The sequence below is a fragment of the Triplophysa dalaica genome, chromosome 3 (genome assembly GCF_015846415.1).
Source record: "Triplophysa dalaica isolate WHDGS20190420 chromosome 3, ASM1584641v1, whole genome shotgun sequence".
Classification (NCBI taxonomy): domain Eukaryota; kingdom Metazoa; phylum Chordata; class Actinopteri; order Cypriniformes; family Nemacheilidae; genus Triplophysa; species Triplophysa dalaica.
In genome coordinates, this window is record NC_079544.1 from 18,409,020 (window position 1) to 18,530,915 (window position 121,896).

The 121,896-nt window shown below is 39.8% G+C and overlaps 5 protein-coding genes across 12 annotated transcripts; 1 reads left to right on the top strand and 4 right to left on the bottom strand.

Moving 5' to 3' along the window:
• Nucleotides 1-28,391: 28,391 nt before the first annotated feature.
• Nucleotides 28,392-42,153, bottom strand: otomp (otolith matrix protein). The gene is made up of 10 exons (XM_056744083.1): nt 41,991-42,153; nt 40,993-41,090; nt 39,643-39,779; nt 39,304-39,406; nt 38,765-38,950; nt 38,038-38,212; nt 37,689-37,756; nt 37,055-37,239; nt 29,987-30,158; nt 28,392-29,416 (listed from the first exon to the last, which is right to left on the bottom strand). The coding sequence occupies exons 2-10, from the start codon at nt 41,069-41,071 to the stop codon at nt 29,406-29,408; spliced, it is 1,116 nt and encodes a 371-aa protein (XP_056600061.1). The 5' UTR covers nt 41,072-41,090; nt 41,991-42,153; the 3' UTR covers nt 28,392-29,405.
• A 1,143-nt stretch (nt 42,154-43,296) lies between these two features.
• Nucleotides 43,297-50,050, top strand: acvr1l (activin A receptor, type 1 like). The gene is made up of 11 exons (XM_056742870.1): nt 43,297-43,419; nt 44,380-44,455; nt 45,050-45,129; nt 45,629-45,880; nt 45,990-46,204; nt 46,521-46,620; nt 46,820-46,966; nt 47,051-47,326; nt 47,537-47,734; nt 47,954-48,084; nt 48,374-50,050. The coding sequence occupies exons 3-11, from the start codon at nt 45,063-45,065 to the stop codon at nt 48,506-48,508; spliced, it is 1,521 nt and encodes a 506-aa protein (XP_056598848.1). The 5' UTR covers nt 43,297-43,419; nt 44,380-44,455; nt 45,050-45,062; the 3' UTR covers nt 48,509-50,050.
• Nucleotides 50,051-50,867: 817 nt separating this feature from the next.
• d2hgdh (D-2-hydroxyglutarate dehydrogenase) lies at nt 50,868-55,757 on the bottom strand. Of its 4 annotated transcripts, none has more exons than XM_056742866.1 (11): nt 55,633-55,757; nt 55,198-55,254; nt 54,770-55,093; nt 54,561-54,618; nt 54,344-54,483; nt 54,028-54,221; nt 53,683-53,851; nt 53,431-53,574; nt 52,459-52,601; nt 52,012-52,177; nt 50,868-51,906 (listed from the first exon to the last, which is right to left on the bottom strand). In XM_056742866.1, the coding sequence occupies exons 3-11, from the start codon at nt 55,089-55,091 to the stop codon at nt 51,644-51,646; spliced, it is 1,599 nt and encodes a 532-aa protein (XP_056598844.1). In that variant the 5' UTR covers nt 55,092-55,093; nt 55,198-55,254; nt 55,633-55,757; the 3' UTR covers nt 50,868-51,643. The 4 variants fall into 4 exon arrangements, with proteins under 4 accessions (XP_056598844.1, XP_056598847.1, XP_056598845.1 ...); XM_056742869.1 differs by having other exon boundaries at nt 55,183-55,254; XM_056742867.1 differs by having other exon boundaries at nt 55,567-55,740.
• A 336-nt stretch (nt 55,758-56,093) lies between these two features.
• On the bottom strand, nt 56,094-59,416 carry znf622 (zinc finger protein 622). The gene is made up of 7 exons (XM_056743603.1): nt 59,324-59,416; nt 58,057-58,614; nt 57,707-57,973; nt 57,458-57,620; nt 56,951-57,066; nt 56,627-56,770; nt 56,094-56,539 (listed from the first exon to the last, which is right to left on the bottom strand). Exons 2-7 carry the CDS (start codon nt 58,610-58,612, stop codon nt 56,406-56,408), a joined length of 1,380 nt encoding a protein of 459 aa, XP_056599581.1. The 5' UTR covers nt 58,613-58,614; nt 59,324-59,416; the 3' UTR covers nt 56,094-56,405.
• A 1,919-nt stretch (nt 59,417-61,335) lies between these two features.
• zgc:110158 (uncharacterized protein LOC553590 homolog) lies at nt 61,336-121,413 on the bottom strand. Of its 5 annotated transcripts, XM_056742739.1 has the most exons (18): nt 120,956-121,390; nt 110,924-110,996; nt 108,308-108,369; nt 99,917-100,001; nt 76,815-76,904; nt 71,936-72,019; nt 70,093-70,152; nt 69,607-69,673; nt 69,419-69,486; nt 68,038-68,102; nt 67,902-67,947; nt 67,636-67,671; nt 67,213-67,267; nt 66,686-66,756; nt 66,445-66,523; nt 66,250-66,278; nt 66,056-66,157; nt 61,336-65,052 (listed from the first exon to the last, which is right to left on the bottom strand). In XM_056742739.1, exons 1-18 carry the CDS (start codon nt 121,009-121,011, stop codon nt 65,023-65,025), a joined length of 1,158 nt encoding a protein of 385 aa, XP_056598717.1. In that variant the 5' UTR covers nt 121,012-121,390; the 3' UTR covers nt 61,336-65,022. The 5 variants fall into 5 exon arrangements, with proteins under 5 accessions (XP_056598717.1, XP_056598719.1, XP_056598716.1 ...); XM_056742741.1 differs by lacking the exon at nt 71,936-72,019 and having other exon boundaries at nt 120,956-121,397; XM_056742738.1 differs by lacking the exon at nt 61,336-65,052 and having other exon boundaries at nt 65,071-66,157; nt 120,956-121,398.
• Between the last annotated feature and the right edge of the window lie 483 nt (nt 121,414-121,896).

The following is a 121,896-nucleotide window of genomic DNA, read 5'->3' on the forward strand; positions in this document are numbered from 1 at the left end:
AAATAATATATGAAAGTGATTTAGATCAATTTTGTTAACACTGAACCGTATGTGTTTTCTATACTATACTGTATATACTGTAACTAATCTTGAGATAGATTTAAAAAATGATTTTGCTGCCTGACAGAACAAAGGCCACGTTTACCAAAAGTAATAAATAGCAAATTGTCTATAAGAGTGAACAGATACATTTATACCTTGCCTAACCACACAGTCAATTTTTTTCCGTTTATATTCCGCCTCCAGCATCATCAACAATAACTGTCAGGAGAAACACGATCCAACCAGCCCTCAAGTCAATACAGAGTATTGGTTTGCATGGTCAGTTCAAAGAAACTCAAAACCACGGTTAACAGGAAAAATTGAAGTTGTTCGTAGAACATATTTGTTATATTGGCTGCTAAATTGAAGTGGATAAATAGTTTCTCAATTCCGTTAGTGTGGCATAAACAACATCTTCTCAGCTAAGACACCAGGAATCGCTCGCTGCGGGAGAGCTAAATGAATTTCCCCAGTGGTTAGCGAGCTCCTGTGCGATAATTCACTACCGCCTTTATTACATTTACTTCTGGAGCAGCTATATTTGAAGTTTTATTAGTTTGTTTGAGTTAGCCTGCATCCCTCAATTTGATATTTTTCAACAAAACATCCAGTGCAGATAATTACCTTTAGAATTACTGCAACCTCAACAAATCATATACATTTTCACATGTCCAGAGGGAAATGGACCTCTGATTGATCAGATGCTCGGGAAATTGAGTCTAAATAAATAATGAGGCACGGAATCATTTTGGACTGTAAGGTAAACACAATGTTCTCTCGAGAGTGCTTTCAATAAAGAAATCTTATAGGCCTCTCATGGATTCTATACATAGAGGTCAGTTTTTCAGCCGCTGGTTTATACGATGGGGTTTGTATAATGTACAGTGACACAACAGTATTCCCAAACAACAAGATAAGATTCAATATAACAGTACATACCGTTACGGAAACAGAATTAAGCCTCAATATAATAGTACACACCCACAATATAAGAATATTAAGCTCCAACACAACAGTTACTTGGTAAGAATATACAGTAAGACAATTACGGCAAGATTTACTAAACAGGGCTTAATAGCATGAGAACGCAATAAAAAATAAAACGATGATGTGAGTGAAGATTTCACATAAAAACACAGGTGCCATATTTCATTCCCATAACCATTATGTTCATTCAACATAATCGACTTAGGGCAGCGCAAATTAGCGCAGTGTTTAATGCGGCCCTGCAACGATGTGCATTCTAACTTCTTTACAATATTAAACATTCGGTCTTCTCATGCTTAACATGGTCAACTTGTCAAAAAACGAGTTGGGCGTATTACGTAGTATTTCTGTGCTCGATCCAATCCCCCTGTGATCATACAGGTTTCGGAAAGTTTTTTTCCAACATATAAAATGGTTTCGCAACAACTTTTCTTAGTCCTTTGTTGGACAATTCTCCCAGAAAAGCACGTGGCACGGCTACAGGAGAGCAGGAGAAGGAGAGCAGGAGGAGGAGCATGCGCAGACGTCACTTTCACTTGTAAGCAGGAGAGAGCATACGTTTGCGAAGTTCAGGTGTTTGTTTGTTCACTGCATTTGGGTGATTACGGTTATATAAACGGTGCATTATATCACGCTGGATTTGGAGATCATTTGAAACTTATATATGGAGCCGATCCAGAAGATGCCGGACATGCGGTGAGTGAAACTCATGTCTGTGTTTTGTTGACAATGGGCACGAACGTGCTTTGGTTCAGCTTATCCCTAACTCTCCGAGCACACGCATGTTTTCGGGAACAATATTAAAGCTGTAACTATCTTTTATAAATGTGATTAAACTAAATACTCGAAGATACGAAGTATGCAATACTACTCTATAGGAACTCAAGATTAATGTGCGATTGGCAGAAACCCGTGTGTTACGTCCGCTTTAAGACATGCTTTTTTGGGGCGTTAAATAAATCCGCAAATACCAGTACAATGACAAGCGCAAACCTTAGTAAATGGCGTTGCACGATTCATTTAAATACCTTCCTCCAGTAAAGTTTGTGTATGAAGAGTGAACTCGTACAAATGCATACAGTATGCAATAAGGTCAGTCGCAAAAACAGCTGTCCACACCTTTGCAGCACAAATTTTCACAGCGTGCCTTTAGTAAATACCGACAGGAGTTTTTTACCGTTTTTTTGCGCTGCCGCAAGCTGTTAGTAAATCTGGCCATTAATTTTTAACACAACAGTACTCACAAACAACCATAAGAGAATTAAACTCACACACAAAATATTTACCAGTACTTTTTTTCTAGTTGATTAATGTTTATATCAGTAATACTATATGCTTGAATCATTTTATAATGTAGAATGAATAATAGCATACGTCCTACTGGAAATTTCTGGTAAACAGGGAGCTGCTTTTTGGAACACCGTAGATGGTTTCTAGCTGGTATTAACTAGTCCATGCTGGTCAGTAGTTGTAGACCTCCCCATGACCACCTTCATGAGATCTTTGACATTTTCCAGGCCACACATGACTATGATCTCTGCTGGTTTTAGTAGAGATGGTTTTAGATTAAACACAATGGCACAATTTGAGATTATGTTCCAATCATTCTTCTCAGCTATCAGCTTTATATAAGTATTTTCTCAGAAATACAGTAAGTGACCATTGCAGCTAAGTAAGTGACCATTGCGGCTAAAAGCCTGCGAATATCAGGCAGTGACGAGCCGATAATGTCAAAATAAAGTGGCCCAATATCTTCTGGCGTTTTCACAATAACTTGCACTAACATCAAAACCTAATGTGTCTCTTACTAATGAAAGACTGTGTATGATTTAAAATTATACTGCAAGTTTTCCGTTAATGGAACCATTACACACTGACCTCAATAAGAGGGTAATTTTAGAGGAATGAATTAAAACAGCACTTTAATGAAAAATGAATGTGTAATGAAGCTCGGCGAGTCTATCAAGCCAACGGTCCTAAAGCTCACAGTGAGCGGCTATGACATCCATCATCCACTCTGTAATTTAACATGTAACCTTTTCAGTTCACGCTACATCAAAACTTGCGCTTTGACGCGATTACATTTGCAGACATGATTTTGTGTCAGTAAATGGAATTGAAGATGGGGGGCATGTTTAAAATGGCTCATGGGTGAAATTATATCAGGTGAGTGATGCCTGATATTTCAGTTTTTCCCTCTATAAGTCATCTTATTCGCAATGCTAATTTTATGAGTTCTGTGGCCTACATAATAAATTGAAGATGCACTCAGTCAATTCTTTCCTAATTAAACAAGCTTTAACCGTAGAGGAAAGAAGGAGAATCATGTTACAAAATAGTTTTATATTTTTCTTAGTTTAAATGTATTGTTGAGTCCGAAGTGCACATATAAAAGTAGCTGCGAGCACCTTTAATTGCACATTTAGAGAAATTAAGCCATCAGGTTTGGCCCAGACGGAGGCAAGACCAAGACCAGGCCCCTCACAGGATACGAGAAGCCAAGGAGAGGTCACGAGCGTGAAGGTCATCGTGAACAGAAGGAGCGGGGTCGTGCAACCATGAATCAACGTTCCTGCCATGATGGAGGGATTAAGTAACTTTTGGTGTAATGGAATTATCCATTAGGAGAGACAGCAGGCAGGGAGGCCGAACCTTCAGAAGACAGCACACTAAATCAAACGAGTCCAGGGCTTATCTCCTCACCTGATGACCAGGGCCTCTCGAGCCCTCGCAAGGTCACCTGTAACGACGGTGCAGGGTGGAGGGATACGAGGTTTGGTGCAGATCTGGGCCGTGCTCGGGTTGTGAATCACACTCGGCAAACTTCAGCCCTGGAGAAAGGTCTGTCAGCCTTCCTCCTTTAAATATCGGCTATCCTTTAAATAGCAGCCGTTAGGTTTCGCATCTACACGTTAAGCTCCCCCTCTCTCATCTAGTCGAGGATGTGCTTTACAACTGTAATCTTCTCAGACCTGTCCTTCAAAGCCACCAGAGGCTCTGTGTCAGCTTCAGCCTTCTGGAGGATAGGAGCTTTTAAAGGGTAATGATGCCCATAGCGTGGGCAGAACATTGCTTTTCATTGGTGTGCTGGTGCCCAGGGGGTGGAGGTTTATGAAAATGTCTGTCGCTGATGCACCGAGCATTCCGCGATGATTGATTTCAATGACACGGCGAGTGACCCTAAACCTTGCACTTCTCCAAGCTCCGGGGCGTCTGGCGTTTCCTAATGGGCTCTGATAGAATTCTGTCAACACATCATCAACAACATTAAAAAAAGACCTTGCTCTCAGCAGTAATCATTGGAACCGGCGGTGCTGTTTAAAGCTTTTTCCTGAGCTTGAGCTTAAAGGGACAGTGCACTCAAAAATGCTCATTCTAGCATCATTTCCTCACCATCCGGTTGTGCTACACAGAATCAGCATCCTTTATTAAAACTCATATGGGTTTGGCACAACATTAGGGGAAATAAATTATAAAAGAAGATGATACCTTTTGGACTGAGCTATTAATAATAAATGCTCACAAACTTTTGTTCATTAGACATACATTTTAAATTGATGCTCCAGTAAAATTAAAACTAAGATAATTCAGTTCATATGTCTGTTTGTGCATGCATGCGTGTTTTAGAATGTCTGTTTTTCCTTATCTTCATGCCAAAGCTAGAATAATATTCATGAGGCAAGGATATTGAATATGTGGTACTCCCACATTCTCTTCATTTCAAGAGCGGGGCATGTCCTCCATGCTATCCATCAGTTTTATAAGCGCTCTCTCCTCAGGGCATCAGTGTAAGCTGTACTGCGCTCTATCATGCAGGGTTGGGTAACAAGACTAGTTTCTCATTGCTTGGCCAAAAAAATGTGTGCCTTACAATCCTGTACTCTGATTTACTCCCTACAATAAAATCTAATTAAATTAAAGTATCTGTTTGCCTGCAAGTGCGAAAGTTTATATTAAAGAAGTTGTTCTTGTACAGCTAGGAGATTTAATTCTTACTTATGCTTCTTTTGAATAGCAACTGTTTTAGATGTTTCTTCTAAATTGTTTAGGGAGAATAAGAACAGACAAACATTACTTTAGGATACCGGAGTTCAAAGCTAAAAAATAATATGAAGAGCACAATTTACATAATTTGGTTCTCGAAGAAAACTAAGTTTTGAATGCTGATGCAGTATCTTGGATCTCTGGTAAACCTCTTAAGAAAACACGATGTAAGATTACTGGAGACATTACTTGAGCCCAAATCTTCATCTGCTCTGTTTAATCTCAAAGAGAAATATCAGGACAAAATAATGAAGATAAGATATGGGTAAAGATCATTTTGCAAGACATAATTTTTAACACTACGCAACCTTTTCAACAAAATACGACCAACTAAACATCCATCCATCCATTCCATTTTCTACCGCTTATCCGAACTACCTCGGGTCACGGGGAGCCTGCGCCTATCTCAGGAGTCTTCGGGCATCAAGGCATGATACACCCTGGATGGAGTGCCAACCCATCGCAGGGCACACACACACACTCATTCACTCACGCACTCACACCCTACGGACAATTTACCAACTAAACATTTAAAACATAATTTAAAAATAAACATTTTTAAAGGTTCAGTGTGTCATTTTTGGGATGATCTATACAAATGCAATATAATATACATAGCTATGTCTTCAGAGGTGTATAAAGAGCTTACACAATAAAGCGTTATGTTTTTATTACCTTAGAATAAGCTATTTCTATCTACATACACCACATGTCACCTTGCATGTAATTCACCATGTTCTGTCAGCCGTCGTAGTGTTTCGAAAGGGAGGAGGGGTATAGTGAGCGGTTGGTTGCCATTCCCAACCTTGCTGCTAGATTTTACTGACTGAACCTTTAAAGGGACAGTTCATCCAAAAATGAAAGATGCTGTCTTTATTTATTCACCCGACTGTTATCTCAAACTTGTATGGCTTTCTTCTGTAGAACACAAAAGAAGATATTCATACGGGTTTGGAATGACAACAAATAAGCTAAATGATGACCGGATTTTCACTTTTAGGTGAACTATCCCTTTAAGTTTATCTGGACCAAAATTGCAAAATGGTTAATAATCTTTTTTCACATTTTTCTTATATTATGAAATGACTTTTACCTGCAGCAAAAGAGGGAGATCAAAGCCCTTTTACCAATTTATCCATCATTGCTTCACATTTACACAGACTTGTTAACAGTACATGTAACGTACATATAATAGGCTATCAAGATGTTTTTCTTGAAATCAGCCACATGGCATCAAAAGTGTTATGCTAACCAGGCAACCTACAACACCAGTTCAAAGTGTCCTCAACCTTTTTTACCCTTTCAACCAAACCTGAACCCAATCTACACATTTCTTCACCTTTCATCCTCCAGGAGTGTTGCCAAAACAATCCTTTGAAGCGCGTGAGGATGCAGACTGCTTCCAGGTTCGAAGTCTCAGCACCTGGTGCGATGTATAGATGATGATGTGTGAAATGTGGGTTGCCGTAGATTAAGCCATGAGTAGAAAGACGTATGATGGTCTCGCCCTAAAAAAGATGCAGCTCCTGTAACTGATTGTTTTCGTGGTATGGGAAATACACTTCTAATGAGACTCCATGTGAGTGATTGTCATTTGTCTTCTTGGCCCACACAGGTTCATTGTGAAAGTGAACGGCAATGTTGTCATTACAGAGGCGCATTAAGCCCCACCAGCAGTGACTGACAAAGCAATTATTTATTTTACTGGTCCACAGTGTATTCATAAGGGAGCGCTTATTAATAAACATAGCTGATCTACTTTTGGTGCATTGTGAGCAAAATGTTTACGTGTTATATGTTCAGTGGGGGGAAAAGGACCCGTGTAAATATTAAGATCCATGTCCAAAAACAACTTGATACTTTCAATTTTTTTCCAACTATTTAGAGTTTTTTCAAAATAATTTTTTTTAATTATATTAATTTCACACACCAAAAAAAGATCAAACTGAATATTAATAGCATGTCCTTTGAATATTTCCAAAGTTATTAACAAGCTCATATTACAAGTGATAACATTTCTGTGAAGAGAACTGTGACGCTTTATATGCAGATGATTAAGCAACAATTTTCTTAAAAATCAAAACTGATTCAAAAAATATGAAGCGATCTGTCACTTTAACAAAAACATCATTCATGATATGTATCTAGAAACAACCATTTAAAACTGAAAAAAAAATCAGATATCATTCCGTTATCCTTTACTCACCAAGTCAAAGCATTCCACCATTGTTTGGATAACAACATTCTTCATAATATCTTATTTTGTGTACTGCAGAAGAAAGAAAGTCACACAGGTTTGAAATGTTCGCAGTCTCAGCACCTGGTGCGATGTATAGATGATGGGTTGCTGTAGATTAAGCCATGAGTGTGAGTAAATTAACTACCCCTTTAAAGATTGCATCCAACAAAAATCCTCACTGATTCCTCTAATTTGGCAATTAGAAAACACAGTCTGCTAAAAGTTTAAAGAGGCAAGGAGACTTCTCAGAAGGGATTCTCTGAAACTCGGCTTTCAGTATATTTCTATTAAGCTGTTAGTGTAGTTTTGTAATATCATACTTTTAACGTATCATCATCCAGTCCAAGAAGCTCCTGAGGTTTGGCATCAGATTCACTTTTGCTGTTGGCGTCCCTTTAACTACATTCACATCCGACTTTATTCTGCTTCTGGGATTTCCGTTTTCCTTTCAGTCACTATCTGTTAGGAAACAGGCAGTGTTGGCTTGCTCACCGGGAGACTGCATTTATTTATTAATTAGATATTATTTATTAGAATGATCTTGCTCGTTCTATAAACACCATGCACTGTGCTGCGTTTGCCTTTCCTGTTTGCCCCTGTATAGCTGCTTTGGAACAATGCACATTGTGAAAAGCGCTATATAAATAAACTTGAATTGAGACGGTGGGGGATGTTGGGTAATTGTGAAACGTGTACATTATTTTAGATTTTATCCAAAGCGACTTGCAGAGAGTTCAGGGAGCAATAAGCGACTTGTCTTACATGAGCAATAGGTGCTAATATAAAGTTATTAGTTTCAACAAAAGCAAACTTTTCAAGTATTCACAGAAGAGATGGGTTTTAAGTAGTTTTTTGAATGTTGTGAGAGATGTGGTTGACCGGACCAAGATAGGAAGAATGTTCCACCAGGAAGGAGTTGTGAAGGAAAATGAGCGAGAAAGGGATTAACTGCCCTTAAGAGAAGGCAATAAAAGATGCAGCCGGTTTGCTGAACGCAGGAATCTTGATGAGGTGGAGGAGTGTAGGAGGGCGTGAAAGTATGCCGGTGCAGATTGAGTGATAGTCCTGTAGAAAAGCATTAGTGACTTGAATCTGATACAGACAGTACGAAAGCATCAGAGATGAACTTTGAACATCTGTATTGGAGCAAAAAAAGGTAAAATGCAGGTTTGAATCAATCACAGAATAAGTTTTGAGTTTCCCGTTCTATACATTTTATTTTACAAGTTGATGTACTTGACCAGAAAAATCGCAATCTTTCTCATAACAGCAACTAAGGCAAGCCTGAACAATGAACTAGACAAAGATCCTAGGTTTCCATAGCATCCGTACTAAGATCCAATCCATACATCAGATCACCTCTTGTCAAGAACTCTGGTGCAACAGCCTGCCATCAACGAATGGCCAAAGGAAGCTTGGAATGTAAATTCCAAGTGTAAAAAATGTAAAAATGTAAAAATTCTCAATCCCTTCCTATCACACAAATCCATATTAAAAATGCATGATGGACCTGCAAGGGTCTTTCTCTTCAGAGACATGTATAATGTCACCCTGCAACATTTATCACATCATGACAAGTGTGTTCATTAAATCTACAACGCGAGGTTTCCTCTACCTCTCTAACCCTCTCGCTCTCTTGCTTTTTTCCCTTTATCTGTCTGTGTCTCTTCTTTTGTTCTCTCAGGATTACAAGAATAGCTAAAAACAGCCCGGGCCTGGCACAGTGCGGCCTGGATCTGCTCTCGGTCTTTGAAGGCAGAACTGAGAGACGCAGCTGTATCAAACATAATGAGGGTTGAGTTATGTAGGCCACTCACCATTTTTATGTCATTTGTAATTGCTGTTGCAGTCATTGGCATGGCCCCTCCTCAGATTCCCTGGGCGGGCGACCTCATATGGCAGAGGACAATTAGGGGCCGGTTTGTCAGAACTTACATCATCTGCAGCCATTAGACAAGCCAAAGATGTGTCATGATTGAATTTCTCAAGTGAGGGATCTAAGTGGTCTATTATGCCTTGACATGGAACATTTGTAGAAACGGATGTCCTTTTATCGCTTAAGTATCGTAACTCCAACTACCAAGTGAAAACATTTTGTCTGATATTGTGAGATTTTTTTAATTGTCATTTAGCCACATAAACTGAGAAAGTGGAAAATGTTCATTTATATTTATGCTTTTTGCCTATACATCAACACAAAAAAATTATAGTAAGCGTTTATGTAAAATGATCAGGTTTCTTTACTCTGTGAACTACTGTCAACATTTTCCCAAATTCCAAAAGAAAAGTTTGTAATTGCAGGTATCTTCAGGAAAATTAAATGTGACAAACTGGTCAAAATAACAAACAAAAAATGTTTGCAGATCTAGAATACTTCAGAGGTCTAATTCATGTTTAAACAACACAATACTAAAGTTTTTACACATATTTTAGGATCAGTTCCAAAATGATCCTATATCATTTGTGCATTTTTGTGACCGGTTTCCCATTTCTCATTCAGCATAGTTTAATGAGCCTTTTCTAAATCACTGCATCTTAAATATAACAAAATGATCAATATATAAAATATATAAAGGTAAAAGTGACCCCACTAAACAACTCACATTTCCCTTAAAAAGTACATTGGCTATACCAATGTAGAGTACAAGAATCTAAGAACAGTGACTTTTTGGTTTGCTGTTCACTCACTGAATGATGAACATATTCATAAACCGTGGTATGGAAATCCGTGATATTACCATGACACATGAAACACTGCACCAGCATGGTACCACCTTGCACATGGAAACTGTATATAGGTTAAACCTGTAAATAACACATCTGTTCACTCTTTAAAAAAATGATGTTGTTTTTGTTTATATTTTGTCACTTTTTGTATATAGTGCATTGTTGCTTCTGTTTAATTTCAATTTTTTCTATCTTAATGTATATCTTTTTGCACCATGTGTACACTTTGTTCTGCACAAAGCTCCTGTCAACAGTTCAAATTCCTTCTTTGTGTAAACATACTTGGCAATAAAGCTGATTCTGATGTTGAACAAAACAACATGGTTTCTTCCTGGACAACCAACTGCTCCCTCTCTCCTTTGTTTTTATCAATCTATTCACTAATGAGCAGTAATATCCAACGCAAACGCTGCCCGGTCGATGTCTCTCATCACAACAGTAATCTGTTTTTACAGCACTCATCGGCCGAGCGCTTTCATTCTGTGACTACCTGCAGTCTAATCAGATGTAATCGGCAATGGCACTCTGATAATGACCATGCTACGATCAATGTCCTTCTGTAGCTGGAACAAATCATTAGGGAAACATAATCGTTAACTTTGACAACATAAAAAATTGATAATTTCATTTGTGGCTCATTGAGAAATGGGAGAGCAATATCCATGCCTGGCGGCCAACTTTTCATTATAATTTATTTTTAATAAACAACTCCAGGTAAAGTGAAGGCGCCGGAGCAAACGCTTTTGGTGCCAGGACTCTTCGGAGTGTGTTAGGAGACAAAATCATCCCATGAAATTTGATTATGCTTTAACTTCTGGCACGTCTAATGTTTTATTTTTAAACCTAAGTGCCGAGGATGTTTGGTGCATTTTACATGCTTTGAACACTCAGCATGGCAGGACCTTAATTTTCTCACTCAGTGAAGGAGACAGGCAGAAAGGATGGAGGTTCATTCCCCTGCTTTTGATGAATGGCTGGAAGATCAATGTGGATGTGCTCTGGCTGTAGAGATTGACAATGCCCCTTTGCTTTACCAGTGGAGGAATCAACTGACTTTGTTCAGAAATATCAAATGTTAAAGCTGCATTTCTCTCAATAATCAAATAAAATCAGTACTGCCAAAAGTAGCCATCATAAAACAAGCACCACAAAACATTGCTATATTATGTATTTTCTGAAAAGCTAAATGTATTATTAAAAACTTGCAGCTAATGAATTTCTTTACACTCTTTACATCCAATACTAAAACGATTTACAAAAGATAAAAAAAATGTCGTAACTTGTGGTTTCATTTTTCATCAGAAATATATTGTTTTATTGTGGCTTTTAGAAAAGGATTGTTAAGACATCGGTCTACCCCAATTTAAAGAGAGAGGACTTGGTATTGGCAGCCAGTATGAAGACTTTCCCTAAATGGACTTTGGTTTGATTCAACTTCAGGCATTCAAGATTTACTTCTTAAAGGGTGCTATCCCAGAAAATGCACTTATACAGTTGAAAAAAAAGAGCTCTTCTGAGAGCTCTTTTGTGCGAGGCATGGTTCACATAAGACAACGCTTCTTCAGAACAGCAAACTCAAAACTGGTGTGTGTTTTTTATTGGACAGGCCAGCTTTAATCAACACATCCAATCTCATCACATTGATTGGACCCCAGGTTGGCTGACTCCTGGCTCCAATTAGCTCTTGGAGAAGTCATCAGCCTAGGGTTTCACATACTTTTTCCACCCTGCACTATGAATGTTTACATGTTGTTTTCAATAAAAACATGAAAACGTATAATGTTTGTGCGGTATTAGTTTAAGCAGACTGTGTTTCTCTATTGTTGTGACTTAGATGAAGATCAGTACACATTTTATGACCAATTTATGAAGAAATCCAAGTAAGCCCAAAGGGTTCACAAACTTTTTTTTTCAACTGTAAATGTTTATCTACCAGAAATTGAGTCACAAGGTTGTGTGCAGAAACACCCTGTAATTATACAATTCCATCTATTCTTCTTTTTGTAATTTCCTTAAAACCGCAACAGTGCAAAAACCAGCTGTTGGCGATCCCCTATCAATCTGATGTCACATTGTTTACGCCTGCCCATGACCGCTCACAGACTCCGCCTTATGTGCGCGTAGTTCCACCTTCCACCAGAGACACGCTATCAGCCATTTTCAGGAAAGAGGAGATGTAGCCACTAGTTAGCGAAAAAATGTCTTAGAACCAAACAAAAGTATGCTGTTGTTGGATGTAAAATGGAACATAAAAGGAGGCCAGGAGGAGACCTTTCTGACGAGCCAGGATCCGTTCCGCTGCCACCTCGCAAAAATAAATTATTTTTTCACAAAAATAAATTATCAAGAATGGATTCGTACCAGCTGTTCGCGATCAAGCTTCATCTCTGGAAGAAATAAGAATTACACAAAAAATTTAAATAATGTGTTAAGCATGTGAGGGGCTGTTGTTTACATGTTCGCGGCTAAACCTGATCATGACATGATCCAAAGACAGGGGTTATGTCGTAAAATTAGTGGTAAAACGCATCGCGTTTTAAACGCAACGCATCACAATTTCTTTGAAAAATTATTCATTACAATGAAAGAAAGTTAAAGCCGTGTCTTTCTCAGTGAGGTCAGTATTTTCTCTTTTTCTTTGCATTTAAAGAGAAGGCACATTTTCCATTGCAGCCACAAATGGCCATGTTCAACATATTTAAATGAAAAATATGTGGTGTATTTTGAGCTGAATCTTTACAGAGACACATACTTATATGTGTTGTTTTAAGTTTTTGACATACTGTTGCACTTGTGTATATGGTTGAGTGACAATAACGTTTTTTTTACATCAACTTTCTTTTACTCTGTTAACTTTCAGTTTGACTGCTCTCCTCACGGTCAACGTGATTCTGCTGTCTTTTGTCAGAATCAAACCGACTGTCTGATAAGCGTTAAGCACGACTGTCTGACTCCAGCATCACTAAAAAGCAGAAAACATTATCTTCATTTTCATTAAGAAGCTCTTTTTCAATAAATGATGGCAAACAGAGTGTCTGTCTGGATGTGATTACGAATTTGCCATTATGAATAAAAGGCCCCCATAGACTATGATCCATATGGCAGTTTATCAAATGGTGAATGTCATTGAAGACATCCAAAGCTACTCAAAATGTAGACATCAGAATGAGACAAAATCCTGAGAAAAAAAGAAAATTCAACAAGAAATACATTTCAAGTAAAACTGTTTATACAGAAAATAACTTAATGTCTGGCTTTGCCTGATGTTTTTTGTATTTTGGTTGGTGTTTTATTTTCTCTGCTGTATTTTCTGTCTTAAAGATTTCGATCGTCTGGTACCTTGTTTGCCTCCTTGTTTTCCTAATTACCACCACCTGTTCCTGATCGCTCCTTTCCCTATTTGAGCTTGGCTGTGCCAGCTCTCAGTGTGGCGATGTAAATTATGTGACGTTGTTTTACTCTTGCTGTGCTTTGTACCTTACTCTTTCATATTTGTCCGTAGGGACGTGGTAACCCGTGAGCTGGTCTGGATTTACTTTTCCCCATTCGGTTCACTTTTGTTCCCGTTTACCTTTTCCGGATTTTTGGTTTTCTCTTCCAGCAGTGTTTTGTGTATTTGACCAGGAGTACCCTGCCTATCCTTTGTTCTTTCAGCAATCCTGTCAAATAAACTGTGTTGTAACCTACATGCAACTGAGTCCCTTTGTGCACCGTGACAGTACATCGCTACCAAAGGATGGATTCAGCAGGAGAGGTCGACATTCACCAAGCCGTCGCAAGCCAGGGAGTGCAATTAGGACGTCAGCAGCAGGAGGTAGCTGAGATTCGTCTTGGCGTCTCTACTCTCTCCCAACAACTCACTGCAATCGCCCAGCACCTGGACCAGACCCCTGCTATTTCAGCGGCAGCTTCTGCTAGTACAGCACCGGTCGAGACGGAAGCAGTCTCTTCCCGCCGACCGGAGCCTCGCCTCAATCCTCCAGTTCCCTACACCGGTGAGCCCACTTCCTGTCGTTCGTTCCTTTCACAATGCTCTCTGACCTTTTCTCTTCAGCCCTCCTGCTTTTCCACCAAGCAGTCGAAGGTAGCTTTTGTGGTCATGCAGCTGAAGGGTGTCGCCAGGGAATGGGGTACGGCGCTCTGGGATAGAAATCATGCCTTTTGAGTTGTTCTCCCAGGAGCTACGGAAGGTGTTTGACCGGTCCGCACTTCACTGCGAGGCAGCTTGGTCGTTGTCCCTCCTACAACAAGGTCGCAGGACTGTTTCTGAGTACTCAATTGAGTTTCGCACTTTGGCTTCGTCTTGCGGATGGAACGACAAGGCTCTCTGGGATCGTTTTCTACATGGATTAGTGGATCGGATGCTGGACGAGATCTATTCGCTGGAGCTTCCCCCGACGCTTGACGGGCTGATACAGCTCGCCCTCCAGGTTGATTTTCATCTGGGACTCCGTTCTCAGCGACACGAGAGGAGTTCGTTTGATTGGGATTCTTCTGGGACTTCCTGTGATGCAGTCCAACCGTCATCTGTTGCTCCGCCCCTGGAGGAGCCCATGCAAATCGCTTTCACCCCCTCGGTGTCCATTGTTCCTCCCGCTCGTGTGGTGGGGGCAGCCACTTGCAGGGTGGAATCGTTGGTTCGCTAGGCCTTGGATGGCGTTACTCCTCCGGCCGAGGTTCTGGTGAACCTGCTGTTCGTTCCTCTGTCGGTACGTTCCAACGTCCTCCAGTGGGGACATTCCTCCAAGCTACCTTGTCACCCACAGGTTTCTTGCACGTTGGCTCTTATTAAGCAGCGGTTTTGGTGGCTTTCCATGGCGCAGGACGCTCACAAGTTCGTCTCGGCATGCCCAGTCTGTGCCACATCGCCATGGACTTCGTCACAGGACTTCCTCCGTCTAGTGGCAATTCCGTGGTCCTCACTGTGGTGGACAGGTTCTCGAAGGTGGTTTATTTTATTCCCCTCCCTAAGCTTCCGTCTGCTAGGGAGACCGCTAAGATTGTCCTTGACAACGTTATTATTGAGGTCCCCAGTTTGTTTCTAAGTTTTGGGCTGAGTTTTGTCGGCTTCTGGGGGCCACTGCCAGTTTGTCTTCCGGTTACCATCCACAGTCTAATGGGCAGGCCGAGCAGGCTAATCAAGATCTCGAGAGGGTCCTGCGTTGTGTTGCTTCATCTGAGCCATTGTCTTGGAGTTCTGGGTTGTCTATGGTTGAGTATGCTCACAACTCACTTCCGGTGTTGTCTACGTGCAGCACAGGTGCACCGCGGGCGAACGTTCCAACTGGGGGATCTCGACGTAGTCCTTGGCTGCCCCACCATCGAGGGAAGTAAGGGAGCCGGAGCTGGTTTCACTAGAACGGTCCTTGAGTGGAGCATTCCAAGTTTTACACAGCTCCTAATGCACCTCCGGGAAAAACATGGCACCCGGGGTGGGCGCGGTTTGCACCGCGCTCCGACGTCAGGAACCACGCATCCCCGGATTAGCATGGATGACATCACTTCTGCTTCCTCCTGAGCTCTACCGCTGTGGGTAGAGCTCGGATTCGTCAGAGTCGGATGCCAGTCTTCCTCCGATGCTGCGAGCGACATCTCATCTACGTCACACATCGTTTCCGAGTGTGTGCGTGAGAATCCGGACGGTATGCCACCGCCGGTTGGGGAACGTTCAGAAGAGCGAATCGGGGTGCGAACGGCCCGTGAGCACTTGGCTGGCGGGTTTACGTTCGCAGAGTTCCCCATATCGCTAATGCTGCTAACGTGGGTGGCCATCGGGGCCGTAGCCACAGATGTCACAGCCCAGGTAGCAGACGAAATGGTGGTTGGTTCCCGTAGGAAGACAGCCACCCGTGACCGCAAATTCTGAATGACAATCTGCCTGCAGTGCTGGACGCCCAGACGCCTAATGCGGCAATCGTGTCCATCCCCCTCCTCGATGAGGGTGCCGCACCCAAGAGAGCAGCGGGACATGCCGCGCTGGAGAATGCTCAGTCAGTCCTGAAAAGGACTTTTTTTTTTAAAAATCGCTAACACCTCCGGAACCGGCGAGACGCCCAGGGGAAGGTCGCTGCAGGTAGGGACGATCCACTGCAACACGTCGTAGATCCGGCAATGTAGAAGAAGAAGAAGAATTCATTGAATTTGTTCTGTTCGTAGTCATGAGCGAAGGCTCTGAAGAACAAAAGGTAAATGAATGCTACACGCCGGCTTCCTTTTATACCGGATATCCGGGAGCGGAGCCCGGCATGCAAATTTCATTCGCCAAATTTCATTGGCCTTTTCTATAATAGTCAGAGTTGATTGGTTCTCAAGGGCGAACCCCATCTGTCGTTCTCGACACAACGTCGAGAGACCGACAGAAAGGGAAGTGAAAATACAATAACACGTATCTGGGGTCAACCGTGTTAGATGCATTACATCTACTGCTTGACCTTCCAAATGAAATGTTAATCAACCCTAAAATCTATTATACAAAAATCAAAATTAATAAATTTACCATCGGAGACCTTTCTCCAAATGCGATATATATATAAACCAGGAGTAGATTTTCTAAGGGGAGCAATTGAAAGTAGAGCATCTGACAGGTGTGGGCGTGTGTGATATATTTGCCCATTTCTGTCAGGTATTATGGAGCATTAAATATATTAAGGTCTGGTAACCTTGAGCAGAACGTTGAGTTAAAGAACTGTGTCTAAAGCCATCCCTCTTCACCAGCCCAAGTGATGGAGCAGAACCTGCTTCATTAGCCCCAGTCTCAGTACCCTGACAGCTCACGCACACACTACAGAATGGATAAAGGTGCATCCAAACACACACAGTGTGTATATAGAGTCGTGTGTATGGACCTCACTGTACTAAACACACACATGCAGTCCTGGCCAAAAGTGATGTACAACTTTGAGTAAGACGTAAATTCTCAAAATCAAATTAAACTTAATATATTTATGTTGCAAAGCTATACTTGGAGCAGTGGTGTAAAAAGTATTCATAGATTATACTTAAGTGAAAGTACAGAAATTGAGAGACAATCGTACTCAATTAAAAGTAATAGGGGTGTGATGAGACACTTATCCCAAGAGACGAGACAAGACTTTTCTAAAGAATTCCTCAATGATGAAATATTTAGGGGGAAAATACTTCTATTTGCCTTAAAGGACCCAGTCTTTTGCTGTTTAGAGGGTTTGCGTTCATGTTTCTACTTTCAAAAAAATCTTGATATTTCACATATTTCAAAGTCTATTGTTCACCGTTGTCCCTCTTCACACAAAATGATTGGAGTTTTAAAATAGGCACTGATCAGATTTTGAACATGAAACCAAGAATCTGCAGTTGATTTAAAAAGATACTAGTGCCTATTTTAAAACTGGTCTCGACGTGATCTGAGGTGCGAGTTCCCAGTGATTAGCGTCACCGAAAACAGCTTGATGTCAGTAAATAGCCTTAAAATTAGCAACTGCCTCTAATATAACTTTAGTGGTAAATATAGGATATTATTAGTTTTGCGTACATTTCATAATGGCCAATCATTGGTCTGATGAATCTATTTGTTCCCGGACTAATCATTTTAACTGAGGTCAGAGTTTCATCCACAGCCTAGCTGTATGTATTTATTAGTTAAACATAGTCTTGGAGCACCGTCTGTGTACTTCTGCCTGAATTGTTTTTCTCTATTGTACAAACATCTTGTACTTTAATAAAATGTATTTCATTTACATATTTATTTTGATTAAAAATGAAAATAATCACATCAGATTACCTTAACCACATATACATATATTTAAAATGAAAACCGAAAGAAGCAGGATAGATTTGTGTTAATGTCATATTGCTTTTATTGTATATGTAAAATGAAGGTACTGGGGATTGCATATATTGGAGTTGAAATATTTAGAAATAACTGAACAGCTAATAAGTGTCACAATCAAAAGCATTTTACAATTATTATTTGTAAGGGTTGTACAAATGTTTCTAAAATAACACTTACAACTGGACCAGCTTTTTTAAGTTAAAAAACATTTGCTTTCCTTGGTGTCATGATAGAATAGCAACAATATAGCTGTCATACAGTAAAAGGCATTTCTACCATTTTAGTGTAAACGAAAACATGCAGAAATACCGGAATACTCATAAAACATAACATTCTGCTGCTTCTAGATGAGTAAGAGCAGTTAAGTTATCTAGTTAATTAATTAGGAAGTCTTTTTTTAATAAAAACACAGTCTTATCTGATAAAATGCAATTTTATTTAGTTTTTAAGGGCATTTGTTCACAAATTCACAATTTGCAAACTTTGCATTACACATCACCACGACCTTCCTGTTTAAGAGAAATGACGTTAGAGCTGATTCGAAAACTCAGTTGGCAAGGAAAAGCACCTTTGATCAATGAGAAATCTTTCGGCACGCCCCCACCTTTTGGCACGCCCATTTCTCCGACCTGCAGAGACCCCTACTTTAAGAGTAATTTTAAGGGCTGTCTTATTATTGTTTCTTAAAAATTCCAACAATGCAACTCAAAAACCAGGGAGTGTCAGAGCTCCTTATGTTCCCCTACTGGAAATCACGTGACATTTTTTTACTGGAAATTACAAATACTTCCTTGACAAAATTAAACCCAGTAAAACTTTTGAAAAGACAAACAATTTTTTTCTTTCATGTTTAAACACACATTGTTAGACAGGCAGGGAACACAATCTCCTTAACATTTAAATGTAATACTATACCAAATTTATTCACTGATCCACAGAGGCGGCACTAAGTGTGGGCAAAGGAGGCAAAGCCCCGAATGTTTTTATTACCATACCCAGCTAGCACAGGTACGTCTGCTAAAGATCTGAATATTTGAAAAACATATTTGTGTAAGAACATCTGCTAAAATTCTAATGAGAAGTTTTACATCCATATTCTAAATCATAAACATCTTACAGACATCTTCTCGGTGTCTATATGGTGTCTCCGAGATGTATTGCAGATGAGCAAACTATGTCTTGCAGATGCAAATGCGGACATCCAATAAACATCTGCCAGATGTTTTTGTGCTATCACGGATGTGCCGCAAATGAGCTAAAATAATGGCCGTTCACATTACGCGACTTTTGCATTCTTCAATTAACATGTTTAAAGGAATCTCAATGGCAGAATAAATGGCATAAGCAAAACTCATTAGGTTTGTTAGTAGCAATGTAACAAAGTTACCTGCAAAAATGGAACAAGTACTTTTCAAAATTGTAGGGAGTAAAAATGACTATGGGGCAATTCTCACGATTAACTTGTTGTTATTAGCATCCCTATTATTGGCATATTGGCTACCAAAACCTAACAACTACCTTACCAACTATTAATATGCAAGAAATTAAGAGTTTATTGGGGATAAAGTCGTAGTGAATGGTTTGTTAATAGCGAGAACTGCCCCTTATACTGAAGTGTGACCAAATGTTCTTTTTTCTGTTATTTTACATTTAACTTGTAAATTAGCTTTTTACTTATGTAATGTAATAAAATGTACCACATTTCAAAACGTGAATATGCTGTAATATAAAACAGCATAAATAAATCAGCAGAATTACAGCAGTAATTGTCATTACTTTTTTTCTGTCCAGTATTAAAATAAAACCCATATGCCACATTTGATCATTTTGCCCAATACATGCTTTCAATATTCAGTGTTTTGTCCATTTTGCCTCATTATTAGGGATGCACCGAAAGGAAAATTCTTGGCCGAAACCGAAAAAGAGGAAACCAAGGCCGAAACACCGAAAGAAATTATGCCAATTATTAGTACCCTTGCATTTATGGCTATGACTGTGTACTAACTTTACTAAAATCAAGGCATTGCAATTGCATAAATAGTAAAGTTTCAAAGAATAAATAAATTACAAATTATGCAAATATTTATTTAGCACATTGCAACAATGCACAGTATAAAATAAAATTCAAACTGAAATGTTTAACTTGACCCCACTAATGTGTATATTGTTTCGGTGATAGAAGTCTTTCGGCCGAAAATTTTCGGAGGCCGAATATTCGGTGCATCCCTACTCATTATAACTCATATTTTGATGGTTTAATCAAAACTGAGAGGGCATTAAAAGCACAAACCTTAGTTTTATCCGATACTGAACACATTAACGCACATAGCATACTCAAAATGCTGTTGTCAAAAAAATCAATGCTGTTCATTATATAAAAGAGAAATGTTGTTCCAATCTATTAAGCATAATAATAACTATAGCTATCCAATAAGAACACTTACAATTTGAAAGAATTTGAAAATACACAAATAGTGAAATGAAAAGAAAACACCCAAAGCTGCAGAGACACAATCAGGCTTTTTAGGAGAGAAATTGCAAAAACAAAAGGCAATCCTGATTATCAATAAATCATGGCAATCCTGCCCATGTCTTTGTGAAACAGGAAATGGATGTCTAGATTAGCCAAATCCTGTTCTGTTTTAGGGGGTATATTCATTATTGTCTGTCTCTGCCAGGCCTTGGTGGTTTTATTGTCTACCCTGCTCACTGGAGATAACAACTATAGCCTCCATTCTGTTTGAAATACAAACAGACATATATTTATATGGTGCCATATGAATAGAATATGAACCTACTGGTGCCAAGAACAGGCTAAGCAGTTCTATGAATTCATATTTCAGTCAGTCTGTGCTGATATCCTCTTGAGCACTTGAAAAAACCTCACTAACTCCACAAAGCTGAAAGAACGAAACAGCAAGGCTAATTCTATAAAATAAGTATTCAGATCCCGGCAGCAGAAACGTTAAGAGTCCATCTCTGATTTTTCTACCCGTAGGTGAAACGACATCACACAGCGACAACGGCAGCTGAAAACAGCAGTGTTGCCCTTCAGATGGGAGCCGGCCACTATTTATTAAAGAGCGAACACACACCGACAAACTGCTGCGGGGATGTTTACAATTCCTCTAACAAAACCGCAAGAAAAAGCGATTCACAGTCTACCCCACTTTCTCCATTAATGATTGCTCAGGTAGAGGGAGGGGAGGAGTGATGGATGCTGAACGATGGCGTCTCCTTCCGTGATGGAATGGGAAAAAGTCAGCATTTGCCTGTGGATTGAGCTGCGGGTGATTAAATAGTCCAGTTAGTCCACAAAGTCGTTAAAAACATTAAGTGCTGGGTAATTAATCAGACGAGCCGGGCAAATGAGTAATTGATTTGCCATTTAAAAAAAGCCTTTCTTTCTTTTGGTCCACCCAGAGCGTTGTAGTTTCTTGGTTAGGCCAACGTCCTTTGATACCGCACTCTTATTTTACATCAATAAAGCCATTTCTCAATGGGAAAAAATATGAAGTTCTTTTTCACTCTGCATATGCTGACTAAATGTTACGATTCTGTTGTTTCTAAAATAAGACTGGAACACACTTTCACAAAGAAAAAGTTGTGTATAGTGTATAACAATTGGAAAAAATGACCAAAGAAACTCTGGGGAAAATGGTGTCCAGTTTTAGTGAACAATTCATCTATGCAGTATTTATTCCATGAATTTCTTTTTTTTGTGTGTCACAATACTGATGTCAAGTTGGTAGCAACTTCCGATTCACACGGATCCAAACTGAGAACTCCAAACTGAGCCTTTTGGTTTCTCTTGAGAAAACAACAATATTTAGTACTCTCAACTTGTCTTCTCTACAGTGTCCGAAGAAATATAAAAAAAGAAAGAAGCTGTACATTTAGCAAAGTAGCCTATAGCATCTGACAATAATAGCATTTAACCTGTGAACAGAATTAGTAGACTGTAATTGAATTAGACAGTGGTCATTGTAAAGACTGAAAGAATCTCAGTTCAGTGGGTGTTAGGCACCAACACAAAAGAAGTCAATTATGACAGGAATCTTTATTAGAAACTTGAGTTCTGCATGAAGAACAATGACAGGCTTTTCCATTTTCTATATGATCATGCTTTGTTTTACACACAATGTGTGAGAATCATGTTTTAAGAATGAGCTTAAACTGACTCTCAAGTGACTGAGACATGATTATACAAAAAGTTGTATTATACAGTGTGAACCCCCATATATTTCATTTTTATGTTTTGTTTTGCTTAACTCACCTTCTCGTTTGAGATCTTCGAGAGACCCCAGCAGCATTAAATAGCTTTAAATTGAGCTTAAAAATACTTAACATTGAACCTGAACTGAACATCTAACATTGAACATCAGATCTTTTAATGCTTTTACTCTTCTTATGAGAACTGCTTATAAACAACATTTCAACTTGATTAACGCTAATGTAACGTAACAAGTTACAATATTTCAGTTTGGGGTTTCAGAGACCTCGGATATAAAATGATATATAAAATTACTCAACATTGTGTTTTTGCTAAGGGCCAAACTGAACCCCAAACAGAGGCAGTATTTCTATGAAAACCAGGCACTGTTACATCAGTAGCACCCGTTTGCACGAGCAAGAACACCAAAAACAATAAGAGATACAGTATAACAAAGATATGTTTTATAAACACGTGGACTTGAGGGGGGACAGGAACACAACAAACATGCGAACTTGAGAAACTCAAGCTGATTTAAACGTCAGTAAATCTATTGTAAGCGACACCAAATAAAAAAACTTACCAATGACTATATGTAAATATCCAACAATGGTTGTGTTTCCGCTGTTTGATCCGTGTCGTGTGCCTCTTTGAACTTTATCATTGAATCAGATCAGTAGTGGTCAACTCTTTTGATTCGGTCACTGAACCGTTTCGCGAGTCGTTTGGATCAGTTCGCGTGTAAAAGTGGAAGATTCTCAGTATTCGAGTTTGTTACATCGGCAGAAAACGCGACTTAAAAACACTTTAATAAAATAACTATTAAATGAACCTTAAAAATGATATGAAGCATTTTTTAAAGCATTGCAAAAACACATTTTTAATAGTCGTTTATAACTACATACCGAAATAAACCATAATACTTTTTTTGCATTACCATAATCCCAATTTTACAGCACTGAGGGTACAGTTGGAGATTGGTTCACATCACTTTTTCTCCCCTGCCGCCCTCATTTCCTGCTGTTAGCACACTCGTCAACATTACTGCACTAAATCCTTAAACACAACCATCAGCATCCACTGAGTCTGAAGGTCGTGGTTTCATGGATATATCAGTTTGTGCCTCCACAAACACACACATTCCCACATGCTGTATCTGCTTGACATTTGTCTTATTTCCCTTAAGGATGTGTATGTTGGCTCTTTGGTTGGCCCGTCTCAAGCAGTATTCAACCAGAGGCAGACAGAATGACGTTGTGTGTTGAGAAATTGGATACAGTGATGCGTCTACACGCTCGTGATATGCAACATCATTATGGTGCTGCTGAGCTGAGCCAGCCAAGTTCATCACTTGAAGGAGGCCATAGTGGTGATATAGCGCCACCTGGCGAAAAAGGCTTGATCAAATATTTTATCAAGTTACAACAATGATCTGTAGTTCACTGTTAAACTTAGATTTACATAATTAGCACATTATATTTTTGCTATGCAAAATCCATGGGGCTGATTGAATTGTAGCCTACTCTTATGTAAACGTCATTTTTAGCGTATTTAATTATGCAGATCAGATGATCAGTCTCAGAGGGAGGTGCATTAACATTTGGAGCTCTTGGCATAATAGGACATTTTGATAAGGGGTTGTGGCACCTGCATAGAACTATCTTTCTGTCTTTCTGTCTGTCTGTCTGTCTGTCTTTCTGTCTGTCCGTCCATCTGTCCATTCATCCATCCCATCCATCATCCATCATCCATCATCCATTATCCATCCATCATCCATCCATCCATCCACTATCTATCTATCTATCTATCTATCTATCTATCTATCTATCTATCTATCTATCTATCAGTCTATCTATCTATCAGTCTATCTATCTATCCATCTTATAACTTTTTGTTATAATATAATTTGGCACATTACTGTAAATAACCATAAGTGAAGTAACAATTTAAGCAATGTGGAGATTTTAGCGGCATCTAGTGGTGATGTTGCAATTTGCAACAAATGGCTCACTTCAATACTCACCCCTCCCTTTTAAAGCACTATGGTGGCTGACACAGGACAAAGATGTTATCGCATTTTCGTTTCCTTGCCGAAAGAGATAATGTATTTAAATTCACAAGTTTTGAGTGTTTTTTTTTTTAGACTAGGGTCAGGTTTTTAAAGTAGTAACTGCTCTTGGCCCAGTTCAGCTGGACAGCATTACATTTTTACATTTTATTTGGAGTTTTGTTCTTATTCCATAAATGGGTGCTATGTGAAATCTATCTGCCCTTCAAATTCATTCAAAAATTACAATAAATGGAGAGGGATTACTAAATTTAAAGGGAGCGATACACTTTTATGAGAGACAGATTTGCCTCTAATTGGATTCAGTAACGTTTCAGTTCTTTAATGAGCAGGCTATCTAAGATCCAAGCAATTACATCAGTGCTAATGATGAGTTCAGGCAGGTGGAAAATATAGCAAATTCCAATAGTGTTTGAGAATATGTGTGTCTACGCGCGTGTATGCACGTTTATTACAGCAGTGATACACATACCATAGGCATCAGCTCAACTCTCCAGTATTACCTGACTGTGGCAGTGACATTTGATGGATGGCTCCTCTACATCATTCTGTCATGTGCCAATTTTCGTCTTGCAGTAGCTAGAAAAAATTGCTTACAGTCACATAGTTTTGTGTTTTAGCAATCTCTGTGATGTATTTTAAAGATGGCAGTCACAGCTGACTCATGCATGATTTTAGAAACATACAATTGTCATGTTCAACATGATATAAATGTGTCATGTTGTGTCAATGTTACATTTGATTCTACACAGAAACATTGTTTTGGGGATTTGGCATTACAAGTCATTTAAACATGCATTGCTTAAACTCATCAAATAAGATCAAATTAAACTTATTTTTATTAGTTACAGAAAGTAACTAATTTACAAGGACTTATACATCCAATGTGTGCTTACAGTAAACATTTAAAGCAGCAAAAAAATCAGTGTAATTATAGGCAACATCTCCTTTTTTAAAAATTGAAACATTTGAGAACATAATTATTACAATAAATGGCTTAAACCATAAACCTATTATATCATATAAAAACACTTTCACTGCACATGTATACTACATTAAGATGAGTGGAAGGAGAAATCATTTTTGCACAACGAAATTTTTTAATAAACTATCATTTTAATGCTTATTAGAAATTCACTAGTTAAAGCAAATGCTTTTCTGTATCCTCTCTATACTACATTAGTATTGGACGTATTGATATTCCATGATCGATCCCCTAATCCCTAGTGTTTCTTGTGGGCAGCTGAACGAAAACAAGACTTGTGCTGAGCATCAAGACAGCAACAAAGTAGATCTGATCCTGCAATTCATTTGCACTAAAGCCCAAAGGTTCAGTATACCCTAAACTGTAATACTATTCGCTTGCTGCCTATAAATGGAAATCAATCCAGTCGATCAGATCTCAATTAAAAATCCATAAATCCATCAATTATACAACTCCTTACACATCTCCTGCTGTGTCATTTATTCTCAAAGCCTCAGTATACAAGTATGAAAGGACATCTGTATTCGTATGAGCTAAGGGTCAGGTGTAGTTGAGCTGTTTGCTGTAACTGATACATGACACGTCCAACAAGAGCTCTTTGATAAGCGCAGGAGCTCAGCTTACCGGATGCAGAAAATCCTATGTCAGTCACATTCATTCACACATGCATCCCTTATCAAACCCTCGCTTCAGCTCAAATGATGTGTGACGGATGGCGCGAGCACACGGCGTGGGCAGAATAACTTTCACATACACCCCCACACCAATACTCTATCTGCTGCTCCTGACATTGTAATCTAGAGGAGTCTGCCCGAGGTAATGGTGAGCCTGGGGATAAACCTGTGGGGCAGAGTTTTCTCCCACGAGTGGAGATCCCTGAACAAGAGAAGGAGCAAAGTGCTATAGCAAGACGGCTGCCAAACACTGGGCCTCTTTGCCATATCTTCTCTGCACAGAGTTGCTTTGTGTGAGAGGTATCAGCGCTATGGGTGGTCCGAGGAGAACTATAGTATGTGTTCTAAGAGTGGGAATTTAGGTTTTAAGGGCTAAAACAACTAGATTTGAAATCTGCCATGCTTTTAGTTTGTGTCTTACATACATTTTATACGTTTCTTAATCACATTTCGTTGCTATCGTAAATCATTTTGGTTGTAACATTGAAGCATGTTCAGATCAAAGAAATTTATCCAGGTTTCCAACAATCTGAGGGTGAGTAAATGATGACAGAATTCTCATTTTTGGATGAACTATCCCTTTAATATTTCATAATCCAGATGTACAATGGTAGCTGCCTTGGGGATCCATAATGCTTGGGTATTTATTGACCTTCTTTCTAATTCATAGCAGGCTTCCTTCAAATCTACTGTCAGCTGAACCCAGTGACAGCCTCCTAAAGACGGTAATGAGAGATACCATCATGACACCCTTTCTGTGAGTGTCAGATTCAGGTTATATATAAATATCAGCACATAATGCCTGTATGCAATGCCATTGTATACAGTCTATACATGTTTATGTAATGTGTATCCTACAGTGGGGTCCAAAACTATCACACAAGGCATACAAAAGCTTTACAATTTAAATGAGGTAAAACAGGTTTTCATTAAAATGATATTAGTAATTTTAAGAATTTCATGTGGTGCTTTAATGACACAACATACTTCACATGAAGGTTTTGCAGGTTTGATCCTCCACAGTAGGATTTGATAACATTGTGAACAGCATCTTGTGTGACTAACATCTGACTTTTTATACAAAGGAGTTGCCAAAAATGTACTTATTAGTGATCTACACTGCAAAAAAAGACTTTCTTACTTAGTCGTTTATCTTGTTTTCCAGAAAAAATGTCTACAAATTTTTGAATCAAGATGCATTTTCTTGATGACCAAACTGACCTAAGAAAATAATTCTTGTTTTAAGCACAAATTCACTGAAATTTACTAAAACAAGACTTATTTTCTAAGGTCAGAATGCTCATCAAGAAAATGCATCTTGATTCAAAGATGTTTAGACACTTTTGCTGGGAAACAAGAAGAAAAGAACTGCAAGAAAGTCATTTTTATGATTTTAATGTTGTTTTTTACATATTTCATATTTGGATCTGCACCCTTTAAAAATGAAGAATCCAAACAATGCCATAGAACCATTTTTGGCTTTAAGGTTCTTTGAAGAACAAAAAGGTTCTTATGTGGCACTGCTGCAAAGAACCCTTGTAGAACCTTGATGTTTAAGAGTGTGTCTACTGTTATAGTCCTTATAGTATATACATGTTTAGATAATGCTATGAGAAGCGAGTGCCATTGAGCAGGGCCTGTGCTTGACTGACCAAAACTGTGAAACGTATGGAATGTAATTGAAAGGATCAAGATGAATCGGTACGAGGGGACAGCCCCCATTTCTGATGTACATGAGAGGAAAGATTATCCTGAGAGTTTGATCCTTATCCTTTATCTGAGCAAGCATAAGTTTCTTCTCTCTACAAAGTTTTATTTGCAGTAAAAATGCTGCCTGAATGTGTATTATGTGTTCATAGGAGGGCAAATGTTTTCTGAGATGGTCTCTTATAACTACAGGACCAAAGCTTAGAGCACACTGATTGTTTAAAACAATCCAATGTAATTGGTGTCTATTCGCCATACCATTTTGCAATTTTGTAGTGTTTTGCTTCACCCCGGACTATATCTCAAAAACACATTTTGGTTACTTTTTTAATACACATAATACAAACATAATTCTTTTATTGCAATGACCTAAACTGTCTCTTTTATAATGATGTACAAGTGCAGGAGGCAGCAGACAAATGGATTAAAAGGCTTCAGACTTCATTAACTTGAGTGTGTGGTAATGATATGTCACACATTGCAGTCACAGCGGTGATGACTGGTGCATCCTCCTCTGCTGCTGATGCTGGTGAATGCAGTCTACATCTCAGATTAATGAAGCTTGTTTTCTCAGTGTCATAAACAGACACACTTAATGTGTGAGCTGAAGGACCATCTGCCAGCATCAAAACTTTCCTCTTGAAACATCGAAAACGGGGTTTCCTCCTATCTACATTTTCATTGGTAGATAATTGTTTTCTTTTGCGTGACATGTTGTGTGCTGCAATGCGGCAGTTTTCCACCTGGGCATTTTACTGATTATCAAAAACAAGAGATCCATCAGTTTGTGTCTACGAAACAGCTTTTAATCGTCATGTCTACTGCTGCTGACTGAGCCTGAGAGGTGAAAGACTTCAAAATAAACAAATTATGAGAAATGTGTCTGTGTTTCTGACAAATGTTTTCAAGGGTGCTGGAACAATTGGCCCAAAGTCCTCATTTAAAGGGACAGTTCATCCAAAATTTACATTCTATCATCATTTACCCACCCTTATGTAATTTCAAACCTGTATGAATTTCTTACTTTTGCTGAACACAAAACAAAGATATTTCGAAGAATGCAGGTAACCAAACAACATTGGACCCCATGACTTTCATTGTATGGAGAGGACAAAAATTCACGGAGACATTTTTAAAAATATCTTCGCCTGTGTTCCACAGGAGAAAGAGACATAAACACGTTTTGATTAACATGAGGGGGAATGAGCTACAATGCACAAATGCTATGTAAAATGCACAAATGATGAATACAATTGACTGTCAACATATTTTTATAACTAAGAGAAAGTTCTATAAATCTAAAAGTGACATGACTATTTACAGAGTAGTTTTGTTCAAGTTGGTATTACGTTATCCTGAAGGTTCAGGAAACAGCACCGTTAAAGAACCCGTTGTTAAAACCATAAATGCAAAAATGTTTTACTGCCCAACACAGAGCACCTTTCCAGAGGATGATCGATTGCTTCTCAAAGATTATGTATTGCCTTAATAAATGTGAATAACTTTTTATACTGCAAATTTACATTAAGCAAAAGATGCACTACCTGAAGATCCAACGTTACACTATGGATTCATGATCAAAAAGCTTCAGATCCTCTGGCAGATGCTCATCCAAGTTGTGTCTTGAAATGGGTAAGGACTTACTAACACCAGCAATGCGTTTCTGTGAATAAGTTTGTATCTTTTGGCTCTTGTATTAAACAAAGGTGGCAAAGACTTCACAGTAGACATATCAGATATATTCAGATATATGAAGACTGTAGGAACGGAACAATATTAGGAAAACTACTAACAAAGGAGATATGGCATTCAGCCCATACACCAGGGTCACACATTTTACAAAGAGTGGTTTAGGGTAAGTGTAAGAGAGAGGGATGGTGGGAAATCAATAGCTTCCTCTTTCCTCATCAGATCAACACAAACCTGGAGACAGAGAGAGGGAGAGAGAGCAGGGGTGTCATTACACTTTATCTAATACTCGGACAGCTTAAAGTAGTCATCTGAAAAAGCTCAATATGTGGTTTTACAATCCAAACTTTCTCTATGGTCTTCTTTTTTTAAGAAGAAAAAAATTGCTTTGTTTTAAATCTGGGCAAAACTACCCCTAAGAACCACTAGCTGAAGTTATATTACTTGGCCCGCCCAGACACGGTGATGTAATAAGAAGTGGGATACTGTTATTTATATACCTCTGAAGATTTTATAATTGCGGTTTATATAAATCACTAAACATAAAAAGTATGATTTGTGATGAAGTTAGCTGAACATTGTTCCCTAAAATGGCATTCAGATAGAAGTATAAAAGTCGTAAAACTTAAGAATGATTGCTTTGGTTGAAAGAATCCTTCTAACATTCTAACTGGGCCTCAGGGGAAAAATTAAATGATAGAAATTACAATATTATACGCTTTAATTTAGAAATGTCTAATTTCTCTTATGAAATATTTATATATTCAGTTGCATAATGCAATAAGTATCTTCTGCTCAATGTACCTTCACACTCAAAAGCCTTCAGGATGGTTGTATAAGTGGACCCCAGCCAGGAAGTGTAGGTTCCCATAACTCGCAGCAGTTTTTTGGTGGAATCGCTAAACAGCACGTCGGGTTGCCCATAATTCATGGAGCTGAATAGAGAGAATCCTTCTGTAGCATTGCCAAAAGCATTCTAGAAGACAAAAACAAATACTGTAAAATGATAATGGTTAGGAAAACAGACATGAGAAGATCAAAAATGAAATCAAATCTTTTGGAACACATATAGAGAAGTAAACAAAAGAGGTTTCGATTGAATGTGTAGATGAATTTTTGTTAAATATACAAACAGATAATCTCCAAAATGCGTGCTCATATATTGCAGTGCGTGTGTGTGTGTGGTGTCCTGCTCTGAGAGTTTATGACAGAGTGCGGTGTACTGGCACCGTCCCATGACAAACTGTAATGTAAGACTGTGTCTTGAGAAAATCAATGATCACCACGGGGCTCAGCCTGGGTGTCACGGTTCTGCCTATCTTGTCTGGCTAATTCTTGGTCTTGAGGCAGAACCAAAACAGAATTCCCTGTTTCATGTGGGGAGAGGGATTTTGGACCTTTTGGGCTTCCATACTCTCCCCGAGTCTCGTCTGTGTTTCCCGCCATTTCGTGTCATTAGCTTCCCCTTAGTGTTTCATCTGTTTCACCTGTCCACTATTAATTATCCTGTCATTGTCTCCCTATAAGAGTCCTCTTGTTTCATTGTCTTGTGCGGTTCATTGCGTTTGCCATGCATTGTGAATGTGTTATGCTGTTCGATGTTCATGTTCTTGTACTAGTTCCTGTTGATGCTCTGCGTAGTTGTTGTTCCTGTTACATGTTTCCAACGTGTTTTAGTAAGTGTTAGTTTACTGTTTCAAGTCTTTGTTTCTTAGTCTAGTTGTAGTCAGTGTCCTTCTTAATTGTTTATCCTGTTTTCCCCATTGAGGGTTTTTGTTTTGCCTGTTTTTGTCCTTGTTAATTATAAATAAATTCGCGTTCAAACCCCTGTACCACCTTGTCTGCCTGCACTTGGGTTCTCCTGCCTTGTCTCCTCGGAGATTCCTGACAGAATGAACCGCCACAACAGAACCCAGCAGGCAACCGCGGACGATTCCTTGCGGTCCCACCAGGCCCGACTCCTGTTGGGTTTTAAGCAGGGGGATCGCGGGATCAGGCAGTTCGCTCGGGAGTTCCTGGCTGCAGCTAGGGAGACTTAGTTCGGTGAGGCAGAGCTCAAGGTTATTTTTAACTGCTGCCTCACCGAGCCTCTCCGGCGGTCTGAGATGAGGATGTTGAGCTCCCTGTGGATGGGCGACATGATCAGGTATGTGGTCAACCGGGATGATCCCTGGCCATTAGTGCCAGACTGGGTGTCCGCCCCCGTGGCTACCGTCCCGGAGGACCGCGCCCTGGCCGCCCTTACCCTGGGGAGCACGGCACCCTCATCCGCAGCACCTCCTGCGGCCACTCTACCGTCGGCCAGTCCCACTGGCCGGCGGAGGAGAAAGAAACTACCCAGTCCGGAGCTACCCAGTCCGGAGCTACCCAGTCCGGAGCTACCCAGTCCGGAGCTACCCAGTCCGGAGCTACCCAGTCCGGAGCTACCCAGTCCGGAGCTACCCAGTCCGGAGCTACCCAGTCCGGAGCTACCCAGTCCGGAGCTACCCAGTCCGGAGCTACCCAGTCCGGAGCTACCCAGTCCGGAGCTACCCAGTCCGGTGCTACCCAGTCCGGTGCTACCCAGTCCGGTGCTACCCAGTCCGGTGCTACCCAGTCCGGTGCTACCCAGTCCGGTGCTACCCAGTCCGGTGCTACCCAGTCCGGTGCTACCCAGTCCGGTGCTACCCAGTCCGGTGCTACCCAGTCCGGTGCTACCCAGTCCGGTGCTACCCAGTCCGGTGCTACCCAGTCCGGTGCTACCCAGTCCGGTGCTACCCAGTCCGGTGCTACCCAGTCCGGTGCTACCCAGTCCGGTGCTACCCAGTCCGGTGCTACCCAGTCCGGTGCTACCCAGTCCGGTGCTACCCAGTCCGGTGCTACCCAGTCCGGTGCTACCCAGTCCGGTGCTACCCAGTCCGGTGCTACCCAGTCCGGTGCTACCCAGTCCGGTGCTACCCAGTCCGGTGCTACCCAGTCCGGTGCTACCCAGTCCGGTGCTACCCAGTCCGGTGCTACCCAGTCCGGTGCTACCCAGTCCGGTGCTACCCAGTCCGGTGCTACCCAGTCCGGTGCTACCCAGTCCGGTGCTACCCAGTCCGGTGCTACCCAGTCCGGTGCTACCCAGTCCGGTGCTACCCAGTCCGGTGCTACCCAGTCCGGTGCTACCCAGTCCGGTGCTACCCAGTCCGGTGCTACCCAGTCCGGTGCTACCCAGTCCGGTGCTACCCAGTCCGGTGCTACCCAGTCCGGTGCTACCCAGTCCGGTGCTACCCAGTCCGGTGCTACCCAGTCCGGTGCTACCCAGTCCGGTGCTACCCAGTCCGGTGCTACCCAGTCCGGTGCTACCCAGTCCCAAATATTTTTTGGGGGGGCGCCGTGGGGAGGCGACTGTCCGAGCGGCCGTTCCGGCCGCGGATCCGTTCCAGTAGCCGGAACCAGGCCCGTTCCAGGAGCCGGAACCAGGCCCGTTCCAGGAGCCGGAACCAAGCCCGTTCCAGGAGCCGGAACCAAGCCCGCCGTCAAGTCCGGCCGCCCAGCCGCCGTCAGAGAGCGCTGCCCAGCCGCCGTCAAGTCCGGCTGCCCAGCCGCCGTCAAGTCCGGCTGCCCAGCCGCCGTCAAGTCCGGCTGCCCAGCCGCCGTCAAGTCCGGCTGCCCAGCCGCCGTCAAGTCCGGCTGCCCAGCCGCCGTCAAGTCCGGCTGCCCAGCCGCCGTCAAGTCCGGCTGCCCAGCCGCCGTCAAGTCCGGCTGCCCAGCCGCCGTCAAGTCCGGCTGCCCAGCCGCCGTCAAGTCCGGCTGCCCAGCCGCCGTCAAGTCCGGCTGCCCAGCCGCCGTCAAGTCCGGCTGCCCAGCCGCCGTCAAGTCCGGCTGCCCAGCCGCCGTCAAGTCCGGCTGCCCAGCCGCCGTCAAGTCCGGCTGCCCAGCCGCCGTCAAGTCCGGCTGCCCAGCCGCCGTCAAGTCCGGCTGCCCAGCCGCCGTCAAGTCCGGCTGCCCAGCCGCCGTCAAGTCCGGCTGCCCAGCCGCCGTCAAGTCCGGCTGCCCAGCCGCCGTCAAGTCCGGCTGCCCAGCCGCCGTCAAGTCCGGCTGCCCAGCCGCCGTCAAGTCCGGCTGCCCAGCCGCCGTCAAGTCCGGCTGCCCAGCCGCCGTCAAGTCCGGCTGCCCAGCCGCCGTCAAGTCCGGCTGCCCAGCCGCCGTCAAGTCCGGCTGCCCAGCCGCCGTCAAGTCCGGCTGCCCAGCCGCCGTCAAGTCCGGCTGCCCAGCCGCCGTCAAGTCCGGCTGCCCAGCCGCCGTCAAGTCCGGCTGCCCAGCCGCCGTCAAGTCCGGCTGCCCAGCCGCCGTCAAGTCCGGCTGCCCAGCCGCCGTCAAGTCCGGCTGCCCAGCCGCCGTCAAGTCCGGCTGCCCAGCCGCCGTCAAGTCCGGCTGCCCAGCCGCCGTCAAGTCCGGCTGCCCAGCCGCCGTCAAGTCCGGCTGCCCAGCCGCCGTCAAGTCCGGCTGCCCAGCCGCCGTCAAGTCCGGCTGCCCAGCCGCCGTCAAGTCCGGCTGCCCAGCCGCCGTCAAGTCCGGCTGCCCAGCCGCCGTCAAGTCCGGCTGCCCAGCCGCCGTCAAGTCCGGCTGCCCAGCCGCCGTCAAGTCCGGCTGCCCAGCCGCCGTCAAGTCCGGCTGCCCAGCCGCCGTCAAGTCCGGCTGCCCAGCCGCCGTCCAACCCTGTCAGGCTGATCTTCAGACCCTGGTCCAGCCCGGCATTCCAGCCGTGGTCCAGCCCTCCAGTCCTGCAGGGGACTAGGACGGTTCCCCCCGGGACTACCCCTGTCAAGCCTCCTGGGGCTCCGCGCCCTGGCGCGTCCCCAAGGGCTGGAACTTTCCCACCCAGCCCTCCCCCTTTTGGACTTCCCATGTCTTCTTGTTTGCCCCCACCCCCCCTCCCTTGTTTGTTATTTTTATTAAGTCACCCTAATCCCCTATTGATTCTTGCCTGTCTGCCACTGATTTTGTTTTCCATGTTTTGTTTAGTCTTGTCTATGTCTCAGTCTGTCTTGTCCTGTGAGTCTCCTTGAGGAGCGTCAGGATGTCGCTCCTTAAGGCGGGGGTTCTGTCACGGTTCTGCCTATCTTGTCTGGCTAATTCTTGGTCTTGAGGCAGAACCAAAACAGAATTCCCTGTTTCATGTGGGGAGAGGGATTTTGGACCTTTTGGGCTTCCATACTCTCCCCGAGTCTCGTCTGTGTTTCCCGCCATTTCGTGTCATTAGCTTCCCCTTAGTGTTTCATCTGTTTCACCTGTCCCCTATTAATTATCCTGTCATTGTCTCCCTATAAGAGTCCTCTTGTTTCATTGTCTTGTGCGGTTCATTGCGTTTGCCATGCATTGTGAATGTGTTATGCTGTTCGATGTTCATGTTCTTGTACTAGTTCCTGTTGATGCTCTGCGTAGTTGTTGTTCCTGTTACATGTTTCCAACGTGTTTTAGTAAGTGTTAGTTTACTGTTTCAAGTCTTTGTTTCTTAGTCTAGTTGTAGTCAGTGTCCTTCTTAATTGTTTATCCTGTTTTCCCCATTGAGGGTTTTTGTTTTGCCTGTTTTTGTCCTTGTTAATTATAAATAAATTCGCGTTCAAACCCCTGTACCACCTTGTCTGCCTGCACTTGGGTTCTCCTGCCTTGTCTCCTCGGAGATTCCTGACACTGGGTGTATTGAACGCATAAGTCAGCCTGATGTGATCTGTGTAATACCAGAGAAATTCCGAGATAGTGTTGTTAATATAAGCTTTGGCAGCGTTAGTTTAATCAAACCCTTGACCGCAAATGTGCAGAAACAACATTTCCAATGAGATTTTCATGCTTTGTATTGTACTTAAGGGATTTCAGCTCTTTTTTTAAACTGTTGTTATATTATTTCACAGATAACATCATTGAAAATGGGAACTGAGTCTAATATCCACAGACTGTGTGAGAATCTAATCTGTGGTATTTGTGTGTGTATGTGTGTGTGTTTTTATGTTTAGACTGGGATCCAAACGAAAAAAGACCCCCAAACTTTGCATGCTTTGATTTAGCATTCTCATCCATTTTAATATACAATCTTTCTTGCAATGTTATAGACCGTTTCATTGGCGCGCACTGGAACCCCAGCTAAATTCCGGTTTGTGTTTGGCTGGTGTCTAATAAAATGATATTATTATTTTATTGTACAATTATTGTATTAAATAAACGTTGAATTTTTTTGTATGTTCATTTTATTAAATAAACAATTTGTTGAACAGGTCCTGTAACTTTGACGCATTTAAACAAACCATGTTCATTGATGTCTAGCGATTGAACTTGGTATCAGACATAAGGCATTCTATTGTTTGTGAATGTGTACCCGAAGTTAAGTTGGGGTCACAAAAGTGAGCATGCACAGTAACGTTTGTTTATATTGTTAAGATGAAACCGTCCATAAAATCATATTATTTAAAAAATGTAGAAAATAAGGTGGCACTGGTTCTAAATGCGGAAGTGTGTGCAAAACCTAATGATCAATATTAATTACGTTACGGCTTTATGGAAGTGGAATATGCTCAATGTCACAAATGCTTTCATTTGATTTAGTGACCTTCTGTGTCCTGAGACAACAAGCTTAAAGGGATACTTCACCCAAAAATTTTCCATGATTTACTCACTATCAGCAGAACACAAATGAAGATATTCTGAAGATTGCAGGTAAACAAACAACATCAGCAACCGATTGACTTCCACAGGTCGTGTGCAGTCACGTGGTTTTTATGACGCGCGAGACGCAGATGGAGGGCAGCAAATGATTTTCCTCCATAGGAATTCACAATCACATATTCAAAGTATGTTTAACAACCAGGAAAGCCCAAATTTCTGTGACACCTTATTTGTAATAAATACTCTACCTTCCGTTTAAAGAACGAGCCTTTATTAAATGGAGAAAGTGAAAAATCTCACGCAAAGCTTTTCTTCTACATAGAAGTCCATTCTAAGAAAACCGCATAACATACCAAAACAACAACCACAAAAAAACAAAAAAATACATTTGATTTCATCACTGATATCAAACATAAACATGGTAACAGAAGGGTTTTATTTTCTTCGTTTGTCACTGCCTTGAGACACTTTATGTGGTTTCTTTATTATAAACTTTATTGAGTAATAAGCTTAACGTAAGACTATTCTTATCCCTGGAACAAGTGCTTGTTCTTTTAACAGTAGCTCGTGTTTATAACAATTAAGGTTTAATATAAAAATAATTAAATGGTTGTTGTTTCCGTATTTTAAGATGTTTCATTATGATGGACATATGTGGGCGAGATTTATCACTTTATCTGTTTAATCAGGACTCGATCTTTACAGCAGTATATTTGAGCTCACCTGGTCACCTGGTGTATAGGTATGTTAAACCTCGTTTAGCATTTTAGAAAGTCATCCTGCTGGGCTCATCCTAACAGCAGATTCAGGTTAACAAGCCGCACTTTTATCTCTGTTTCTCAATAAATACTCGCATTTTCCCCTTCATGAATATCAACTTTTGCTACAAAATAAAAACAGCCAAAAACGATGCAAAACATAGATATTTTCAGTTTGTCATCGTGAATTCCTATGGAATCACTTCCTGCCCTCCATCGGCACTTCGCAGAGTGCCGTGATGTCATGTGCAAAGTAAACTGCCTTTTGTATTGACACAAAACCAACTGAGACAGTTCTCAAAATATATTCTTTTGTGTTTCACAGAAAAAGAGTCATATACAGATTTTAAACAACAAGAAGGTAAATAAATGATGACATAATTTTTACTAGCCGTTTGATTTTTTTGAACTACTGTTTATCCCTTTTATATTTTGTCTTACAAAATCAAATGAACAATGTGATGTGTGTTTGTGTTTTGACCCTCCTGACCTGCACACGTTCCAAATACTTGTAAACACGGCACTTGTCCTCCAAGCGCACTACCACCGCATTGGTTGGTACCACAGCCAGGTGGCAGCGCTCATATTGAAACAGGTCAGCTTCGGTTCCATCAGGACACAAGAGCTTCAGGTCTTCCAGCTCCAGATCCAGAGCCCAAGACTCCTGGTTCTTACCTTACACAAATAATAAACCATGCAGAGGTTTTAATTTCTGAACGTAACTGAACTTAGGATGGTGTCCAATGCTTGTCTAAATGAAACCTATGTAGGTATTATCGTGAGAAAGATTGCAAGTCACACAGGTATTACTAAACTATGTATCACAATTACACTTCCATCATGCCTGCACTAAGCTTCCAGGGTTTACGGTGGCTGTACAAGAGAACCCAGCAGAGATACAAAGAAACACATTGTTATGAAATACTGCCCCCCTGTGTCCATCAGCAAGCGAAACGTGATCCATTACGTGAAGTGAAGGATTGTCCTGTTTCAGGGCCTTACAAAATTTCATTTAATTAACAAGAAAGCAACTTCAAATTCTCACTGCATTTGGACATTTTTTGACCCCGTGTTAAAGTAGCTCTTCTTACACCCGACATGTGGCAGACAATGCTTTTACTTACCCTGCATGTTTTCAAAGACTGTAGTGTGCTTGACAAAAGCAACATCCCCAAGATTTTCAGCGACACATCTGCAAATACAACAAAAAATAAATGTATTAAACATAGAGTTTTGCAATAGTACTGCATTCGTATATTTTCTAATTAATCTTCACACTGAATTAATAAATAAATAAAAAAAACATGCATATATTTTTATCCATAATAGAATATTTTTTTTCCATAAAACATTGTTTATTTCAATAAATATAATATAAATGTTGTAAAAAAAGAACAATATTCCTTATATATGCAACATATTAGTATGTTTAATGCTGGATCACTAGGAGAGATCCAGTCTTAAACATCTCACCTAAGAGCTCCAGCCTCCCCAAAATGTCGTTCCCGTGGGTTGTTGGCACATATATGGCGGTCGTTCTCGTCTCCAATGCAGGCCTCACAAAGGTTTCTGGGATTGTTTCCTTTGGGATCGTGCTCGGGGTCTTTAACTCCTGGGACACAGCTGTAGCCAAAGAAATCCCCTACCGCTGGAAAGCATTTGGAGAGGAATATGAAGTTCATTAAATTGTCCCACATCCACAAAGTGTATTTAAACTTGATGTTCATGAATGTATGTGATATGAGACGTTCACAATCAATTTCAAGCAGTGTGACATATATTTATACAATATATGATAAAATATACACTATTTTATATATTTTAATTATTTATGCAGCTTATATGAACTTATTGAAACTACATGAAATAGTTTTTATAAATATTTATAGATAATTATTTTAATGCCATTTGACACAGCAAGGCTGTTAAATGCAAAGATTCCCTCATACTACATGAAAATTATAACCTAAATCTCAATGTTGATTTAAAATAGATCAGAGGTATGTTACATGTCATACCCACATGCATAACACCCCAAGATGAAAGTGCTATTTTCGACACAAATCATTGCATATGCATACCCAACATTGAGAAAGCAGCTGTAGACTGCATTATAAAACAAAGCCCTGTGTTTTCCTAAATATTGGGGTCACCCAGTCATGTCACAGAGCTCATTATGCACAGAAACACAATTTCTCACCATGGGGGAAGTTGCACTGCTCATCCACGCTGATCTGTGATGTGTTCACCAGGAAGCCAATGGGAACGGTCCAGCCCACGGTGGTCCGCATCCCTGGGTGACAGGAGCTGCGCTCGTGCATCTCCAGCAGGGACAGATCACTGGATGATGTACGCGCCAAAGCAACCACGTAATAATTATTGCCATCTGTGTAACAAGAATATCAGTAAGATCAAAGCAACACTTCAAAGTAGTTTTTTTGGCATAGTGAGAAGTTTAAATAATATTGTATGAGTGTTTTACAGAAACAGTAAAAAGATTAAAAACTTTCATGTAATTAGAAACCTATAAGGCTTTTAGAAAAATCCTTTATTGCAAGAACTGAAGAGTGTACATGACACAAAATGTGCAAATCAACAACAACATTCCTTGAAACTTTATAATGTGCAGCACACAAGGTGAGCATTGGAAGGATATCTTGGCAAATATTTTACAGAACATAAAATGAATCTACAGTATACTGTAGAAAACCGAATTATGTGTTTTATAAACATACTCACCCACACCGTTGTAAGACTCTCCTACAGACACATCTAAGCCGTAGCAGAATCCAGCAGTGTAGATCTCATCAGCGTACATCGTGGCGGCATCTGCAGTGCCATTCTGTTTAAAACAAAACAATTAAAATAAACACAGAAACCAATAGTTTCTGTATGGTGTAATTGAAAATCAAATGATGTAAACATTTTGTAAAATTGCATAGTAAGTCAAGAATTGCAGGAGAAGCAAAAATAAGCGCAGCCATAAAATTCAATCTGAAATCTATAAGCCTTGTAAAGTCATGCCCCATATGTTCTTTGATTTGTTTCTTTCATCAGAGAAAAAGAGATTCCTACAACCTTTATTTGTTTCATGCAGTCTGTGGGACTTTGGCCCCTCACACACAGTAGTTGTCCACGGATGTTCCTGGCCGTGGCATTACCAGCCAGATCCAAACACTTCTGCTCTTCAACATCAGACACTGTGCACCATCTGACTGCAAAGAATAGACAAGTGACCAGAAAATGTATGATTTCAAAGAATGAAAACCATATCGCTGCTGTCCATCTGAAACCTTGTATCTCCATATTCCGTGATTTTAATTTCATAGGGTTTTGCAAATATCGAAATATAAAAAGTATTAAAAAGTGTTTGTCTACTTGGACAACACAGTATTTCATCATTTAAAAAGTAGAGTTTTTTCATTCCCTGAAAAACATAGTAATAGTTCATGCTAATTTTTTGTTCATTGAACTATACCAGGGGTTTTCAAACGTTATAATGCCAAGGACCCCCAAATAAGATTAAACTTTTGTGAGGGACCCCCTTTCTAAAATACATATCCATGTATAATTTTTGACTGTTTGTTTTAAGAAACGGTAAATCTAATATTATGAAGACAAGATATTGTTTGCAAACGTGAATACATTTGTTGGGTGTATATAACACTGAGGGTGAGGAGACACTTTCAATTTAAATGTATTTGTACTGAATCAACTTTTACATTGAGTGTGATAAAAGAAACTACAGCAAGAAAAACTCAATATAAACAATTCTTGAAACTATGCAGGTATTGTAGCAAAAAAGAAGACTAAGAGATAAACACAATATAATTATGTTAATTACAGTTTAACTATGTTCAGTAGACTCCCTGAAACTTTCTGGGGACCCCTTGCAACCACCTGGAGCCCCTTTGGGGTTTGAAAACCCTTGGACTACATTACATCTACTTATTCTTCATTATCATATTTGTTTTATATTTGTAAAAACAAACACTTTTGTTTCTTCTAAGTAGCCACTCTTTGCTTACTCTTCTAAACAGATGAAACCTTTTCAAGGATTGTAGCATGTATCTGTAGATCATTATGTTTTTTTGATAATAGGAAACATAAATCTAGTTAAACGTTTTCATTGGTACCACAACTCTGACAGAATAATGAATCATACAATAAAATAATTTAAGAACAAAAAAGCAATAAGATAACACACTGTTGTGCCATGTAGCCTGTAACTTGTTAAGATCAACACAATATTGTTTCATCTGTGTATTAATATAGCTACATAAGATTGATCAAGCGACATGTATGCTGTCTTCATTTTGAACCCACTCAAGGCTCCCGGTACGTGAATCCAAATCAAAATATTACATGTTAAAATAAGCAAATATGAGGACATAATGAGGACAAAAAGCTGAGAAAAACTGCACTTACTAATATTGTTTTCCGTGGACATTGAGACCAGAACGAGTAGGAGCAGAGCCACGGCAAGATGTCCTCCTGGATGATTCATGCTGTCTTTGAACAGTTACCTTCCGAATGGGATCAGACACGCAGGGGTGGTGTGGGAAGTAAAGTTTGAAAAGTACATAAAAAACTACTCTGAGCTCAGATTGCTTCCTTCATAGGGTACATAGAAATCTCAGAAACCCAGATGGGAGGAACAAACTCTCTCTTTTTGATCTGACTTTGTTAGGTTATTTTTCACTTATCCGATCATGATGGGCATCTAGTGTTTCTTTCCTTATCCAATGGGACTTCGTGGCATGAAGGTTTTTGCACACCTCACTGCACCTGGCAGCGGGCAGGTCAGATCATTTCTGAGGTTATAATTAAGTAAGATACAAAAGCTTTTTGTGCAGCTTCTAAAGCTCTTCGAGATTAGGCCAAAGGTCTGAAAGAAGCCAAGTTTAATTGGAGATATGGATGGTGGCAACAGAAGGTTCCTTTGTGCCACTGTGAGGTGGAGGAAGCATATAGGGCATTTGATATCTTCCCTGTATCCTAATTCTCATGTCACCTTACATATAATCAATGCTTTATTAAAGGAGATTCCAGTGATTTTGAGACAGAAGATATCATTTCAGGGCCAAAAACAAACTGCAGGTACACACATACACCTTGTTACATTAAATACAAGTGTGTCTCTGGAACAGCAGGCTGAAAATCACATGTGTCTGGTGTGGCGTAAACAAGTCAGCAGTATGAATTTGACACATGAGATTTCTTTCTTATTGAACACATGGTGAACAGTATCTGACAGGAACATTCTCAGCTGCCAGGAGGTGCTTCCCCTGATGTGGTTAAATTTAGGGAAAGCAAGCTAGAAATAACAGGACAGACCTGGGAAAACAAGTCAGCAGAGTGAATTTGACATATGAGGTTTCTTTCATATTGAACACGGGAAAAACTGAATACCACAATAAGATTACCGAACAAACTTGACTTGAAGGTGGCCGCAGGCCTGACTGGCCTTAATGTCCCCCAGAACCGGAAGTTGCGATCGTTTTTCCTTCCATTTTATGACAAATTTCCCAGTGAAATGGTATTTCTAATGAATAAAATAGTTGGCGTGGGTTTCGCCTTTCTCAGCGATTTGATTAGATGTATATAAACAGCTTTTGCATTTTGAAATGGAACTGGCAGCGGATGGATAGTTGAAGGGGAGGAGTTAACGGATGCTCTGCCCAAGCCGTCTAACGTACGTCATTTAAGATGGACAGTCATTACAGGAAGGAAGTGCATTTTGGGTTTTAATTAAAGATTATTGGAGGGCCTATAATTTTTTAAAAGAAAATGACCCACATTGATAAACTATTTACAATATTTTATGAAAAAATAGGCATTGTAATGTTAAATTTCACTTGGACTTAGTGTAAAAATGGTGAACTGCACTACTGAAGAAAGTGAATATCTGATGTTAGAGAAGCTACTAACAAAAAAAGCACAACCTGATATTCAGAAAAATGTGTTTATTAACTTGGCCAGGTACACAATAATAATCCTATTTTGTTGCAATGCAAAACTGTGTAACTTCATATCCTTTTGACCGTTTAACAAGACATGACCATTAATCAACAAGCTAGTTTGAAATCATAGATCAGGTCACTGCCTCCTTGACTCTTGTCACGACAAGGACATTTTACTTTTTTTAAGCAGCTATGTGATGTGTTGCTTTAACTCTTTGTAAACACTGCTACAACCTTAGAATTGTAGGCCCATTGATACACAGCCGTAACAGTAACAGTAATTCTCAAAAGATGGTGATGATACAGGACCAAGATAAAACGCTACATGCATTACTTTAGAATCTAAAGTTAAGATTATAGTGAAATGCAAAGCATGAAAGATAAGACACAAGTTAAGTGTAGACAATAAACGTTTGCATTAGGTTACATTGCACCTAAAAAGTACAAAAAACCCTTTACGAAAGACTCACAATTACACAATTAAAGTTTATACACAAAACGGAAGCAATGAAACACATCCACATGCGAGGTTGACCTGTGCCTTGACTTTGTACCAGCAGTACAAACCATTTGTAACAAAAAAGCACAATTATTGCAGCAAGCATGTCTCTTGCACGCAAACAAAACAAGTAAAAACATCCACACACATCCCAGATTTAAACATTCAACTTCAAACGCGGCAGGAAAGCGTCCAGTGTCAGAAGAATCGGCGGACTGCGCTATCCCACAATGCACTCGCCCGTCGACTTGTTTATGGTGACGTCATAGCGCTGTCTCCTCAGTCTCTCTGGGTGGCGGCAGACTGTCTGTCAACGCGTACAACACGACTTCACATAAAACATAAAAATAACGCGACGCTGGCACAAAACATGACGTGGCGTCGTTGCTAGAGGTAAGAAACGTCTTGAATCCTTGTTTAAATCGCTTGAAATTAACGCGGAAGATCATTTCTGGTCGTTGTTAGCAGCACTGTTAGCACAGCGGTCAGATGCAGCAAACAGGCCGATTAGCAGATAGAGTCTGAATAAAGGGTCGTAATAGAGGCTGTTTGTTGTTCTTTTGTGCTGCTTTATTGATTATTTTTGATTTGCTGCTGAAAAGATCTTCAATTATAATCCGATCGATATTATTAGCCATAAGAAATGCTGAAGCCCAATAGACTTTATGTGGTTTAAATGTTTCTAGTAACAGCTCTGAATGTGAGTCACATGAGAGTCTACTTTATTGTTACCTGCAAGACTTAAATTGTGATAATAAAGGATATATGAGCATCTTCAAACCCTCCTTACCATTATCAGAACTGTTATCCAGACAAAACATGAAAAAGTAAGAATCAACTCGAGTAATGATGAGAATCTTTTCTCATATTGTCAAAATAGAAACGTTTAAAATGTGAAATGAGATGTACTCCGATGTAAGCCTGTTTGTGTCATTGACCATGTTATAAATGTATCAACAACTTTTGTAAGACATTACAAAATCCTAACTTGACTGTATGTTTTTATCAAAACAAAAGGGATGTTTTTCACAACCCACTGAATGTCACTCAAAGTATTTTTTATATGCAAACATTACTCAATTATACTAATGTAATTGATTACTTCCAATGATCATGAACCCCTGGAGATTTTTTTGATAACACATTTTTTTCATTATGTTAGCTGCATTTCTTGTCCTTTTTATTATCAATTAATCAAAACAACCCAATTGCAGTTTGATATTAATTGAAATGCACAAAAAAACATGTTTTTTTACCTAGAGTTTATGGTGTGAATTGTTTATATACAAAACCATTCCCTGGTGTCTGGTTATCAGTGTACAATGGTTTGATGTGTTGCACTTTTTTTTATAGGATCCAATGGGAAGGCAGAATCTGGTTGTGCCCGAACTGGACGGCAGTGTTGAGAGTCATCTGTTTATTTGTACAAGTAAGACTGTCCACCATTCTTGGCTTATTGCACAACACTGCATCACTAGAGAGAAGATCTCTGAAACATCAATTTTAGTTGTCAGGATTATGGAAGCATTGGAAAAATATGCTATGCCAGTTAAAGGCTGTTTTCAAAGTCTCTCCTTACTCCGTGATAAGTCTTAGTCATGCCACTTAAAGGACCAATTGTCTCCTTCGATATTATTAAGTCCTAATGGTGTGTTCTTCACCACGAAATGCATGTTCCTTTCTACCAATTCTGAAGTGTCCCTCCATTCTCTTTGATGGTCTGTAATGGGCATCACTCTCTCCTCCGTTGCCATGGAGACTGCCCCTGTCTGACACACACTCTGAGTGTGTATGCGCAAGTATTTGTGGCAGGAGGGAGGCAGGGCACAGCTGCATTCTCTAAAAATGTAATTAAGTCGTCTTCTTTGCGGTTCTGTTTGTTATTGCTCTGCGTCTGGTTTGGTGATTGATTTTGGCTTTTTGATTTGTAGAAATCTGGGATGTTTAGAGAGTTAGGCAGGTGATATGTTGTGTATCTGTGTTTGGATTTCGATGAGTAACACCTCTGACATTTTCTTTTCAGTGCAGTGAACCAAATGGGGCATTGCAGTACCCGAATCATCTTTCTCTTCCTGCTTCAATTCGTACAGACATCTGCTAAAGGTAAAATCTTTAGTTTTCCTTCTTTGCGGTATTATGTTTTTATTTGCTACTATTAGAATAGATTTTTGTATTGATATTTATAAATAATTTATATCCATCATTTAGACACATTGTTATAATTTGAAACTGGCCAATCAGATCTTCAACATCAACCATCTCTTGTGTGAGCTATGCATCTGACGGTCAGCTCTTTGAGACTTCAGCAGTTTTAGGAGTTCATAATGAAAGCTCCAATTGCACAGCTCTTTTCTCCACAGACTCTGCTAGCGCATCATGCAGATGGGTATAAAACATGAATGCTGGGTTAATTGATCTTTGTCACTGATGCTCTCTGGCCTTTATCCCATGTAGTCAATTTGTAAACCTGTCAGAGTTCAGTATCACAGGAAATGAAGGCAGATAGGACAAACCAGTGTCAGTTATCAGACAGAGAGTGAGTTTCGGCTTTGAGGTCTGAGGTCATGCTCGTCTTCCTTAATTAATCTCTCTCTCTTTTCAGATGTCTCCATTGAGTGCATGTGTGTTGGCAGTGACTGCAATGAGGAGCAGTGTACTGGAGACCAGTGTTACACCTCTGTCATCGTTAGCAACGATGTGACGACATTCAAACGCGGCTGTCTGGTCGGGCGGGACAGCAAGTTGATGACTTGCACCGCAGCGCCCTCCGCTAGTCACTTCGTCGAATGTTGTTCCCAGAACATGTGCAATGCCAAGGTGTCGAAAGAGACCCTGCTTCGGCTACTGCAAACAAGTAAGTTCATACATTTACACCATTTACAGACTTGTTTTGAGATATGAGATATCAGTTTTAAAGCACATGTTCAGTGTGTTTGAGATCTTTACTGTGTCTGTGTCTCAAGGTCCAGGAGGAGGGAAGGCTTTACAGTACCGTGTGGAGATGTTGGTTCTCTTCGTCCTGGGCCCATTTGTGGTGCTGGGTTTGCTCTCTGTGCTGGCTATACTGATGTGTCGCAGACTCCATCACGGGCGTCTGGAAAGACTGCATGAGTTTGACACAGAACAGGGGGCCATCGATGGGCTCATCGCATCCAACGTTGGAGACAGCACGCTTGCAGTATGATGTTTTTCTACACAACTGAATTACCAAATTTGGACTTACTATTGCACCTGTTTCATGTTGCAGAAAAGTGTGACACAACATTTCTAACAATTAAACTTAAAATCATAGTGTAGTGTGTTACACACACAAAAACTCATTTATAGACTATTAAATTTGTACTCTTTTATACAATTTTAACCCTAGAGATAAAAACCCTGATGATGTCATCTACCAAGCTTACCCATGAACCCCTTGTTGCAGAAGTTAAATAGTAGTATTCTGTACTCATTCATCAGTGCAGATGATGACTGACCTCATGTTGTTTGTCCAGGATTTAATGGATCACTCCTGCACATCAGGCAGTGGTTCAGGGCTGCCCTTCCTGGTACAGAGGACAGTTGCACGACAGATCAGCTTGTTGGAGTGTGTCGGTAAGACCACTGACTTTATCCTGCAGTACTATTGAACTATACTCACAGGCGTTTAATATAACCACCATGTGTCTAAGATGCGTTAAAACCTAGATCATCCATAAAGATACAGTGAATACTTCCTCTAGTAGGGCCTTTTAAATGGATGTCATTGAATCAATGACAGTGATGTCTGGAATGAGATCTCTCGTGTTTTCAGGTAAAGGACGGTATGGGGAAGTGTGGAGAGGACAGTGGCAAGGAGAAAACGTGGCTGTGAAGATCTTCTCCTCCAGGGATGAGAAATCATGGTTTAGAGAGACGGAAATATATAACACTGTTCTACTACGACATGATAATATATTAGGTGAGTTTTTAGTCCAATGAAAAATCAGTAGGGCGTTATTGATGAAGAAGTTTGCACAGCTGATATATGATCAACGCTTTGCAGGCTTCATGGCTTCAGACATGACCTCCCGAAATTCTAGCACTCAGCTGTGGCTCATCACACACTACCACGAGAACGGCTCTCTCTACGATTACCTGCAGCGCGTTGCCGTGGAGATGGCAGATGGCCTGCACATGGCGGCATCAGTTGCCAGCGGGCTGGTGCACCTGCACACAGAGATCTTTGGCACTGAGGGGAAACCAGCCATCGCTCACAGAGACCTGAAGAGCAAGAACATACTAGTGAAGAAAGACCTGCAGTGCTGCATCGCCGACCTGGGTACTTAAGACTGTTTGCATATTCAGTTTCCTTAATTCTTATTAAATATCTTGAGGTCTTGGGTTTTGAATGTATATTCAGTTCCTTTCCTTTTTCAAAAGTATTTTTAAAAGGATAACTTTGTATATCTAAACACTGTTAATATAAGGTAGAAGTAGAACCAGTAGAAGCAACATTACATAACACTGAACCGGCTGTCTCTCTCTGAAGGTCTTGCAGTAACACACACCCAGTCTGATAATCAGCTGGATGTAGGTAACAATCCTAAAGTGGGAACCAAGCGCTACATGGCTCCAGAGGTTCTGGACGAGACCATTCAGACGGATTGTTTTGATGCCTATAAGAGAGTGGATATATGGGCCTTTGGGTTGGTGCTTTGGGAGATCGCCCGCCGGACCATCAGTAACGGTCAGTTTCCTGAAATAACTCTAGAAAGATGCATCTTAGATTAAACAAATCCAACATCCATCAAAGGAAAACTAAGATGTCACAGGTTTGATCCCCAGGATATTGATCTACTGATAAAATGCATAGTTTGAATGTACTGAAAAGATACTCTACATGAAAGCATCTGACAAATGCATTTATGTGAATGTTTGTCAAGTAAGTCTTTCTCTGATCTTGTAGGAATCGTGGAAGAGTACAAGCCACCGTTCTACGACCTGGTGCCGAACGACCCGAGCTTTGATGAGATGAGAAAAGTGGTTTGTGTGGAGCAGCAGAGGCCTTTCATTCCCAATCGCTGGTTTTCAGATCCTGTAAGTATTGATGATTCCTGCTTCTTTAGAGAGAACAGTTCTGAGGCCATGAGCTCTGTTAATGCTCTGTTAAAGCTAAAGGTTTGAATCGCACCGTACTAGGGCCATATGTCCACACAAAAAAATATAAAAAAACAATAATATGGGGACCCACAGGTATCTGTGAAAACAGTAATTAAAAGAAGACAAATAACATAATTTCACAGAAGTAAACATGCTTAAGAATAGCATTATTCTATAATAATTTACTAAATATGTATACTTTAAACATGTATGTGTTCGCTTACAGACCCTGTCCGCATTGGTGAAGCTGATGAAAGAGTGCTGGTACCAGAACCCTTCAGCTCGGCTCACCGCGCTGCGCATCAAAAAGACTTTGGATAAAATTTACAGTTCGCTGGAGAAGGGCAAAACTGACTGCTGAAAACAGAGAGAGAGCCACAAAACTACTGAGCGCTCGCCCAATCATTAAACACGCACTGTGTGTTACAAATCATTTGGATTCCAGCACCGGCATCTATCGCATTTCTAACATGCTGTTTGTTCACTTTCTGTTCTTCCTGCATTTGGCCTAAAACATCTTTATATAGAAAATCAGTCTATTTTATGGATCGTCTTGTTTTCCCACTGACCCGGTTTGGATTTTATTTCTTTTCTGGAAGCAAGCAGAATTCTTACAGAGATGGTTTTATCTCTGAGGAATCCAGGTATGATGGCCTGTCTGAATGGACTGAATAATCTGGAATGGATTCTTTGTACTTAATGCCATCATCTTGTCCATTTAACCATTGGTGAGCAAAAGGTTATTACTTTTTCAAACAAAAACAAAGGATTGATACACAGGCTAAATTTCAATCCCTGTAGTGTGCATGGACCGTAGTATGGCTGGAAGAACTTTTTCAGCGTTTTCAAAATTGCTTTTAGAAGGCGGATGGTTTTTAAGCTTTTAAAAGGTCATTGTCCTGATGACTCTTGTATATTGAAATCTGTGACGCTGACGTCACCACAACAGTTACTGAATTTGCATAGGTGTCATGTGATTTTGGGTATTATTGTGTTATACACATTTTGTTACAAACACTATGTACATTAAAGAACTAAAGATTATTTATCAGGCCCATTTAGAAAATCACGATTCTGAAGCAGAGGTTAAGGAAATATTTAATCACAAATAACATTGCCGTCATCAACGTGACTCGGCTGTGTTATACAGCGAGTGAGTGTAAATTATGACAGAATATTCATTTTTGGATGAACGTTCGTTTAATAATAGTCTAGTCATGCTCGAATCACCCTATGAGGCCTTCTTGACCTATCGTGGAGACATGACTCCATGAAGGTTTTGCCTCTTTGCCTGCCCAATTGAAAGCCATCGTAGCACATTCTCGTGCTTTTTCGAAGCGTTTTTCCCTTTCTGCTCCCGTTTCGCACTCCGGCTTTTGCTTCGCCTCTGCTCGGCACTCACACTTGATGTTTCTTTACTGACAATCAGCCGTTAGTTATTTGCTAATGTACCTAATTTAAGTGTTAAAGTGACACGTCAACACAGTTAGGAAAGCTAGTGATAGTCAAAGTCGGAAAAACACGCTTTTATATCACATTTTTCAGCATAATGCCATAAACTGAAAGAACGCAGATGATTTTCATAACAACATTGACAGCTATTTAAAATTGCAATGTCACTAGGATTTATGAGGATTACAAAGGAAAACACTATTGTTATTTACCAATTCAAAAATTCATTACTGTTTGTTTATGTAATTGTACAAAAGGCTTGATTTTATAAAGCGTGGGAAGGGAATGATCTTGACACTAACGTTTGTAAGACGTTTACATCAAATCCAACAGTGGAACTACCGGGATTTCTATTGTGTACTGTGAATATATGTTATAATGAAGAACTTGTATGTATGATGTTATAGGAACAATGAAAGACACCGTTATGAATAAAAATGCACCTCTTTGATTTGAAGTGTTACGACAGTGGTTTTATCTGTATATCCGTCATGTCCCGTCAACCCGTCAAAGTCCTGCATAACAAATAGTTATCCATGCAGAGACCGGAAATTAAAAGAGCCTTATTGCAGATTATTGTGTATCTGTCTTGGGGTTTTATGTACAGGGAGACAAGCTAAATGAGGCCTTATCAAAGGTTCCCCAGTGTGAATCTGCTTGGAAATGGCCTCCTTATCTTCTGGGATGTTCACAGTAGGTCTACAGTCTCTATGATAACAGTGCTTTAATAATGGGATTGAAGGTTATTTCAAGTGTAAATGTCAGCCATGCCACATATGAACACTGTAGGAACAGATCAGTTTTGTTTTGTACCTCTTTAATAGTTGCATTACCAAAACATTATAAAACTGAGGCTGAGACTTTCTTCCAGTCAAAGTATCTCATATGCGAGTTTGTTCCATTTAGCAGGATGGATAAACTCTGGCATGAATTTATTTGTATGGAATGAAATCAAATTATGCCATTTTCTCATGTCAATTAAAAGGCACCATCCCCTGTTAACCAAAATAATCTTTATTGTCTAAATGGATGTAACAGCATTTTTGGTAAGAAATGAACGCAAGATCAACTCTGATATATTTACTTGATGAAAACAATAAAATCTCATGCTGGGCTTTTATTTGAAAAATTCAGTGCGATTTTCTTTGTTCAAATTTTTTTTTTTTTAAGATTGTGAATCTTTTTACATGTAATGCGCCTCAAATTCATGCTGAAATGTATGACAATCTCAGTCAGGATTTGTTTGTGTGTATGTTCATTGCTCTTAGGAAGAGTAAAACAAAATTTTAATTTCTTCTTTTTTTACACATCAAAGAGACTTTCAGATATTCACTTGGACAGTAACCATGTTGATTTGTTTGAAGAGATACTGTAGTGTCATTGATGCACAAAAGGGTTACAGTAATAGATCACCCACCACAGATCATTTAGTCATTTACTTACCCTTGTGTTGTCCTGCTTTTAAATCAACACTAATGATCGATCAGTGGTTTTAATTTCTTGTTTTCTGGAAACCACAGAATTGCACTGATTATATTTCAGCCAACCAATCCTACTTAATAGAGCTCCCTAAAATTGTATTAAATAAAAAACACCCACTGCTCTATGACAAATAAAACTGCACCGCTCCATCAAAAATAGTTTACTAAATCTGGTATAGATGAGAGAACTAGACTGGACAAAGTCAGGACCTGAACTACTAAAAACCTTCTGATAACTTGGATCTTTTACTTTAGGGTGAACTATTCCTTAAATCCTTCTGGGTGAAAAATAGGTCTTCACTACAAGTGCAACAATTCTGCAATTCCATTCGGTGCCACTAGTGGTTCAACAATAACACAATTTATAAATAAAGTTTCATTGCTAAAAAATAAGATTGGTGCAATGTTAAGCATGATCTATTAAATTCAATCTGTTTGAATGTTCCAAATACAGAAAATCCTGCACCTGCAGAGAATTATTAGATTGATTGAATGAAAACACCATGATTTTTCTTAGAACTCAAATGATCACAATACTACATTTTAACAGAAAAATTAGGATCTTAGTGAAGTTTGTCTGGAAGAGTTTTGTAAGGATTAAGAATGCCTTTAGGATCCAGCATAGCTTTAATGTCGCCCATAAGAGCGACTGCCTCTGAAGGCTTACTATAGTAAATGTAGTTTCTCTTCTTCAGACCCAGCCCATGCTCTGCACTGATACTGCCTTTCCATTCTGACGTCCACTCGTACACGTATGGCTCAATGGCAGCCAGGAGGGCTGGGTCTTTAGAGGGGGAGGTGATGTTAAGATGAAGGTTTCCATCGCCTGAAATGAAACAAGAAGGGTCTGATCCTCCTGACATAAATATACAGATACTGGAGAAGTCTTAACAATTATTGAAAGGAAAAGTTAAGAGTAAGGTAGCCATACCAACATGTCCATAACCAACAACATTCTTGGCCATGTCTCCAAGATGTCCCCTCATGTCCTTCACTAAATCATAGATCTTCTCCACAGGAAGAGAGATGTCATACTTGTAGGTGTAACCGTCATGCGTCAGAGCTTCTGTTACTCTCTCCCTCAAGGACCACAATGCCTATATAACATAAGATCTTAAGTGTTAAAGTGATAGTTCACCAAAAAGAAAGAAATCTGTCATTATTTACTCACCCTTGTGTAATTTTAAACCATAACTTTCTTCTCCTGCAGAACCGAAAGAAGATATTTTGAAGGATGTTGGTACCCTTTCACTTGCATTGGTTTTGTTACTAACTTTCTTCAAAATATCTTCTTTTGTGTTCTTTTGTGTTGTAATGACAGAATTTTGATATTTGGGAAACAACAGAACGAACACTGACATTGTGAAAGGGAACTTGCCTTGATTTTTGCCGCCTCAGTTGCAACAGTCCCATCAGTCACCAGTGATGATGTCATGACCTCCTCCAGGAAGTTGTGTAGTTTTTCTTCATCGTGGGTTGCGTTGGATCCGGCGGTCTCGATGACAATGTAAAAATCACACTCTGAAAATGACATACCTCTGTCATTATAGTAAAACACTGTCTTTGCATAAATTCTCAATAGTGAACAGACTGAAGATTATCCAGTGTTTGTTATTCTTGTGTTTAAATAGACCCTCACATTATCTTCATTACCAAGTTACTCACGTTTACATTTATTCATTTGGCAGACGCTTTTATCCAAAGCAACTTACAAGTAGGACAGCATATAACATTTTGTCAACACGCTAAACAGTACTGTAAGTTTACTAAGCCATGCTACTAGGAGGATTAAAGCTGGAGTAAGCAAGGGAGAGAATAAACAACAAGAATTGTTTTTTTAGACACAAGACATAGACAGATATTGTTAGTAAAATAACTGAGGAACAGGTATGTTTTTAGTTGTTTTTTGAAAATTGTGAAGGATGCTGCAGTTCGGGTGGAGTCTCGCAGTTCATTCCACCACAGGGAACCGAATGAGTGAAGGTTTTTGAAAGCGATTTGGTGCCTTGCTGTGATGGAACAACCAGGCGTCGCTCATTTTCAGACTGAAGATGACGGGAGGGGATGTAGACCAAGAACAGTGGGTTAAGGTAAAGGAGCAAGATTGCCGTTACCATTCTAACGGCCAGTGTCAGCAATTTAAACTTGGTGAGGGCAGCAATTGGCAGCCAGTGAAGTGAAATCAGGAGGGGTGTTACATGGGTTCTTTTAGGCTGGTTGAAGACTAGACATGCAGCTGCATTCTGGACCATTTGCAAATACTTAGACATACAGACATATTGCAGGGCATGAGAAGAATCCAACCAGATATGTGAACAGGAAGAGTGTATTTAATATTGTTGACGCTTACCTCTAATGGGGTTAGTAAGTTTCAGGTGTGTCTCCAGAAGTTTCATACAAGAGGCGTCTAAAAACTCAAATGCAGACAGGATCTCCCCCAGCATCCCTCTAGAGCATTGAAACGTTTCCAGCAGGTGTTGGAAGCTGGAGCAGCCTGAGGACACGTGGTGGATTGAATCAATATAGCCAAAATTTATACTTTAAGTGGAGACATTGAAGTCACCATAGCAGCAAGTTGTGTTTGACATTTCAGAATGTTTACCTAAAAATGCCACGTTGACGGCTTTAGGTTTACGTGGGCACAGGATAGAAACAGCTGTGATTACTCCTAACGTCCCTTCAGAGCCAATGAAAAGCTGCTTGAGGTCATAGCCTGTGTTATCCTTGCGAAGTGTGGCCAAGCAGTTCAAAACCCGCCCATCTGCCAGAACCTGGACAAACAAGCGTCCAATTATTCGTTAAAGGACTTGACAGCGTATGACTTTCTACGCACAAGCTTGCCACAAAGGCATCAATGTATTCTTCATTAATATTATGTACTGTATAAGATGAAAGTTGGAACGCATCTTTATATGAAGAGAATGCTTTTTGTATGGGTAGCGCTCACCACTTCTAGGCCTAAAACCGTTCCTCTAAGCGACCCGTAGCGCAGCAGTCTGAGGCCTCCTGCGTTAGTAGCCACATTCCCTCCAATATGGCAGCTTCCCTTTGCCCCGAGATCCAGAGGCATGATGAAATCCTCCTCCTCAAGATACTGAGACAGGTTCTCTAGCACACATCCTGCCTGACAAGTGAGGATACCTGAAAGATGCCAAACAACTCTGTTCAAGAGACCATTTTAAATCATTATGGTTGATGTTTAATAAGATAAAATGGTTTACTAAAGGATGCTGTATGTGATCTATATTATATTTGATGCAAACCTGAGATGCTGTCAAAAGTGAGGACTTGATTCATAAGGGAAGTGGAGAGGATGATCTCATCAAACACAGGGACACTTCCTCCCACCAGACCCGTGTTCCCTCCCTGTGGACACACTGCCAGATTACGCTCATTACAATACCTGTGAAAAACAATGAAGGATTTTAAGGATTTTTATTACTGAATACAGCTGTAAATTCAACGTGATGGAACTCTGACCTGAGAATGTGAGAAACCTCTTCTGTTGTTTTGGGTCTCAGGAGTACTTCACTATGACCTGCCATAACAAAGTCCTTTTTAGAATCAACTGAAATACATCGTTCCAAAAATATCCAACTTTATATAATAAGTTCATCTAAAAATGATCAATTCTGCAATCGTGTACAGAATTACATGTTTGTGAACTATCCCTTGAAAGCTTCATTCACCTTGCACTGACTTGAGCCAGTCTACGTTGCTGGACTTCAGTAAGTCTGGATCAGTGATGGTTCTTCCAGACAGCAGCTTTCTAAAGAAGTCAAGGTCTTCCTGGGTGACCCTGGAGAAGGGTGAGCGTGGTGGGGCAGCACTTGGATTGGCTAAACTGTCTCCAAATCCTCTGCTGTGCACATAGCGATGCTGAATAAACTGGCTTGAAGACATTTTCAGAGCTCTGTCCGATCTCTCTCTGCTCACCACAGTGAGAACAGTGCTGGACTGTGGGAATAGTGACCAACTGAAAAGTCTTCTTAACTTCTGAAGGGTGCCCATATCTACAGAAGTGGAGAAAAGAAAAACAGATTCAGATCAATCTCATATCAAAGACTGTATTTAATGCACGCACTTTATTCAGTCTTTGTACTTTATTTTTAGAAACCTTATGTTGAAGGCACCCGATCATCCACAACAATACTGCAACGTCCACAATGCTGCACTGCAAAGGCAAACATTTATTTGGATTAGTATGTTGATAAAAAAATATATTTGGGGGAGAATAATGGGCTGAAACGTCCAAAGCCATGAGAAATTAAACACAAATATTCAAAGTCGTTTTACCACATTTTCCACACTTGCGAGTTAAGGTCTTTTGCCTTGTAGGGCAGAATGTCTACGTAGTAAAATATTCAAGCTTGGCATAACCAGAATTGTTTTATTTGTTATGAAATATAAGAACAAATAAAAACTATATATTTTAGTCATTTCATCTTATATTAAAGCTTGTTTTGCCTTCATTTAAATAACTCACAAAGATTTTTGTTGAGGATTCGCTGCATGAATTCAAAATCATGTACAGGACTGGTAGAAAACCTACTGTGTCAGACGAGAAGGGAGTTGTGGCTTATTTCACATTATATTACAAATATAATGAATCTTATGACATGTCTGCAACACAGTACTGTTACTGCACTCATATATTTATCTTTACTTCCTCGTGACCTTTGAGTTTTCTGTCGGAGAATAATAAAGAGAAACAGCGCCATCTGACGGCCAGGAGTGGATTGTTTTGTTCCTGAGCTATTCACATTTTTGCCTTTGGAAGTCGATTTAATCTATACACTTTCCTAACTTTATTTACAGTATCTCAACATATCATACATTTAAGCAACTTCCAAAATGGGGAACAGAAAAATACAACATATACATTAAAATAGTATTTTCAATCATATGCATGTTCTTGGATATGCACCGTTTAACTAAGTATTTCCAAATATTAAACGGATGTTCAAGAAACAATATTTTAATTTTATCTTCCAAAAAAAAACCCTCCAAAGCTGTTTTGTTAATTTTTATTTCTTATTGACAATTCACAAATATTGAATCTCTAAATTATTAATTACAAATGGTAGCATGTGTCTTTACAGATTGTTTCCCAAACGCTTTATCTGTCAGGTGTTCATGCTGGACTAGCACATCATTATTATTTCTTGACATTTGGAGCCAAGTATTTCATGATAAACTCCATTACACACATTACATTCTTTAATTTCAACATTAGCAGCACCTGATTTAGTCTCAACACATATCTGAGACATCATGTCTCTTTCTTAAGGTGGTTACGTCTGATCTTGGTGGAGAGATATTCATTTAGAACATGACTTGAGATCTGAAATGTGTCTGCTTGATGGAGTTATTGTTCATGCTCATCTTCAGCATCCACTTGGACTTCATTCTCCGCACATACTGCATGTCCTTCTGCTGATGGCTCACGAAGCCCTTACCTGCAACACAAAATACAATTTAAAATGACAAAAAAGAGCCACATAATTTCGTTTTGTATGTCATGCACAATAGTAAGCATAACTTACCAAAGTCTCCTCCCCAGCCAAGCGCTCTGTATTGTTTAAGAACCCGACCCACAGCCTTCTGGTTATGAGCTGGAACCAGTGCTCTCTGAACGCCAAACCTCTGTTTATAGTACCTCATCAGAGAGCGATGGCCGATCTTAGCACCTAAAACAGAGAAAATATAGAGTTATATATACTTTCATTATGCGTCAAAGAAATGTTTCAGAGGTTAACACTAATCCAAGATCAGCACTTATCATTTTACCAGCAATTAAAATAATGAAAAACACGATAATTCTTATGATGAAACAGATCTGATATGTTAATCCAGCTGCTGGTAAGCACCTGAGGGCAATGTTAACTCCAAAGTCTCATCATCAAACTCAAAAGTCTTTTCATCAGGCAGGTCTCCATCCTTCATCTCCACATCATCTCCATCCTTAGCATCAGGATAACTACTCCTGGAAATGTACAGAGACAAATTTTATTTGAATTTTTCATAGAATAGCCACAAATTAAGAGGATTACATACTTGAGAGAACAACAGAATATTTATTCGGACACATACAAATGTCTGTTGTAAATCCTAGTTTCATCAAGCAAACAGCGAGCGTTATTAAATATCCAAAATCAGATATAACTTGCCAAGTAAATCAACATTTTTATGCATTTGGCAGATTTGGCGGAACAAATTACAACTCATTCAATATAAGTATAGTTACTACTAAACATCTTTACTGAGAATTAGAAATAGCAGACAAATGACAATCCAACAAAGAGACAGCAAAAAATCAACAAGCACCACAAAAATCCACCCTGTCAAAGTTAACTGACAAATATCTGAGAAATTACCTGAAGTCGTAGAAGTCTGCGAACTCAAGTGCAGCATCACCGTCTGTGAAGAGTTTACAATGACTCTTATCGGTCATGTGTGCCTGCACCGCTTCTGTAGAGTAGAACGACTTCCCTTTCTCATTACACCATAAACACACCTTACCAACGCCAACTTTCTCCCCTACAGAAAAACACGCATATTGAAAAAACAACTCTGTACAAACACACACAGATCATTCTGCTTCTAACTCAAAGGCTCCGACTAACCCAGGTATGAAAGAAGTCCTCTCAGGTCCACCAGATACTCAATATCTGGGAGGAAGAAGCTGTGGGTTTTAGTCATGTGTGCTACGTTTCGGGACAGTGAGCGTGAGTGGTGTCCACAGAACAGACAATCTGTCATTGGGATCGTATCAGAGCTCAATGCTGGCCCGGATGCAGAGTCCTCTTCCATCTCCTCCTCCTCCTCCTCCTCCTCTTCTTCTTCTTCTTCTTCATCATCATCATCATCCATATCATCAACATCCTCCCATTCTGTATACGATATGGAGATACATAAAATGAGACATTAGAAAAAAGTTTAGCAACTCAAAAGCAACACTGCCACCTGTTCTTACCCTCCTCCGCTTCTTCTATCTCGCCCTCCTCCGCTGCAATCTTCTTGGCCTGCAGCACGAACCACTCCAACCGAGGTGATTTTTCGGGCCTCTGTCTAAACTGTTTCTCTGTGGGCGTGGCTTTAAAAGGGGCGGGTCTCTGTTGTTCTTTGAGTGCTTTCTGAAGAGCTTCATTTTGTACATCTTTTTCCAGCCCCGCACCTTTCTCCAGATTCTTCTCATTCATTCTCTGGACGGCCTCCTGGGCAGCAGCCAGTGCTTTTTTCTCTGCCTGCTGGTGTTTGTTGGACTGGATGTGATTGGAGTAGGCGTTGTCACTGGAGAACTTTTTGTTGCAGGTGGCACAGTAGGTAGAGCTGTGCCCGCTGGCCTGACTTTGTTGCTCCAGTGCGGCCCGTTGGGCCAGCACTCGTTCCTGGAAGTTTTCGGCTGTGACTGGAGGCATCTCTGCAACCTTTCTCTTCAGGTTGTAGCGGTGCCAGTCTGTTTTATAATGCGCCCGCTGGACCTCGCCATCACAAAACTGCACACGGCAACTGATGCACGTGTACGACATCACTGCAAAGAAGAACAAAATAAATGATGTAACAAAGGTTTCACTTAAAAAAGTGATCAGTAAAATTATGATAACTAATGTGGACTCATAGTTCACTTATGGGATTCTCAAAAAGTGTAAAGCATTCAGAGTCCATGTCTGCTGAAAAAAACAAAAGTAATTGAATGCTTTCTATTACAAATACCATTACGAATCATCAGCTGTATACCATAGTCACTGTCCAACATTAGAGCCTAAAAACAGTAGGAATTGTCTTATAAACATCCCACCAATAGAACCCAACACATCACCACTAAAGAGACCAACAGAGACCACATAGTTTCCATTAAAACCAATATAATCCCCCAGACAGAGGAATGTATGGAAGACAAAAAGATATGTTTCACATCTTTCTTATTGAATACCATCGTGGCTAATAAGTTGAAGCATAACCTCATTGCTTGTATCTTGATGGAAACTAACGCAAACATTCATTGGGTATCACATTCATTTCTGTTCAGCACGATGACGCGTCTTTATAAACGAAATAACAAACATCAAGTCTGATCTGATTATCTGAAACTATTACAGTTTTATTGTTTTCTATACAAACCAGCAGCGTGATCATACTAAAGACGAAGTATACAATCATAATACGGATATTCTGTGATTTAAAAGATTAATTTAGAGCGAATTAGCTTTGATTCATTAAGATCAATCTGACTGTCTTACCTGCTTTTAAAGAATACGCAGTTAAAGTTTACACGACAGCTTCTCTCCACTGACAACACGAGGATTGGCCTTGCAAACGAAAGACAGTCTGTCAATCACAGCGCCACCCCGCGGTCTGGATGACCGTAAACATACTGGTGTGCATCTCGACACACAACACTGGCAATGATCTTATTTAAGAAATGTCAGTGTAAGTTGTTTTTGATCAAGACACCTTTAACATTTAAGTTAGTCTTGGACTTGTCTTAAACCCGGTCCGGGAAACCACCCCTTTGTCAAGCACAGATTATGAGTTTATAAATCGGGTTTAAGACTAGTCCAAGACGAAAATGAATGTTTGAGCTGTCTTAACTGAAAATAAACGGCCCTGATAAATCTTAAGGGTGTCATTGACATTGTTTTGTCTCAAGATGCACATCAGTAATGTTTCATTAAAGGCATTTTATTAAAAGCGACGTAAATACCTAATTTAACTAAGGCATAGTCCTGGTTTACGCTAAGCCTTGTCTGAAACCGGCCCCAAATGTTTATACATACTTATACTGGTAAACTACAATAAGCTTCTAACACATATGCTAATGTATTATTTGGGAACATAAATTTGATTTCTTTATTTATTGATTTTCCTTGTTATTTATTTGCCATTTTTTAAGTTTATTGCTGATAGGCCCAAGTACACGGTCTGTAACAACGATGGACATTGGAGCAACTGTTCACATTCTTGTATTTTCATTAGCCTAGAATGGGTGCCTATCTCTTTTTCTGTGTGTCAGCAACAGTGTTGGGTAAGTTACTCTGAAAAAGTAATTAATTACTAGTTACTCATTACATATTCAATAGTGTAATTAGATTACTGTCCAAATTACTCTGTCCAAAAAGTATTTAGTTACTCATTACTAATAACTTTCTATATCCTACATCAACCTTGATAAGTTAAGTTATTCAAGAATATACATGAAACGGCTTATTGAATTCATTCAAATAATATTATTAACTGACCAAAGTATTACAAATGTGAGAATTATACATTAAAGCATGGATTTTAAAGTAAGACTTTGAATTTTGAAATCAATTACGCTATTGCACACGCATATATTTAACAAAGTATTTAGTTTAATTACATCAAAAGTAACTATTTAAATTACAGAAAACATGAGTAATCCCTTACTTTACTTTTTCAAGGGAAAAGTAATTAAATTACAGTTACTAATTACACCCAACACTGGTCAGCAATGAAACCAAAAATATTTTTTGGATAAAGAGTTGGAAGTCCGAGGAAAAGTGTGGTCAAATATTTCCAAAGTTGGAAGTTTCATAGCGTTACAAAGAAACTAGTATTCACTTTTTAGAAAAAAAATATAAAGTTTTTAAAAAGTGGTGATTATAAGTGGTTATATTATATATTTTTGTTTCTTTGAATTTCTTTTACATTGTTCTCTGAACAGTATTCTATATTATCAGTAGATAGTCACGCGACACAAATGGAATCATCAGTAAGCTATACATCTCTCAAGCAGGGCTTCTTTACCTTGCAGGAACCAAATATATGCTTTCTGAATTACTTAAATTAACACAGAGTTAAAATATAACCAAATAAGTAACAAGGAAAACATGATTTTCTTTACTCGTTAATACACATACAATACCCAGAAGTACTTTTCTTTTTCATAAAAGGTTTTAAGATTATAAATAAACTGACATATAGTCATTGATATCAATCTACCTTTTTACAATCCACAATAATATATTTGATTTCCTTTCATGTAGTCTTTCAATGTATTGTAAACTGTTCTGCGATTCTTCTTGTGTTTGAATTTCCAGATGGCAACACATCACAGCCAGAAAAAGGTAGTGTAACTTCGCTTAGTGGAGGAAACCAGGACTAAAATGAAAAGCTATTATCGAAGCTAAATATTACCCGCAACGAGAGATGGAACAGGAGACACAAAAGGAACACAACACATTGAAAAACAGGTACATTTTAATAAATTAAGAACTGGGAAAACATGAACTCTTGGTAAAAGGGGTTATGTTATTTTATTAGTCTTTAATTTGTATCTACAACGAAGGGACAAGCAAAAAATAACAACTTCATGAAAAAAAACAAAAAATACATTATCAATGCACTTTTTTCATCAGTTTTAAGCAACTTTCAAATCTAAAAAGAAACTTTACAATATAAAGGAACATACAAAGAACGTCTTAATTTACTACACAAGACAGAAAGAGTCCCTAAGACAAGAATCCAAACTACCCTAAACATGAAATACAAAGCAAACCCAGGAGACAAACGGCTTTTTGCTCAATACTGCTTTTTGTTTGCCAGACAAAACAATGAACGAAGGAGGAGAATTTTTTTCTTTTCTGTATATTAACCCCCTCTGGATGACGTCATCTCCTCTCTAATGGTACAGTATTGTACAGGTCACAATAGAATTACAGAGATGGTCAACAATGTGAGTGGTTTACATACAGAGGACTGGCCGAGGAGCGACTGCAACCCTTAAGAAAACAGGAAGGACTGTTTCCTCCGTTTCATCACTTTTTCATCCTTACTCCATACAAGTATTTTGAGACTTTTTTTACTTTAAATAGATAAAATCCTTCATAGTAAAGATTGAATGTGTGGTCACTTTATGTAAAGAGCCATGTACGTTCATTTAGGCATCGTGTTAAAAGGTGGGCTGCTGTCTGGAAAGTGCAAAGTGAGGACGCATGAGAGAAAGAGAACGGATGCTTTTGTCCTCAGCATCAGTGCTCCGACCCGTCTGCTCTGTGAAACGGGTGTCATTATGTCCAACCTATTCACAAAGATCTAACTTTCCTCTCCTCCCAAACATGAATCTTTGAAGTAAAGGCTGACAAAATCTTTACATTTGCATGATTACTTAGTACATCTGTACAGCTGAGAGTCAAGAACGGAGAAGAGTGACTCTTTAACTACAAAGATGGGTTTTTCCTTTACATATTTCCCCCCTAAGATCTGTATTCATTGGTAGTGACTGAAATATCAAAACATGTCAATGATATCAAAATGCATTATACAGTATTTACAACAAACAAAGTAATAAAATAAGATAGACACTGTATAAACGGTGTTTGTCTGTGTTGGAGAGTTGAGGAGAACTTGAAAACGGGGTTATTGTGTCTTACAGAGAGAACGTGTGTGTGTATCATCAGCAGGTGGATTGTGGCATCTGAAATTTACCTGTTCTAACCCATGATACCCCAAAACACATTTTGTTTAAAGTACAAAACAAATACCAAAACACAAGGACAAAACAAAACGACACGTCAAACAAAACTGCCTTTGTTCATACTATAAAACTGTTACATAATACAGTTATACAGCACATATAGATCATATATCCCTCATTGAGTAATCCCAGAAGGTCACATCATATTATTGACTCTTAAACCAAACGCTCAGAAAAGGTCTAGAAAGCACGAGATGGAGGATGTGGTGAAACTGATATCTAAAAGGGTCTTGTTGCAATGCCTGATCAGTCACAATGGTCCCTATAAAGCTGCAGTGAGTCATTTCAAACTATTTTCCAAACCTTTTTGTTTGTCTTGTATTAAGTATAAGGCAATGTTTTTTCCAACTCCAAGGGCCCCAGTGTTTTCAAAATTGTTACCCAATAAAATACTTTAAAACTTGACATTGACTGCGAAGTTTTATTCATTATAAAATGGCAAAATAATGAGACGTAACTTTTTTAAATTCATTCAATGCTCATTTTGTCTCGTCTTAAATTATTAGTCATCTTGAGCCCGCAATGGATGTAAGCTGGAGAACCCTGTTGAGAACCACTGGTATAAGGTATCCTTAAGTGTTTGAAAGCTCTCTATAAATAAAATGCATTATTATTATTATTATCATTATCATTATCATTACTCCTTTGACCTCACTTGGTGACTCAACATTTCCATATCGGGCCACTCCAATCTGCAATTTCATGTGGTGCTGCAGATATGACACACTAGACTGTGAAATTATTTTTTTTACGCTAGACAGACACTTACATATATTCTGACATATGTATATTAAGCATATAATCATTATCATATATTTAAAACAATTTGGGCAAATAATCCAAGTATTAATATAACACATAGTAGCTACCGTTACAATAAACAAAATGTGTTTCGGGAATCTATTCTATTTCCCACCATAAACTTTCCTATGAAAAGCACCCAACAAACTGGTCAGTGCCTGTCACTAAAGACACCCTTCAGGGATTCATGCAGATGGAAATGTGGGTCAGTAAAGCTGAGAGAGAACAGGAAAAGAACTATGCAAATCGTTAGGAGGCATCTTAGACTGGCATATTTAAATGTGTACAATATGTCCAGAAGAGTTCCATGCAAAACATGTGCATGATAAATCAACTTATGAAAAACAACTGAAATAAATAAGTTTGTGAGGGCTTTTCACACTGCATTTAATCCTGGGGGTATTTCCACTTGAACCCTTTCAAGAATGTAGATATCTTTGCATGTTTACGGTGACTATCGAATCCTTTCCACAGATGGACAAGCAGTTATTAATAAAGGTTTTTCGTCATTGCTATTTTGCTTATAAATAACAAAACGGCAATGTTAACCCACAATGTACAAATATTTAGTGTGAAATCATAAAACCTGAATATCCAAGATGATTTATGAACCCGTGTTTAAGTATAAAGAGTGCAAAACATGCAACAAGATAACCATGGACTGATTTTACCCAGGGTTAAGAATGTTAAGTGTGAAAAGCTCTATTGTGTATCCTGAAGTGATATAAGCATCTGGAATAACAGCACAACTTCTGTATAAAAAAATGTCTAACAGCCTCAGACGTTTGGACAACAAACTACATCTGTTGTGACTGTGCATGAACAGTTGTCTTTAGAGACGTTTTGTAAATTGTGAGTCAAGAGAATTAAAACTGCGGGAAAATTCACAGCAAACACAAAACACAGCACAGACTGCAAGTCATGACCGTGTTATTATGCATTATGGGTGTGTGCTTTTCTGTCCGATTTTATGGTTGACATACAATGTGTCCCTTCAAAAAAGAAAAACCTAATCAATAACCATCCTTACAATATTAATAAAAATAAAATCAACAATTGATAATAATACAATACATACACAGAATAATGAAAAGCTCATAGCCAAACCCATCAGCGTGAGTTTCCTTTTGCATTTCAAATGTACACAGTAAAATGGAGGAAAAAGTACCGGGTGCAGATATCTTCCACCGTAAAAACTACTGCATCCGTCAAAGATAAAAAAAATCAGTCTAAAAGTGGAGTGAATTCATAAAGACGAGCAGCCTGGTGAAGCGCGGCCTACTGTGGGGACGCTGGTCACACACACCTGTCTTCCTACGTGTGTCCAGCCCTGTCAGTGTCCTGAGCCAGAGAGGAAGTCTGGGAGGCAGGAAGTGTCAGTCAACAAGCTCTTCCTGTGGCTCTGGGGCTGTTTCCTGTTGCCGGTGGCCATTTTGCACGAGATGGGATGGGGCACCTTCATATGAGTCCTGTGCTCATGGGCCATCCCAGAAGGCTGTGCGGCGAAGCCGGAGTTCCGTGGGCGAGGGGGACCGGGGTTGATAGACGTGAAGGGGGCGGGGTTAAAAAGGAACCGGGGTCAAAGGGGTTTGAAAACGAAACAAAACATAAAACCCCAAATAAAAAAATAAAAACAAGAAATCACACACTCATCGTCATGTTGGGTGAATACTGGAAAGAGAAAATGGGGAAAGGGGATATACAGTGAAGGTGAGATCATGAGAAAATCCACACAGCGCAAATACAAGATGGTATCATGTCATCACTGTCCCAAAATACAGCAAGGAAATGCATGATTTTGCCTTGACACAGCAGTAACCAAAGACAGACAATAAAAAATCAGAAAGCAGGCTGCTCTTAAAGGGCCACAGTCCTGTTACAACCGCAAACAAACACACCAGCCTATAACTTTCTTAACCTTGTTGTGTCAATGTGTGTGATGTGGGTTAATGAACCCTGTAAGAAAACGGCCCTCCAGGATAGAAGTCCAATAGCCTTTCAGTTTGTGTCCAGGAAACTGCTGGGTCCTTTATTACAAAAGCTAATTCCAGCATTCACTCTTGGTAATAACTTTCCATATACACTTTCAATGCCAATCAAACTAGTATTTCTAAGAAATAAAGTTTATGCACAAGGGACGATGACGTACTTCCCCTAAAACCTCTGCCAGCTAGGTCACTTCCACTCTTATAGCACTAAGGGGATTTTTCACCAAGTGATAACGATATGTTTAGTTAGAAAACTTTCAAATTTCGTCTAACCGACAGCACTACGGGTGAGCATTGTGTGCCTCTGTGCATATGCCTTTAGTAATTGCAAAAGTTCACTTAGTGTTTTTTCATATTTGTTGATGTACCTTGAAACAGATAGCCTTAAGTGCTTTTTGGTGGGCGACGTATGGCGAAGTGTTTGTATAATAAGTTGCTGATCGTAATCCTATGTGCACCCTGAAGCGAAACACCATTGTTCCCTATGGCGCCAGATATAACAGAGCTGTTACAGGACGTCATCGCCCCGTGTGCATATACCCCATTCAGTTTTAAATGTTCAATTCTGATCAGGTTTAAATCTTATGCCCAGTGGGAGGTGCCAGTGAGTGCCTGCTGGACGGAGCTGTATGACTGGCTGGTGAGGGGAATGGCAGGAATTTGGGTGTGGGTCCAACTCTACTTACACTTTCACTTTGGAATGGGTTTAGGAAGTTGCCGCCCATTTCTCCATCGTCTCGCGGTGTACCCGGAGGGTTATTCATGCCTGCCATGTTGTTAGGGGAATTCTGAAAGTGAGAGGAAATCAATTGATGGGTCTGATGTCACTTCCTGAGATGGGAAAACAAAGGAAAAACCTTGACTGGCAAACCTTTCTTACCTTTGGCAAGCCGTCCATGTCACCAGAGCCTATAAAAACGAATTATGTATTTATAGCACATGTATATAAAATATATAAAAAAATATATTCTTTGTATTTACTTATTTACTTAATTAAATCTCAGCATTTTGGTTCCCATATGATCATGTAATGACTTTTTTATTTTATTTTCAACGGTATGGTCCTAATGCTTACCTAATGATCCATTCATATGATGGGGTTCCATGCCACCCATACCTCCCATCGGACCATCCGGACCAGGACCCATGGGGAACTGAAACAGAAACAATTACAACCAAACCACCATTATGTAAACATGCTCTATGAGGTAAACACATTTCTATTGTTCATGTGATTATTAACAGTAATAGATTTATCTGTGTCCTTGACGGTTAGCATTGAATTGCAACTAAATAAATCTTGAATTAATACTTACATTGGGTCGGTTGCCTCCTGGTCCGATAGGGTTCATCATCGTGTAGATGTTCTCACTGGAATTTGTGGAGTCTGCAAAAGAACAGAAAGCAGTCAGACTTTACCACTTGAATATGACCCGAATATTTTCTGCATCTGACGTACAAGACCAAGTATATTCAGATGCCCAACAACACACAAGATCAATATGATGCGCTTTATCACCGTAATAAATTTGTTTCCTTAAGTGATTTATGGCTTCTGAGAGAGAATACAAAAGAGACAGTGCTCACAAACAGAAGCGAGTGGAAAGGAAAAAAGAGGGGTGATGTCCCATTTTCCGTTCTCCCGGAAAAAGTAAGGTGGTAAGGTAACCTTGCGGTTACATTGAGGGGTGGGAGAGGGTGTTAAACAGGGTGTTTGTAAAACGCTGAGGATCTTTCTTCCTGGAGAGACGTGAATTGTTTCCGGCTGAGCTGATTAAAGAGATGTTGTGTGTTTGTGTGTGAATGACATGCAATGGGTTGAGGTAGAGCGGATCTAATGTACCTCCTGGGCTTGGCATTATGGGAGTTCCTGGTGGACCACCTCCTCCTGGAGGACCCTGAGGGAGAGAACACACACACAAAGCCCTGCTTAGCTTTTCAGTGTTAAATAATACTTATAAGAACTACTACAGAAGCGATTCTTAAACAAAGACGCAAGCGCTGGGGAACCATTAAGCTGCTTTGACTAATGTGCAGATATTTTACTTTTAAAGAGAAGCGACGCTGGGGGCTAAACCAGGAAGGATAGTGATTTCCTAAGCAAAACCAATACATTTAGACATTTTAATATGTGCTTGAATATGCTTTTAGTGTTCAAAGGAAAACTCCTTTTGTAGTCCCCCTTTGAGCTAAAGAAAACTATAGAATAGTAGAGAACGTTAGAAGACCTTTACAATAGGTTTTCTGCTTTTTGTGGGGTACTCACCACATAGTTGCCTGGAGATGAGGAGGAGTATGCTATCTGTCAACACAAATGAAAGATCGTAAATGCATGGAGAATCGAACGTTAAACTTCACATTAAAAGTTTTGTTATTTAAGACGATTAACTGATTCCAGTTTGTTTGCGATTCAATTTTCTTTGTTGTATATAACAGAATACTGTGGGTTATTTTCATCGAATACCACATCACAGTTTCAATTCACACAAAGCCCGTCCTGCTAAGAGAGACACAGCACACATATGAACTTACCGAGTTAGCATTCGGGTTTGGCCAGGGGCCACGTACTCCAGGACCCCTGTAAAGGAAAATGCGAGACGTAAAAAGATGAATAAACTGGCTTTAACAGGATTAAATAACGTGTGTGTTTTAACACTTAAGGACTCACATGTTCATGCCGGGCATGCCTGGACCACCTAGAGAGTTGGGAGGAGGCCTCATGCCACCATAACTCTGCAATGGGCAAATACAAAACAAAGAAGGATGTTAATTTTTATGGACCTTTAATAATCCACCTTCCTGTCTGGAGTTTAATCCGCTATTAAACTTTATCAGTGATTCTTACAGAAAACAGTCTTTGAAGTAAGGAACAATTTGGGCAGGTGGGGAAGGGATTTCCCCAATGAAATAAAAATGTTTTTAATGTTTTTAAAATAATTAATAAAAAAAAAAATTGAATGATTTTAAATCTCCTTGAGCAATTTATGAAAATCAATTTCTGTATTATTCTGTATTGTATATTTTCACTGAGTATTGTAAGGTACTGTTCAATTTATTAGTGGTTGTTTTTTTTAATTTGTTAAAATAATTTTATTTTATATACATTTTTATAAAATAACTTATGTTTTTCATCGAATGCACACACTGGCCCCGAAATTATGTTTGAAATAAATTAAAACTACGCAACAGTTATTGGTTTCTAGTGGAGGTCTACGGAAAGTTAAGTTTGGACCATATAACGTCCGTTTATGCTGTTGCAGCTAAAAACGTCTTATAGTATATTTTATATACTGAAATCTGTCAATCCCTATTTATTTATTTAATAAAATATATTTAATCAGATTTAGTCTATTTAATACATGAACAACAAACTACTTTTTGCTACTTTCGTTTACTCTTTACCCTATATCAAATTTATTTTGACCTCATTTATTAATACATATTTTATACTTGTTTAAACAATTATTATCTAGACTTTTCAGAGGACCGTGTCCTTCCTTTTCGGACCTCTGGGGGTCCTCAGACTCCAGTTTGAAAACCCCAGCTTATATCAAAACCATCACCCAGCCGGTGACGGGGATTTAACCAAACAGGTTAGGAAGACTGAAGAAGTTCAGCTCAGGCAGACGGCGGCCCACCTGTCTGGCTGCCCGTGGGCAGAGGGCAAAGTGTGACAGAGGCTCAGAGGCCCTAAGCTGTTTCTTTCTAACCCGAGTCTTTGTTCCGCACTCTACCCAATTTGTCGAACAGATGCTGCACCAGCTGCCGATGTGTGAACCACCTTGCTTGCCAAGAACGAGGACCACGAGAGAGATGGGAGAGGGAGGAATTCTGCTTTACGGCACAGGTGTCAAATGAGGAATAAGAGGGTTCAGACTCTTTATCTACTCCGTTTGACTACTGTGGGAAAATGTAGATTCTGTTGCTGTCTTGCCCAGTGTGATTTTTGGTCTCAAATGTATACAAGAATGGTTCAATTTCTAAATACGCGTAATACAGATAGCTGATGTCTAATATGAGGAAATAGATGTATCAAATAATACACCTACCTGAGGGCCCATTCCACCCATACCCCTGGGAGGATTCATCCTCATTGGGCCGCCCATGTTTGGATGTCCTATAAAACATGCAATACATATATTAAGCATGATTATATTACAGTCATAAAATACTCTTTTTAGCTTTATCGTTCATAGATGTGTTTTTAAAGCAGGGGGATAGCAAACACAGACGTTACCTTGTGGTCTGGTTGGGTCCAAACTGTTTGTCAGGAGTGGCTGTGACCCTGGAACTCCTACAGGAGGCTTAAAAAACAAAGACATAATGAAAAAGGTTTAATGAAACTCTTACAGAGACCTAAATCACCCAATGAATACAATTCACAACGATTCTCAATATATGATGTTTGTAAATAAAACACAACAGAAGTATCCTCAAAAATATCATATAACTTGATCAGCTACTTCAAATTGAGACAGCTTTGCTTGTTTTTGAAGGAGCCATATTTCTTGCCACATGGTGTCAAACACTAGCATTTGGTGTTAAATAGAAGCATATGGCACGTTGACTTTTTCACAAAACCTTAAAAAGGTGCCTTCTATGCATTTCAGGTACAGAGAGTTCAAGTTAGAGCTATACGTTTTACAACACATTGTTATTTTACACAAAAGACACTGTAAAATGAGCATAGAAATGACAGAAGGTATACAGCAAGTTTTTGTACCTGATTTGGCATGCGAAGAGACGGCCGTGGTCCACCCGGGTACCGCGGAGACATGAATGGCTGGAAAGGCATAAACAGCAGCATTAGCAACATGTAACGCTGTTTACCAACACAGCGAGATCTTTGCAAACACCAGAATGAATGAGTGCAGCAGGCCAGGCTATAGCAGATGGAATGGACAGACAGATGCAACATCAAAAATGCACATTTGACAGCTCTCATTTTTTTACCATCGGCACAGACTACTTCCATCCGGCCATCAAACCACACTAGGAGTCGATTAAAGGCCCTTACACTTTTGCCAAAATTCTACAAGACGTCAGACCTCAAGTGGTCATGAACCGTGCACTCAAAACACATTTCCAGTGAAAGTCCGGTAATGAAGAAACTGACCACAAGAACCCAAGTGAGGGCAGAATCGAGCCTGCGTCCTGGCATACAAACCATTAGATGTAACTCGACTCTGACGATCTTCCCACAGGCCTTGACCGCAGAAGCAGAGACCTGCGCCAATTTTATGGCCTTCGTAGAAACACGCTGGCTTACGGATGAGGGATAGGTGCGCGTGTGTCTCAGCAGCTAATTGGAGTGTTTTGGGTATTGTCGGAGCAGCGGCTGTACAACCACAGCTCTCCAATATGAAGTGTGTGTGTTCTTGTTTTGCCACAACGTGCAATCATACGTAGCCCATGTGGTTACCGATCAATCGGCGCGCTTGTGAATTTATGCCCATGTTTGCGAGGGTGCAGTGTGCTGGTAGGCTTTACAATATTAATGCGCTATTGATGGGGGAAGGGGGTTCTGGTGTGAGCAAGGAATGGAGGCCCATCTCCAAGAACAAGGAGGAGGCTGAATTATTTATCCTGTTCGCGTGAAGGCGGAGGGGGCGGGGTGTGCAGGGTACCTCAATGTTCCCAGTATACAGAAACAGAAGGGAAGCAAAAGGAAAACAAAGGGAACTGCCATGTTTAGTATGTCACAAATGAGAACGAGGCAGTGAGATACGCTAGTACAGTGTATTTAATAGGCTGTATAGGCTGAATGTGTTTTATTTAGAAAAATTGTATAGTAATAGTGAAAAAAATAATTTGACGGATACAAAACAGGTCTGTATGTCTGTTACCAATACAGTATATCTTTGAATCTACCCGAAAATGAACATTCTGTCATCATATAATCAACCTCAAGTTGTTCCAAACCTGTATACATTTCTTTGTTCTGATGAACTGAGAAATGGGAAAATCCCATTTCCCAACTGGGAAATCATTTACTATCATAGTAGGAAAAATGATTGTACTAATATTTTGAAGAATTTAGGAACATTAACAGTTCTGGGGCACTTTTGACTATCCTACTATGGTAGTCAATGGTTCCTCAAAAATGTCAATAACTAACATTCTTCAACTGAACAAAGAAATGTATACAGGTTTGCAACTACAAATTGTAATATGATCATTTCTTTTCATTTTACATACAAACACATTTATTAATTTAGAAGAGGATTTAACAGCTTTCAAGTGCATTTTGAATTTTAGTCAACTGAGACCAGAATGCAACATCACAGACTATGGATCGGATCACATGTCTTTCTCTCACAACCTGGTTTTCATTCACCTTAAATTTAACAACGGCAAAAGTCTACAGACGGGACACTCATTTTCCATCTCCAGGTTCCCGTTTTTAAACCTGTCCTTGTATGTTTCTGTGAATGTCAAAAAGACCTCACAGAATGATGAATAACCATGTCATTTACACTGCTCACCTGCAATGTGCAAGTATGACTTTGAATATAGGCCAGCCGAGTATACGTGTGTGTGATTGTGAGCGTTGCTGTGTGTCTTACCTGGCCGTGTGGTCCCATCATGGGGTTGCTGGTATTGTGTGGGGGAGGCTGTGCGTGTGGTGACTGCTGCGAGCCGGGAGGGCCCTTTAAGAGAGAAGAGGGAGATGAGAGACGCACAGAAGGCCTTCTGGTGAAGCCCGCTCCTGATGAGGCCCATACACACACATACAGTCATACAGACTCATTGATGCTCAAAGACTTTCACTCCTTACTGAAGAGTGTCCGGAAACCAAGAACGACCCAAAGTTTGAAATTTGTAATGTAGTTTCAAGTATTAATTCAAAGATAAAGGACTAAAAGCAAGTTATAAACTTTGCACTGATTGTGCCACAAACATGAATGACCTCACAATAAATCAACACTTAAAGGGACAGTTCAACCAAAAATGAAAATGATTTGATCATTTACTCACCCTCACGTCATCCTAAATCTGTGTGACTTCTGTTTTTTTCCCGCAGAACACAAAAGAAGGTATTTTGAAGGTTGGTAACCAAACAACGTTGGCCGCCATTGATAGACATTCCTCAAAATATCTTCTCTGTTCTACAGAAAAAAGATTCATATACCAGGTAATATAAATGATTAAAGATTTTTTTTGGTGGTTGGACTGTCCCTTTAAATTTAATAAGAAACCTAATACAAACAGCATCTGAGGACCCGTATACGATAGAGCAGTGCATCTTTAACTTTTTGACTCAAAATATTCTAATATTTATAACTAGAAGATGTAGAAGCATTCCTGTAGCTTAGTGGTCAGAGCATGGTGCTAACAACGCCATGGTCATGAGTTCGATCCCAGGGATTGCATATCATTAGAAACAAATGTGCAGTATAATGCATTGTAAGTTGCTTTGGATAAAAGCGTCTGTCAAATGCATAAATGTAAATGTATATTTATTACCAAAAAATAAAACACTAAGAAATATCATTTTGTTTTGGCTTATTATGTTTGGCTTATTTAATGCTTGATTTGTCTTTTACAAGTAATCTTAGACCCGTTGGAAGTTTGGAAGACTGCTTTAGAGCATTAAAAGTGGGCACTTTTTACAAGTATGTAATACAACTTTTTTCAGTATACAAACACCCTAGATTCCAATCCATCAATGCCACGTGATGTCCTAAACTCAACAGAATGAACAGACAAGCATCACGTAATCCATTAAAAATATAGAAGTCTTGTTTGGAGTGCACGGTGCCGTTTATATGAAGTGTGTAGAAGATATATTTCCCTGAATTAATTGCGTCTCATAAGACCCATTAAACATTTCACTGTACATAACAACTGTACAAAGCAGCCGTAATTTGAAATCATTAATGAGCAACATCCCATTGAGCTCAAGTCCAAAACGCTTCTGTGAGGAACAAGAGAACATGACTAATTTACCGCAAGGTTTTTTCTCTACACATTTTCTTCTCTTCCCCCTCGCTGATCATTCAAACCAAATGAGAAGCATATGCTATAATGGGTCCCGTGCTCCCGTCACCGGCCCCCGCTGGAACCCACCAGTCATTCAGCCAATCGCGTTCGCTTTTCAGTCGCGCCTCGTTGGTGACGGAAGGGTCTCAAAACAGTGATTTTATAAATCACTTCTGACTCTTCTGAAAAGATAATAACCTGCCACGTACCGGCATGGTCATCAACAGAGAGCCCTTCAATCTCCATTCACCGGCCCTGAAGGGGCAGTTATCATGAATGAAGAAAGCGAGACAGCTGCGATAGCACTTTCTGACCACATGGGGGCGGTGTTTGCAAAGCAAATCTCTCCGTTTGTATTTAACAGTAGTGCAATAACACTGAACAAGTTTGGCTTCATATTTGTATCATCTCTGCTCATTTGAGAACGGCTATCGATAACTAATGGTAATAAAATGTGCAAATATGGTTGAGTATTTGATACTGACATCTGAGGTCAATTGCAACAAAATGCCAAGTTTAGTGTTATATCAAAAGGAAAATAAGTATAGCTGAAGAGCATAAGGTGTTTTAAATGTACTTAATATTTTCGTTCGTCTACGACGTGACCCACACTTATTGACCTATGGCCAACGTTCAGACCTCAGACAAGCCCTCCTGCTGCTTTCAGAGGGGCAGAGGAAACCATCCATCCAGCATTACCGGAAATCTCTAAGCTGATGACTAGAGCTGTAACGCAGACCACAGCCACAACATAACAGATCAGAGTAAAAAGCTGACCCACCCACATCATCAACCAAAAAACACGGCTGCTCTGACATGCTTGAATGAGCCATAAAAAATGTGCTAGCAGTTACTGAACCATGCAGCTCTTCTGGGGAGCACGTGTTTGAATCAGGCTTGCGACACTTCCTTAAACGTTTCTCTGTTCTTCCTTCGCTTTCTTTCACTAAATAAAATCAAATCTGAAAAACAAAATTGCATTGCGTTTTCAATGCAAGCCGCCTTTTATCAATAACCTGTACATTAATACAACATACAACCCATGTATTATCATTTTGAGAATGCACGGGTGATACTTCGCCTCCGTTTTAACCGTGACCCGTCGCTGACCTCCCCGTGAGAAGGGAGCGCTGCGGGGTTTGGAATGAGACCTGCTCCACTAGCTGTCCCAGAAACCATGTTCTGGAATACGAGTGTTTGTGTGTTTTCCCTGGCCGCCTGCCTCTTTCAGAGTGGGTCTGAGGGAAGGATTAGAGGGGTCTAGGGATGCTCAAGGCCTCTTTAACTCACAGTAGCACTGGGGTCACGACTGTTCATTACACCTCATCACACACAGCATCAGCAGAGATCGCCCCACTGCTCTCTCTCTCTCTTACTCCGTCTCAACCTTTCTCTGCCAGAGAACCTCCTCTGCCTCCTGCTTTCCTTCATCTTTCACCCTTCACTGCTTCCATCCGCCCCTACACCTGGTCTCCACAGTACACAGTATGGCTGCGCATGTCAGTTACTATATGGACTTTAAACACGCAAAAATGCGTTAAACAGTCAGGATGACAGTATTCGCTGAAATACAACACAAACACACACAGTCCCATCGCATCACTGCTCATGCGCCACATCCGCATGCAGTGTTAATCCTCTAACCTGTTAACATCGGCAGAGAAAATACGCTCTGCTTTTGTGTCCGGTGTGAAACGGCCGTGAGAAACGAATCTCAGAAGAAACACACACACCAAAACACATCGCACCTTTCTCTCTCCCTCAGCGCGGGTCTGATATAAATAGCACAGTTCTGCTTCTCCAAAAATCTGCTCCACACCGCTCCGTACCCTCCTCAAACACGCTCCCCTGTACATCCATCCCCGTACATTAGATATTCCAGACGGCGGCAGAAATCATCTCCTCCCTCCGCTCTGCCTTATCGCAAACGCTGCCAAATGCCAGACCTGTCCATCACTGAGCAAACGCTCCACCGCCCCCACTGCATCATGGGAAGGGCTGCGGATGTGCACAAGCATGTTTCATTAACAAGTTGGGTGTCTATGTGAACTTGATGTTTCTTGTAAACACAGGCAGTTAGAAACCTTCTCTCTCTCCATCTCTCCAAAAACGTCTGCATGTAACGTATCCCTCATCTAACGTTTGTGCAGTGGATATGAATGCCGACTCAAATCGTGTGGCTTGAGAGCCGTGTAAACACACACACATAGTCCATCGCTTCGTCTTATAGTGTCTCGTTACACTTAGCGTTCCCGTGTAAGTGCAGAAGATTATAGAAGCCCTGCACAAATGCATTCCTCTACTATGTGTTTTCATAGCATGCCATTTCAAATGGCTTCAAAGATCAAAGACAGACAACTGTATCTGCCCACTAAAGCGATTCATATATGGGCCGTAAAACCTCCACAGCGAACACAACACAGCCTTCGGTGTGAAATGAATAAGGAGGTAAGCGGACGAGACAACAGGAGGGAAAAAAGGAACACAATGAAATATGTTAAAGAGATATAACACCTTTACAAAGCATGCCGGAGATCTCAATGTACCGCACCGCACGAACATGAAGATTGAATAGGCCATTCAGTCTCTCTCTCTCTCTCTCTCTCGTTCTCTCAGAGAGACACACACACCATTAAAAATGTTTTGAAGCAGTTAAATGAATTATCAGACAGCAGAACTGCCCTGCAACTTTCCCGTCTATTATTCCATCGATTCTTTATTACGGCTGCCAATTTGACATGTTAATTTACTGTGATTATGTATTGGGGGGAAAAAAACACATAAAAATGAATGCAATTATTCGTACCCCTGACCCACAAATTATGAGATTACGAGAGCGACGGCACAAAATGATTAAGGGTCGGTCTCAGGACCAACTATTGCATCCAGAAAACAGTTAAATAGTGCGCAACAGAACGCAGGGGTCTCAATATAGATTTTACAGTGTTTAACTACCTGACATCATTTACCAAAATGTCAACAATAAATAACAATTAAGTAATTTTTGAAAACGGTTCTACAGACACATTTTTGTAATGTCCATTAAACGTTTTAACTTAATTTAAGGGTATTTCTCAGCAGACACTATTTTATGTGAATATTTGTGATTCATGCAATAAATTAATCAACATAATTTGAATGAATTAAATCATCGTTATTCCAAACAAATGCAAACCGCTGTAATTTTCAGCATTACTAAAAGCTCTGCAGTTATATCACGTTCATACGGTTTTGGCTTTGGTGATATATGTGAAGGAGTGCCGATCAGAATGATCTCACAGTTAACTGAGCTCTAGGCTGCTGTCAAAACCCACAGTCACAAGCAGATCCACCAGCAGCCCACGCATACAGATACAGAGAACGCATGAATGAATGGATGAATGGAGCGCAGGCGTGAGGGTGATAAACGAGAGAGGAGGAGGACGGGTAAGAGCTAGTGAGAATGAAACCAGCAGCGCTCACCTGAAAGAAGCCGGGGGGCATCGGTCCTCCAGGCATACCGTCGTTGGGGGGCATGTTACCCATAACAGGGCTAGGGGCGGCTGCTGCACTCTGGGAAAAGAAGGGCAAAAACGAATAAGTACAAAAAGTCAGTATAAATCTTATTATTAGTTATTCTTTTTCGCCAATGACGATTTAAACAAACAACTATTGGACAATATCTATACTGAGTTGTGTAAAACAACACCCCGTAAGCTCAACCACTAGATGTCAATGTACCATATGTGTGACCTAACTACAGGACCCATTCAACAAATTGTTTATTTAAAAAAATGAACATACAACAAAATTCAACAAATCGTTTATTTAATACAAATATAAAACAGGAAAATAATAATACAAATTAATATCGACATAAATTAAATAGTTATATTATTAGACAATAACCAAACAAAAACCGGTCAGGCGCGCAATGAAACAGTCTATAGTGACTTGTTTAACAACAATATATACAAATGAAAAAAATATTTTTTAATACATTTATTTTACAGTTTCTTCTCAAAATAAAAATGGCAGAACATTATCCATTTATTTCATACTATATTAATATACCATAGTCCCAACATAGTGCTACAAACAAAAACTAATATTACGACAGAGTTACTAAAAGACCACAGATTTCCATAATACATCATTTTTCTAATAAACGTTTCAAACTGAGACAATAGCAAAGTATCCAGAACTACCAGAGAATAAACAGAATACAATGGCATTCAGAAGCCCAGTAAACAACAGCCTTACAAGACAAACACTTCAATATCATGAGTCAAATGGACACAACAGTACAATGCTATCCATTCAGACACAACTTTGTGTATTTACAGCAAATTATACCTTCAAATCAATCCCTCCAAACCTGCTCTTGAACAGACCGATAACCGTCGCTCTCTACTGTCATTTGTAGAACACGACTACACCACAGCACAGCTCTGGTGCATCTGTATGTTTGTGTGTGCATACTTCCACTCGTAAAGAGTCATAAAACAAGCAAACAGTACATAAGCAGCCTTAAGTGGAATATCCTGAGCTAGTGGAACACTTAGAGACGGGGCTCCCTTTACTTTGCTGGCCCCGATCCCTCACTCAAACCTCTTTAACAGACTGCTGCTGGGGGCTTGTGTGTTCGCCAGCCTAGTCTATTCTATGAGAGAGTGAGAGAGAGAGTGTGTGAGAGAGAGAGAGTGTGAGAGAGTGAGAGAGAGAGAGAGAGAGAGAGAGAGAAGGGATTAAAGAGCGAGAGCTGGCAGTCCGTTCACACACACCCTCCCCCTGCTGTAACTCAAACCTCTCTACAACATCCATCGGACAAACAGCTACGCCACCCCTGACCTCACACACGCACACACAGAGAGCTCCCTTTTAGAGCAATGCAATGATTTCAAAATGTTTAAAGGTTTCTATTCAATTTTTTGTCTTACTATTCAATATCCTGGTATCTCTTTATCCTGAAGCTTGTGATTATAAGAACATTTACACCATGCCCTAACCATGCGCGACGCTGCCAAGGTTAATATAGTTTACTTAAACTAAAACAATTATAACATTTCTGTTTATTGAATTCAAATAAAATACTGGTTTAAATATTTTTGGAAAAATTTAAAATAAAAAACATTTTAAAGCCACAAAACTTATTAACTGATCATAAATAAAAAGTAAACAAAAACTACAACATATTATACACTACAACTATAACAAATAAGTAATCGAGAACAGAAAATAACTAAAAATGTAAAACAAAAACGACAAATAAAAATAAAACCCAATTCAAAATATTAATGAAAATAAAACTACTATATATAGACCGATTTAGTGGCATAAACAAACATTATGTGGCCCAAACGTAACATCCTGTAAACCGCAAAGAATAAATAACTGTTAAGTCGTTTAATTTAATACAAAAAAATACTACTATGTATTAATATTAACATAAATTATAAATAAAATATTATATAAACAAACACAGACTGGATGTTAACTTCGGGCCAGCGCGTGTCCGATGAAACCGTCTAAAATATAGTAACTATAAAGATACCCTTTATTATAGTTTAACAAATAAATATTTGAATCCACTTTTAAAACGAGAGTTGATAAAAGAAGAAAAACTACAACACAAAACGCAAAACATCGAGATCCACATAACACAATCACATATTGCCTAGCCAACATACACACAAAAATAGGTATGAAGGGGTCTTGTGGTTGAGGTATATGGTGGAGTCGTCCCCCTAAACACGCACACATTGTGGTACTGATGATGGAGAGTCCGGTTCCCTGTTCTGCTCAAAGATCCGAATCTGTTGGGCTTAAATAGCTGTTATACAGAATTGCTGTTCCACACACACACACACATACACACACACACACACACACAGTCCCCCACACCAACCCAACCAATCCCAGCTAACACAGCAGTACGGGGGGCGTGTGGTGAACCGTAACCCGGGGCGACCAGCGAGTATTAGTGCTCAGGCTTCAGTGGGCTTTTACGAGGAGAGAGAGAGAGACTGCGGTCGCTAGGCTTCACACACATGCGCTTAAACACACACAAAGCGTTGTGTATACTGCGGACTGAGGAGAGGAACACACAACTGTAGTGTGCGTGAGTATGTGTGTGAGATGCAGCTCTGTTCAGGTGCATAAAGACAGAAAGAGGGAGGTAGAGGGGGTGAAAGAGGCCTCCTTCGCCTTGTTGCCATGACAACTCCGACCTCAGCTCTCCCTCTCCAGTGCCATTAAAACCCTCAGGCCGTCAATCACCCGCCGGTAGGGAAAGCACGCGTGTGTATGCGTGTTTGAGAAGGGAGGGACCGAGCTTTTCAGCGTTCGACACGATCCTCGCTGATTACTGCCATCATCTAATCAAGCCATTAAACAGCAGCTCATTTCAGGACGCGCACCTCTACACCAGCCACTAAATAACAGTACTCGTGTAAACATAAACACACGTGCAACATTCTCTCAGGTTTTACACTTCGACGCGGTTCTCAATACACGCCGCACAAGTAAATAAACACTCCAGCATGCTCGCATAAACACTTGGATTTTACATCTCGACAACTAATATTCATACCCGGCGCACATAGTTAAAGAAAACTTGACACCTTATGGAGTATTGTCTTTCTTTGGCTTGCTCACTGGAAATCTGAAGACACACATCCTCTCTCTTTCATAGCAGACCTTACATCCATAAAGAAAATATATTTAAAAAATATTATAAAGAAACTATAATGAATTCTCCCTCTTACACACATTAACAATAGGGACAAGGGCAAACCATGGTTTTATTACAGTAAAAAGGTAGTTCCCATGTGTTTTGACAGATTAGTATTTATTTGTATTATCATAGTAGTTTCACTTCAAATATCATGGTTTAACTATGATTATTGTGATGGGATTTAGACTTATTTAGCAACATAAAATGACAAAAGTACATATCAAAACTGCTAAAATATTCAACATTAACATTAAAAATGAACAAAAGCTTCAAATGTCAAATCTTTTCAAAAATATTTATAAAACTACAATAAAACTAAAAAAACAAAACTGTAATACCTTGGTTATGAATAAACTATGGTTACAATAGTTTAATAGTTAATGTAACTTCAAGAAGATTATGGATTTTATTGACAAATACAGATAAAGAAATTCTGTAAAGCTTCTCATTCCACCAAACTGCTGACGTGAAAAGGTAACTACCCATAGTATTGCTTCAACGCCATGTCCATGAAAGCCATTTTAACACCATTCTGCTGTTTTGTAAGTAGAATCCGCCTCAGTCACTTGTGGTAGAAGGACCCGCAATGATTTATTTATCACATTTTCTTCTCCTCATCACACAGGTGGGTCAAGTTTCTTTTGCGGCCAGCTATGACATCACCTACTCCTACTCGCAAACAAACATCTCAAGACGCTAAAAATAAAACATCACCAAATGTGCTTCTCTGAATCCCACACATTTCCAACAGCAGTGTTAAGTGAAATGGGGTAACCAGCCCTGTGACGTCTCTGACCAACTGGCCTCTGTAAATACACTCTTCAGTGAGGATGAACCTCAGAGCAGCCACGCAGTTTATTAAAAATGATTCAGTGGGCGAGAGTGCAAAGCGGAGGTGAGAACAAGACCCTTAGGCTCTGTCCAGCGTCCTTAACCTTTCCGCATCTTCAACTCTCCAGATAGCATTCTCTCTTCACTGGCTTCGCTACTCCTCTCGCGCTTGTGTTGTCCCTTTCAGTCCATTTTCCGACCTCTCTCTCTCTCTCTTTTCTCATCCCTCTCTCATGTGTAGTTGGAGTTGAGTCTATAAAGATTAGCTGGAGAGACCTGCATGGATAATCAACATGCTGGCGGAAAGATGTGTTGTTAGCTCAAACACTAGATGTTCGTTCGAGATGGTGTGAAGCTAAATCGTTTGTGAATCCATGGACTAAAGATTTTCCCAGCACATCATACTGTAAACATGTCTTATGTATCTGAACAACTTTGGTCTTAAGTCTTCAACGCATTTATAAAATAGTGCCCAAAACTATCCAGAGGGCATATTTGTACAATACACCCTAATCGAACATGAGGAAGCATTAAAAGGAAATATAGTACCGAAATGGGATAGTTCACACAAAAATGAAACTTCCATCATCATTTACCCACCCGTCATTTCAAACCCAACAACGCCGGGACCCATTGACTTGCATTTAATTTTGAGTCCAATCCATACAATAGAAGTAAATGGGTCATTCTACAAAATATCTTGTTTGTGTGTTGGAAATGGAAAGGTATAATATGACAAGAGGGTGAGTAAATTATGACAGATTTTTTGGGTGAACAACTAAACAAAGTCATTTGACAAAAAGCATCCTACAGCATAGGAGGGAATATAGATTTTATCCACATATAGAATAAACAAAAATCTCCTCGCCGCCTTCATCAGTCGAAAGCAAATGCCCTTCAAAACGCACATTCACATATTACTGCATAACGTGATAATTGGACCAGCGACAGAAGGTTAACCAAAGCCATCCGCACGAGCCAGAAGACGTTCGACGGGTCATTTCGTTTGGGTCAGACCTACGGCTTCAGCACGAGTACAGCGATGCCCCCGAGCTTGTCCGTTCACATGAGCTTCACAGGCCAGCGAACACTGACCCTCACGCTCTCACCTTCCGCACATAAGACACGGAGATAAACACCTGTGAGGGAGAAAACGGACCAGATTCCGCCTCTGAAAACTTAGCTTGGTGCCGTGAACTGCTGCTAATGAGGCTAACGTGCTGAAGTGCCTTAATAGAACGAGGAAGAGAAGTAAAAGCCAGACCTTGTAGCCTTTCATTAGACCGGTGACAGCCCCACAGGGAGAATACTATGTCACAGCCCTCTGTGAAACAAAAGAATGAGGGGACAGAAACGGCTGCCAAGTCCACACTGCTAATTGGAGATAATTAATGCCATTAATTAGGCTCTGAGAGGGAGGGGGAGAGAGGGAGGGAAACGGTAACGCAGAAGAGAAACAAGAGAGGATTGAGAACACAACCGGGAGAGCGCCAAGACATTTCTGGTTCAGTTCGTGGTGTCTGATTCTGCCGTGAACCGAGTAAAAGGGGGTTGACGGCACCTTGTAACTTTTGGCTTGTGGAAAATGCACAATGCAAATGGGGACCACTCATACTTCCACTCATACTTAACAGGCAGTTATGAGAAACTGCACAAGATTCATGAGGCATTTTGTGTACACTTGTATCCTAAGATGGCATTTCTGTGATTAAAAACATCAGTTTGTACACGTACAACATGTAATGTGAATTCCACCAGCGGACACACAGGTGAGGGCTTGGAAAAAAACACTTTTCTCAAATGCATATCATTGATTTATCAAACGAATCTCAATACATTACATTCACTGTAGGAATGTTACCTTTTAATGAATAATTATACTGCAATAAATGAATAACAATCTAAGGGATAGTTTACCAAAAATGTACATTTTCATCATTCGCTTGACGTCATATTCTTCCAAACCTGTATGACTTTCTTCTGCAGAAAACAGAGGAAGATATTTTGAAAAACGTTGTTTTTCATACAACTTTGGCCCCCATTGACTTTAAATATACAGACACAAAACCACTAAAACACTTTTGTGTTTTTCATATGGATTCAATAATAAAACATATGGCAAAGATGTTAGAATTTTAAACAATATAAACCAATATATGTTATGACATGATGCAGAATAAATATTTATTCTAAAGTACTTTTAGGTCAATATTCAACGTAGCAAGTTTGTCCTATAGACCCCTTTAGCGCCATAGTCATGCTTACGTCACGGCATTTGCTGGAGGAAAAACAAAGGGAAAACTCGAGGCGGCCAATACAAACCAGCACAGATTCAGCCACGTAAGGAGTTTAAAATATCATCTTGTTGTGTTGTTTAGTGCCGCAATCGACTGAATACAGTCTCCAATTAGATATTTTAACACATACTTGATCAGACAGGGTTCTTGCCTTAAAGTAAAAATTTTATAAAATAATCACGGCCCTATAAAGTGAGTGACCTAAGATGTTCAAATTTTATTGGATTTTGGCCATTGTCATAAAGCAGGCAAACAAAATGTGCTACCTAGCATTGGTAATAGGGTCAGGGGGATCTTTCTGCCTCCACCTAAGCTCCGCCCACAAAAATTTGTAAGAAAGTTTACTAACAGAAAAGGCATCTATAGACCACAACAACTCTTTTGCACGAAGATGAATGTCTTTTCTTACACAAAAAAACAGATAATGCTTTTTTTTTAATTACATCAGGGGTAACAGAGTATCATGTTTTCCACAAACTTGTAAAGCTTGTATTAAATCTTCTCTCAATTTCCACCCAAATTGTTTTGCTGATAATTGAATTTCTAAAGGATAAAAACGGTAATTAATGTATTTTCATAAGTGGTCTTAGACTTTTGGGCCTTGCTTGTAGAACTAACATGCGGAATAATACCGCAATTCCAACAGAAAATTCCAAACAATGGCAGAGCTTTCACACACACATCACAACATGTTTCGCAAAACTGGAACTAACTTTCTTAGAATTCTCATTGAGGAAAGCCCTTCTCTGTACATAACGACCAGGGCGCAATCGTTCCACAAATCCTCTTTAGGTCTGCGGAGTGACAGGACTGGTGTCTGTTGTAGATAAACCTAGGAGAACACCGCCAGCCATCAGGACACAAGGCCATTTTATGCCAAAGAACTTCTGCTAAAAATACAGCATGAATTTTACCCCAAAAGATCCTCTCAGGAAATCAAATTAAACATAGCAGCAGGTTTAAGAGTTTTGTCAGTTTATATCAAAAAATTAAACGAGACAAAATGTTCAAACCAAGCAGACATGTGAAAAGATTTGAAACCTTTAAAAACTCTCAGATCTTTTACAGTAGACATTTAATTTGACACGGTTCTTGACAAAAGTGCTTATAGAACGTCAACTGTAATATTAAAGTTTATGCTTCAGTGTGGTAAGCGAGCTCTTTTTTATTTTGGAAACGTGAAGAACAAGAAGAACGTTGAGAGGTAAGTAACTGTCCGCCAACCTGGCCAGCAGAATTATTTAATACGAATGCAATTTTAATACGTAATACCTCCGTTGGGTCTAATTGAAAAAGAAAGCATTTCAAACTAGACACAAACTGTCTGCTTCCTTCCTGCCGTTTGGTTTGTCATTTATCAGCAGCTTTTTGTGATAAAACTTCTAAGAGGTTAGTCATCTATTGTTTTTCTTGATAATTGGTTTTAACTTCTGAAAATTAGTTACACAAAAAGGTAGATTGGATTAACTGAAATATATATATAGTAAGACCGATTAGTCCTAACTAATTGCTTGTCAGTGAGACTAGTTGTTAAAACACAGTCTTAATTTAGCGGCTTAGTTCATGCAACTGGGCCCTGAGGTCAGTCAATAACTTAAATGGATACTTTTAATGAAAACTGGTGTCAGGCAGCCTTCTAACACTTTAAAATGTCACGTCTGATGATTCAGATGACTAAGTTTAGAAAAAATAGAGCCATGGAAAAATGAAAGAGACTATTCCAATGTTTATTTAAAGGTACAGTTTGTAAGAATTTTACAGTAAAATATCGAAAAACCACTAGACCAATGTTTTTTTTTCAGCTGAGTACTTGCAATATCTCAAATGTTTTCAACTCCTTTTAAATCACCATTCTAAATCAGTCGACCGGGGCCGTTTAGTCGCCAGTCAAAGGCGTCATATCCGCATTACCCCATTGATACCGCCTTTACTGACATTGCAACGGCGTGACACTGTCGTAGACCGTCGGTCCGTCAAGCATTATTGCAAATGATGTGGGTACATTCAAAATAACTTTTACTATGATTGAATTGATCACTTAAACTCCACAGTGTTATCACACCATTGAATTAGACAATTACTGTAACATCTATGACTAACAATTTAGTTGTAAATCTTACATTACTCGGGTCTAATTCATTATAATGAAATAAATAATTTCATCAAACGCAACATTTATAAAACTTTATTACTTTACCTCTTCAGCTAACATGATTTCTCGTTACCGTCTGATTGATGTATCAGCGTTGAAGACAACATATTCCATCATTCCACGCTTCTAAACAGCGTCATCAAGCTACGCGGTAAACTGTACCTGTAATCAGCATTTCTGGATGTATTGTGAACATTTTTAGTCAAACCTCAAGATCAACCCACAGCAATGTGAAAGAATGTCAGCATGACAAAACACATCAAAACTGTGGCCGAAATTGAGCTCATCACATCGAAATAATTTTAATTTACCCTAAATACAGTGAGGGATATAATTATTTGATCCACTGCTGATTTTGTAACTTCGCCTCCTTACAAAGAAATGAAGGGTCTATAATTTTTACGGTAGGTTTATTTTAACTGATAGAAAACGAATATTAACCAAAAATTCAGGGGGGAAAAATTATATAAAGGTTATAAATTGGTTTGTTTTCTATTCAGTGAAATACGTATTTAATCCCCTAACAACCAGCGAGAATTCTGGCTCCACAGATTGGTTATGTGCCTTTATGGAACACAAAATAGTCCTGTCACTTTAAGAAAGTACTCCTAAGTCAGCTAGTTATGTATATAAAAGATGCCTGCCAACAGATTCTGTATCTTCCATTTCAACCTCTCCTCCACCATGGTCAAGATCAAATAGGTTCTAAAGGATATCAGGGACAAGATTGTAGACCTGCACAAACCATGAACAGGCTACAGACAGAAGCTTGGTAAGAAGGATACAACTGTTGGTGTGATTATTTATTTGGAAATAGAAGAAATAAATAACTATCAATTGCCCTTGGTCTGGAGCTCCCTGCAAGATTTCCCCAATGGGGTAAAGATGATCATGAGAATGGTTGAAGATCAGCCCAGAACTAAATGGAAGAAGCTTGTTGATGATTTCAAGACAGTTGAGACCACAGTTAGCAAGCACCCACAAGGTCCTCCTCCCCAAGAAGGCCCGCTTGGGTCATGTGAATTTTGACAATGAACATCAAAATGATTCATAAAAGGCTTTAAAGAAAGTGCTGTAAGACCAAAATTGGCTTCTGATTTTGTAGGGAGAGAATTGCTGAATATGACCCCGAGAGCACCATCCCTACAGAGAAGCACAGTGTTGGAAACATTATGCTTTAGGGCTTTTTCTCTGCTAGGGGTACAGGATAACTTCACCGCATTGAGGGGCTGAGGGACGGGCCAGTCTACTGTAAAACCTTGGACGAGAACCTCCTCCCTTTAACTAGATCACTGAAGTTGGGTCGTGGATGTGCCTTTAAAATGGAAAAGACCCAAAACATATTGCCAAGACAACCAAACATTGTATAATAATTTCATTTCTACCGTAGTAGGGAACTTGAACATGTCCTAAACAGTAGGTTCAGAAGACGGGGCAGGGAATCAGACTTCCGTTTGGTCGATGACAAAGGGTTTAAGCTGAAAACTGAAATCACTTTGACAAGCATTCATTTCGGGAGGTCTCGGTGAAACGTTCCGTGTGCTCGGAGCAAGCTTTCCACTAATGTTCTCAGCAGGGTGTGACCACACAAATCAGATAAACAACCCACCATAACATCTCTTCATAACACCAATCCACTCTGACTCTGGAGCTCAACCACAGAGCACAAGACCACAGAGAACAATCTGAGAGGGCAGTTGGACACATTTCTTAAAATTTCTTATTACTTGACTTTACGAGTGAGTTTCACGCACGAGCGCAGACGGACAAGTTCAACAAAGTAACTGTACTCCACCAGACCGTCAGAGGGCAGGACTGAGCTGCTATATTCACAGGCCCACTGCAAATAAAAGACAGAAGAAGAGTGGCACCTCCATTGAAGAGAACAGAGATAATAATTAGTCACCCTGAACACATCTTCTTTATACTCTCTTAAGCTTGAATTATAGAAATATGTTCGACTGTCCTCAAATTCATCGTTGTAGTGTTTTGGCTCCTCCGCTTCGGCGAGTTGCTACACACCGCAAACTTTGCGTGTCATCATGCTGATGGTCTGACTGTGTAAATGTAAATAACAATAGGGGGCACTCTTTGCACCACCTACCAAACTTGATTCACTTTATTACCCATTTTGTTTGGTGTAACTAGACTTCAGTCAAACTAATAACCTTTTTCAGAGGTAGAGCACCAAATAACCCAAAATGGTTCTACAGCACCAACCTCAATACAAATACCCAGAACACCCTTGTAAGCAGTAATTCACTAACAACCACTCCGAATACCTTAGCATCTGCATTGCAGGTGGCTGAAGAGAAGCAGCGTTTTTTTCATATAGAAATCGTTTTGTTAACGTAAACTTCATGAACAATAATGTGGTATTATAAAGTCATCAGGGCGTCCTAACAGCAGCTGGCAGCCTGCAAACAGGCACTTGCATGTCATTGGGCCAACCGGCACCAGCATCTCTATGAATAAATAAAAACACACCTGAAAATATCCCCGCGGGCTACGCTACACACCATAGCACATACAGCTTTATCACTGCCTCAATGTCATGGAATTTCATCCCTTTCTCCTGTCGTTCTGGTGTGTGTGAGAGAGCGTTACGCAACGAGAATGTGTCTGTCTGTGTGTGTATTACGGGAGGGTTAGGCTTTAACTACACATTTAGAGTAGATTTTTCCTTCAGATGTTTAACTCCATCCCCTCTCTTTAATGTCCCTCAGTCTTTCAACTTCTGGATTTGATTTGAGGTACAGCTCTTGTAGTGAATTTTCAAAGGAACTTTCTCAACGAAATCTTTTGTGATCATTTCAAGACTGACGTACTGCAGGATATGGCGGCAAGATCCTTAAGGCTATATCTTTTACGAGAGTATATTCAACACAATATGTTTTCGTGAAAAATCCTACAGGTCTTTTTAAAGTCGGCATGAAACGGAAGTAGCGGTTGACTTTTTTTGCGTATCGTGAATTATAACCGAGTGAAAAGACTTCTTAAATGAGAAATATGTAGGGTGGGACATCCCCCGACATCTGATTGGATTGTTAAAAGGTTAAGGTGTCCTGTAGAGCCTTCTGAAGCTGCGAAGGAACTGAAATTTGGACCTTAACCAACAGCCCCCCATTGAAATGCTTCATATGGATAAGAACCCTGGAAAGCCTCATTTGGTTATCGATGGAAGAAAAAAATTACATGGACGGCTTTATATGACATGTGTGAGTGAATCATCATGAAATTTTATTTTATAGTGAACTACTCCTTTAAGTTTAGTAATTTGTATTACTGCAAAACCATAATGAATTCACACAGGATTTAAGTGTAGGGATTGTCCTGTAATTATGTTTTATTTAATTTATCTTATTAAGTGGAGGCAAACTAGAATTTACTAGATTCAACAACACCAGCTATAGCAGTAGCACTCGCAACCACACTTTACTTTGCAGAAACAGTAGGTACCTTGGTCAGCCTAAAATAATAAACATATAACAGCAACTATAAACCCTAGGCAACAGAACAACCTTAAACCAGAGACTTTAAGACCCTGGGGAGAGTCCAACCCCTAACACACACACACCTCAAAAAATGCCATGCTCTCCCGACCCTCCCCCTTCCTTCTTTATGCTAATTCTCATGAAGGCCTCTGTGTCCCATGAGGAGGAATAGTGTCGCTCTCTCTTTCTCTCTCGCCCCTTTCAAACAGGCCCCTTGCCATTAGGGGAAGGGTGTCAGCAGCTTGCAGAAGTTGTTGCTATGGAGATGGGTCCTGTCTGCACTCCGTCCCCCAGGCATCCCAGATCAAGAAGGCAGAGGGGAGAGATAAAAGAGTGAGAAAAGACGGAAAGAGTGAAACAGTGTGCGACGAGAAAAGATGAGACAATTAATGGAAGGCACACTGGATGATGATATTCAGCCGTTTAAGATTATGCTTTTAAATTAAAGAGCACAGTTTCTCTCATCACGTATTAGTAATAAATAGAACAAATATACATTTTTATATAAATATTCTATTGATTATTTAAAGGCCCAGTGTATGAATTTTAGCGGCATCTAGCGGTGAGGTTGCTAAGTGCAACCAGCAGCTCACCCCACCCCTCCCTTTCTAAACACTACAGAGGATAACACAGAACTAAGATGTCGTCACGTTTGCGCTTCTTCGCCGAAGGAGATCATGTATTTACGAAACTCGCTCTGTACAGCAGTTTGTCCGTTTAGGGTGTTTAGAGACAGCAAAACACAAGTACAGCGACTCTGTCCGATCATGTATCAAATGGATCAACAACGCTCTTAAGCGTACATCCATCATCACAAAAGTACCCAACCGTTTTAACAGGCTACTAAAACAACCAATCATCACACTCCGTACACAGCTAACCTAACCTTGTTCTCTTCCACCACAGGCAACATTTCTGCATCTACATCCAGATGCAACCGGAAGAAATTTGACAGAGCAAAAGGGGTTTCCTGATCTGGCTTAAGGGTTCTATGCGTCATAAGAGAAAATGAGAGATGTCAAACACTGAAGCACACAAACACAGAACAGAGATGAGATGGAGGTCTGGCCTCAGGAAAAATAACAAATGTCTTTGTCTGCTGACTTCAGACTATCATTTAGACTTCGATTACATAAACTACAATACTTCAAACAGTCGTTTTCACCCCTTAGGTGAGAAGTGCCGAGCTGAAGCAAGGAAACAAAAGCACCTGAGCTAAGTCACTCCATTCCCCTTTACAAAGCGTGATGCAATAATTGCTGCATTAATACGAACTGCAACAGATATCAGGAGGTCTTGCGCAAAATAGCAGGCGACTTTAGCTTGCGTCTGGCCGGCTCATCTGTGTCGTAATTGAACCAATCAAGGCCTCCGCTCCTCAGTCACCTTCTCTGTCACCACCAGAGGAGAACGGACCGAGAGAGAGGGAGAAATGGGGGGGGCAAAAGGGAGAGAAAATTCCCCATGTGCCTTAGCCAGACTAAACTGGCTTTGTAATCCGCATGGTTTTCACCCCCTAGTCCTCAGATCAGCGCGAGCATGCAAACATAAGTCAGCTTGGAGGGGTGAGATTTATGTTATAAACAAACCGCACGTGTTCCAGAGACTCTGGCATTAATATAAATACAAATGAGGGAAGAGATAAATAAGGAGCCGAGCGAGTGTGTGTGTTTCTTAAGAAGCTGGACGGGAAGCCAGAGAAGCGCTGATAAAACGGCATAGAGTGTGTGGGCTCCTATCGTAACAGGAACGAGGCGGGAAAACGCTGTTTGCGCACACTCTCTCTCTCCCTCTCTCAGTGTCAGTCTGATGGTGTTGATGACAGCAGGGCTGAGCGGAGGATACGAGGAGATGACTGCTTCACACTGCTGCCAGATAAAGAGAGAAAAAAACACACATCACGCAGCCAGTGGGCGGAAACGTGCGTGTGTGGAACCAGCCGTCTGTAAATCGCGCTCGCTGGTGGGAAACACCAAACACGCAAACCTACGAAAGCTTGATGCAGTCGCAATGTAACAATGCATCCCATTTCGTGTGTGTGCATCTTGGGTTTGCATTCGTCCAATTTACAGTGCAATGTTACAGTAATTTGTGGGATGCGTTTGACTGGTGGTTCTAACAGGTGACCACTGAAAGTGAAACAGGTCCAGTATGCATGCTTGTAAGTATTGTGTATAACTACGCTAGTGGAGAAAAGTCATTAGTGATACGACATGTCGTGTTGCAGAGTATTTGTCCGATTTTGCTGTCGATTAGGCAAGTTAGTATAAAACTATGCTGATGATGTCACAATCAAAACACAGGACCCTCACCTCACATGGAAAATAAAGAAAACTCGGTTTTGGCTGTAACTTGGCCTTGTGGTGTTCCCGAGACATTTCTGACATGCCCCTTCAGTCAGAAGAATTCAAATTAAAACGAAACTATGAAATGTTTTTAAAATCAAAATGATTTGATTGGCTGGTTTACTCAGCCGAAGGCCAGCATAGGTGTAGACCAGTAAAACGGAGGTCTAAACATTAAAAACACACTCCTGTACCAAGCAGGATGATAGATGTATTTTGGATTTACACTACTTTATTTACCTTCACTAAAATACTGTGGCAGTCCCAATGTACAGAAATACTGTCAGATGGTAAGACCATATAACTTTTAAATATAACTCAGTAATAAAATGATTTCCAAATTCATAGTATTCACTCCACGGTACTTCAAAGAATAACATGGTTTACAATGGCAGATGTTCTAAAAAATTGCAAGGATATTTTCAGACCCTAAGAACAGGAGTGTTTTACACATTAACATACCATACCAAACCTGTGCATGATGTACACACAGACACGGTCAATTTGAGCGCGTCTGTGTGCGCTAGTTCTGTTTATATCAACACGAGCAAAGCCCTTTACAAAGAACCCCAGAGGACACACAAAATGAATGAGATGATGTCTGAAACTGCAGCGAGGCGGCGTATTGCTTCCTTAGTGAGGAGGACCCTTATTAATTCAGGGGTGAAGCTCACAGATCTCAGCTACACTGGAAATATCATCAAGAAAAGAAGAAAAGCATTCTTCCATAACAGTAAAGACTGGATTTTAAAATGGATATAAACGTATTTGCTGAATAAAATGTTAAATCTTGCAGATTCTCTTTATTCTTAGCTATGTCTTACTGCTGATGAGGTATAAGAAATTTTTGTTCTGGAGATGTATATGATAGCTTTCCTGTAGCTTAGTGGTAAGAGCATTGCATTAAAAACCCAGGGGTTTGCACATAACTATGTATAAATGTATAGGATAATGCAATGTAAGACGCTTTGGATAAAAGCATCTGCCAAATGCATAAATGTAATGTAATGTAATGTAATGTATTCCCAAAAAGCACAGGTAAACCTGTAAGATGTCTGCTAAAGATCTGGAAAACATCATATAAACGTCTTAGAAAAAGATGTTTTACAAACATTATAAATCGTAAATATCTTACAGACATCTTCTAGACATCAAGAGAATTCTCTCTCACAAACGCATTTGTTCATTACACGAGTCAGTTCTGGTTCTTCTCATCTCAGAAAAAGTCAGAATCAGCAACGGACTATTGATTGACTTCAAAAAAAGAGTTGGCTGATTCATATGGAAGTGACGGATTCATGAATGATTCTGTCAGAGAGAGCAAGTAAAGTCAATGCTTGGACCACAGTAACAATCTCAGAGTTTTATAAACATGACTCAAGCCTTCGGACAACTGAAATTCTGAAATGAACATCATACACATAATCTAAATCTATAAAGATTTAATTGGGGGCAACAGTGTTGTGTGTATGTGTCAGAGACATCAGATTAACTTTATCAATGTCAAATCTGACATAGGTGGATCCTCTCCACAACTAGCCGCACAATATGTGAAGTTAATTCATTGCTGTAGCACAATGTTAACCTCACAAAAACATGCTCAAATGACTTTAAGCTGTAGTGGGTTTGTTGCAAGAAGTGGCAAGTCAACACATAAACAAGATCTGAGATCTTAGTTCTCCCTTCACTTTCTATTCTCTCCTTTTCATTCTCTCCTCAGCCTCTTCTCACACTGCAAGGACGGCAGGTCAGGGAGAGGAAGCGGTGTGCTGTGGTTTTGGTGTGGTATGGAATGTAAATGAGGTGTGTAGCGAGACCTGGGACACGCTCTCTTATGGACCTCCGCCTGAGGTGCAGCCGTACCGCAGCTGTGTCAAACCGCCTCCTGATTTCAGCTCTGTTCCCACCCCGAGTCGCAGTGACTGTGTATTATCATATATTCGACTGGTGCGTTTTAATATACTTGAAGTGTAATAGTGCTAAAACTAACAGCGTCTACAGTTTTAAATTGTAATAAATGAGAAGTACACCTTGCGAAGATGGGAGGCAGGTTTACAAGCATATTAGAAACAGTAAATCACAGGCTGGCGGCAAAATCGGTCTGAACAGGTATTGATAAAGAAGCTATGCCATTTTATTATATAATATTTTTTAGATATTATTAAGCCAAATTTTGCAAACATTGATGAAGGACTCCAGCATTGACCGAAAGGACCGAGTTCTCTGTCTCACATACACAAACATGTAAAGTCATCAGGGAGCAGCAGTGGAGATGAAGCTGACACAATGAGATGCTCCTGGAATGACAGCAGTATTCAGAAAGCATTACCATCACTGACTGGATATGTGACCTAAACAACAGTTATATCAGTGGAAACGAGACCTCGCACGACCCTTCATGCAAACAACACACAATCAGACATAACGTATTTTGGACCAATGATAGGCTATTGCAGCGTGGACTTCAATGGAAAAAAAGGAATCTTATTCTATATCAGGGTCAAGTTTTACCATAAGGTCAAAAACAAACTGTGTTTCGTTTCCAATTCCTCGTAAATTAACTATTAATATTTTAGTTTCATTGAGTGTAGTGTTGCTGTAAGTAATGTTGTGTAATGGTCGATCAATCACATAATGCTTCAAAAGTTATGTTTTTCACACTATCAATAACTTCACACTTTTTAATCATTTGGATAAAAGCTTCTGCCAAATGAATAAATGTAAATGTGTAAATGACAACGTAAATGCTTTTCAACCAGGAATAAGCTGGTTGGCCAAACAGTCTCTTGAGGGCTAAGACACTTGTTCATTCGTTTCCCTAAATTAACGAAATGCTGTATTAAAATGTTAACTATCATACTTGCATCAATACACACACTACATAAAGCCCCTATTTTACAAATAATAATGCAGCCCGGCGAGGGTGTGATACAATGAGTGATTTCCACATTTAAATATCTAAAAAGCATGAAAATAAATAATTTCCATGACCTTATACTCTTGAAATGACATGTACACTAAAGAAAGTAACCTTCATACTTAAATCAAAATGGCTGTCTATATATTTAGTGGTCCAGGTTAAAATCAGTATCAATATGGGAAAATATAATGTAATTTAGTGGCGAGAGGAGCTGCATGCTGGTATGTGTACAATCAGACTAAACAAAGTGGTGGCGCTGCGTTTCTGTTTGGTTTGCAAGTACGTGACACCCTTTATGGGAAAAGCTGGCGCAAGGCTGCTCACAGCGCTTGGCCATGCGTCACAACAGATCATTCCCAAGAAATAATATCCAGAATTTAACTAATAATCTCAGTACACAATACCAGCCAGATATACATAACCAGACAGATACACATCATTTATTATAAATTTAGAACAAAATCTTTATGTATTCTTAAACATAAATTTTCACAAACATCTTGAAACAATATCCTTTCTTTTATTAAAAACAACTTATTTGTATTAATTACATCAGGCTGCTGTAAATTAGTGCATAAAATAACACAAAAATATATATGTTTTTCATTTTTCTCATTTTCTTGAAGTAAAACAAATGATTTCCTTTCGACTTGGATGAAATCTGATCGGCAAACTTCTTGGAAGTCTGTAACAGGGTATCCCACTCAGAATAATGCACATTGACTAGATTAGTGTGGGTAATGCCGGCTGCAAATGGGAGGCAAGTGATACATCCGATACATTCACTTCTGTGCCTTTGATCTCAGTCCTGGTGGTTCGACATCAATCATCTGACCGGCTTAAAACAAAAACAACAAGCATCATACCAGCTGAGCTTCTCAACTACTAACATTTCCTCTCAACCCTCTCGTTCTATTAATTAGTGTCTCATTAAGCGTTAACAAACGCAACTTGTGTCAACACATATAATCTAACAAAGAAACTGGAAACCAAGTCGTGTGTTTGCTAATATTCTCCTTTGTTGCCATTAGCGAAGGCAGGGCGGCAGTACTCAGAAACCAAAGTAAAACATGCCATCTAAATAAGCGTCAAGTGCTGTATACAGACTTCCAGCGTCTGTTTTCCTCTTGAGAAAACTGCCCGGCGTAGACTGTGTGTCCAAACACACGTAAACGCGTAGCATATGCAAGCACGCTCGAGTGTGTACACGTACAGGCACGCTTACAAACACAAACGCACAAAGGAAAACAAGCTATCCAAGGAAGGTTCAGAGCTGGGTTTGGATGCCCAGCTGGTACTTCAGTCTAGTTTACTGGCGACACCCCTTGCAAGCTGCTACCAGCCAACATGCTACAACAGCACCAGACGCGCGCCGCGCCAAGAGTGCCCTGCCAGCGCTGCCTGCCAACCTCACCGGATAGAGAGAGCATTTGTGTGATGGGAAAGAGGTATAAGTGGTCTCGGAGTGATTGAGGAGGAGGAAGAAATATAGATGAGATGAAAAGCAGAGCTGATTTCTGTAGTGATGATTAAAGATTTGGACTGGTGACGGAAAGGTTGTAGGCTACAATCCCACATGGGACGAACCATGTGCCCTAGATCCAGCTGTTGAAGGTAGACAGTTGTTGTAACAGGTTGGATTCAAAAAATGAAAAGCGGGGAAATAAGGGATGATACTGGTGTGCAAAAATCTTAAACGGACTATCAAAAATATAACACAAACAGAATGAATAGTTCATGAAACTTAACTACAGTCCCCTTGCAAAAAAGAGGTTTATGCATGTGTACTATTAATATACATCTTTCAACAGTTTTTTTATGCACTTCTCAGAAATTTACTTTTACAAAATTCAGACATCATTTTCTAACCCTTATGTCATTTCCAAGCTGTATGACTTGCTTTCTTCTGCAAAACATGAAAGAAGATATTTTGAAGAATGTCGGTGAAAGAAAACTGTGGTCCCAATTGACTTGCAATGCTTTTGTGTCCATACAGTAAAACGATTTTTGCTTACCCACATTATTCAAAAAATCCTATTTTGTGTTTTGCAGAAGAAAGTCATACAGGTTTAAAAAGGGAAGAGGCTGAGTAAATGATCAAATCATTTTCATTTTAGGGTGAACTATCCCTTTAATATGATAGTTTGTGTGTCAACTGTGTGTGTGCTTCCAAAAAGGAGACATATTTTCTTCTTTGTTTTGACATGACACACACAGCAGTAACGATCTGATGGCGAGTCAATCAGAAGTGTGTGTGGTGAAAAATCTTTGCTGTTCGCAGTCTCGTCCAATCAGAACTGACCCTCACTCGGGCAACACTGCTATTAGAGAATAGGCCTGTAGACCATATACACAAAAATCAGAGCTCACTGGTCTACTGCCGTATTATAGATTTCAAGCGAACATTGGCATGTTAACAAAAGATTTCATCCCAACTAGCTTCTAGTGAGATCAAATATTAACATCTGAGCATGCTCAGTGCAGCCCTGTGTGCCTTACTGGATCCAAATTATAAACAGCCACTGGCTTTAACTCTTTATGCATGCCAGCATGTTCCAGTAAGTCTTCTCAGATTCTTTAAATAGAACTGTTTTCAACCTTATTTTCTACTGTTTGTACACTCTGGTGCATACGTGTGTGAACGCATGTGTTCGTGCATTATTATTCCTGTGTGTCGTCATACTGTGTGCGCTGCCTCTCCTTCCCCCAAGCCAGCCAACGAACATCATCATGGGAGAAACGGCAAGATTACCCAATCAATCTTTTATATAAAGTTCTCTAACAAAACTGCAAAGCATATTAAATTTTGACGTCACACATCACATTAAATCCTATTCTTTTGTGAGTCGCTACCTATATTCATGAAGAATAATCACTAAAAGCCTTCATGTCTCGCGGGTTGTTTGAGAGTTAAAAGGACGCCCAGGCAGCCAATTCACAAAATACTAAACTGAGTTCTCTTTCACGCCTTCTTACTCTGAAACGGACATATAAACACAAAATTACGTCAAAATTCCCATATTAACAGAATCTTTGTTAAGGTAGTCCGTTGGGAAACAAAACGCAAGTTTTCCTGTTGCTCAGTGGTAAGAGCATGGCACTTACAACGCCAAGGTTGAGGGTTCGGTCCCAGGGGATTGCACATACTTAGAAGCAAATGTATACGACTCAATGTAAGCTTTGGATAAAAGCATCTACCAAATGCATAAATGTATAAGTGTGTGATACAGTAAAGTGCGCTCTTAAAGGGGCAGCAGCATAATAGGGAAATCGGTTTATAATGTTCATCAAAAAACAAAGGACAGGCAACACTCACTGATAATAAAGGAATTGTGTTCTCTCTTATGTGTTGTTCACAACTAATAAAGGAAGAAAGTAGCTTTAAGAAACATGTGCTTTATGGAAAAGTATTGAAGGAGAGTTTACATATACAATAAACCGAATTGAATCCTAAACAACGATTTGTATTTATTTCTAATTGATTTTTTAATGTATTAAACACACTTTGATGAAGTTTTAGTGATTCTTTTTTCTTACCTCAACCCATGACTCTGGTGATAAAAGGGACTGGTGCCACAAACTGAATAACTTTGTAGATCCAGTGCCACCTTTCTCAAATGTTAGTCTAGAGCCCTGTATAGTATGTTCACACAATCTTGCATTGCGGTCACCTTTTTTTTACATTTTATACATTGTTGAGCTGCATGGTTGATAATAAAAATATTTGTACTTTGATTACTTTTTAAATTTTGTTTAATACTATTTGTTACATTTTATGTAAGCGTACCTAATTAAATGGCAACACTTTACAGTTCATTTGTATACTAACATTACAAAAAAAGATCTAATGCATTTAAAAATGTTAGTAAAATACTGTAAATAGTAAAATACTGTAAATCACATCCCAGAGGGGGGGGACGTTTCCTCTTAACACCAAAGCAAACATTTGACTAAAATGTTTTCAAAGTCAGTGCAGCGATGGTAGGCGGGAAAAAATCATCTCTGTTTCCTTCATGTTGACATAACTCCTGACGCTAAGCAGACATCAGAGATTCTCTCTAACCCCCTCGCGAGCTGTCCACTCCCCAAATGCCACCCTTCAATTTCTGATACAGAGAAACAAGAAGTCAGAGCCTCTGAACTAACCCTAATCTCCTTATTTACATCAGCTTCTCTATCTATCTATGATCGTGAACATGAGCTTCTTCAGCTTTTAACAAACTGGCATCAGTCAGTAGAGACTGTCAAACAACACAAAAGCAAAACAGAAGCAACACCTTCCTTTCAAATATAACCAAGAGCCTCGTCAATGAATACACAATTTCTACTGTCAATTTTCACTAAATATTATACAATACAAGTGTTCATTTGTGAGTTATTATAGATTTTATGTTAGTTTAATTTCGTTTTATTATTATTTGAAATTACCTTTTATTATCATTATGCTTAAATTTTGGCAATTTTGGTATATGCTTTTGTCATTTTATAATTTATTGGTTTATTTTATAATGTCGCTATATAAGATTAATTCCTTTTTATTTTAGTTTTTGTTTATTATAAAAAATGTACTGCTTTAAACTAACATCAGCTTATTTTCGTAAAAAACGCTTAGACAGAAAGACCAGCAGTCTAGTGGTCTGAAGGTTTATAAAGCAGAAATGTGAAGCTTGAATTTTTGCTCAAGCACTTACATGAATTCCTCACAAAAAAAATTGAAAAGTGAGCCGTTTAGTTGCCTAAACCCTTTCGAAGTGGTGATACTTTTCAATGCTTAGCTTGGAGCAAATGCGCATATCTATCACACCGGTCGCATTCAAACATGTGTAAATGTGCTATGGCTATTCTTTCAAAACAGAGAGATGCATACTTTACACTGGTACCCATTCACTTCTATTGCAGGGACACAAAACAGTAAATGCGTACCGCCACTGTTCGGTTACCAACAGTCTTCAAACTATATTTTGTGTTCTGCAGAAGTAAGAAAGTCACACAGGTTTGAAATGACAAGAGGGTGAGTAAATGACAAAATATTCATTTTTGTATTTGCAAGCTCTTAAAACGAATAAAACATCTGCATTTAGAAAAGCTAAACACTACAGAGTTGACATACGACCTTCACTTTAACAGATATCTACATAACCTTAAGAAACATTTTCAGTCAATCTATTCTGAGCAGTCCGTCTCTTCTCAAACGATCAGATTCGCGCCTGCAGGCATCCCGGCAAAACAACAACAACTGACATTTCATTATGCCATTGCGGTTACTGAAATATTACATCTGTGAATGAAAAGCATTCAGAATGTTAATCAGATTACATGTCTGTCAATGTAAATTTAAGACGCTGTGCAAATCTATGTTTGCAGCTACGTGGCTGCTTTGCAAAAACAAAAGAAATGGAAGCGCACACCACCTCCCATACCTAATGCATCGCTTTCCTAATGCACTCAATCACATTCTGTGTGCATTTTTAAAAGGACAACCAGGAAGAAACATGATCTGAAGTAGGACACATACACACAGTGTACTACACGGTCAATCTAACACACACTAATTCATGTAAAAACGCTATTCAGCTCGAGTTAATCTTTCATTACGTGCTTATGGAGGCCCTTCAGAACAGTTGATGGTGAATCCAGTGGTGCTTTGCTAAGCAAATTTGCCATGTGTCATTCAGTCCTCAAAGGACGAAACACCATTACATCATGTGCTCACTGATAAGATTGTGTTTCCATTGGATGAGATGATGAGGGCCCTGCCCACCCAGACCGTCCTAGGGAAACAGAGATTGGGAGGCCTGCACATTACTCACATAGTCGTGGAAAGCCTTGGCCTCGCTGGAGTGCTCGCAGGTCTCACGTCGGTCTGGAGCAGCGCAGTACAAATCCCAGAATACACTGCAGCAGGAAATAGAAGCGAATGAGACAAATTAACACGTTTGAAAATCAAAAGTTGTAACTTTTAACATTGAATAATGCAGTATGAATTAACATGAACAACTGTATTTGGATTTACTAACATTTTTAAATGCATTAGATCTTTTTTTGTAATGTTAGTATACAAATGAACTGTAAAGTGTTGCCATTTAATTAGGTACGCTTACATAAAATGTAACAAATAGTATTAAACAAAATTTAAAAAGTAATCAAAGTACAAATATTTTTATTATCAACCATGCAGCTCAACAATGTATAAAATGTAAAAAAAAGGTGACCGCAATGCAAGATTGTGTGAACATACTATACAGGGCTCTAGACTAACATTTGAGAAAGGTGGCACTGGATCTACAAAGTTATTCAGTTTGTGGCACCAGTCCCTTTTATCACCAGAGTCATGGGTTGAGGTAAGAAAAAAGAATCACTAAAACTTCATCAAAGTGTGTTTAATACATTAAAAAATCAATTAGAAATAAATACAAATCGTTGTTTAGGATTCAATTCGGTTTATTGTATATGTAAACTCTCCTTCAATACTTTTCCATAAAGCACATGTTTCTTAAAGCTACTTTCTTCCTTTATTAGTTGTGAACAACACATAAGAGAGAACACAATTCCTTTATTATCAGTGAGTGTTGCCTGTCCTTTGTTTTTTGATGAACATTATAAACCGATTTCCCTATTATGCTGCTGCCCCTTTAAGAGCGCACTTTACTGTATCACACACTTATACATTTATGCATTTGGTAGATGCTTTTATCCAAAGCTTACATTGAGTCGTATACATTTGCTTCTAAGTATGTGCAATCCCCTGGGACCGAACCCTCAACCTTGGCGTTGTAAGTGCCATGCTCTTACCACTGAGCAACAGGAAAACTTGCGTTTTGTTTCCCAACGGACTACCTTAACAAAGATTCTGTTAATATGGGAATTTTGACGTAATTTTGTGTTTATATGTCCGTTTCAGAGTAAGAAGGCGTGAAAGAGAACTCAGTTTAGTATTTTGTGAATTGGCTGCCTGGGCGTCCTTTTAACTCTCAAACAACCCGCGAGACATGAAGGCTTTTAGTGATTATTCTTCATGAATATAGGTAGCGACTCACAAAAGAATAGGATTTAATGTGATGTGTGACGTCAAAATTTAATATGCTTTGCAGTTTTGTTAGAGAACTTTATATAATAGTATAGTGCTTAAAGTTTAAACGCATGTTTTCTGCATTAGCTTCAAATGCATACAATACATGCAACACATTTCGTTACCTTTTGGGTTTTGTAGGTAGTGCAAATTCATGTATCCAGCAGGAGGCAAAACATATTTATTTCAGTCCCAAGATTAAGCGCTTTGCTAGTTTGCTCTGTCATTAGACTTCGTCTTTGGGGGCGGGGGCACTGATAGATTACTGAATGGTTGAAGGAGGGGATACGAAAATGTGTGACAATGCGCCGCTTGCGCGATTTAACATTTCTGCGCATTAAATCTACTATACGCTAAAAATATTTATTTGTTAGTTTGGCAGTCACAGTGGCAGTGCAACCATAGTTGCAAAATGCGATCATTTGGTCGCAGACTTGAGCCCTGCTCTATTTACACAAATATTGATATTTGTATTGAAATGCAATTAATTCCATTAATAAATCTGCACATCAATCAATTAAAGAAAGTAAAATGTTTAATCCACTGACGGCCCTTAAATACATACAAATCTGTTCAAACAAACACACACTAGAAAAATCATACGTCCCTCAAAACCAAACAATGTTCATAAAACCTGCCACGGTGCAATAAATTGCTTCGACCTCAGCAGAACTTGATTAATCGCTATGTCACTGCAATGCCAGCTGGGTAAAAAAAGACGTCCAATCGAACTTGAGCTACATTCACAAGACACCGATCCACTCCAACACTCTTAATGCACCCACCCGCTTGGCACAAGCAGCAGGTTACAGATCAATTAAGACAGGGATTTCCTCAATTAAAAGCCTTCAGGTCCTACAAGGCTGTTTGGAGGGGGGACAAGGTTTGTTTCCAAATGGCATTTTAATTACTGAACTGAAACTAAGTACCTGTTTAACTGGCCAAAATTAGATCGCTTCAGGTCTTCAAATATCGATTTAAAAGATTTCCTATAAAATCTCCTCAAAAGGCCCTAACACAAGGGTCGACTGGCTCCTGGCACTGTCCCAAAGGAAATAATGATACTCGGAACCTGATCAATTATATATAAACTAGTGGTGGGCCGTTAACGGCGTTAACGCCGTTAACGCAGTGAGACTATTATCGCGCGTTAAAAAAAATGTTGCCGTTAATCTATTCTCAAAGTTGGGTTGGCAGCTGGGACTATACTACGCAAGCTATGATGACTTTCACCTTGATATTTTAGCGCGGATGTATACCAGCTTAACTGCACTGTACGGGGCGAGAACGAGATTTTTCAACTCGCGTCATTCGCGGAAGCAGAAGCCGGCTCATCATCTCATAACCAGGGCTTCATTCGCGCGATTCGCGCAGCAAGTAGGTCTATTGTCTTTTTGCATTAACATATAAATCACTCGCGCTTGACACGCCATTCGCGTTTGGTCTGAACACAACATAACGTTACTGTGAAATTACCGCATCAAACTTGACGTGCTAACATGGATGCAGCTATGAAGCCGCCGGGTTTGCTTCAGGGAATATTAATTTTTAAGAAGCTTCCCAATAGAAACATCGACAAGACTAAGGTTGTTTGCACCTTGTGCAATGCGGAATTGGTTTAAAAAAAACACTTTCTCTCAACAGGTAGAGGTCTAGCTTTAGTTGAAACCAGTAACTTCGTATTGAGATCTAATGTATTATGGCTCCTGTATGACACATCTCTTGTTGCTCCCTCACTCTTTGTAAATCGCTTTGGATAAAAGCGTCTGCTAAATGACTAAATGTAAATGTACTGTAGGAGCTCTTCCAGTCTCAAGTACCACCTAAACGGAAATCATCCCTTAGCTAATGCGGAAGTAAACACAAGTTCATCTTATTGAACATAATTTAATTTTCATCACCAATTATCATAGTAGAACAGCTTTCTCAAGCAGTTTGTGATGCATTTTGGAAACAGGAGATGAGCCCCTGGTCTAATGCGCCACCTGGCTTGAGAAACCCGTTCTCAAAGACTTACTTTTAGTCATTATTTGGGTAGCACACATATTCTGAATGCCTTCGGCAGAATTCAAATGAGCCATTTTAATCTAGATTAATCTAGATTAATTTTGGAATTAATCTAGATTAATCTAGATTAAAAAAATTAATCTATGCCCACCACTAATATAAACACACATTTAAAACAGAATTCTTATACATGAGGTGAGCACTCGAAACCTGCTGATATGTCTGCTTTTGTGCTAATGGTGAAACTAGTGCTGCTTTTTGTTCCTGCAAATATTTACCAGGATAAAGAACATTCCTGAACACTTGTAGAGCAAGTGAAGGAGTGAGAGAGAGAGAGAGAGAGAGAGAGGTGTAGGTGAGTGAGAGAGAGAGGTTGAGAGAGCAAGAAAGAGGGTGAGAAAGGGAGAGAGAGGGAGCGCGAACCAGAGCGAGAGAAAGAAAGAGAGAGAAGTGGAATCCTTTGTGTGGGGGTAGGGATCATTAATGGAACAAGGAAACTAGAAACAGACATGGAAGGAAAGAGAAACAAAAACAGGGAATAAAATAAAAACTACAGATAGCTGGCTGGTACGTTGTAGTGCGTATGCGTTTGCTAATGGTCAAACACACAGCTTGGTCATGTGCAACAGTGCAAGCAAACAGGTGGAACAAGAAAAATCAGATTTTTTGTCAAAGTGTTATAGTGGGTTCACACCAAACATGAATCAAGCGGTTTGTGCATGTAAATGACATACAAAGCGGGGGTTTTCCTGGCTAAAAATGAGACAGAGGTGGTGAAATCCTTATCTTGTACACACACGTACGTGTATGCCTACTGTACCTTTAAGTTGCTTAATCAAACACTTTACATATTAAAACATAAAAATGACAATTATTACGGTTATGCCTGGCGTTTAGACTACTCCAGAGTTTTAAACACCCGAAAATGGAGTAACGGAGAAAACAGAGACCGTTTTAGTTCGAAAGCTCTGGGGTTGCGGTTCTGTGTAAACGGACGAAAACAGAGACTTTTGAATATGCATGCGTGGTTGCCCACATTTGTTTACTGATAGGGTCGCCTGTATCATTGCGTTTGCTTCCCAGATCCGTTTAGCCTCTGTCATATGAGCCATAACGCTACCTGAATGTGACAATGACCAGCCTCACAAGGAGCGTGTAAACAACAGGCTTGTTTAACTTCAAGCTGCACTATGTACACTAATCAAGAACCGTATGCTTTTAAATAGCTCATTCGGTTCAGCGATGTCATCCGTCGATTGGTCTGCGTTGCACCGAATGAATCAAACAAGCCTAATAACTTGGATTACCTCATCTAACTTTATCCACGCGAAGAAGTTCTTGCTTTTCCTCGCCATCATGTTCATTTTGTAATGGTCGGTCTGTGACTAACCAACTGTCATCAACAACCAACTTATGTATGCCCATACAACCAAAGGCTTAATTTTTTCACTTTTCAAAATCCCGTTTGTGTCCACCCCCACTTTCAAATTTGTTTGTTATGATTTTTAACCGTACGCCGTCATTGCCACGGAGAAGTAGGACCAAGTAATCTGTCTGTGTCACATATTACAGCGCCTGCTGCGGCCATGTTATGAAAGCAAACTTCCTTGATAATAACGTGGGAATGGGAGTATAGTTCCTAATCATATAGGCCTATAATACCACATCCTTTCCTTCTCTGTCGGTCTTAGCACATGATATAAGTACAGAAGAGTCCAGTTTTAAATAGGAACTCTTTGGTCATTTTTGAACGTGGTCTAATTGGTCTAATTGGATTCAATGATCTATGCTAAGCTATGCTAAAAGTGCTATCGCCAGACCCTGAGATCAGCTGAATAGATTACAAAACGGTAAAACTCAATTTACTAACTCTGGGGGAGTTGGAGAATGAGCCTATTTCCAAAAAAAGTGGAGTGTTCCTTTAACACAACAACCCTCTAATGTATTGGCCTATCGTTAAGCCTCGCTCCCCCTTACATACTGTTGCAAACTTTGACTAACACAGTTCGCTAATGTCTTACAATGAGTGCTGTCCGTGAGATAGCCTTGTCCCATGAGTTTATTTTACACATTTTGGACACACTTTTGTTGGGGAGCATTATAGTTGGACATCAGGGTTGCACGGTGTACCAGTGCTACGGTAGCACCGCGATGCTAAAGCTTCAAAAAACCTGCGAGGCCTCTCTATTTTTGAAACGGTAGTATCGTAGTACCGTATTTAATGTTGCATATGCGCATTTCAAGGGTCATTTCCATTTATAAAGACTGCTATATCAATTAAATTTAAAAATGATCTAGTGTACTTAAGTATTTACTACAGTAAACTACTAAAACTTATAGACACTAGTGAATTTGAGTCTTATCATAGTAAATATTTAAGTATACTACAGTATTTGCTACCATTTATCCAATAACTACAGTTAATACAACAACATATTCTAGTGTAAAGTGTACAGTTTACTATAGTAAATACAAAATGTTTCATCTAAATCTGTGTTTTTTTAACAGATTTGAATTATATGGCACTGCATCGTGATACTACTTAGTATCGATAATCTTCAGCTGGTATAGTATCGTAAGACATGTTTATGGTATTGTGACAACCCTATTGGACATAAATATATCATGGAGGGATATATAAAAGATTTTACAATAAATATGGCAGATAACAAGATTAATTTGGAAGCGAGGGGAGAAGCCAGTCTTCATGATCTCAACTGACAACACTGGTTGAAAGTAAATTAATTTAATCTTACCCTGCGGTACATGTAAAGTTTAATCGAGGCACTGACATGTAGACCTTTGTTTTCTGTGTGCGTTTCTGACCTGCAATGAACATGATGTGAGAACAGTTAGCTATTTAGGTTTGCATGTTAGCATAGACTCGCTAACTTTACTGTTAGCCAGTAATACCTTGCTGAAGCACATGATGACATTAACATTCAGCTTGAGCACATTAATTAACTTTAATTTATTAAATTGTAATTTAATGTGCATCTGCCAACCGTTTTCTTTGGGATTATGGTTGAACCAGGTTACAGCGCCCACATTTTTGCTTTGTCTTGTTCAGCTTTAGCAAATGAAATAATAAAATAAATTACATTCCCCATCCTCTCAGGATACTTGAAATCAGTGTAACAAGTACCCCAAACACATCGATTTAACATTTTTGTAGCATAAACACTGTAAAAACGATAAAAGCTTAGGATTTTACAATGCTTCTCTTGGGCAAATAATACAAAGTCGTCCGAATTCCAGTCCCCGTGCAACTGATACTCAGCTGCCATTGGTTCATATGCGTTTGAGGGGAAGGGCTTAGCGATACGTCAACTGTGATTTTCATCCAAAATTTTGGTATCGTGACAACATTGTCCGCTCAATTATAAATTATTACTCCTAGAGTGAAAAACTTTAAAGCAAAATGCAAGGACGTCACAAAGAAACTATAAATACAAAAAAAAGCTAAATCTATTGTATTTTAGCAGTTACTATGGTGTATATTTGTAACAGAAAGGGAGTAATTCTAACCACCTGCAAATTTGCCTGAATGACGTCATGCCACTTCCTGTGAGCCAAACAATGCAATAACAATCAGGCTTTGCACGTCCCTCTGATGCTAATTGAAGGAACAACATTCTCATGTTAATAGATTCTCTTAAACACTGAGCTCCTCTCCGGGGGCAATTAAGCAAATCCTAATGACGAAGACAATGAGAGATAAAGCAGGGGTAATACAGCCACACGTATATGGAATTTACAGCGAGGAGCTCTTTTGCATGTGTATGACACAAAGTACAGTGGTGCGTCATTTGCATATGAGAAAATAGATAATCCAAAGCCCCAGGCTGCCGCTGACCTCATGTACGGGAACATCCACACGGTTTACAGTGAATAACAGATTTGTGAACGTTAGGAAACCTTAGTCGACAGAATACAAGCAATTAGAAAAGGAATCAGGATGCACCTGGCGACACAATATTATTGTGTTTAATTACATCGAATGAGGATAAAATATAGTAATATTTAGCGCATTGCTATTCAAAACTGCGATTTACAGTAATTTATTATATGTAGGTTTTGCCATCTTGCAAACAATGATTTAATCTCCTAAAAAACGCACATAAAAACATCAGTTCTGGGGAATATCAATCGAAAATAAAGCAATTTAGTGGGAGTCACCATACAATGCAAGGGCGGTGAAGTTTAATGCCTTTCGTTATTTCCTTAAACCTAAACCAATCTCCCTTTATTCCCATAAAACCACTACAGACCGGTGAGCTGTTGACCCTCCGGACCCCTGCCGGCCCTCGGTTTGTCATGGGCCACCCCCAACAGTGAAAACCGATAGAGGAATATAACTACGCTGGTAGGGGCTTTGGACACTTAGCCCAAAGGAAAAGGGTATGCATAGAGTTAATCTGTGTTTGGGGTCTTTAACAGGAACAAAGAACTGAAACAAAAAAACAAAGGTTAAGAAAGGAGGGATGGGCCTTGTCTTTTCCCCACCATCTGGCCCTTTTGTGGGATAGAAGAGACAGGCCCGGGCAGACGTGCCCTCCGTAAAGCCGCCTGACCCAATAATACACCCGCTTCCATGGGTCAAACCACAGCAGGTTAAATGTACAGTCTGCCTGCCGGCGTCATGGCCGACAGTAAGCCTAGATTAGTATAAATCAATACAGAGAAAGTGAATACAAACTCGCCTACAGTTTGTCGTCTAATAACTATTCTTTTTCTCTCCTGGTGGGGTGTGTTTTGTTAACAGTAAGCATATTTTAAAAAATGCTCTGTAAGCCGTTTACCCAGACAAAATGCGATAAAGCGCAAATTGCTAAATATCAGTCATTGTGTGTTATGCTGTGTACATAGCCAAATCTCACTGGCCGTACGTTAAACGTAAAGTGTGCCAACTGAGGTGTATGCAAGTATAAAAATGACCTCAAAACAAAGCAAACCTGTCACGTTGCAACTGGTTTGTGCATAAATAATAAAACAAAAAAAAGCACCTCGCACTGAACTTCCCACCTACTTGTACTAACTTGCACACAGACAAACAGACACAGTCAGGCAGACAGGATTTATAATAAGCTCTGTCAGCAAAAGAAGGAAAACACATGGGACCTACCACCACCATGAATGCAGGAATCCAGGAGGCTCCCCTAGTGTAATGTTCTTCTCCCATCGGATCTAAAACAAACACAGTGAGAAAGAATGGGGGGGGGGGGGGGGAGGAGAGAGAGAGAGAGAGAGAGAGAGAGTGAGTGAGATGAAATTGTAGATAATATGCAAAACATAATTTCCCGTCAGAAGTTATGCAAACCGTTCCCTGACCCAATCCAGACCCCATAGATCATTTAACGTTCTCCACTACATCATTACACTAGTTTTCCTCTGCTCCATTCTTCTATGACACTGAAGCCTAAAAATGCTACAGTAGCTCACGGAAGTGAGTACACCCCTCACATTTTTGTTGCAAGTGGTTTAGACATTAATGGCTGTGTGTCGAGTTATTTTGAGGGGACAGCAAATGTACACTGTTATACAAACTGTACACTCTCTACTTTACATTGTAACAAAGTGTCATTTCTTCAGTATTGTCACATGATGTGTGAGGGGTGTACTCACCTCTGTGAGATACTGGATTTATTACAAAATCAACCATTATTTATGCTAACCAGGGGTGGGGATAGGGATGCATGTTACATTTTTAGTAATTTCGGTAACTTTTTATGTTATCTGTATTGGCCGATAATAAAATCTAGGCCGATACATTTTAGGCGATAAATCATCTCCCCTGGTTAAACTTCTTAAAATGCACGCTGCACACAGTTAAAATACAGTTCAGCACTATCTTTCTGTCATGATCATTCCCTTACTGCTATTGGCAAAACATTGGTGATGTAGGTACAGTATGTAGATACAGTATTTATGAATGTGTAAATTATAAGAACAAAAGCATATTATTTGAATCAGACTGCTGACTGAATGCTTTCTGTCTTGAGACCTCTTAGACATGTGGCTATTAAGAAAAATGTTTTGGGCTGCTCTATAAGAACATCTATAATTTCTTTATTAGATAAAAATAAACCAAAAAGTTGGAAGGTTAAAGAATCATTAACTAGTGTAAAGTAGGCTTGGTACATGATTTTCAGGAAACAGAACTAATGGTTACCTTGTGTTCTGCAGTGAATGTTTTCAAATAAAAGCAGTTGTCCACTTTTTGACGTTTGTTTCAGTCTAAGGGAATCTTATATTATTATTTAGACCTAAAATTGACATATCTGTGCATCCCTAATGGGTTTTTTTTCTATTTGTAGTGAAACCATAGTAACCACAAATTTACAATGATCTTACCACCAAGAACCATATTTGTAGTAGCACTATGGTGATACAAATTGTACGCAATCTGCTAAAAAATTGGTAACTACACTTTTACTGTAGTAAAACCATAGTTATTTTTAGGAGGCTATAGGTTGATAAGGAAAAAACTTTGGTCAAAAAAAATTGCCAAGAAATTTCATGTTTCTCAATTAGTATAACAACATGAAAAGCTAAGGATGTGCATTGACTGTCCCTTCCCTGTGTTTTATAATTCCCATGCCGCCCAGAAGAACGACTGCAGGTTCTGTCGCACAAGTCTCTAAAAAAACAGTTAAATGAAAATATGTATGATCATAATTAAATACTTTTACTGACACCCAACTCGGAAAGTGTACCCTGTGCACAAAACACAAGGAGCACGAAACGGTCTGAAAAGGCCAACGGCAGGGTTTATACATCCACACTCATGACCTTAAAAATTAATCATTTGCTTTGGTTTTAGTGAACTGTTTTTCCTCAACAGACCTCAGGGCTTCTTTCTACCCACAATCCCTTGTGCTTGTGTGGAAATGACCATGGTAACTCTCATTAGGGCCATAATCTCAATGTATTTAAGAAAAAGTTCAATTTTTTAATAGGTGAGCACGGGGACCTGAAGTGACGCGGAAAGTGTGAGGAAAGAATTAGCCCATTATAACAATTATATATGGATGATTACACAGGAAAATGTACCCAGAAAAGAAAATCTGTGAGGATAGAGGGGATAGGTTTGTTCGCTGTGGCTGAAAGTGGATTCCCTAAGAAGGTCTGAAGGTTAAGAACACATTATCAGTCAATTTCACCTTGTCGGGTTGCCAAACGGCACGATAAACATCAGACCAACTCCGGTATTTCATAAAAACACCAAGAGAGTTGCAGTAACGTAGAGTTGCATCCCAGTCAGGGGAAAAACTAGCCTGAGGTAACAGAGGAGTAGGTGGAGCTGACTGCTCACAAACAATGACATTCGGCACAAATTATTTTAGTAAATGAATGATAAGTAATTTTTCAACAATACAAAAAATTGCAAGGCTTCAAAAGTTCTTGCTTAGAAGTGTAGCAATAAAAATCCTGGTGTGATGGTTTTGCAGTACAGTTCAGATTCACATCATGTCCCGGGCCATTCAATTGAAGCAACTGGGTTCAATTTGGAATTTATGGCATTACAGAAAAGAACAAGCTTGATAGAAAACATGCTTTTGTAAGTGATGCCATATTACTGCAGGCAACTTACAAAAAATGAAACATGATAAAAAACGAAAATATCATACTATTCTCCACTCTTACAAAACAACTCAGAATTCTGCTATTTCGATTTTGCACATTTAATTTTTGTCATCTTCTGCATTAGTTTACTTAACGTGTTTTGTGTGTGTCTTACCTCAGACAGGAAGGTCTGTGCTGACTTCTGGGCCCCAACATGAAGCAAGTACTCGTACACATATAAAGCTAATCTAGAGAGAAAGAAGAGAGAAACTGGTGTTAGGCTCAATGCCAATGACCATATCACATGAACAACTATTAAAAGGGACAGTTCACCCAAATATGAAAGTTTAGTCATCACTCAACGTTGAGGTGCAAAACAATATGAATTTTCTTGTATGGTACATTAATTGTGTGATATTTATGGGTTTTCATACGACAAAAAGTAAATGGTGACCATCTCTAGAAAAAGCATCCTGTACTTGCCACAAATCTCACTGTATAACAAACTGAGCACATTTTGAACAATATGAGGGTGAAGAACTTTCATATTTGAGTATGAACGGTTTCTTGAATTCAACAACTTTTCATAACAGTGTGCTATCAGGTTGCTGGACAAGTATTTGAGGATACACATACATGGCTACAGACAACTTGGGTACATGCATCTAAATCACAAACTGTTCCTTAAAAAAAAAAAACATGTTTGATCTCCACAGCTTTTGAAAGGCACCATGAAAGGAACAGAAAGACCAGCCAAAGCAAGCACGCTTAAAGTTGTCACGGCAATATGGCGGCACCGCGTGGTCCTCGGGTTTTTGTCATTTTCTGTATCCATTATTATGCTTGTTGTTTAGCTGCTTCGGCTAGCAATTACCCATCTTACAGTGTGCCGCAGGGCTGAAATTGTACCATCCCTTCCCTCCTTTTGCTTCCATCAACCAAGAGAGAAAATAGCCCTGCAATGCTTTCCTGGACAAATTACATCCAGAGATAGGCACAATTTGGTAGCATCATAGTTTTCGCCTGGCTGCACCGCATTTGGGGCATATTTCCACCACGGCTGAGGCACTTCTTCCACTGATGGCACACACCAGGGCACAGCTACTCCATGTGGACGTGTGTCAGTGTGCTATGTGAAGTTTCGACAAAGAAAAATTATCTTTACCTGTACTTCGAAAAACATGGTTGCGATATAATTCCACTTTCAGAACATAATTAAATTTATTTCTATATTTTAGGCCTTTTAAAAAGTAGGGAAATTAGACATGTTGTGATTAAAATCATCATTGTCTACATAAGCACCACAGCTTAGTTTCATAACATAACCGCTACAAATAACCACTCCAAAAGGACACAAAACACAACCCTTAGTATTCCTGTAATGTATCAGATAAAAAGTTTGCCAAAGAAAGATAATTGCAATAAACAGTGGGCAGAATTGTGCACGTGCATTTGTGTGGGAGCAGTTTTCCCTGGCTGTAGCAAGGAGGTGAATGAGTCAGGAGGAGGCGTCCAGGGTGGCAGGATCATAAATAGTGGAGGAGAGCTCCCTGTGATCATCCAGCCAATGACTGATAAAGCTGGAAATGAAAGACAGGGAGGAGATCCAGCTCTCAATCATGGCAAAAACACTCACACGTTGGCACGGGAAAGTGACCGGAATGACAATGCCTCCCACCGGGAGATGGAGCTGGGGGGAGCTCAACGACTACCATAAAACTGCAGATGAGAGGTTCAAGCAAAGTCCACCTAAAGGTCTTTTTCTGACAAATGATCTAGGTTATGAGTAAGTCAACCACGTCTACTCATTATATGTTAAACTAAACTATACCTCTAAGGTTATGCATTTGCCACAAGGAGAAATCTGAAGTATGTAACCTGCTTGCATCTTTCAGCCAATCACCTTCAAAAACAGAATCAGTGACCATGGCTTAGAAACAGAGGGGATGGAGGATATGCAGATACTGTGAGAAAAATGACTAACAAGAAGCGAAAAGGTTTGGATTTACCACAAAACCACTACGTTGCAGTTAAAATGTAAAAGCTTCAATCTGTAACTTCGGCTTCTCTATTGTCTCTGTTAGAAACATTCAATTGCTATTTTGTGTACATGGTTTCAACGGCAAATGAAGTCAAAATGACATTATCTGTAAAATTGTACTCGCCATCTCAAACAAAAAAGGTTATATTACAGATGGTGCTCAAATTTGTTGGTACCCCTCCACAAAAAAACCTAGAATGCACAATTTATTTTTATTAGATATATAAAAAAATATATTTCATAGAAATCAGACTTTGCTTTTGATTTTTATTTTTATTCAACATAATATTGCAAATAATAAAACAAATGAAAATGTCATGGACAAAATGACGGGACCCCTAACTTAATATTTTGTTGCACAACCTTTAGAGGCCATAACTGCAAGCAAACGTTTCTGTAGTTCTCAATGAGACTTCTGCACCTGTTAACAGGCAGTTTGGCCCACTCTTCCTGAGCAAACTGCTCCTGATGTCTCACGTTTGGTGGATCCCTTCTCCAGACTGCAAGTTTCAGCTCTTTCCATAGATGTTCGATAGGATTCAGATCAGGACTCATAGAAGGCCACTTCAGAATAGTCCAATGTTTTGTTCTTAGCCATTCTTGGGTGATTTGAGCGGTGTGTTTTGGGTCATTATCCTGTTGGAGGACCCATGACCTGCGACTGAGACAGACCTTTCTGACACTTGGCAGTACGTTTCACTCAATAATCACTTGATAGTCTTGAGATTTCATTGTGGCTTTCACAGATTCAAGTCACCCTGTGCCAGATGCAGCAAAGCAGCCCCAAAACACAACCGTGCCTCATTCATGTTTCACTGTAGGTATAGTGTTCACTTCTTTGTAAGCTTGAATTTTTCGTCTGTGAACATAGAGCTGATTTGACTTGCCAAAAAGCTCCAGTTTTGACTCATCTGTCCAAAGGACATTCTCCCAGAAGGATTGTGGCTTGTCAATATGAATTTAAGTAAATTCCAGTTTGGCTTTTTATGTTTTTCTTCCTCCTGGTTCTTCTTCCATGGAAAACAGTTTTGCTCAAAAAGCAACGGATGGTGTGATCAGAAACTGACGTACCTTCACCTTGGAGTTCAGCTTGTATCTCTTTGGCAGTTCTCCTTGGTTCTTTTTCTACCATTCGCACTATCCTTCTGTTCAATCTGGGGATAATTTCCTCTTGCGGGCGTGCCCAGGGAGGTTCACTACAATTCCACGGAACAATATTTTCAACTGTTGTCACAGGAACATCGAGCTGCTTGGAGATGATCTTGTAGCCTTTACCTCTACCACACGTGTCTATTGTTTTCTTTCTGAGCTCCTCAGACAACTCCATCCTTTGCTTTCTCTGGTCCATGTTCAGTGTGGTGCGCACAATGATACCAAACAGCACAGTGACTACTTTTCTCCATTTAAGCAGGCTGAATGACTGATGACAAGATTGGATACATGTGTGATACTAATTAAAGGAACTAATTAGTTTGAAATATCACTGTAATCCAATTATGTATGATCTTTTCTACGGGGTCCAACAAATGTGTCCAGGCCATTTTACAATATCTTAGTAGAACAAGCAATAATTCATCTCTTTCCACAGCATCTTTGCTTTATTCTATGACATACCAAAGACATGCAAGTATACACGATACAATAACTTTTAAATTCATCACTCTTTAGGAGGAATAAAGCATTGTTTCAATGAGCTTAAAGGGTTCCAACAAATTTGAGCATGTCTTTAAATAAATAATTATTATTATATAATTGAAAGTTGGGGTAAGGTAAGGAGTTCCAAATAAATTTTAAATAACTTCTGCATTTATATTTTTTTGTTTCAGTTCCAGTTTTTTATTATGCAAAACTTTATTCAACACTTTATTGAACTATTTCTTTAAATGCCTGATGCGCTGATCTGTTGATGTCACCACATGAAGAAGCGCGGTTGCATTTCTGTACCGTAATGTAAATTTGTAGTAGACAAGAAAAACTGATATAAACTATGTGCAAAACAAATGATTAGATCAGAAAACAATTATAGTTTAATAATAAACCCAAATGATTGGTTTACCAACTAAACACTGACCCATCTGCAAACAGAAGCAATGCCATCATGGTATATTATTCTCTGAATAGACATGCATTAAACATAACCCCTACCAGACTCAATCATGTCCTAAGTGTAAGAGTCAATAAGTGTAATAAGCCAAATGCAACCTTAATAGTCCTGCATCAAAACATCAACCAACTACAAGAGGCTTGTTATAGGGGGTTAAGGAGCTCTGCAATTATCTGACGGAGAAGGGTAAATACTGCAGTTGTGTGTTTGACAGACCTGCATGATTTAGTCCATTTTTCCATTACGCAATTTGCTAGTCACTTAGCTGGCTACCTGTCAAACCGTAAGCAATGGTTTCAGTGAGCTTAAGAAGCACCAAAGGGGTCGACCTCTGGGCTCGGCAAAAACGTCTAGCATCTGCCATCTGCTGATGCGCGAGACGATCTGGATCAAACTGCAGATTCCCAGGAGCGAGGTGATAAAAATTTCATGAGTGGAAGGCCCATGTGACCTGGGGGAGGGGGGAAGCTGTATGCCTTCGTACTGGGTACCAGCACCTGGCCCTGTTGCATTATTGAACACCGTTCATTCAATTGCGCCTCGGAGGGGCACCTTGTTTAGAGTTGTCTGGAACATGGAGTGCTAGGCTAGGACCGGGACCTCTGGATTCTGATGGTCCCATTTGGAAGCGCAAGATCTGAAGGATATCACAAAGGGGATCAGAACGGACAATAGCTGAACAGACGAAATGAGATGTGCAAGCATCGGAAGAAGTTCTTCTCTGGTCTGGTTGAAAGGGCAGTCGCTGCAAAGAATGCTGGGATATTGCCAAGATAAATAAGATTAAGATCATTAAAAAGGTTAATCATAGTATTCCCAGCTAACTACAAATGACTCTTAAAAAGGAATGCAAGTTGTTTCAATTAAAGGGGTAGTTCACCCAAAAATGAAAATTCTTTCATCATTTACTCACACGCGGGTCATTTCAGTCTTTTGTGATTTTCCTTTGCAAACATAAAATATGATATTCTGAGAAACATTAATAACAACACTGGCCCCTGTTGACATCCATTGTAAAGACAACACAGAGATCTTTCTCAAAGCATCTTCTTTTGTGTTTTACTGACATGAGGGTGAATAAATTATGAAATCGTTTTTTGTGAGGGACCGTCCCCTTAATAGCATTATACTACACATTTTGTAGATTGTGTCTGAAAATCTTTCCAGACAAATTTGTGAGAATTAACATTATTCAAAAAGTTAATGAGGTTTATTAAACATTTTGAGGAAAATATACAAAACTACTAAATCAGAAGATGTGCATGGTGGTAACTCAGTTGTTCTAAATTACTTGCTGGCTGAATTAACTACAGACTATCAGTCTATGGGCTTTTTTATCCATTATATAATCAGACATGTGAATTTCTCTCAGAAAACGAATAGTTCACCTCTCCTGAACAAACAACAGGATTCAGTATCATACATATCTGTATAGCACTTGACGTGTTATAGTTTAATACACTTGAGAAAAAAAAAACATGTTTATGAATATAAACCCTATTCAAATTTATCTCCGTTTTATGACGCAGCTTCTCTCTCATATTCAAACGTCTGAGAGCAGGTGTTAATGTATGCAAACCTGATCAGCAAAATGTAATGGTGCACTCTCTCCAGAGCAACATAGGACATAAAGAGGAGTATTACGGAGGTGGGGGGTGGTTGAGACTTCTGCTGAGGCTTCGGGAGCCTGCAGCACACTGTCTTAAATCTCAGCCTCCCTGTTCAAAAAGTAGAAAAGAGGTTAGCCGAAGGGAATGCCCAGGGGGACATCCCACTAGTCCCTCGGCCCCTTCCCCCTCATTTTTTTTCAGATCTACAGACTTCCTCTGGGAGTAACCAATACCAATCGGAGGCATTCAGAACTGCCGTAAAGGTAAAAAATAGAGCTGATGTAAATGAACTGCAGGAACATAAGGTCTTACTGCAAAATAGCCTCACTGTGACTCCCTGTAGCGCCGTGGGATGTCTAAAGCACGCTGGGAACATTAAACACAGGTCATATTGCTTGGCCTACGTTACAAAGCCAGGTGCAAAATCCTTTTTTCATGGCCCCCTTTCCTCCTTTGAGAGAAGGAAATACTGCTATTAAAAGGATGGTGAACACAAAAAATGAAAATTGTGTCATTGCTTGTCCAGTGTCAATTCAAATCCGTATGAATGTCTTCTCTAGACACAAAATCAATCAAGTCAATCAGATCGGTACTGTGAACTGGATTAACTGATTCATTAAATATTTGACTCGGATGTTATTGAATTGAGCATCAGGGATTAACTCATGAACTCTCCAGAACACGCCAAGGAGAGCTAGATGGAAAGATTTTCAGGAAATATTCACTTAAATTTAAGTCAGTTTCACACAAAAGGAATTAAAATAATTTAGAGTTTTGGAAAATAATGAATACAGTTTAAGTCATACAGACCACTTATAAGATGTCCGTTTTTTGTCATTTTGGACTCATTCACATTCATCATAATAGAGAAAAGTATAGCCATGATATTCGTTAAAATATTCACCTTATGTGTTCCACAGAAGTCAGTCAGTCATAAGGGTTTTGGATGGACATGAGGATGAATAAATGACTACATTTGTGGAAACTTTTTTTTAAGAGGGCTCACCCAGCAAACCTCACAACTGCTTTCGTAAGATGGCATTTTTCATTAGATACGATCCCAGGTGAGGACAAATCAAAAACAGTTTTCTGACAGCTCAAAAGAAAAATCTCTGTAATGTATCGTCAGAGATAAACGGGTCCCCACGTTCTCCTCTCATCACAAAAGAGCCCACACCGATCCCTCGCATCAAAGAAATCTCTCAAATGTATGCCTTGAGCACACCTGACATCTCGCCGGAGGCTCTCTGATAAAACCATCTTTAAACATGAATGAATCACACATAACCGGCCTACAAAGGCACCGTTTGGAAATCATGTTTTCAACCCTCCTATCAATTATTTAACCGCCACAGACGCATGGGAGACCAGTGGAGATGACAAGATCTCTAAAAAGTTCTCTGATAAATCCAAAGTGCAGCATCCTCTCATCCACACTGCCAAACCAACAACCCATCAGTTTGTTCGCCCCGAAACGGCGGAATTGGTCTGTTTTTTTCATAAAGGGGCATTGTGGGGCTTTAACTCTCTGCAACAAGTTGCAACAAAAAAGCGGAGTGTAGAAACTCCTCAATTGAGAATTTAAAGTGAAGAGCAAAGGTTTGATGTTTTGCATCCATGTTTGCTAAAAGGTGCCATTTATTTAAACCCTTTTCTGACTAACTAAACATCAGTTTAACTAGCTAAGCAACAGTGCAAAACCTGTAAACTAAAGATGCGATTTCAAAGCATCTTCTTTAAAGATGGGGTAACACACGCAGTTTCTGCAAATCTCATTAATCTTGAGTGCCTATACAGTAGTATTGCATGTATACGTTGTATCTTCGAAGAGTATTTAGTTTGATCAAATTTATAAAATAGAGATACAACTGTACGATTATTTCCGGAAAAAGTTGAGCTGCAGGAGGCAGGCAGAGGGGACCTACAAGTAGGGGTGGGCGATCTGACGATCTTAAATCGAGATCGATCTTGAAGGTGTCCTCAATCCGCTTTTCAACAGAATCGCGAGGATGGTGATCTTGTCTGTCGTCTATCAAGCGGTGTTTTCGACAACATTCAGTGCTGCACAGACCCATTGGCGTATGACATGCACCGCGAGAGCAGAGAGCTTTGAATGCCTTAGGATCACTTTCTCCGGGCTGCGAGGTCTCGCTTGGCGATACATTTTTGCAAGTGCATTAGACAAGGCGGCTTGTTTGTGTATGACATTAGTCGATGGCGCACAGCTAAACTACTTAGTTTTGGTCTATTTTGCGATTGAATCATGTTTCCCAGCTGCATTGAGTTCATATAGCCTATATCTAGAGGTCTGTGATTTCTGTGATGTGGATGCGGAATCCTGCTATTCAAATCTGTCATCTGCCGGTTTTGAGTGTATGAGTGAATGTGTTGCACAGTTTAACGCTCATCGATTTGTCTGTGTCTTACTGTATGAGGACATAAACATCATGTCCAGAGTTGCCCTGAGGGTCTATATCAGGTGCATTTAACTGTTTGAAAAAAACTATCATCACTGAACTACTTACACTGAAAGTCAAGTCTCTATTGTGGGAGCGTCTTCACGACAACCCATCAAAATAAAACACAGGTTAACCTAAACGCTCCAATGAAAAAGTACAGTTGTGTTCTATAGTATTTGGTATAGCAAATTGTGGTATTCTTGTTGTAAATTGATCAACTGTAGTAATAGAAGCATACTTAAATATTTACTGTAGTAAGGTTCAACCAAACTATATTATCTAGGAATTTTACTGCAGTTTACTATAGGCATAGTAATTTGTGGTTTTAAAAGATGATAACAGACGTTTAAACTTGTGCTACCAGTACAACTGTTTGGACTGTGCTACAAAAACTTCATACAACGCTGTATTTTAATTCAGACCGTGGATCGAGATTCTTTGTTATGAAGATTGTGATATGCTTTTTTGGGAAGATCGCCCAGCCCTAAGCACGAGCACACAATACATCTTCGCATTATCCCTTTGTGTTGTTTAAATTATGCACGCACTCTCCGATTGCCAACAAAATGCAGACATATGACTTGGTTTGACCTACCCCGTTAAATTTATAACTGGCATCTTTTAGCACTGGGACTGCGGAATCTATCAGTTTCACGATATCCAAATCCAGCGTTATATCCACAGTTTACATAACATCACCAAAATGCAGTGAGCAAACAAACACATCTGAGTGAAGTGGCATTGTAGGGCACGCTCTCTTTCACGCTAGCCAGTGAGCATGCTCTTCCGCTCAGTGGATGACACGTGGGCATGCTTTTCCGGGAGAATGGCCAATAAAAGGAATAGGACTAATAAAAAACTTGACGAAACAAGTCGGAGTGCATCGAGCACAGAAATACTACGTCATACATCCAACTCGTATTTTAACAAGTTCACCATGTTAAGCAAAGAAGTCAGAATGCATGAAATAGCATGTCACCCCATCTTTAATAAAGCAACTAACACTTTGTAGTAACATAATGTTTTAGCAGAGCCTGTGGACACAGGTATTTAGCCGAAACTGATATTGAAAATTCCAACACTGCACTCTTGGACTAACCTGTGGCACTGATGTAGATGCACCAAGCATCACTGAATTATAAAGGTGTTCTATGCTGAGCTGGATGAACAGCTAAAAGCAAGTTGTGCAAAAGCAAACAAAGTTTAACAACTGCTTAAAGGTTATATTGAATAGATATGCATCCCTATTACTTAAGACAGAAAAGTACCATTTTCATATATTACATGAAGTAATATATTATGAAAGTATGATGTTGCTCTACACACTTTAAAGTTTGAACAGAGCTTTAAACGACCATGAGGTTGTGTTTTAACCAAACAAAAGTGCATCTTTAAGTCTATTAAATAATTTCTACGACGCCGTTACACGTGTATCAGTTAAGATACTATTTAGTATTTCTGTACCGTTCCGTCTTCGACTCCAGCTCGCGCAAAAGACGCCAACGTGATGAGTTTCGCGTCGCGTCGGTTTATTGCAATTCGTCCGGGAGATGCAGCAGCTATGCCGGAGCATGGTTCTGTGCGGCGCGTGCACGTAAATTCACCGCTACATCATCGTCTGTGCATCTGCGTGCAATGATAATAACTCAAACTAACACAAACTACCTTCACCTGCACGCATACAACACAATACACAACATGTGTGAGGTGCGCGACACTTTATTTTAACATCTAACGTTACTTATCTGAATGCATGCAAAGTTAACTACTCCAACGTAAGACGTGCAGCCTGCATACGAAACAAAAACACATCATAACACAAAACACAGCAGCGCAACGCGGCGAGACTGGAAAACGAAAATCGTAGCGTTACGCCGCACGGCATCTGTAAATAAAACAACTTTGTGAAGTAAGACCGCTCGCATGCATTGCACCGCAGGCATCAGGGAACGCCGTGCAGGTTTTGGAGCGTAAATGTGACAATTTCACTTACTTCTCTCTGGCTTGACTATCAGAAGGGACAACAGCTCCTTTCCCTTTGGCGTACATGGTGGACTTTGTTTGCAGACTTTTAACCTACTCAACACCTGTCAAAGGAAGCGGCCAGGAAAACGCTCTATCTCCATAGCTACCCGCTTAGTGTTTTTCCTCCCTTTTCTTACATCTCCAGCACTGGCCACAAATCAGGCACAGTTTCTGCCGGGGAACTTGAAACAGTCCACTGGTGGATTTTTTTTTTTCAATCGCTGTTCCAGGATTGCGCTCGCCCTCCCCCCGCAGTGGAGAGAAGGGGGGCTTCTTAAAGGGGAACGCACACGCTTGCTGCTCGCATGATTGTTGGACCATCTAGACCCGTTTCATCAAGTTACGAAGTTTATAGAAAACTGTATGAATGTTAATAATTATTGCATATAAATATTTCGATTACAAAATGTACAAATATAAAAAATCATTTTGATTCTTGTGTCTGACACAAGAAGTGGCCAAAGGACTATGGATTTCAGTTCGTGTGAATTGCATCCATGCATTTGTGCTTGAAAATGCTTGCTTATCCCAAGGTATTTATTTGCAATGTTTGAAAGAGTTGCTAACCATTTTTCATTTTGATTTCCTGAAATTCATAGGTGGTAGCAGTGTTGGGTAAGTTACTCTGAAAAAGTAATTAATTACTAGTTACTCATTACATATTCAGTAGTGTAATTAGATTACTGTCCAAATTACTCTGTCCAAAAAGTATTTAGTTACTCATTACTAATTACTTTCTATATCCTACATCAACCTTGATAAGTTAAGTTATTCAAGGTTAGACATGAAATAATATAATAATTAATAATAAATAATATTATTAACTGACCAAAGTATTACAAAGGTGAGAATTATACATAAAAAAAAGTAAAAACATTAAATCACAGATTTTAAAGTAAGAATTTGAAT

Excerpts from the sequence above, each read along its gene's own strand:
- otomp (XM_056744083.1), bottom strand. The coding sequence starts at position 41,071 with ATGAATCATCCAGGAGGACATCTTGCCGTGGCTCTGCTCCTACTCGTT. Across the intron at positions 38,951-39,303 it reads AGAGTCTTACAACGGTGTGG|ATGGCAATAATTATTACGTG; the intron begins GTGAGTATGTTT and ends CTTGTTACACAG. Across the intron at positions 37,757-38,037 it reads GGGGAGGCTGGAGCTCTTAG|ATGTGTCGCTGAAAATCTTG; the intron begins GTGAGATGTTTA and ends TTGTATTTGCAG.
- acvr1l (XM_056742870.1), top strand. The coding sequence starts at position 45,063 with ATGGGGCATTGCAGTACCCGAATCATCTTTCTCTTCCTGCTTCAATTC. Across the intron at positions 45,881-45,989 it reads GCTTCGGCTACTGCAAACAA|GTCCAGGAGGAGGGAAGGCT; the intron begins GTAAGTTCATAC and ends CTGTGTCTCAAG. Across the intron at positions 46,621-46,819 it reads CAGCTTGTTGGAGTGTGTCG|GTAAAGGACGGTATGGGGAA; the intron begins GTAAGACCACTG and ends TCGTGTTTTCAG.
- d2hgdh (XM_056742866.1), bottom strand. The coding sequence starts at position 55,091 with ATGGGCACCCTTCAGAAGTTAAGAAGACTTTTCAGTTGGTCACTATTC. Across the intron at positions 54,484-54,560 it reads GAGGTTTCTCACATTCTCAG|GTATTGTAATGAGCGTAATC; the intron begins GTCAGAGTTCCA and ends TGTTTTTCACAG. Across the intron at positions 52,178-52,458 it reads CTGAGGCGGCAAAAATCAAG|GCATTGTGGTCCTTGAGGGA; the intron begins GCAAGTTCCCTT and ends TATGTTATATAG.
- znf622 (XM_056743603.1), bottom strand. The coding sequence starts at position 58,612 with ATGTCGTACACGTGCATCAGTTGCCGTGTGCAGTTTTGTGATGGCGAG. Across the intron at positions 57,621-57,706 it reads AGGACTTCTTTCATACCTGG|GGGAGAAAGTTGGCGTTGGT; the intron begins GTTAGTCGGAGC and ends GTTTTTCTGTAG. Across the intron at positions 56,540-56,626 it reads TGGCTGGGGAGGAGACTTTG|GTAAGGGCTTCGTGAGCCAT; the intron begins GTAAGTTATGCT and ends TTTGTGTTGCAG.
- zgc:110158 (XM_056742738.1), bottom strand. The coding sequence starts at position 121,011 with ATGTACGCCAAAGGGAAAGGAGCTGTTGTCCCTTCTGATAGTCAAGCC. Across the intron at positions 108,370-110,923 it reads CACAGACCTTCCTGTCTGAG|ATCCGATGGGAGAAGAACAT; the intron begins GTAAGACACACA and ends TGTTTGTTTTAG. Across the intron at positions 70,153-71,935 it reads TGATGGGACCACACGGCCAG|CCATTCATGTCTCCGCGGTA; the intron begins GTAAGACACACA and ends ATGCCTTTCCAG.